Genomic DNA, 144,179 nt, shown 5'->3' with positions numbered 1-144,179 from the left:
TAAAAGCAATTGCATCTTTGTCTCTGAGAGCTTAGTAAATATTTATGTGTTTTCTGTCCATTCTGTGTCTGGAAACGAGTGTGAGGACATAGGAAGGTCTTATTTGAATAGGCTTCCACTTGTGTGTCCTTGTTCACAGACACCAAAATAACATGACGACCATCAATGGAGGAAAGCCTGCTCAAACAAAATGAAATATTTTATTTATTTGCCCCATTCTCTGTGCGGATATTTCATCTGGCTCAAAGTGAGAGTTGCCTTTGAATACACAGGGACAGTTCATCTGATGCTGCATGTCGCCACAGTAAGAGGAAGCCAGAAAAGCAAAGCCAGTGACCTCTCTAAGGTTTGGGGGTCTCAAACTATAACACCCTTCCTCTCCTAACAAAGCAGTCCCCTGCTGCTGCAGCCCTAGTAGTGAGGTGCCAGCACCATTGCAGTAGATTGGATTAGAAAGATGGCTAACTGTGAGATGGAGCCTAAGCTCACCACCAGTCCCATTTCTCATGTAAATGCCACAACAGTTCACGGCGCTCGATATAATAGAATGGATACAACACGGTTAAAAGTTCCTTTGTCTGAAAAATTACTAGCTGTGACATCGGTTGGCCGAGATCTTTTTCTTTTTTAAGTTCTCCACTCTGAAGCACTGGGAGTGCCTGGGAAACAACCAGAGAAATGAGTCCTCGACTCATGTCATACTGTATTAATCTGCTAGTGTTTTCTTAGAGTAGAGGACTCTTGATTTGTTCTGTTTCCTTTTCCCTTTCGTTGGAGTCGGCAGTGTTTGTTTTGGAGCTGACAGCTGATGTTTTAGGATTCCGGAAGCGAGCCCACCAGCAGTCATGAAATCTTAACCTGTAACAACAAAGTTACTTCAACACAGCATTTATACTACTGGCAACAATGACAGTTAAAAACACGCTGGCAAGTTTAAGTGTAAACTTCTGTTTTATTCTAGCCTCTCACGTACGGTTGAAAGGATGTGGAAAGCAAAGCGTGAAAAAGAGGCTACATAAACAGAGAGAGTGGGTGCTGGAAGAGCCAGAGAGGCTCAGGTTCAGGTCACCAAATCAAAGAATTCACACCTTGTCACCTCGGAAGCATGAGTAAAGAAACCGAGTCTCCAGATGACAGAGGAGCTAACTCCCACTTAAATATTTATTTGTGTTTAGCGGATACCCTCTGCTTCTTCCCAGGTGAGGTCTGGCGTGTGAGATCCCCACTGCATGTCTTCACATGACCTCTCTTCACTCAAGATCTGTGTCATATTTTCCCGAGTTCGACCTGGATCCGATCACCAGAAGCCGGCAGAGCGGTTAGTCCTGTGAAAAAATAATTAAACTCAGGGGTTTCACATGTAATTGTCAAAACAAATTAAGGGGCCTTGTGCGTCTCACTATGTTATTTAAAAAAAGAGACAGAGAGCGAGACCATTGTGTGTGCTCTTTCTTTTCTAACTTACTTTAAAACAAAACTGGATCGCTCTTTTTGTTTTTTTAAGTAATCGCAAATGTTCTCCACCACATGCCCTCGTGCTTCCTCATATTCCCATGCTGAAACCTTTCTAAATCCCCTCAAACTTGTAGTTTGTTTAAAGTGAGGAGCAATGTGATAAGACCTCTCCTGAGAGGCGAGAGCCATTTCAGTCAGCTGCTGTTTCAGTTAGGTGCACTGGTGTGTATTGGTTAAGCTGGTATTGGACCATCTCAAATTTGCCCCTTGGTGTCAGATAAGCGCACGCCCCCTTCTACCCACTCTCTAGACTGATCCCCCCCACTCAACCCCCTGCCAATCCAACCCTCGTACATAGACACAAAAGCACACATGCACACACGCACTCCCCACACAGCTGTTTCCCTCCTCTGGGGGACTGTCAGGGCCAACTGTGCAGCCACTGAAATGAGCTGCTAATCCCTGTACAGACTCCCGAGCATATTACAATGCGCCAAGCCATCGGTCCATCCGCCACTGTGCGAGCACGAGCGATTAGTCGCTATGCATGCATGTATATGTTTAGGCGTGTGTCAATCCGTTTGAGTGCCAGCTGCATAAAGCAGCGTTTCTTCACAAGAGGCTGAAAATTATTGTTGTTCTTCTCCTATGTGACCTTGGTAATAGCTATATATCTGCTTGCCGCAGTCTCTAAGAGCACAACCAATTGCCATTTCAGGAAGAAGATTCCACTTCTTCCCAACAAGTGTTTCAGCCTCCGCTCTTTCCCTTTCATTGGAGCAAAGTCATTATTGGTGCTTATGAAAGTGAAATGAATGCGAGCGTAAGGGGATGGATGTGAGGTCATGGCCTCGGGGTCTGTGGGGAGTGAGGATGCATAAACTCATCACCTCGCGCTGATGGAAGCCCGCTCACCTCAAACGACACGTTTGTTCCTCTCCGCTCATTGCTTCTTTTGGTTTTTGTCCTCACCGCACACCCGAGCGCAAAAGTATGAGCAATCTAGCCTCAAATGGTGTTCACAAAAAGCCATAAATAGAACATTTGAAGAAAATTCAGTGTGATTACCCGAAATCAATATTATAAGGAAGTGGAAACGCAGTCTGAATATCAAAGGCCAGAACAGCATGCCTTCCCTTTAACATTTCTCGGGTTTAATTGCAAAGGTGAACATTTCTTTGAATCTGTTAACATTGTTATCGTGGAACTTTTGTGAAATCATGCATTTTTAAAAAGGAGAGCTGATTTAAATCCCCAAATAAAAAAATAAAAAAAAACTGAAATATTCATCAGTTTGATTATGCTTGCCCTTCGATGAGCTAATCAAACTGATAGACTGAGGAGTCTAAGGAGCCTCTGCATTAACTCCATAGGTGCAGCAGTTTTACATCAAGTTGGCCAAGCTTCGTGGATCTTTGATTGACTGTCCTGTACCAAAAATGATGCAAGACAAATCTAAAAAAATATTACATACACGATTCCATTAATCAATATCACTTATCGATAGATTCCCTATTGATTCTCTTACAGATTCTGACTGGTTCCACTTTGGCTTTGTGCAAATGAATCCCATGCTGTGTGGACAAATGTTTGTGCTAAGGTACTTATTATACATGCTACACACTTAAAAGTAATCCAGTACATTACTTCATTACTCCCAGGAGAAAGTAATTAGTTGCACTACTCGTTACATTACTGTCGCGACACAAAGCAAATTGTCTTATAATTAGCAGTTAATAATGTAAACCTGTAGGCTACAGCCCCACGCATCAACACAAATCCCTATCCTGATGAGGACACATGGTCTTTCTATCTTTAGTAGTTGGGCATGAACACAAAGCTGAACAAAACTAGCACTAAGAGACTTTAAACCGATCGCCATGGTGATTCTACGGTAGAAAAATGAACAGGTAGAGATGGAGGCTGCAGCCGACAGCTCATCAGTTTGGGATCTGTTGAAGTTCAGGTTCTGGCTGCTGGGCTGAGGTCAGCGTTAACTCAGCTTTCATGTCACTCTGGGTTCTTGATCAGCTGAGCATTAGCATGCTGTACAGCTTGCAAAGGAGTTGTATTAGCAGTATAAAGACTGCACCATTATATTGTATATGACTGACATCATATCCAAGCATCAGTGTTTCCTCAGTCTAAATGGATTTTTAGAATAATGGACATTTTTTTAAAAACTATCTCCCAAACATCAGGTGCTACTTTTCTCACTCAAAAAACAAAACAAAAAAAAATTGGTCTGCTAGTGGAGAGTAACACTAGAGTGCACTAGACTGGAGACTAGTATTACTAGTAGTGGATTAAATAAAAATAAATACACCCAACTTTACCTGACATATTGAACATTACATAATTTTCCAGTACACTGTTAAAAAAAACATCTTAAAAAGACGGTAATATTCTGGCAGCTGGGGCACCAAAATACTACCGTAAAATAACAGAAAATAACTTCCTCATAAAAATACGGTTATTTCCAGTAATGACAATACAGTTTGTTGCGCTAATTTTACCTGGGATCTTGACTTTCCAAGTGATTTTAAACATTAAATTAGGAACATGTTAATGTGATTAAACAATGAAATTATCTATAAATAGGAAAAAAAAACAAATCCTAAAAAAAATAATATTCCGGCAGCTGGGGCGCCAAAATACTACCGTAAAATAACAGAAAATAACTTTCTCATGAAAATAAAGTTATTTTCGCTAATGAAAATAGAGTTATTTTACATGGGATTCTGCCTTTTCCAAGTGCTTTTAGACATTAAATTAGGAACATTTTAACGTGATCAAACAATGAAATTACCTATAAACAAAGTGAATACGTAAATGTACAGTTAAATAACAATGGATTGCATGCCCTGGGACAGAGGCGAGGCTGCCATATCACACCATCGGCCCCTCTGGCCATCACCAGTAGGTGAAGAGTCTTGACCACGGACACAATACCGAGAGTGTCCAAGCCGGGGCTCGAACCGGCAACCTTCTGACCACAAGGCGAACTGCCAACTCTTGAGCCACGATCGCCCTGAAGAGCAATGATAATAATACTTATGTGATGTAACACAAGCTTATAGGAATCATGTTATATACTTTTCCATAGCATTACATTTGAATTCAACAGTTCGATCTTTCAAATAACGGACAGATATTTGTGAAACCATGATACATTTGTGAATGTATTTTAACATCTAAATATGCATATGTACAGACAGATACATTTAATAATCATGAAAATTATGTTTTATTAAGTTACAGTGATTTAACGTTAATTTACATTTGAAATGTGAAATCAGTCTATTTACGTAACTGTAAAATGCAGTAAAATACTTTTATATTAGGATTTTTTCCTACAGTGCAGCCGCGACCTTGTGGTTGTTAGTTCACATTCATTGGCCGATGCTTAGCATCATGTTATTATGTGTCCCAACATCCAATGGCATGTCACATTGTTTTCATGGCCACACCCTCACCCCAGGTGCAGAGGCCTATTTCTTTGTTGTGAATACTTTGAGATTTGTATTAATTGCAAGTCCTACCTCTACATTTATTTTTTAAAATATATAATTAGCACAGCGTGCAATGTTTTATGTTTTTATTCCTATTAATTATATTTTCACTTGTTACCTCTGAATTATTGAATCAGACCTAGATGACATGAAATTTTCAGCAAAATTATAATTCAAATACTCCTTTAATTATTGATTATTCTCATTAATTTCCGATCATTTTATATATTTTTCCATAGTATTACATTTGAATTTAACAGATCATTCTCTCACATAACAGACAAATATTTGTGAAATTATGATACATTTCTGAATGTATTTTTACAATCTAAATATGCATATGTACAAAAAAATATATTTAAAAAACAAGTAAATTGTGTTTTACTATATTTACAGTGATGTTATGTTATTTTACCTTTGACATGTAAAATCACAGTCTACTTATGTAAATGTAATGATATTCTAGAAAGACAGTAAACTGTAAAATATACAGTAAGATACTTTGACATTACTATTTTCTGGAACACTGTATATTAACAGGACGTTGACCCCTTTCTTTCAGTCGTCTCCATAACTTTCATCCTCTCACTGCTCACTCCAAGATTCAGACTGAGGCTGCTGGCTCGTGGTTGGCTCTGACTTTAATCACTTAACCTTTGTTAGCTTATTTCGATTATCTATATTCAGCAGGGTGATGGTCATTTAAGTGTCTGATTATGTATGTTAGGAACGTGTTTGATGTCGTGAACTTTGTGTCTTTGTTCCACACAAACACACTAGCATGTGTTTGTGTGTATTCTTTATTTTCTGTATTTCATGACGACCCCTCTGCATCCTATGGTGGTGTTTTCCTACATCCTGCAATGAAGAAACAAAAGAAAGAAAAGTAACAGAAAATTTAATAAGAAGCAAAAAATAATACGGAAAACAACATTTCGTAACATTTCTTTGCACTCATGGTGAACTTAGATTAATTTTGTATTATTCAAATGTTGCATGAAAACACTGGGTGGTTTTGTCCAGTATAAGCAGGTTAGTTTGCACTAATGTGGAGAATTCCCAGTAAAGCGCTGTGTTGGTCCGGTGCACAGTGACCGTGGTGCTCACGGTCACATTTAGGTTAGATTCAAATTGAGCACATTCATTAGAATTAGAATTTAGATTTGAATAGTATTTCTGTTAATATCATTTTATTATTATATTAATAAAGCAAAAGGTTCAATTATCTTTGTAATTTTTCAGTTTTACTTGAGTAAAAACGTTGCTTCAGCACTTCAACTTTTACTGGAGCATTTTTCTACCCTGGTATTTGTACTTTGACTTGAGTAAAGAAAGTCTGTATTTTTGCCACCTGTGGATTTGGTTTGTGTTCATCAGCAACGTGCACAAAATACGTCCTTTCTTATTTAACATAAGGGTCTCTGCAGAGTCCTACAAATCAAAATAACTGCATTATTTTAATTTTATTGGGCAGGAAATCTTCAGTTCTGACTTTTTCCCCAATAAACAAACTGTAAAAGTCAATGAAAGCTCGGCTGTACACGTTTTAAAAATGTTTCAGGTAGAAAGCATTCAACTTAACATAGAAATAGAACCGTAACCAGGTGTTATTGTGCTAATTCCCTGACAGTTAAAATATTAACGCTTCAAACAGAAAAAATGAAGAATGAACCCAATACATGCTTTTGTTACTTCCACTGAGGACCGACTGTCAAACTACTTTGAAGGAATTTCAGTACCTTGAATTCCACAGATAGCAGACTGTCTACAGGCATAACAAGTGCAATTTTTCACAGCTACCTGTCTGTAACACATTGTTCACTTATCCATCGTCAGGCCTCAAAACTAAAGCATTCAAGTTTCCACCCTGCGCCTGTGACGTCCAGCCAGCCATGACTCATGTAATCCTTTCCTCTATAAGACAAGGAAGGGTGCAAATATTATGAATATTATACATTCGACTGCTTTAATCACAACATCTTCAATCCAAAAAAAGAGAGAAGAAAATCCACATGACTTGACAAAGACATACTCTGTCAGAGAAGCAGAAAGTCAAGATTCCTAACAATTGTTACAAATTAAAGAAAACCTATTTGTCGATTGACATGTGTCTGGCAGACGTAGGTGAGAAAATTGTGTGTGTAATCGGCAATTACTCTAATAACAGTGCTGACATGCACTGGAGGGTAGGGTTTGGGGGCTGTGTGTCAAGTGGTTGGTGAGGGGAGAAGAGCCAGTAAGGTCTGCTGAAAGCCCTGTCAGGGTTTCCAAGTGATGGTTTGTCAACGAAACACTCCTGTTTCAGACAGCGTCAAGGCTCAGGTGGCTCCAGTGGGCCTTTCTACCTCCACATGGTGTGTCTCAGGTCACGCCTGTCCAGAGTGCTGGCCTTTTTCCACCCTTCCTCCATCTGCAGGACATTCCTTCTTTTCCCTGTGTTTACTAAGCTTTTTAGTCTGCTTACTTTACCACCTGAACTCCCGAGCTATATTATTTTCCTTGAAACATTCCTGAATAAATTTCAAAGATGACTACCCAAGGCTTCCATTTAGCTTGTTGGTTACACTTCCTCCATTACACAGCTACGCTGGGTTATATTTAGTTGTGGATAAAGGACTCCAGCCCTTTACTGGAGGAGCAATAACAAAGGAAAAGTAAAAGGAAATCATTAGCAAATGTTTGCAAAGGTTCAAAAGCAACACAGACACTGAAAAATGGCATCTGTGTCTTTTTTTCCCCAAATGGTAAAATTTGGTGATATATGAGATATTTACAGATGCATCAATTTGTATGTACCTCACTGTAGTGAGGCTTCAGCAATCCAACTGTATAGTTGGGATCAGTGGTTTCTCACGTAGGGGTCGTTCCCTCCTCAAGAGGTCATGCGAGATGTCTGTCATCTGAGTCATGAAAGGATTAATGGGGCGGGAGGAAAGAAAAACCAAGTTCTTGTGTACAAATCTGTGTCTGAGTTTTTTAATGTTTGCTTTTTGTGAGAAATGTTTAGCAGTTTGACCTCTTTGATCCTGAGGAATATTAGTTATATTTGAAGTTCAGATTAATGTAGTGGAATAAAACCTCCAATATTTTCTCATGAAACACAGTGGAATAGAAAATGGAAGAATAGTAGTTACTTTCAACCAGCAGATGTATTTACTTTTGGGTTTTTTCACCAGAGGTAGTTTGGGAGAAGTTTGCCTTCAGGGTTTACTGAGACACAATACGAGATCCACAGTGATAAAAAAAAGTTAGCAGAACTGGTCTATCTCGAATTTGCCAGATTTCTCTCAGGGCATCTTTTCATGCACTCAAAGGACAAAGCTACTGGGTCCCCTGTATATTATAGTTGATGGACCTTTGTTCATGTGGATATTTTTTATGTAGGAACAAGGATCTAACAGGAAGTGTACCACACACCACAGCCTTTATAGCCTAAGCTACTGTACACTAGATGGATAAAGGCATTGAGACACACCTCTTACTTGTTGAATTCAAGTCTTTCACTGTTATTGCCTCAGAGGTATAAAGCACCTAGCCGTACAGTCTGCCTTTACAAGCATTTGTAAAAGAATGAGTCGCTCTCAGTGAATCGGATTTCAACAAATCCGTTTGTGAAGTTTTTTTTTCTAGATATTCCATAATCAACTGTAAGTTGTATTATTGGAAAGCGGAAGCATTTAGTGTCTCACCCAGGAAGTGGCAGAGCACGTAATGTTGCAGAGCGGGGTCCCCGAGTGCCGAGGCAAACAGTCGCCAACACTCTGCTGAATCAATAACCGCAGAGCTACAAACTCCAAGTTCAACTTTATTGTCACTTCAACCATATACAGTTTAAAAATACACAGTGAGGCGAAACAACGTTCCTCCAGGAACCAAGGTGCTACAAGACAAGTTAGTGCAAAAAAAAAAAAAAAAATATATATATCTAGTAATAATATTGTGCAAAAGAGCATTTACAGGTTGGTGTGTGCGATGGTTTGGTGGTGTAGGTCAGTGTGTTTGCGCTTTGTGTTGGTTAGTCAGTCCAGTCTCAATGTTTTGAGGTATTTGAGTTAAGCTGAGTGATAATGTTAGTGTATGTGTGTGTGTGCGTGTTTATCAGTCAGTCCCTTTTTGCTGAGGAGACGGGTGGCTTGTGGAAAAAAGCTGTTGCACAGTCTGGATGTGCGTGCCCGAATGCTTCGGTACCTTTTTCCAGATGGCAGGAGTGTAAAGAGTGTGTGAGAGGGGTGTGTCCGATCAGCCACAATGCTGGTGGCTTTGCGAATGCAGCGTGTGGTGTAGATGTCCTCAATAGAGGGTAGAGAGACCCCGATGATCTTCTCTGCTGTTCCCACTATCCGCTGTAGGGTCTTGCGGTCTGATATGGCACAGCTCCCAAACCAGACAGTGATGCAGCCGCTCAGGATGCTCTCAATAGTTCCTCTATAGAAGGTGGTCAGGACCGGTGGTGGAAGCTGGGCCTTTCTCAGTCTTCTCAGAAAGAAGAGACGCTGTTGGGCTTTCTTGTGCAGGGAGCTGGTGTTGAGGGACCAGCCGAGGTCCTTCTCCAGGTGTACACCCAGGAATTTGGTGCTGTCAACGATCTCCACAGAGGAGCCGTTGATGCTCAGCGGTGAGTGGTCGCCTCGTGTCCTCCTAAAGTCAACAACCATCTCTTTTGTCTTGTCAACATTCAGAGACAGGTTGTTGTCCTTACACCAGTCCGTTAGTCTCTGCACTTCCTCTCTGTACGCTGACTCGTCGTTCTTGCTAATGAGACCCACCACGGTCGTGTCATCAGCGAATTTAATGATGTGATTTGAACTGTGTGTTGCTACACAGTCATGAGTCAGCAGTGTGAACAGCAGAGGACTGAGCACACAGCCTTGTGGGGCCCCAGTGCTCAGTGTGGTGGTGCTGGAGGTGCAGTTCCCGATCCGTACTGACTGAGGCCTTCCGGTCAGAAAGTCCAGGATCCAGTTGCAGAGGGAGGTGTTCAGGCCTAACAGGCTCAGCTTTCCGATCAGTTGCCATGCGGGCCCAGTATTCTCAGTTCCTTGTGTTTTTGTATTTCGTTCCTTATTTAGGTCATGTTTCCTGAGTTGTCCTGTTATGTTGTTCCTTATTTGACTTCCCCTTGTGACTCTTATCCCCTGTGTGCCCCTCTATGTATCTGTGAGCCCTCATCTCCCCTCGTGTTTCATTCCATGTTTCCCCAGCCCACTATGCCCGTGCTCTCTCTCTCCTCCTGTTTGCACCTCTGTGTACTTCCTGTTTTACTTTGACAGTCTCCCGTCAGTGTTGTTTACTCCTGCCATGTCTTGTTATGTTTATCTGTGTCAGCTGTGTTCCCATGTGTGGCCACTTCCCCTGATCATCCCTCTTGTGTATTTAGTCTCTGTGTTTCATGTAGTCTGTGTCGCGTCGTCTGTGTTTCCACCCTCTATGTTTCCATGCCCGGTCTATTGTATTCTTAGTCATAGCTTTACCTTAGTTATTCCCAGTTTAGGTTTCCGTTTAGCCACGCTATCCCTGCTGTATTTGTATACCTTGTCATCAGCCACAATAAAGGCTCGCTTTTGTTTAAAGTTCACTCCCGCCTGCTCACCTGTGTTCGCACCTGGGTCCACCATACACACCACCGCACGGTCTGTCACAGCGGACCGTGACAGTACGACGCGACCATGCCGGACCCAGCGACACAAAGACTGGAGATTGTCCGGACAGTGGAGTCGCTATGCGACAAGTGGCTGCACTGTTCCAGTGAGGAGGAACGGGAGGAGTTCGCCCGCCAGGTAGGGGTGTGCGTGTCTGTGTTCCCCTGGTTATGGGAGACGCTGCACCCCCTCGTCAGCGACCTTCTCGTCTCCGCTCTCCGACTCCGTCCGCAGCAGCAGCGGCCCGGTGGGCGTGCACCTTCACCAGAGCCGTGCCATCGCGCCGTTGCCCCGCCGCCTCATGAGCCAGTGGTGGTCAGAGTCGGAACGGTGAGGCTCACCACGGACACACCATTGGCTCGCACTTCATCAGCTTCCGCATCTGCGCCACCGCCTGCCTGCACGGAGATGCCCGAGGCTGTTGACTTCGGTGAGGAGGAGCGGCAGCAGGTGTTGCGAGCGTATCGGGTGGATGAGCTACGCTGGAAGCCCTGGCTTATCTCCGAGGAGGAGCTTCCGCCAGCCGCCCCGCCTCGGACCGGCCACCCGTCCTCGCTGCCTCGATCGGACTACTCTTCTCCCGCTTCTTTTCTGGCGCGGATGTGGTCGGAAGACGAGGAGCCAGTCGCCACAGAAAACCAAGTTCCATCCGCGTCCACTTCAAGACGGAAGCGGCGTTCACGTCGCCGTCGCTCATCGCTACGGCATGTCTCGCCCTCCACTGAGCGACACGAGGAGGCTGTGGAGGTAATGGATTTCGACCTCGAGGAGCGGCAGCGCGCCGCATGCGCGCAACTGGAGGAGGAGCTACGAGGGAAGCCAGGGCTCGCTCCTCGCTACGGTGAGATTTTCCGCGGGACACGCCTGGCCTTTGGGGGCCCCCGGAGTTGCCAGGAGCTCCCGCCAGATGCTCCGCCAACCCTCGCCTCCTCAGCCCCTGCGACGCTGCAGGAGGCCCCTCCGTCCGCTTCAACGGGGCCCACAGCCAAGAAAAAGCGCCGTTCGCGTCGCCGTCACACCGCCCAACACTCGGAGGTGAGTGAAACCGTTCTGTTACCCCAAGTTTCCTCTGAGTGGAAGGCGTGTGAAGTGAATACAGACTTAGCCGGAGATACGGCTAGTAATGACCTATTAACCAAACCACAGTCTAGAGACAGTTCTTCCCAGTCACTCGCGACTACTTCACTCAATCCTGCAGGGACCACAGAATCTTCACATAGACCGAAAAAGACTTCCACTGCTTTTCATGTTACTAGCGGGAGGGAGGTGTTTTCTTTTGTGTCTCTTTCCGTGTCCGCAGTTCCGACTAAGTCTGAGCTGCCTATGGCGAAGGTCTTCCCTCCTGAGTCGGCCCTGCTCCTCCACCAGTCACTTAATGAAGGTAATGAAAGCATAACCCAGTCACTGGTGAAGGTCATGTCTGGACACAATGGTCTAACTAAAGGTTCAGCTGTACCAGATCGGACCAGCTCCCAAGCCACACCCTTCCTCAATGGGCCAACAGGTGTGCCTGTGTTGGAGCCAGACCTCAAGAAATGTGTTTCCCCACCTCCGGGGCCCTCTGCAGCCACAGTAAGCAATGATAATGCAGAAGTGGCGAACCGTGAATTAAAGGGTGACATGACTAGTGATCCTGTTTTCCCAGCCACACTTGTGTTTAATGAACTGAAAACTGTGAATGCTGATCATGAACTCACGTTACGTCGTCAAGAGGCAAACATAACTGCAGATCATGGTGACCTGGACTGTGCAATGTCACAACATGCATTCTGTCTACCTGAAGGTAATAAACAGGGTGATTTCGAACTGTCTTGCTCCAGCACCATTACCTCCAATCAGGAGATGGAGGCCGAGATCAGGGTTAATGTGACACCTTTTTCTCCTGTCTCTGTGAACACATCACTAGATAAGATTTTGGCCTCGAACAATGGTGTTACCACGCACTTACAGCCTGAAGTGTCACCTGTTTCAGTTAATGGTTCGAGTACTGTGTCTGTCCCTCAACTCAATATAGCTATCACTCCGAAGGCACAGACCTCTACGGGTGTGGGTTCCAGAAAACGCATCTGTCCAACATATCACAGTCATGCTACTACCATGCCATCAGTTAGGTCCATACCCGAGTATTTAATGTTTGTCCAGGAGCCACACTCTGATGGTCTAAGCCTTGTCTTTGTGGGTCGAGTGGCAATTCTTGTTTTTCATATGGTTAAACCAGCTCCTCTGAGCCTTACACTACCATTGATTAAGTCCAACCAGCTTATCCTGAGTCCTCCTGTGACTACAGAGACTGGGCCATTAGCCCTTAAGCCACTTACAACTGATGCAGACTCTGGGAACCTAAAGAGTGCTGGCTCGGAACTGGTGGTCTTTAACACTGCTCACTTCATTGACTCCTGTGCTAAGATAGTAAGCCCTGTAGACTGTTTTCCACCTGCTCTCTCTCTGTGTGGGATTATGCCTCAACAACCTGTGTTTCCTCAGCCTTTAGCTCAGCTCCCTGTCCGGTTAGCAGCTCAGCTCCCTGTCCGGTTAGCAGCTCAGCTCTCTGTCCAGCCGGCAGCTCAGCTCTCTGTCCAGCCGGCAGCTCAGCTCCCTGTCCAGCCAGGGGCCTCCATAACTGTTCATCCTGCGTCTGCTGCTAGATGCAGACGCAGGATGCCTATCCGGCACCCTGCAGCAGTCACACCACTTCACGTCACGTCAGCTGGAGGGCCCGAGGAGCCCATCCGGCCTCATGCCTCGTCAGCTGGAGGGCCCAAGGAGCCCGTCCGGCCTCAAGCCACGTCGGCTGGAGGGCCCGAGGAGCCCGTCCAGCACCATGCCACGTCTGCTGGGGGGCCCGAGGAGCCCATCCGGCCTCAAGCCACGTCGGCTGGAGGGCCCGAGGAGCCCGTCCAGCACCATGCCTCGTCTGCTGGGGGGCCCGAGGAGCCCATCCGGCCTCAAGCCACGTCAGCTGGAGGGCCCGAGGAGCCCGTCCAGCACCATGCCACGTCTGCTGGAGGGCCCGAGGAGCCCGTTCAGCTTCCTTCCACGTCAGCTGTACAGGCTGGGAAGCAGCCTGCTAGGAATGGCGTGAGCTTTCTCTCCGCCTCAGACTGCTTTCTGCTTCAGCCGTCTCTTCCGGCTGGAGGGCCCGAGGAGCCCATCCGGCCTCAAGCCACGTCCGCTGGAGGATCCGAGGGGCCCGTTCAGCCACCCGTCTCCGCTGGGGGGTCCGAGGAGCCCGTTCAGCCACCCGTCTCCGCTGGGGGGTCCGAGGGGCCCGTTCAGCCACCCGTCTCCGCTGGAGGGTCCGAGGGGCCCGTTCAGCCACCAGCTGCTCCACTGGCAGCCTCGTCCACGTTTGCAGTGGCCGTGTCTTCATCCACGCTAGCTGCGGCCTCCGTATTTCCGTCCACATCGCCGTCTGGTCCAGCCTCCGCCTCTGCCACGCCTGGTCCAGCTCCAGCCTGTGCTTCGCCTGGTCCGGCCTCAGTCTCGGCTCCTGCTTCACCGTCGCCTGGTCCAGCTTCGGCTCCGGCTTCAGCCTCATCTTCGCCTGGCCCAGCCTCAGAGTCTTCGTCCTCGCCTGGCCCAGCCTCAGAGTCTTCGTCCTCGTTTCGCCCAGCTTCAGCCTGTGCTTCGTCTGGTCCTGCCTCTGCCTGTGCTTCGTCTGGTCCTGTGCCCACCGGGCCATGGCCTGCATGCCTAACACAGGAGAGCCGCCGCTGCCTTCCGCGCGGTCGGCCCCCTGAACTGCTCCGTCGTCTCCTTCACCGCCGCCACTGCCTTCCGCACGGCCGGCCTCCGGACCAGCTCTGTCACCTGTGCCACCCGCCTGGTCGGCCCCCCGACCGTGTGACCCGTGAACTCTTGTGCCTGTGGGCTATGGGTCGGCCCCCTGAACTGTATTTGGACTATGGTCATGTGCTCCTGTGTTTTCTGTTGTTTGTTTTGTTTCCCGTTCTGGTCCCTCCGTCCTGGTCCCCCGCCTCCCGCCCTGGGTGGGTTGTTTTCTGTTTTTGTTTTGTTTCTCGGGTTTGGGCTGTCGGGAGCCAGCCCTTTTGGGGGGGGGGGGGGGGGGTGGTGTCATGGTCCTGGGCCATGCGGGCCCAGTATTCTCAGTTCCTTGTGTTTTTGTATTTCGTTCCTTATTTAGGTCATGTTTCCTGAGTTGTCCTGTTATGTTGTTCCTTATTTGACTTCCCCTTGTGACTCTTATCCCCTGTGTGCCCCTCTATGTATCTGTGAGCCCTCATCTCCCCTCGTGTTTCATTCCATGTTTCCCCAGCCCACTATGCCCGTGCTCTCTCTCTCCTCCTGTTTGCACCTCTGTGTACTTCCTGTTTTACTTTGACAGTCTCCCGTCAGTGTTGTTTACTCCTGCCATGTCTTGTTATGTTTATCTGTGTCAGCTGTGTTCCCATGTGTGGCCACTTCCCCTGATCATCCCTCTTGTGTATTTAGTCTCTGTGTTTCATGTAGTCTGTGTCGCGTCGTCTGTGTTTCCACCCTCTATGTTTCCATGCCCGGTCTATTGTATTCTTAGTCATAGCTTTACCTTAGTTATTCCCAGTTTAGGTTTCCGTTTAGCCACGCTATCCCTGCTGTATTTGTATACCTTGTCATCAGCCACAATAAAGGCTCGCTTTTGTTTAAAGTTCACTCCCGCCTGCTCACCTGTGTTCGCACCTGGGTCCACCATACACACCACCGCACGGTCTGTCACAGCGGACCGTGACACAAACCTCCTCTGGCGTTAACATCAACACAAAAACCGTGCACTGTAAACTTTATGGCATGGGTCTCCACGGTTGAGCAGCTCCTCTAGGTGCAATGTGTAGATGGCCCAGTACTTTTTTCATGTTGTGGAATTTGCAATGTCAGTTTCAGCTAGTGAAAGAAAGGGACTTCCAATGAATAATTTAAAAATAGCAGCCACGGACAGCGAAAAACAACCTTGAAGGAAAAACTGGTTAACTTCAAAACAGGAAATTGTCTTTTTGAGTTTCTGAATCTTTTTGATCACAGCTCAGATTTTAGTACAAATAATCATCTTACCTCAAACCTAACACGCTATGCCCTAAAATACACCAAGATTTGTAGAAACTCCCACCCTCATCAATAAACTGACCTTCTGAGTCTATACTCACCTGACTTTGTTAAGCTTAATGCCAAAAAGTCATTTGTGGAAGACAAACTATGAAATATGTCACATAGACAAGAAGAAAAGAGGAAGACTTTAGTGCTGATGAGTCACATCCTGTAGGATTTGGTTGCTGTAAGGTGACAAATGCACTTTGATCTACGTCTGGATTATGTTGATGATGTTTTTCTTTTTTTAAAAATGGTAATAAAGTGCACGTTTTGCACTGTACTTGAAGCTGCTATTATTATTTTTCATATTTAATCAGGGTCACAGATTTTTCCAATCCTTAACCAAGTGCTGAGTACTGAAACATAACCATGAAAACATTTAATCAATCTTTGGCTGGAGGAAAAAAGTTTAAGACCGTTCTCATTTGTTGCCTTTTTCTTTCACACAGAATGTAAAAGTTGTGTGAAAACTAAAGCTTGTTAAACTACGATGTTTGTTTTGACTACGATGACCTGGATGACTGAGAACCTTCACAGACATAAAGCTTGTTAAACTACATGTTTTACTGTTTTGCTACATTGTAATTTTTTAAAGCATTTTCTCACTTGAACTTCATCTACTGCTTACGTAACGCACACTGAATTCAATCCATGTGAAATGTTGTGAAAGAAACAAACTGGAAAAAAAGCTCATTTATTGCTGATACTTGGCACGTGCTAATGTGAATCAAACGCTCTCCGCTAATCAGATCGTTAAGCACATACATATAAAAACACAACATGCGAGAGCTCTGTTGGCCATTATATGCACTTGACAGCTTAAGCATAACTATTATTATACAGGCATGTACGAAGCAGTCGTTCCAATTAGGACATGTAAATGAAAGGGCCTAATAACCACCTATGAATAATTCAGATGTAACACTGGTGTCACATTGATTTGCTTATACAAAGAGTTGTGTTAAAAACAGCCTCTTCATTATAAATGACCACTGAATTACTCATTTGTGTCATGGCCTGAAGAGTGATGTGGGTTTCAGCATAGTAAGTGCTCATCAAATTATATTCGGCAGGCCATAGCCTTGAAATTATATTCAGTAGGGCAGAGGCTGAAGTTTATTTACTACCTCACAAAGAAAAATATTTGAATATCAAACAAAAAAATCCCTGACTGTATGCTTTCAGGTAGATGCAATGTGCTTTGTTAAACATACAAGCAATCTTTTGAGCTGTGCATACTCGTAAGCTCATCCTACTGTGCATGCATTCATGTCACCTTTGGAAAAATATGAATAGGTTTGTGGTTGTTTGCCTAGCTTTATGCTCATTGCATTTCATATTGAATTTAACCTGCTGAGTTGGAGCCCATTCAAAAATGCAGTGTGCTGTGCTGCAACTGGAAAGAGGCGATATTGAACCAAGCTAATGTGCATTTCTATTGGCAAACCAATGCACTGTAGAAGTCTCTGACTTGATAACATCATTCTTCTTTCAGTGTTACACAAAAGAATCTGCATGCTTCAAGGTACCCAATCCAAGAAGATCATTCTTTAGAGATGGTGTTAGCCAGGCAGAACCCGACAGAAAAAACGGATGAGTTGTTTAACACAAAATGATGTCATCACCAAATTCCCCCTGGCACTTTAAAAAAAAAAGAAATATTCAGCCGCTGCTTATTCTGCTGCCTCACAAAGATGTCTCTCTGTGCTGATGTGTGTAAGCAGTGCCTATGGGAGGGAAGCTGTCAAGCTTTGATTGTGACAGAATTTAAATAACAGTTGTTGCTGACCTAATTATGGTACTTCTGCATTTGAGGTAATGTGCCTGAACCAGTTGAATGATAAATTAGGAGTCTGTGCATTGAACATCTATCGCGTCTGAAAGCAAACCGAGAAAGTGACGCTGGTCCAAACAGCGCCGGCTTTGCTAACTAGTCTGTGCATTTCAGTTAAAAGCAAAAAACACTTGTGGATCGCGCTGTTACACGACAGGGCAATGTGCTTGACTGTGCAACTTTCAAACCTGAAAAAAAGAGGATGAAATTGGAATAAAAACCAGCAAACACAGTGACCGACACACGGAAATAAACAAACATCAACATCAACATCAATTCAGCAAAAAAAAGAAGAAAGAGACAGACCAGAGGTGAGAACTGAAGAGAGAGGAATACAATGAGAAGGGGAGCAAGGTTCAGCAAAACCTTCCAGCATGAAAGACCCTAACCACTATATCTCCTCCCTGATAAGACTCAAGAAGCTTATCAGCCAGTAGGTAATTTCAATTAAAAGGGGTTTTGCAAGACAAGTGGTTAAATACCTCAGAGGGAACCTGTCACCACAGGAGAGGTGGCAGGCTGCCTTCACTAGACAGTGAAAGAGTAGGAGAGGAAGAGGAACAGAGTGCTGCATGAATGGCTGGACTTGGCCCTGGTAGCGGCACGTGATGAGCGTTATTGCATTAGCTCCTCGCCAATCACATAATGAACTCTCTGTCAGACGAGACAAAAGTCCGGCCACACCCCTGCAGCACAGCAAAAAGCTAGAAGAATGCGATCGGTAGGATTAACAATGAAGGAACCCTGAAGGGAGGCAGAGAGAGGCCTTTTGCCAGGGAGAGATAGGAAGATTCAGGAGCTTAGTGTTGTCAAATGTTTTATTCAGCCATGACCGTGAGTGCTGCCAAACAGATTAGCCTGTTTACCAAAGGTTCTCATTTAAGAGATAAATCTTTAAATGTTGGATTTGGTAGTGGTGGGAGATGGGGAGGGGCAGCATCTATGTCACACTAAGTGGGGGTAGGTGGGCGGGTGGCTTGGGGTGGGGGAAGGACATCTAACGCCAGCGAGTAACAAAGCAACTGAGAGGTAGAAATAAAACTTCTCATTAAGCTCCGAGTTGTCTGAATTAATGACAGCTGTAAGGAGACTATGATCAATATGCCTCAGAATATCTCTCTCCCCGGGTAAGATGAGGATCGAGCTATCTTCACACCAAGCAGGTTGAATGGCCGATGTAGATGGTGTGCTGGGATGGGTGGGGTGGGGGTGGTGGTGGTAAAGATTTGACTGTTTTCTTTGTTGTAGCTCAGTGGAATTCTTGCCTCTCTCCTCTCCTTCCCTCTTCACTCCTTTTGTTCTTGTCTATTACAGCGGGGGTGATGAGGCTCCCCTGGGTGTGTTCAGCTACAGAAGCCCAATCTCAGAGGATAATCATCTTCAAGATACATCAACAGGGCAGTTGTAATTTTGAACGACTGGGAAAAAGAGAAGCAGAAAAACGGCGAAGACAAAGGAAAAGATCAGAAAGGAAAAAAACAACACGAGTTAGCCACCGTAGGTAGAATTAAAACACCTTTCCTATATAAAATGTTCCCCATTTTTTTTTATCTACATGGCACACTCCCATCACATTTGCTTTCCTCCCTACTGGTTGTGTGCTGAACGCACCCACAGTTTGGCTGTGAAAGCTTCAATTCTCAGTCAACTTGTTAGAAAAGGACCATGCCAAGCATTCCACTCCATTTCCAATTAATGATGCTGCTCTTGGCAGGAAAGTAGTAAATGACTACCAAGAGGGTTGTTTTATTTCCCAAGATGAAGCATACACAGCTTCCGTTTCTCAGTCAAGAATTGATAACTACCTAGATCCTATATGACCCACTTTCTTACTAATGAGAGGTCATCACACACTGGGTATAAATGCCAGGGGAAAATGCTGTCATTTCTGTTGGGCAGTTCTTTAGTGCTTTATTGACCTTAAGGGACAGGCCAGGTATTCCTGGCAAGTGGCAGGTGTGTGAGTTAGGGACCGAAAAGGACAAACTACTGTAGGGCAACTTTTAATGGAACCAATGGGACCTATGTGTGTTTTTGTGAATGTGAGAATGCTATGGCCCCTGCATGTGCACACACACACACACACACGCGCATTACAATAAAAGTGAGCTGGCATTTGGCTAACGATAACACCGTAATAGATTGCAGTGCTGAGGAGCTGCTGACCATTATATTTCAGAATATTCAAGTATCGTCTGTCATTTCTCCACTGACACGAGAAATGGAGCCAACTCTATCTGCGTGCAATGTGACAGCTTTCTCTGGAAATCTCATTGGCCACCTGGCTATCTCGTTCAAATCAATAACAACTCAGCCTACCACAGCTGTAGAGTGAGCCACTTCCAAAATGGCAGCCATATGTCCAGTAAAAGCAAATAAATAACTTGCTCAAATCTACACCAAACCTGGATGTTATTCAATAAGTCTTGCACAGAATAATATTTTCTGCTCTGAAAGGCTACAGTTGTCAAACTGGCTCTAAGAGTGCTCAAAATTCGAGGTAGTGTAGTTACAGAGTTTCAAGTAGGTTCAAATGTGCAAATCTGCGAATTAACATAGGTCTTGACATGAAATAGTGGGGAGTTGTCATAGAGGATCATGAATATTCAAGCTTGTGACCTAGTTTGAAATGCTAGAGCAGGACAGTGGGGTGCAGGGTAAAAATCCATCTGAACTCAAATGTACCACAGCAATGTGGTAATAGGAATCAATGTGGGAGGGATTTAATCGTAATTACTCAATCAACTGTTGAGCTACCTTCTGCTTTGCAAAAAGAGAGGTTTACTCTCCTCTCACGTCTTTGTGATGCGAGCGTGCCGTAAAAAGCAGGAAAGTAACACGCTTAAAATAAATATTTCGATTCGACAATCGAGCCACAAGATGCTGAGCCTCTCACGCTGGTACCCCATCACAGATCCCTCCAAGACAAAGTGTGAACACCCTTCCTCTGAATCATGAAGCAACATACTGAAGTACACAAATGAAAAGTGTTTCATTCTTCCCAGACCATAAGTTAATAAAAAATCCACTCTGTTGGCACCAGACTGTCTGACACAAACTCAAATTGATTCATAATTGAGTTTGTATAGATTTTTATCCAGCTTTTGCTGGTTACATTAGGGCTTGACTAGTCTCATTTTGCAGTGGAGTGTAGAGCAAATGCAACCCATGCTCTGGGCTCACTGTGCACCGTTCATTGCAATAACTTGCTCAAATAATAACGGCCTTTGAAGGACAATTTTGCTCCTCTCTACTCACCAGCGTGCAGCCACTGAAAGATGTATTTAGGGTCATCTTTTCCCCCTGACACAAGGCTGTTTTATTCCTATTAAGGTTTACATTTTGCATTTTGTTAAATGGAGCGTATAATAACATAAGGATTTTTACATCAAATCCAATTCTTGAAAACACAATTTTTATTTCTTTTAAATTAGTGCAGCTGTCAAAAGCACGTTTGCGTCATCAAAGGTAGATGAGCCATCTGAATCGGTGACAGCTGTGAGGTCACAAATCAAACACGAGAGCCTACGGTCCTATCTGAACACCATCACGTGACATCCCACATTCGTCCTAAGATGACGATGACGCTGATGATTATGCTGAGCAAAATGAGTGACAGGCTCCGCCCACTGATTGCTTAGCAACTGGGAGAGGACCTCAAAAATGGGAGCACTTCTGATCAGAGCGAGTTCAAACTTGACACTGACACTCAGGTCCCCAGCAATATACCCACCAAGACTGAAGTAGATCAGATGATGCTGATGAGACAGATGAAGGAAGCGCAGACAGACATAAAGAGGCTGCTGGTTTTATTAGACATGTTTATTATTGTCTAACACAAAATGAGCTTACAGAAAAGGTTTGAAGAGCATCCTTTTAGTTCTTTCAGGTTTAGATTTTTAGGTTTTTGCTTTTACTGGATTTGTGGGGTCGTTCAAACTACAGAGGATACTGGCACAGAAGCTGAGCAATTACTGCTTTGCAGGAAAACATATTTTAACCATTTCCACCTACAAGTTTGCAGTATCACTTGCATACAAGTACTTTACCTCACTTTCCAATAGGGAGCGTACGCATCTATGCGCTCCTGAAAACTGCTGCTCCTTTGATGAAAACAGTCATTTTACTTCACAGAACAAGGGAGCTGCTGGTCTGCCGCTGCCTCAAATGGTTAGTTAGTTTGTGTTATTGTGTAACTTTGGTGTTTAAAGGGTTAGCTTAGAACGTGTTAAAACATCAAAGGCGTCTGGTGGCTTTGAAAAGGGCAATATAATGGCTTCAGTTCCCTTTAGAAAAGAGCCGGTCTGACAGCAAGATAAATATTTTAAGTGTACGCTTGACTGATACAGATAAAATAAATGTTGTTGCTAACAGTGTCCACAGCAATACATTGCTTAGATCTGCGATCTATAGACTGTGACTAAGTGGCTCATTCAAACCCACAGTAGGGACCCTGCTACAATCTGTAGCGATAAAGAGATTAATAATAATAAAAATGTCTTTTTTGGTTCTTTTGTACCTCCATCTGCTAAATTTCCCTTTCTCCCACCTTCTCCTCGAAGACCTCCTCGAGTGTTGTTATAGATTGCAAGAGGCAAGGCTGTTCCTGGTGCCACTAGCTTCTTTGATAATTCAGGATCTCTAGTGCCTGGATTACAAGCCCATTGACTAAGCAACACCACTCATTAAAGAAGTCTTACACAGATAAACCAAACAAAAGTAACCAAAGACACACTGAGATCCCTGAAATTGCCCAGTACAACCACACTTGCCTTTGTTGAAGTCTTACTTGTAGTGAGTGCTTTGTGATTAAGAAAGAGGCAGGCCATTCATCAGACACTGCTGTCCATTCAGTCCTCAGTGGGGCCTGTCATATAGGTCTCTATCCAGCCCTGAGACATGGTCAATCTTCAGCCAGACAGCCACCTCCCACTGCGATAAAAAAAGACTAAGTTTGGGATTTATGGCCGATCTGCCACAGGCCTCAACATCTCCTTAGGGAGGACATAAAACACTGAGGAAAACAGAATGTAAGCAGTAACACACACATTTGTCTTTTATGGCTCGATGTACTGATAATGATGTTTGAGTTTCCATTATGTTCCAATGAAAGGTGAGAGAAATCAAGCCCGGTACCTTGATCTCCTGACCCACGGCGGTAAAAGTTCACGTCTGTAATGTAAACCTTTCCCGCCGGTTCCGATGGGATTAGGCACCAAGGTGCTCATTACGTGCGCCTGCTGAACAATATCATGATAATAAAAAGCATGCCCCGAATCTCGCTTATACAGTGAGGTTGTTTTTCTCATAAGGAGGGACCCAAGGTGGCTCAAAGCAGCTCTTCGGTTGTAAAAGGAAAGTCAGCTACCATCACTTACCCATCCTTTGTATAATATGTCTTTGAAGGATCTTGTGCATATTTAAATAAGGGTATATGTGGTGTGCATTGACAGTGCTTCATTAAAAGACTGAAATATTCCCATTTCATTTGGCAGAATCCCCAGTGCCGTATTTATTGGTTGTCCCTGGCAATACCGTGGAACATTAATAAAGCACACCAATATTATTCAGCTTGGGGGATAATTAGGCACCCCATCCAAGAAGATGGTATATGGCACATAAATTCTATTAATAAGCCATATATTGGTTTAAGATCTAGAGGTCCTGGGTCTAAACTTGTCATGAGAATAGCAGAACATTATAGCACCTTGGTTCTGCCGGGACAAGGACTAATGGATTTTGTCCTCAATTAAAGCTGAGATAGGTAAACATTCCCCTCCTCGCTGCTTCGTTAGACCACATTTGTTTATGAAGGAAAATAGATGACTTCTTTAATATTAATTAAACTTTGCAACGTTTAGCTAGATTTTCTTTAACTGCAACTAAATGCAAATAAGTCACAGATAGAAAATTCTTGGTGTGATTTGGTTAAATTTAAGAAAAGAAGGGTGCTTTTACTGACACTTTTCCCTCACAGATATTTGCTGCTCTGCCTGCATGTCCACCACGAACCTCACCATCCACTTCTCACATAAAAATGCATAAACTCTAAATATTAATGTATGGATATAAATCACGACAAAACGTACATTTCCATAATACCCTCGGGCTAAACGCACAAATCATAATTCGTGACATTTTCAAGTCAGTTAATTTAGCGATGATTTATCCAAAGAAATACACGAACAACTTTACATTCATGTTTCCAGTTAATGAAAAGTATCTCTTAGAATAACTGCTCAATGATGTGCTTGTTTCTTTTTACTAATTGTTTTCGGACTAGGCAAGGAAAATCTTTGCCTGCAAAAAGAAATAAAAAATAAACAAATCCGTACACACATGAAAATACAGAAAAAACACACCTCAAGTTTTAAGCATCACAAGTTTCATGAAATTCGAAATGTTTATTCTCAACATGTTTGTTTAAACGTGAAATTTTAGGGTGACAGCAAAGCTCATTTTTGGGCTGGTTCCATTGTTTGATCACGTGAAGATGAATGAATGAACGAATGAATGAATGAATGAATGATGTTTACCCCTGCGGTACAGACTCTCTCCAAACCTCTGCTTATTGAGGATGGCAGTAGAGCTGGAGCAGAGACACGCCCATGCAAAATCACACAATCCGAGTCAATGTCCGCTCTTTATTTGACCATTCGTGTTATGTTGCGTATTTGCTATGCAGACATTTGCATGTATTGTGTGGCTGTGATTGACTTTCTAAACATCGCTCCCTGGACCAATAATCCTCCAATCTGCAGCCTACACAGAACCAAACTAATCATAGTGGCAAACAGTACTGCTTTACTCACACTGTTGCTTATAAACAGGGGCTGCCCACAAATTGTTAAGCAAACACTGTGCTGACTGCATCCTCAGAGGAAACTGCTGCCACTTCCAGGAAAAATTCAAAAAAGTCTATTGATTAGTGGTCACTGGTTGAAAATAAGTGGGAATTAAAATGAGATGTACTTTGCTAGATTGAGGGTGTAAACCAAGCGAGTAGTTCAGGACATTATTGTCTTCAAAATGCATCCATGTGAAATGCAGCCTTCACCAGAACCTTAATGCTCACCTTAATCTATCTAACACATTTTGATCATTTCATTATTTTTATTGTGGGACATACACATGTATGTTTTACAGCTTTTGTATTTTTCTATTATCCGTGTCATTATTTTCTCCAGCTAATTCCTGGTAAATGGAAAAACACATCATTCATGCTGCTCCGTCTGTGGAGTTGATCTGTTTATAGCAGATCTGATTATGTCACAAATAACAGCCTCTCATCACTGAAGGCTAGATGAGTGCACAGTAGCACATGTGCAGACTGGATCACCTCTGGAGAGCGAGCGGAGTTTCAAAAGTAACAGATATCACTGCAGATGCAGCAAACACAGCAGCAGGTCTGCTTTCATGAGCACGATCATGCTCAGTTTTCCAGTTTCCCTGAAAACAAATGCAGGAAAAAATAGATAAATATGAGAGAAAAGAGATCATTTATTTGGTGACAGGATAAAGAAAAGGTATATTAAAAGGAAAGTTGGGCCTGAGCCCGTCTGTTATTCTAAATTTTGACAAGAAGACTTTATTAATTTTGTATAATTAGCAACATTTACTGTGAAAGATCAAAAGGACAAAACTAAAAGCATACAACTAATTTCCACGCTGGCGGATGAATACACTTTCATTCACTGAGATCTATAAAAATAAAATATGAATGATCTGAGTCATTCGTTACCTTTACAGTATTTGCTGGATGGATCTTTGATACAACTGCAGACATCACATCCAATTATTAACATTACATCTGTTTCTACTACTGTTTCACACTTTATTAAGTAACACTGACTTTATTATAATGGGTTCAAAGAGAAAGCTTATTTTATATACTTGTCAGGTCCACCTAATCCTAAATAGCTAGGAGAAATTACAAATGCATCCCAAACACGAGCTCGGGTCTCAGGAGGTTAAATTGATTAACAACAATCGAGTGATCTGTTACGCATACTGATAATTCTGTCAACGAGTGAATGATATGCTTTATCTATGACCAAGTTGTACTTTAGAAAGCTATTCACATCTTGTCGGCTTGTTAGCCACAAACTGCCACATATCTGGGCAGAAATTACAAGTATGGCAGCAAAACTCATCCTTTTTGTGTCAGATTGAGAGATAATATATGCTGACTTATGTGATATCAAAATGATCTGATTAACTGCTCTTCATTGTATACGTGAAAACACTGCTGGTCTGTATTCAGGTTTGGTGTAATGCTCAGGTATCTGAGAGAGCAGTACTTCCGTTTAAATGTTTACTCTGGTTGCATTTAATATGTTTTTGTCCATTAAAATTTTAAATTCTGTGCCTCATTACAGAGCACAGATTCTTTTAGCTATATTTGGTACAGTATATGCATTGCATTTTGCTCTTGCTAGATAAATAAAATAAAAAGCTGACTTTTCTTTCTATATTCTGCACTTTATGTTGTAGTGCATCCATTTATTTACAACTTTTAGAAATCTACACGCAGGATTTGAGCAAATACACGAGGGGAATCTGGGGGGATTAGGCTGACAGTTTTGCTTTATGAAAGACTGTCTACAGTGACAGCGACAGCTCCCTGCAACAGCAAGAGAGCCCTGTTGCACTGTCCTTCACTGAAGCCTTTTATATTATGAGTATGCAGCATTCCCAATAATCATAGCTTTTGATCCCTGTTTGAAAAGAATGGATCTAAGTGAGAGATGGGTTTTATCTCTTTGAAACTATACGGTGAATGAGGTGCTCACACAACATTCCTAAAATGACTGCAATGAAGTTCACAATGACTGGATTTGCTTACTCCATCCACCTAAGCCCACCATCAGACAGCTGAGTCATGCCTGGCTGCCAAATGGGTTACTATCAGCAACAGTGAAGTGGCAGGACCCACTCAAACACAGGCTGAGCCAAGAAACCGATCTCCTGTGAGAAGAATGCCTGGCTGTCTTCCCGTGTCATGTAGTGGTGCTGATGGGCTGATAAAGATTTTGCCAACTTGATTCTTCGCTTCCTGTGACACTTATGATCAGTCAAAGGTCTCGGAGATGCCGTTTTTTTCCCAGTGTGGACCCAAAGGATCTAAAGGGTAATTGTGACGAGCTGCTGACCCCTGAGCTCGGGTCAAATTTCTTCAGAAAACAAACTATCCAGTGAGGAATCAAAACTATTTCAGCTCCTTAACACTATCTAAGGACTCGTTCCCATGAGACTTATTTTCTTATCCGTTTCCTCAGTCAGATAAACTGTGATGGGTCTTACTGACAGCCAGTGATATGGCAGGATGTGCTCCTGGGAGATTTGTTTGCTGATCTTCATGTTGTTAAGATGTTTTTCATATTATTGGAAGACAGTTACTGCTCTAAATGAGAATTTTAACTACGGCTTTATGGCAATGTCAAGCTCAAACGGGTCCTATCAAATCAGGAAATGAGGAGGTAAATGAGAGATCATTTACTGCAAAACTATTTCCGCAGTCGTGCAGTAGATGAAGAATACAGGCATATTTGGCAGAGAACAAACTGCTTTCCTTAAACAGTTAAGAATAATGATGGTCACCGATTGATTTAACAGCAGAGTGCCCTCTGACACTAACTGCACAAATACATTCTTACCAAACGCATTAAGTTAACAGATGATTTCCCATGGAACTGTTTGTTTATGGGTCTAATTTATCTGAGATATGTCAACAGCTAGTTTCTCATGTCTGCAGCGTTGTATATTTAAACGTTTTCACACCTTTGATTGATACGAGTGATGAGTGAAATGCGAAGCTTTAATATATGCAGTCTTTATTTCAGATGTCAAAACACACAGATTTCCACAGTGCATGTGGAACATAAGATGGACTGTAGAAAAATATAAATGTATATATATATATAGGAAAAAAAACTTTTTCCAGCATGAGCTGTTTGCACTGTAATTAGTATTCGTTTTAGTCAGTGGTTCTGCTCTTCACACAAACGTAACCTTCCCACTCTCATTTTAAAGTTGATTTCCACAAAATATTCTCACGATGGAACGGCAGCGATGACCTGGCCTGCTGGTTGGCACAGAAGGGGTGAAAGCAATTTTACACTTGTCCCACAGTGTTGTCTTTTATTTAAAAAATATTCTTCTTGTTATTATTATTGCTCCATTCATTTGAAAAAAGCACACATTGTTGATTGTGCCACAGATCGTGCATCTTAAGGTAGTTCCATTTTCAGGGAGTTAGTGTAAAATGACGTGCTAATGGGAGGATAGCACCAGCACTGTCCACAGTTGAATTTCTAGTCTGTATGATGATGGGCATAGCCAGTGTGATGTAATCCAAGTCATGTGAGTTTATTTCTATAGCAGATTTAAACAGACCAAATTAATTTAATAATTAATAAAGTGTTTTTGGGGACTGCACCACACAGCAGGCTGCATTATTTGTCACCAACACGTGTAACCAGATGTCCTTCTTTATGCAGGACTGCACAACATTTTTATCCCTCGTCCCGCCGTCCTGCATGTTGAGACAGTGCTCTACATTTTGATTGGCTCTGCAAGACAAAGACTTTTCTGAAGTTTGCCTTTTATTTAATACATGTGAAGTGAATGCTTTTTTATCCCATAAGTCACAAGATTTTGTTGAACATGATGATAACTACCACAAAGGGTGGGCTTATTTTTCAATTTCACACGGGAGAAAATATGGTGACACAGATAAGTGATTGGATATAGCTCAAGGAAGAGCACACATATATAAAGACTATCACACGAGACCATTAGCACAAACTTCAGCTTCTTTTTAATTCCTACAATATTCACTTAGCAGTGAATAATGCTTGCTAAGTGATTGCTAATTAATCCCACTTAGTCCCATGGAAATATTGCCCCACATTTAGTTTGTCTGGACTTGGTCACCCTACCCACAACACAAAGAGGTCCAGTTCAGTGACTCCACTTAGCAAAGGTGAGGTCTAGCAGACACTAATCAGCTGCACATCTATTAATCAATGCAGGGTAAACCCTAACGTCACTGTCCAGATGGACGAGTAAGTCCTCCAGAGTTTTTATGAAGCAAAAATGATTCAGATAGATAGAAACCGTTTTTGCACACAAGCTTAATGCAGTGACGTTGGGCACATTATATGCTAAAACAAATTCTGCCCACATGTACATGTGCTTTTTTCGTGCATTTTCTACACATAAATGACATTTTAGGTCACTGAAAAAAGAGCTCCTGAAAGCCTCATTGCAGAATTAAGACCTTCCTTTTCATTTGGAAAAGAAAAACAAAGATTTTGTGTACCTTTAATCTCCTTTATTCTTTTTTGACATGAGGCTGTTGATTATTGTGTGCATTCGGCATTTTTCTGCAATATCAGATATAAACAAAATATTATTGCTGTTAATCTTACTATTTGGAATTTTTACACAATTACATGTACACAAACAGCTACTGGGTCTTTTCTACAGCTACTGGGGGAACATTTCCCCCCTTATCTGATTGGCTAATATTTCAGTAAGGTTAGGCTTATATCACCACCTGTTACTTTACTCTTGACAGTATGGCCAGATATTTTTCAAAAATGATGCTCATGTGGATGTGGCTCTGTAGAAAAAAAAGCCCATCCATCCATCCATCCATCCATCCATCCATCCATCCATCCATCCAACCAATTCAGGGTTGCAGTTAAGCTGGAGCCTATCCCAGCTATCATAGTGCAGGAGGCATGGTACAGCCTGGGCACATCGCCAGTCTCAGGGCTGGCAAAACCCCTCTTTAAAAAAATGCCTGTGTATGTGTGGACACACAGAGGTTGTTGCTAGGTTAAAACCCACGATAACTGATTACACCATAACCATGTGTAACTAGTTACCTAGCCATGCAACCTGCAAGAAGGTGTAGTTTTTTATGTCCACCTTGAATTAAGTCTGTAGCATATTAGGCATAAATGCCAAACACAAAGCTTCTTACCTCCTTCCACTGATGAATAGCACTACAGGGCTGCACGGTCTCTCTCAGTGTTATTATTGTGAGTGTGGTGTAATTTAAAATTTTAAATATTAAATTTGTTTCAGTAATGTTTCCAATTACTTTTGTATACAGCATGTCATAAAATAATTCCTCATGCTGGACGCAGGCTATGAGAGTTATGTGCAGCTAAGGTAACTCTTTTTTTATATTTTGTGTATTTGTGCGGGTGACTAATTGTGGCAGATGGTAAAAAAAACATCTTTCCACTGCTGCAGTGGTGTCATGACGGCTTTGAAGGTCTTGGTTTATTTACAATTTCTCTGTTTGCCTCTACGCATTTTGATTTTTTACAGTACCAATGCTACCTTCTTTTATTTTAATCTTTGGATTTGTAGATGTTTTATTGTCAGCTGTGTATTTTTAACAACACCTAACCAGTTCCATGCCTCTCGTTTAAGTGTCTTGGTTTCCTTTGCTGTTGCACTGATTCAATAAATAGAATCATTGACAAATTAGTTTAATTTGTCTTATTTACATATTGCCAAATCACAACAATCGTTACCTCAAGTCGCTTTATATTTTAAGGTAGAGGCGTTAAGACCCCCTATGAGCAAATTCTTTGGCAACAGTGGGAAGCAAAAACCCCCTTTTAACAGGAAGGAGCAGAACCAGGCTCAGGGAGGGGCGGGGCCATCTGCTGAGAGCGGTGAAGAAAGGACAAAGACACGGTGTGGAGGAGAGCCAGAGCCACTCTGGTCTTGTCATTAACATAAAACATAAAACATCATGCAGGCTCATTTCCTAGTCCAGTTATATAATACAGCACAGTCACCATAGACCTAATTATGATATGTATTGTATGTATAGGAGTGTAGTTGGATGGACGTTCACACGCACAGGCAGAAAACTAACAGGAAGGTCCCGTCTGAATTGAAGCTTGCTCAGGTGCCCAGTTGCTCCAGTGCATCACACTCTTGGGTCTTATCGTCGCTATTTTGTAGATTATTTAGAATGCGGTTAATCTTTAAAGTCTTTGAAGGATTACTAAATAATTCACAGACAGGCCTGCATAAATGTAACACCACAACAAATTTTAAAGTCACAGTAAAATAATAACTAGTGGAACAGAATATGTGGGTGAGAAATACAGTTGTTATAAATACAATGTTATGAATGTACAAAACATTTTTAAAAAACTCACCAAGTGACTTGTAAAGTCAAATCATTTGCAATCTTCCAACTCTGTAGTTCCTCTCGGAGGTTTTTGGAGGAAGCTCGAGCTCTTCTTTGCCTTTTTACGCAACCTAATCACCTTAATACTTTCCTAGCAGCAGCAGCCTGACGGAGCGAAGATGAGCTGATGAAAGTAATAAAGTTGACTCCAATTTTCAATCAGAAGTAAGTGGACACAGAATCTGTGATGAACGATTCTTGCCATAAATTTATTTACAACCCTAAAAAATGAGGACATGTTATAGAGAATTATCTTCATTAACAAGAGCAGCAAAGTATCCAACATACAACAGATGATCGGAGCGCACGGTGTAGTTCTCAGACAGACCATGTAAGTACACATCTGAAGCAGATCTTTCAAGATGTTAAAAAGTGTATGAACAAATTGCTTTACATAAATTAATACCAAGATGTATATAAAATGAACAACAAGGACCTTCAAGTTCTGTCATGGTCTGGTTGGGCACCTGCAGGTCTCAGACAGCGGCTCCTCCTCCTTTAGGCGGAGTCCGGTTGCCCCTCCCTGGCTGACCACCTGTGAGCAATCGTGCCAGCGGTATATCAGACCTGCGCTCTCAACCACTCATCGCCTGAGTACCTGCTATTCCCATGTTAGTTCAGTGGAGCATCCTAAACCTTGTCTTAACGCCGTGTGATGACTGACCTGTCTTTTCTTGTTCTCAGCGATAGCACCCGGAGTGGAGATCTTGTTCCCCTCGCTCCCGTCCTCCTGGACCTGGGCCGCCAGCTGCTCACACAACGTGGCCTGCCGGCCCACGGCTCACCTGCCTGCCTCCCCACGCCTCGACCGCTTCCGGGTTTTCCGCTCCACCTGTCCCCTCCATCTGAAACCAATGCCCCGGCCCCTACCTAGTCCTGTTTCTACCTCCCCGCTGTCCCCGCTGTTCAGCCGTCTCCTAGAGGTGTCTAGGTCGCCCTCATTATCACAGACGAATCCTACGCGCCACTAGTGTGGTGGCGTCGCTTTGTGTTTCACCTTTGTTTTCCTGTGGGCGGAAATAAATCATTTGTTTTCTGTCACCTCGCTTCCGGGTTGGTTTCTGCGCCTGTGTCCATCCCTGTTCCCTCGTGCCGTTGAGCCGTGACAGTGTACTCAGGCCAGTTATATGGACACAGCGGACCCAGCCCGCGTAGCGATCAGTAAGCAGGGGGCTATTATCGGTAGCCACGAACAGACGCTGCAGTACCTACTGGCTCAAGTGCACACACTCACAGACGAGCAGGCTAAAATGCAATCCGACATTCAGTCCCTTCAACCCTCGGCGGAGTCGGAACCCGCCGCCGGTAGCTCAGCGCTGCCTGCCCCGACCGCGCCGTTGCCTCAGCCCGCGGCGGATCCCGAGCCCCAGCGGGGTCACCTGTTTCGCGACGCGGCCTCCCCGGAGCCGGAGCCGTATGCGGGTGACCCAGGGGCCTGTAGCGGTTTTCTGTTACAGTGCGAGCTGGCGTTCGGACGTTCGCCCCGCTCTTTTGTTTCGGACACGGTTCGAGTTTCTTATATAATCGGGAAACTGCGCGACCGAGCCCTGAATTGGGCCGAGGCTTACCTGAGCACACACCCGTTGCCGTCCTGTAGCTACGATGCTTTTCTCGGCGAATTCAAAAGGACTTTTGCCCACCCCGTCTCGGTGGGCAGTGCGGTTCGCCGGCTGTTAAATCTCCGCCAGGGCCGCCGTAGCATCGCGGACTACTTGATCGACTTCCGCACCGCCGCAGCGGCAGTCGGCTGGCCCGATAAAGCCCTTCAGGGAGTCTACTCGCAGTCGCTTAACGAGGACATGAAGGATCAGCTAGCGTCCCGTGACGAACCGGTTACCTTCGAGGAGTTAGCCACGCTCTCGCTTCGCATTGACAACAGACTGCGGGAGCGAGAGCGGGAGAGGAAGTCCAGCACCCGTCGGCCAGTGCGGCGTGCGTCACCTGTTTACATTCCCCCGTCGCCGCTTCCGGTTCAGCCATCAGCCCCAGTCGCTGGGGAGAGGGCTGACCCGGAACCGGAACCCATGCAGCTCGGGCGATCCCGGTTGTCTCCGCAAGAGAGAGAGAGACGTCGCCGCGCTCGTTCGTGTTTTTACTGCGGTTCCGCGGAGCATTTCATTGCCGCCTGTCCGGAGAAGGGAAAAGGGGACGCCCGCCGGTAAGTCCGGGGATACGGGTGGGCGGTACCTATAGTGATTCTAAGCCCCGCTTCCTGTTGCCGGTTACGCTCTTGCTCGGCTCCGCAACCCACACGTCCCGGGCGTTAATCGATTCGGGCGCTGAGCAGAGTCTCATTGATATGAAACTAGCCAAGCAACTGGATATTCCCCTGTTCGAGTTGGAGTCTAGCCTCCCAGTTAAAGCACTGGATAACCAAGTTTTCTCCCACATCACTCACCGTACCGCTCCTGTTACTGTAGTCGCCTCAGGCAACCATAGGGAAAGGCTCCCCTTCCTGACGTTCCATTCCTCCAGCATCCCCATCGTCCTTGGTTTCACCTGGCTAAAGCTACATAACCCACATCTGGATTGGGCTGGGCAAAAAGTAATGAGTTGGAGCCCGTTTTGCCATGCCAATTGTCTCGTCTCAGCCCCGCCGTCAGCCGTTGCCGAGCCCGCACGTGACGCGAGTGCTGCCGTGGACCTTTCTGTCGTACCGTCAGTGTACCACGATTTGAGGGAGGTGTTTAACAAGGACAAAGCCCAAGCACTGCCCCCGCACAGGCCATATGACTGTTCCATTACGTTGTTACCGGGCTCCCCCCTACCCACGAGCCGCCTTTACAATCTGTCTCATCCTGAGAAGGCAGCCATGGAAAAGTACATAAAGGACTCCCTGGCGGCCGGCATCATCAGACCCTCCTCTTCGCCTGTCGGGGCCGGATTCTTCTTTGTCGGTAAGAAGGACGGCTCGCTCCGTCCCTGTATTGATTACAGGAGGCTTAATGACATAACAGTAAAAAACAAATACCCATTGCCGCTGATCAGTTCCGCCTTTGAGCCGCTTCACGGTGCCACCATTTTTACCAAGTTAGACCTCAGGAATGCATATCACCTCGTCAGAATCAGGGAGGGCGACGAGTGGAAAACCGCTTTTAACACTCACTTGGGGCACTTCGAATATTTAGTGATGCCCTTCGGTCTCACAAACGCCCCGGCGGTCTTTCAAAACCTGGTGAACGACGTCCTGCGAGATTTCCTGGACCGCTTCGTCTTCGTTTATCTCGACGATATTCTGATTTTTTCCAAAGACGTGGTGGAACATCGGGCGCACGTCAGAGCCGTGCTGCAGCGGTTGCTGGAAAACAAATTGTACGTAAAGGCGGAGAAATGCATGTTCCACTCACCTTCCGTCTCCTTCCTGGGCTACGTCCTCGCGGGGGGGCAGGTGAAGACTGACCCGGCTAAGGTTACGGCAGTCGTGCAGTGGCCCGTACCTGCGTCCCGGCGGCATCTGCAGCGCTTCTTGGGCTTCGCAAACTTCTACCGGCGCTTCGTCAGGAACTACAGCCAGGTAGCAGCGCCGCTGACCCGGCTGACGTCACCGAAGCTCCCTTTTATTTGGAGCCAGGAGGCCGGAGCAGCGTTTACCAAGTTAAAGGCACTGTTTACCTCGGCGCCGGTTTTGGTTCACCCCGACCCCGGGAGACAGTTTATTCTCGAGGTGGATGCATCTGACATCGGGGTGGGGGCGGTGTTATCCCAGCGCTCCGGCACGGCGTCCAAGCTCCATCCGTGCGCCTTTTTCTCCCGTCGTTTATCACCTGCTGAGCGGAATTACGACGTGGGGGATAGGGAACTGTTGGCTGTGAAGCTGGCCTTGGAGGAGTGGCGGCACTATCTCGAGGGGGCGGAGCACCCATTCATAGTGTGGACAGATCACAAGAACTTGACGTACATTCGTGCAGCCAAGAGACTGAACTCACGTCAGGCACGCTGGTCCATGTTTTTCAGTCGCTTTAACTTTTCAATCTCTTACCGCCCAGGGTCCCGCAACGTGAAACCGGATGCCCTTTCCCGGCAGTTTGACGCCGCGGGGGAGTCGTCCGCCGTGCCCACCATCCTCCCTGCGAGCGTCAAGGTTGGTTCCCTCACGTGGGAGGTGGAGGAGGACATCCGTCGGGCACTGGAGACCGAGCCGGACCCCGGCACAGGGCCCCCTGACCGCCGCTTTGTCCCTAAGGCGGCCCGCTCCAAAGTGATCGACTGGGTCCACAAGGGGAGATTCTCCTGCCATCCAGGAGGCGCACGGACGAGTGCCCTTATTAAAAGGTATTTCTGGTGGGGGTCTATTGATAAAGATGTCAAGGAGTATGTGGCCGCCTGCTGTGTTTGTGCTAGGGGCAAATCTAACACGCAACGCCCGGCTGGGTTGCTGCAACCTCTCTCTATTCCACGGCGCCCCTGGTCGCATATTTCTTTGGATTTCGTTACTGGTCTACCTGTTTCTTCTGGCAAGACCGCGATCCTCACTGTGGTCGACAGGTTTTCCAAAGCAGCTCACTTTGTCGCCCTCGAGAGACTCCCCACATCCACTGAAACCGCTAATCTGCTAGTCGACCATATGTTTAGGCTGCACGGGATACCCTCGGAGGTCGTCTCAGACAGGGGACCGCAATTTACATCGCAGGTCTGGAGGGCGTTCTGTACATCCCTGGGAGCGAAGCCATGTTTGAGCTCTGGACACCACCCTCAGACTAATGGTCAGACTGAACGCCTCAACCAGGAATTGGAGGCCACTCTCCGCTGCGTCGCTGCCTCCAACCCGGCTTCCTGGTCATCGTTATTGCCGTGGGCGGAGTACGCACACAACTCCCTCACCTCGTCAGCGACGGGTCTCTCGCCTTTTGAGGCCTCTCTCGGCTACCAGCCACCCCTTTTTCCGGAGCGCGAGACCGACCTTGAGGTCCCCTCCGTCCAGCACCATCTGCAACGCTGCCGACGGGTGTGGTCGCGCACCCGCCGGGCCTTGGGCCTGTCCGTCGCCCGCCAGCGCCGCTACGCGGATCGCCGCCGCAAGGCGGCACCTGCCTACGCCCGGGGACAGAAGGTGTGGCTATCCGCCAGAGACATTCCCCTCAGGACGGACTCCTGCAAGTTGGCCCCATGCTTCATCGGTCCTTTTGAGGTGGAGCGGGTGGTTGGCCGCTCCGCGGTCAGGCTAAAGTTGCCCTCCTCGTTACGGGTCCACCCGACCTTCCACGTCTCCCAAGTCAAGCCGGTTGTTGTGAGTCCGTTGTGCCCGCCTCCTGCTGCCCCGCCGCCCGCCCGGCTCATCGGTGGGCATCCTGCCTTCACGGTCCGCCGCATCCTGGATGTACGCCGCCGGGGAAGGGGCAGGCAGTTCCTGGTCGACTGGGAGGGGTACGGGCCGGAGGAGAGGTCCTGGGTTCCCCGGTCCCGGATTCTCGACCCCGCCTTGCTTTCGGCATTCTACAGAGGCCGGTCGCCGAGAGGCGACCCTTGAGGGGGGGGTGGTGTCATGGTCTGGTTGGGCACCTGCAGGTCTCAGACAGCGGCTCCTCCTCCTTTAGGTGGAGTCCGGTTGCCCCTCCCTGGCTGACCACCTGTGAGCAATCGTGCCAGCGGTATATCAGACCTGCGCTCTCAACCACTCATCGCCTGAGTACCTGCTATTCCCATGTTAGTTCAGTGGAGCATCCTAAACCTTGTCTTAACGCCGTGTGATGACTGACCTGTCTTTTCTTGTCCTCAGCGATAGCACCCGGAGTGGAGATCTTGTTCCCCTCGCTCCCGTCCTCCTGGACCTGGGCCGCCAGCTGCTCACACAACGTGGCCTGCCGGCCCACGGCTCACCTGCCTGCCTCCCCACGCCTCGACCGCTTCCGGGTTTTCCGCTCCACCTGTCCCCTCCATCTGAAACCAATGCCCCGGCCCCTACCTAGTCCTGTTTCTACCTCCCCGCTGTCCCCGCTGTTCAGCCGTCTCCTAGAGGTGTCTAGGTCGCCCTCATTATCACAGACGAATCCTACGCGCCACTAGTGTGGTGGCGTCGCTTTGTGTTTCACCTTTGTTTTCCTGTGGGCGGAAATAAATCATTTGTTTTCTGTCACCTCGCTTCCGGGTTGGTTTCTGCGCCTGTGTCCATCCCTGTTCCCTCGTGCCGTTGAGCCGTGACAAATTCAGAATTATTCTGGAACAAAAATACAGTGAAACACAACTACACTGAAAATGATCAAATATTTAATCCAAGAAGGCAGAGCAAAATGAAATATGATGAAAAATGAACATGTAGTACACCGCAGTGTTCTTGGATTTACTGCTTGTTAAAGCTTCCACTGAGGATTAGATCTTTTCTTTTTTTAAAGATGGTTGTTTGTACATTTTCTAAAACTTGAGTCGGTGCAAACACAAAGCAATTCTCCTAAACATTTGAAGCAGAACAGATGGGCCTCAATCCAAAGGTCATGTTGTCATATCACAAATGGACTTATGATGCAGACATATGTGGCAGCTCTTTAGAGCTTATGAGTCATGTTGTCTGGGGTGGCAGCTAAACGCTAGCCTTGCTTGTAATCCAGAGTGCTCAGCCTCCTTTGGGAGAAACTGCAAACAGCACCTTGTCAGAGCACATAAGCAGTAACCTCAGCCACACACAGAGCTTGTTAACTGTAATCTAAAGGAAACATATTCATGCAATATGTGATTTAGAAAGAGAATTTATGCTGAGTGAAATCTATTCTTATGCTGAGCCACATTTGTAAAGCTAACACACTTACACATTCAATATTCTTAAAGGAAAATTCCTGAGTAGGTACAGAGATTAAAGTTAATATTCTGTGCTTAGTTTTCATGTTTGATTAGTATTTAATAACTTTAACCTCAATAAGGAATGTTTAACGCCCAGTATCAAAATGATCAAACACTGATTCATGTGAACTAATATTTCTGGCGGGGCAGGGCGCTTTCCTGTAATTACCACAAGTAGTTGTCACTTTTCCATATGTTATATATATATATGTTTTGCATGTAAAATTCACAAAGTGCCACAGACGCTCTCGCTATAAAATGCACTGACTCCCAACACGAGCCTCTTCAGGCCCAACCTCCTTCTGAGCATCTAAAATTCAGGGTTTAATCATAGTCTACAAATATCCTTAATCCCTTCCACAAGATCATTCTATAATCTGCAAAAGAAGGACAAAAAGTCTACTTCAAGATGAATTCAGTTGTAATCCTAGCATATTGTGATGTATTAGAACATAGCATCAGACAAAATATTCCTCCTTTATTATGTAAAGCCCCCCTCTTCCCTTCTTATCAATAACACAATGCACCGTTAGAGTAAATATAACCAAAAGTCACTTTTTGGGTTTTTTGATTTTAATGAATGAGCTCCACTCTGAATGTTTCCTTACACGTGGCCTCCTACTCGTCCTTTTCCATCTAACGGTTGCACCTGTTTTTAGGCAGGCATTAACAAATCCCATAATTTGTGCATAAGCACAGAATCTCAGTGCGCTCTGCGTAGCTGCTGCTGTAAAATATCAGCATTAGCCTGGATTTCACTGGGGAAGCCACAGGGTTTAGTACCACTGTCACTTTATAGCAGAGAGGTTCACATATTTGTCCCCGTGTCTGTGCATATTTCCTCCAGGTGCTCCAGTTTCTCCCCACAGTCCAAAGACATGCAGCTCAGGTTAACTGGAGACAATAAACTGCCTGTAGCACAAATGTGGATCTGTCTACTGCAGGGTAGCACAGTGATGGATTGGCAGGTGCTTTTCTCCTTTCATCCAGGGACAGGCTTCAGCCTTTCCACAAAATAGGAATTAGGTACATGGTGGATGACTTTCAATAGCAAGTATTGTTTGACACATGATGGTATAATGGTGTAAGTCACGTTTAGTAAGAATTGGGCTCAGGACAGAACCTTTGCATGTTGTACTTTGTGTTTTTAATGTGGACACAGAAAAAAATATAAAGATAAATGTTTAATAAGTTGAATAAATTAAAGGTTTGGTTAGAATCCTTGCTCCTATATTCTGAAGTAAAAGATCTGCTCATGTTGTGTAGCTACAAATGTTTTTTTAAAGTATGCTTGTAGGAAACAAAGCACACAACACAAACAACACAAAGAAGAAAATATCTTCCTGCTTGTAATTGGACTGACTGTTCTGGAAACTTTCTGCTCCCAAGAGTAATGTCGATTTTATTTCAAACAATTTTTTGAGCACCCTGGATTCATGTTTTTCATAATAATGGATAGTATGTGTATTCCTCGTGTACATGTTTCAAACTATTTGGTTTGTTAATTTATGCTGATTAACTGATTCCTCGGTAATTATGCTCAAGTAATTACAACATAAATCTTTTGTGTGTGAATTCCCTGCACAAAACTTCAAGCGTAGATTCAGTGACAAAGATGACACATTAAAAAAACAGATGAATAATGTTTAATTTTGAGCAGTACATGTAAATCAGAAATGTTTCTGGGCAACAGAAACATGAGGGGTTGAAAAAAGGCCTCAGTCTCGCTTGAACCGTCTATGATGAGGAGCTCAGATGGTCATTTTTAGAGCAAGGATAAAGGGTCCCGCTGGGGGTCTGAGTGCACAAGAACCCATCTGCAGGTCTATTGAAAAAAAAAATGGCAAAAAAGAGTCTGCTGAGGTGGGCTCATCTACATTCCCCTGACACTGTGCAGGAGCCCTGGAGGACTGGCCAGGACATAGGAAGTCATAAATGATTTTCTTACCACCGCAGGTCCTTACTGTTTCAAGAAAATGACCAGAACGTATGAGATAAAAAGGAAACGTGTTTTGAAGCCCCAAGAGTCAGGAGAACGTGCACGACAATGGAGAGCACAAAGAAGCAAGAAGTTATAAGTGCAATTATTGTAGTTCTTATTATTCTTTCTCAGTGTCTGGAAGCTTATGTTAACCATGAAGCTATGCAGTTCTCTATTGAAAAATTACCAAACTGCTTTTTGTAATTTTGGTGTTAATTATTAACCCAGGTCATCAACCTATTACTTTGCAAGGTATTGACAAAGCCTGCTGTGCGCCCCCTCCTCCTTCTATCCCAACAAACCCAAATTGAAGAATCATTGAACAAACTTTTTCATGTAATCATATGCATATTTTATTCATGTAATGATATGCAATCATAGCTAAATCTTTCCGTGTCAGCAGTTCCTGTATGCATGGCCCAAACAGAGTTTCCTGTAACAGAATAGATAAACAGCGTTTGCCAATAAATATCAGAATAAGTGGCTTAATTTAGGACGCTCAAAAATGCACATTTCCCCTTCGTTAAATCCACGGTGCATTTCCACCAACTTAATTACACAGAATCCTATGCCCTACTTATATCTACACACTATGGTTCCTTCTCACAGGGGGGTCCCAAGCAGGCAGTTGTAATAAATATCAGACTCCCCGTGAAAAACAGCTTACCCAACTATGAAGGCGGTAGCTCCAAGATGGCTAAGCTGCTCCCAAAACAGTAAAAGCTGTCACGTATGACTTGTGTGTGGTGATGAATCAGCTGGAAACTAAATCAGAACTGCTAAAAAAGAGAAATTCACATCCACTGTATCATATTCTAATAAACCACATACCCTACCAGTTGGAGGGGATTATGACTGTCCATTTGTCTAGGCCAGGCCACCACTGTTAGGGAGGAATTCTCTCTTTGTGTCTGCACCATGCAAAGTTAAAAGCGATGGTGGTGACTGCTGTAAGTCATTTGTCTCTGGTAACACTGGTTTGTAGGAAGCTGGGACCTCAGCTCTGGTGGATGATACATTATTGCTATCACTTGGCCTTGTTTAATTACATCCATGTATGGGGTCTGGTATCATATTCTTCAAAGCATATCAATCATGGGAAACTTTAACCAAGGTCCAAGTTATTGTGTCATATAATCCGGTGTTTGACAGAATATGTGAAAGAATATTTCAGCAATAACTTAAGAAACAGTATGGTATCTCGGCAGCTAATCCATTAATACGGTTTATCGCAGCCGCAGAATATAAAATGAATTCTCTGGCTTTTTCTTGAACTGCAAATGAATAATGAACAGCACATGAATGTAGATATTCCTTGAAAAGCTTTTGAAGAACATCTACTTTTTCTTCGAGTGTGCGGTTTAATTTTAGCCTCATGTTGTTTATTAATCACACTTCCTTTCATAGTTATCACCGTTAATTTCGCCGCACAGCATTTATGTAAAAAACAAAAATGCATTGAAGCACCTATAGATAATCCCAAAGACATAATGCCTTTCTTTGGGCTCACAGAAATTGTTACAGCCATATATGTTTATTTAGGACAGTAACTTCAAATAGATGCATGTGGATTCACGAGCTTGATAGATTTAAGTGCATTATTAACTTTGACACAAACAGACATATTTATATACCTAAACCTTGTGATAGATGCAAAGAAAATATTCTCCTTGTACCTACCAATTAATACTTAATTAGTACTTTTACATTTTATTTATAGTGATTTTTATTGTGCAATGGACCTAAATTCCCTGCTATGCTTTACGTGCACAGAGTGTGGCTTATTACATTGCTAGCTATGTAATCATTTTGTATTTACTCAACCTTTGTGCCTTTATATTTATATATATAATATTTACAGGTTAAATTGCTGTGGTGTCATCCAAATATGACTTTACTGGGATCAGATGACAAGATCAAAGCAATTCTTCAAACTGAATTTGCCAAACTGTGTTGTACAGCCATTTGTGTTTGTGCTTATTTTGCCCCCTGTAGCCAATCCAGAAACACATAAACAAACTGAAATGAGCTCTGCATGGAGGCTGATACGTCTCGCTATAACCCAACGCTACACAACAACTTAATGGGTATTTGATAGACTTAATAGACTCATATCTGGTCTGAATTTATGACTAATGTGTTGTAGCTTCATTACTAAGTTTGCTGAAGAAAAGCTGAAACTCGGATCAAACCAAATAGTTTTCTGACATGGCAGCACTCTGGGGAACAGCCGGTGTGTGATTGTTGGCTTCTCTGTAGTTTACATATTGTAAATCTAAGAAATCCAAGCATCTCCCTCTGTTAACACAGTGTGCAGTTATGTTGGGAGAGTTGTCCTGCAAATGTTTCCTTCTATTCGCGCGGGCCATTTTTCACACGCAACGAGATCCTTGTGTATTTGTGCAACAGTTCTCTTGTCTACATTCGGCAGCTGCAATCTTAAGTCAATGATTTTTTCTCTTCCTTTCCCCAGTTGATGAATTGAATAGGAAAATCCCTCTATGTTTATCCAGGGAGAATATCTCTCAGAGTGGCAAAAATGCAACAAATCCACAATGAAAAGTAAACCGAACCAATCTTTCCCTAATCTCTGCTTGAGAGTAAAATAAAAACTAGATTTTGAGTCTACGTCCTGAGTCAATTGCTCCCCGGATGACTAATGTGTTGCTGGGATAGAAGCTTTGCAATGTGCGATGAAATCTCGCAGGGCCTTTGTGGCTCTCACTTGCTGGACATCCCCATTGAGACAGTAAAGAATAGGTGGTCACAAGGTATGGGCACAATGAAACAGAACTCAGGGACTAGAACAATTGCTTAAGCTGTCAGAGGGTGACAGAAACTGTAATTAATGATATTTTCTATTTTCACGGAAGAGAATGAGCAGCTGACAGAAGCATTATTAATGAGAGCTGCCTTGTTGAAGGGAATAATGGCAGTTTATTAGAAGCAAGACAGATTTAACGGATCTCTCTCAAACAAAGGCTTTAGACACATTGAAAAATGGAGACAATCTGCCTTAAAGATCTAATGGGAGAAAATGTTCAATACAACAGAAATGTCTGTATTGTGATCATATTCTTTTTCCCCTCGAAACCATCTGTTAGGCACGTCAAGAATAAAAGAATTCATTTTTGTTTTTTTCCCTTGATTTTAAAAGAAGTCGCTTATAGCAAAGTCTAACAAAAGTATTTTATTTTTACTATCGCTGCAATTAATCTACAGAAACAATAGCTTGACAGGTACATAGATGGATATTCTTAGTGTTAAATGCAAAACTATAGCTCAATGTCTAGTGAAACTGTCACCTATTAAATCAGAATTATGCTGTTAGAGTGGTTTCCACTCTATATCGAGGATTTCCAACATGATTTAGTATCAACAACTTTGTAAAAGTATACTGCAGAATTTATACATGTGACACAAAGGTATCGCACTTTTGGAAGATTTATTGCGTTCTACTGAATAACATTAGCTTTCTGTTTTTTTCTATTTAGACAGATGTTGTTTAATAGACTGACACAAGTAGGGCAATAGTTTCTATTCACCAATCCAACCAATCACTTTGAGAAAGCATGATGATCCCATTATTCCTCACAGTGTCTCGCGGATTTAGGCAAGATATAAGTATTTTTGAAGTAAAGCAGATAATGGCAATATTACCACGGGGTGAAAAAGATTTGTGTAACATATTCTGGCAGTGTTTCAACGGATACTCCACTGCTTCATTCATTTCACTGGACTGAAATATGGCTTCGATGTGATACTACAGGCATATTCCACTGAATAGACGTATTAGATGATTTCCAGAAATGAAATGATATCTCCCCCCCGAACCTATATTCAGTTCATGTAATTGATTCTCATCCAGCAAGTTTGACTGTATTATGTTTGTTTGAAAAGTTAAAAGAATTCGGCTAATTTCTCCCCAACCAGGCAATACTTAACCAGATTAGAGTGGCCACTTCAAGCTTTGTTGATGCATCCAAGTGAGGCAGGGCAGCCCAGCTGCAAAAGCTGATCAAAAGAGAGAGGGGGAATGTGATATTAGCATCAAGTGCTTCAGCGAGTGACTCAGACAAAAACATTGAAAAAAACATCATTATTAGACACTTCCTTTACCCATGTTTGGAAGTGAATATATCTGTTTGTCAAGCAGCTGTGTGCATCCATACATGGCATTGATTCGTACTTTAACCAGCATTATAAGGCAATTCCTCTTTTCCTTTTTGCAACCCCTTATTGGTAATATGCTAATGACATCCGCTGTGATTAGTGATTTTCTTCTAATCTTTATTCCACGGTGGCCTGAGCAATCACAGAGGTAGAGCTTCGAGATTTCGAGCAGTGAGCTTCTTCTGACTGCTCTTCCCGTCTGCCCCGACTTGATTTAATCTGAATAATAACTAAAAATTTGGATTCAAAGGCCACTGTGGTGCACCGATGCGCTTTTGCGGATTCAGGAAACACACTCAGAGGGAGACACTTTTTGGCTGTCTTAACCCAACCTGTTCTGATTAAAAGGTGTTTAAAAGAGGAAATCCTGATATATTGCTACAATAATGCTTAAAAGGCAATGTGTGGCATTTTAAAAAATCCTTTGGGAAACATTTATTGGACCATCTTTTCATCCTACAGCCCATGTGTCAAAGTATCCTTGGGCAAAATACTGAATGCCGAGCTGCCCAAGGAGTCCGTCAGACAGTGTGAATGTTAGATAAAAGGGCTTAGGTGCAGACAAAAGCGTTGCACTTTTAGTAGGATGCACTAGTTAATTTTACACCGAGCACTAAATAGGAAACAAAATTAAACACTGCCTGGTAAGACATGTAACCACTGTAAACTTTGGTTATTTAAACTCAGAGACATCTGTACAGAGACATCGTGAAAAAACGTCCTGTGGGGATTGTGGGGGTACTCTAAATATTTCTGTGGTCTCACACTGTTTCAGGCGTTTCAAGCCTTGTCCATCAAGAACACAGAAAAAAGGATTATATGAATTTTCCAGTTAACTCACACCGTTAACCAAAGAGAAAGTCAGTTTAAACTCCAGCTTAGAACATTTAGGAAGACATCATTACAAAGTTCACCCCTTCCCCAAAGCCAAGTATTGAAATGAGGTCTGCCATTTATTCTAGTAATTGAAATACTTTCAGAAGTTTCTGTTGAAGTCTACCTGTAATAAAGTGTCTTTGAATGGAAAAGACTACAGGGTGCACTTACCAGTGCGCGTTTGCATTGAAATGCACTTGGAAGCCCTCCCTAATTGGCAGCCATCTCATTTGGCTTTGATATTGCACACCATCATCTGCATGAGCAGAACAGGCCATTGTCTGGGGGATGAAGTACAGGTGAGTAACAGGCTAATCGTCAAAGACAGCGCAGGCAATGCTGGGTTCAACATGAAGCCATAAAGTAACTCCAAAGTAGTGTCAATTACAGCTTATATTCATAATAAACTGTTCATCCCGGCGATGTTTCGACTCAGCTCGGGATGAACTGTGTTATATAAAGTGGTAATGTGGGCAGTAAAATGTGACTTTAGACAGCGAGATCCAAGGACCTTCTAATTAAGAGCGCCATCTTCGAGACATCATGTGGAGTGATCTAATGGTGAGTGGCCATGCATGCTTTTACCTGGAGTGTGCTTTATCTACCAGTGCCTCGCAACGGGACCTTAGACCAACCCGTCTCCTGCTTTAGTGCTGAGGTATGAACTGCACGGGTCCTAGCAGCCATTCAAGGACCATTACAACCTGAGTGAAACGAATGGGCAAAGTGTTTATGCCATGTAGTACAAACAGCATCGCCAGTGTGAGCTATCATAGGTGTATCTCAGCTTTGGATACAGCCATGCTGCTCCAGAAGGTGTGGCGATAGAATTCACACCACCTGCAGGAGTGAAAAAGACCTCCTGCATCGTTTCGTGATAGGGTGAATTCATGCTATTACAGTCATGCAGGTTTCATCCTCTCTTTAGCAGTCAACTATAACCCATCTCAGAGACGCTAGGTGCTAATTACAAAAGGAAGAACTTGGAAAGAGAAAGCAAACAACGGAATCCAAGATAAAGGATTAAGACAGGTGCCTAATCTTCTGTTTTGGATGTTTTGGGCTTGACAGGCTCAGAGCTGCACATCCTCCTACTTGTAGGTTCATACATTTCACTCTGAACCTGTTGCTAAAAGCAGTGATTAATCATTTAACTTTCCCACAGTCATCCTCGGAGCTTCACAGTGTATGAAAAGCATTAAGAAAAGAGTCGCTGCTGGTGGGATGTGACAAAGCAACGGCCCACTGACTTAACTGAAATTAAATGGACAATTTAAAGCGAGCAGAAACAGAGGAGGAGACCGTGGATTGCTATTTTCATATTTTGATATAATTATTTTCAGTCCACTAGAGAATAAAAGCAGAGAAACCTAAATTAACTCCACGGTAAGCCCCCTTTCTATTCACCTTTAACCCCTTTATATTCCATGCTCTAAAATATCTCCGTAAACAGCTTTAAATAAGCACTGCTTTATTATTTTCTTTGCAAAGGTTTGTCAGACATTTGCACAACTATGTATTGGTGTGTCATAACTCTACTGAGGGTTGAAAAATGGATTTAGTTAAGTGCAGGAAGTATTATGTTTAGCTCAGGGCAAAGTGTTCTGTTGAGTTATAGCAGCCGATTACCCACAGCTCTGGTCCGAGGACTACATGGGGTATTTGTTTACACCAAAGGAAATGAAACTATTTCCATTTAACTGCCCTGATTATTGGCCTCCTTTGCTTCATTCCTCAATACATGTGAAATGTTTCCTACTGTTACAATGGGTATCTTTGCTCTGACCACAGCAAATAGAGGAAAAAAAAAAACCCCTCTGAGCGAGGAAATAAAAAAGGTGTGTATTACGTGAAGCATTGCGGACGAATCCTGTTTTCCATTATGTCTTCGTAACCGAATGAGTTTTTATGCAGAGGTGCTGATGCAATTAGCTGTTCCCCTCCTCACCGTGTGCCAGATCGTGCTTCGGTTTCAAAGAGTCAAAGAAACACTATCTTGCTCCAATTTCTGGAGACCTGTGCTTAATTTGGCCTCCTTTATCTAACAGAGTTTTTCTTTTTCAAACACCATGTGGTTTGATTTTGGTTGAATCCAAATAATGGACCACAATGGCGAGCAACCGGGGGCTAAGAGACTGATGTTTTAACTGTGATACATCCACATTTTTATCTCCCACTTTAACAAGTATATCCTTAAGAAACCCCACTGCTGCAGAGACCATTATCTATGTTTCATGAATAGAAAAATATCAGTGCTGGAAGCAGAGAGAAAAATAGAAATGTGGCCCTTGGTTTTTGAAAAGAGCCGAGCATTAGGTTGAGCTTCTGCGACGTGCGTTGGAAACACATATTTTAACCACGTTTATCTCCATTGCTTGACAAAAGTACTGACAAAAGCTCCATATCTTGATTTCCAAGTGCATATACAGTATTTCGGCATAATCCCTACCAGGAGTGAGTGCCGCGCAGAGAGATAGAGGGAAGGTTGTGGGCAGTGGAAAAAACGATGAGGTTGATCCCTCGTAAGCTGGCCCATGGCCTCAACCCTGCAGCATTTATCTGAGCAGCAATGGTAGTGAATCCATCACCAATCGCACAGATAAAAAGACACCCCTGCTGTCCCTGATTCTACTGCCCCCTTGAGGAAACAAAATGACAAAGGTAATAAATGCATCCAAATGCATCATTACACTCTGCGTTCAAGGTGGTTGTAGGTATCAGTCATTTTTATGAGGCTCTTGTAAAGCACACACTTCAGCTATAAGTGAAATGCTCTTCTCTGCTATTTTGCAACACAGATTATGTGACACGAGTAAAAAGGCAGGCACAGTTTATTCAAAGAAAACAGACCCTGTGCCTTTAATTTTACACACACAGTGAAGTAAAGACAGAAAAAGTGTAAGAAATACACCCCCGAAATCGGTGTTTCGTTTTTTATTGCTGTGGCCATTGTCTTACAGCTTCGGAACAAATCTGCGGAGCAAATCTACAATCTACTGTCTCCTCAATATTAAATTGTTACCCACCAATTACGCGAAGCACAGATGCTTCATCCAATCGGCAGCTGGTGTGCTGTATATTTCCGTTAATATTTCACATTAGCCTGTAGCGCTACATAATACCAGATGATTGCTTGTCTGTTATGGTATACGATGAGAAGTGTTCGGGGCTGCTAATGTGAGACGTCTCTGTTTACCACTTTGATGGATGGCCTCCCTGATAGGACCTGAGTTACGTTCAGGGGTGTCACAGGAAAAAGATGACAGATGGGCCCAGCTGTTTAAGATATCGACACTTTGACCAGACCATGAAGACATTAATCACAGCATGACTAAGCAGCACGGTGGGAGAACGGGTGACTTCTCTTATTAAGACACAAGTCGTGATGGTGGGAAAACCCTGCGTAACACACCGTTCAGTGATCAGAAGTTATAAATATTATGGCGAAGACAATGCAGAAGCGACCCAAGGAACTTGTAACATGATTAACCGTCACCAGAGATTAGGGGCCAGTAATAAAGATAAACGGGGGGCTGTTGATGCTGTAATATGATATCAAGGGATGGCAGCTATCCAAGAAGTCAGTGTCACAATGAAAAACAGGGCACTAATGGCTCTTTGGGATCTGAAGACTCACTCGCACCACGTTGTCTCGTTGATAAAACAAAACTGGTACTAGTCTCGCCGGAAAAGATGCTGCCATGTTATTTCTATATTGTGCCTCTCGATTAAATATTTATCCACCTTGAGAGCATCACCTTGTAGTTTAGTTCAAAGACATTTATCCCTGCTACGGTGATTTCTATGATGATCCTCTTTGATACTGACAATTATTTGAGACGATAGTTTCTGTGTTGATATGTTTCTTATACATGTGATAATTACAAGACAGTGATTGGCTGTGTTTTAGCTAAATATTAAGATGCACAAGTCATATTTAAAGTTTATTTAAACTTAAAAATATTTTGGGATTATTTTACTGCAGATTGATTACAGTGCAAAACTTTTCTTCTCCTGTCATAATTGATGTTAATTTCAATGCCTCACAACCTGCACAAAAAAGTGACAGAAAAGACAACAGAAGTCTGGCTGACAAATTAGACTTGAAATCGTTCATTAACATAATGTCTAGAAGTTCATTAATAACGCCGTTTTAAATTATTCATGGTCTTGTTTCACTAGATACAGCATGTTTCCTCCTGCTGAGCTCCACATCTCAATTGGCTAAAAATGGTATTAAAAAAAAGCGAAGTGAGAGAACGAGGGGATGAAAATAAAGGAAAAAAATGAGAGAGAGAGAGATCACAATGCACACAAAGACGACGGGTCATTATTTCAGCACTGCGGGGAAGACAGTTAGACACTACTTTGTTCTGTTCAATTTGACTCTGTGCGACACAACATGCAACCACAAGCGTAAACCAGCGTATACCTTATTTTAAAAAACAAACAAACAACTATGCATGTCATAAGTATGACTGTTTGACTACCCACGGAGCTGTGTATTTGCTGCACAGCTTGGTATACTATGGATATCCCACTGTTGTGATCAAATAGTTACTTGGCTAGCATTCGTGAAACTATGGTTTCACACCAGCTGTACCGCCGTTTCAGACATTACAAACTTTGAAGCAGCTCCTAGCTGTTTGTGCTAGCCTACTTTGCCTTTCACCTTTTTTCTCACAGTGCTTTCTACATGAAATGAACATCCTCACTGGTGCACGTTTCACTTACCCAGTAAAGCACAACCCCCCCCCCCAAAGTGATCAGTTTGCTCGGATCTTACAAATGCTTCATTCTATAGAAAAGCACTTTGATGCTACAGAACCCAGTGTCATCAAGGACGGCACTAACATAGTAAACAGCAAGAAACACAATGTTTCTTTCCTCTTCCTGAACTGGAATAAAAGGGGATCTCATTTTTCTTACCATAAATATTATCTCTGGTAAGTAATTTTGTGACTACAATTTGATCAGACATGCTTAATATTCTATTGAAATGCCACAGGCTTTGGCAAGCGCCCACTCAACATACCTGTGCAAAGGAAAGCCATCTTATATTTGAAATGCTGAATAGTGATGAATGAATGGAAAACATATCTGCATGATTTTTCTCTCAAACATAGTTTCATACCGGGTGCTTAGCAACATTGCAGCTGAGCAGATAAAGGAGGAGGCGAGAGAAATCCTCGCTGACAGCTGCTTTCTCCAAGCTTCTCCATGTTGTAAAGATGTACCCTCAGAACTGTATTGAAACAACTGACCCCATTGTTCCCAGTGTAATTAAAGAGACCACAGCTGAAAACGCTGGGCCACATGGCCAAAAGGGGCTTTCCACACTTTTTCAGCATGCTGTCCACTGTAACGTTATGAAGAGCGACGAACAAAAGCTTCTTAAAATCAAAGACTCCGTAACATTTTAATTTATGCATATATGACCTTTTGTGTTGATTTCAAATTCTGCTGCATAAAGAAAAAGAGGTCCATCTTTCACGTTGAAACAATGTCTCAATAAATTTGCACTTGGGACACTAGGCAATTGAAAATGGCCCATTTTTTCTAATCATAAGCACTGCATGAGACTACTTGGTTTTTGTGTTTAGATTTGGTTTTAAAAATGCTAAAGCAGATTACTTGTATTTTTCTCTTTTGTCAAGCTTAGGGAAATTTGGAAATTTGAATAAACAGTGAGCAACTCTTGCAACATACAAATTTGTGCTGCCATAAAGGCTCATTTTCAATTAAACTTCCAATCTCATTTATCATCGTGAAGGCATTTCTCCCTGATTTAACTGATAAATCTCAACAACTGTAACACAGCTGTGTTATGGTGCTGCACAAAATTTCAGTGCCTGCAATCACGTTCCACTCACTCGTCCATGAGCCTCTGTCTGCAGCAGCTGTAAATCGAGTAATTTCACAGTAGCATGAAAAGTTGAAGACAAGCTTAGCAACAATGTCAAGCGAGACACGGAATCACATTCATCTGCCGCTGTGACTATTTGATACATATCTGCTTATGCTTTGAAAACAGACACTATATTCCTTCTACAACCTGAAATACAGAATGTCCTCATTCTGTTAGCCAGATAATGACCCGTCCGACTTCAAAACAGTCTGTTCTAATTAAAGTCCTGGTCCAAAGCGACGCTACATTCCAGGGGCAGCAATCTGATGGAGCGCATGGATTCACATGAACCAGGCACCATCACAGCAGTCTTTGATCTCCAAGGGATTCATTGGATGTCAATCATTCAGCTAAGCTGGTTTTGATTTTTGGTGCACATTTGTTTTTGCAAATTGCGAATGTTTTGTTATTTCCACTAAAGACAAACAGTATGGCATAAATTAGAACGATACAAATTGTGCATGTGTTTATTTGGAAAATTTAAATGAAACACTGAATATTTTGGCTTCACCAGTGGGAAGAATGGTTTATTGCAAAAAGTCACTGATGAGATGATTCACATTGTTTCTGTTCCCATAAGCTTATAATAGTCTTTATTGGAGCTTTTATTGTTCTAGGGCCATGCATGAGGCACCTAATACAAATAACAAGTCTATAATCCAATAGACATGTAATACATATTGTGAACAATACAAAGACAAATACGAGTTGGAGTGACAGCACTGTACGTCCTTCCAGCTGTGGCCTAGCTGCAGCTACTGTTAGCATCTATTAGTCGTGTTTCTGGAGCAGGAATGTAGCATCAAAAAGAGGCACTGCACACTTGTCTCTCACATACTGCAGTGGATTTGTCCTCCTGCTACTTTCAGTTTGAACTGACTTTTTACACTATTTGCAGGTCACAGTGGTTTGTTCACTGCCTTCAGTGCCTTCAGTTTGTTCAGTGCCTTCAGTTATCATTGGCTGTTTCTCTCAAAGTGTGATTGACAGACAAAATAACACATGGGGCATCTTCAAGAAAACAGCAATAGCTTGCGTTACTGTTTTGACTCCAAAGAAGTATGCTAGCATCGGACTGTTTGAAAGACGTATCACAATTTAGCGACTGTTTTTTTTAACACTGTCGAAAAGAAGTTGACAGGTTTTTAGGATTCAGTTAAGGTTCTGCAAAGAAAGACATTAAAGCACAGAAAGTACAAACAACAGATCTACATACCAAAAGCCCAAAGCACATTTGCCAAAATGTTTGGGCTTGGTTTTTGTTTGGGAATGTTTCACATGCCATTTTGCACATTATAAGAAGATTTGATGGAGGATTTGGTCATGAGTGAAAAGGTAATTGCACCATTTTTGGTATGGATCCGACTTCAAGACCACCGCAGACATGGCAGTTTAATTTCAGAATGTTCCAAATTACATTTTGCACATTAAAAGAAAATATGATGGAGAGTTTGGTCATGAGTGAAAACAGGTGCATAGTTTCTTGGATTTGGCTTCACCTCCGATGTGGGAGTTTAAGAAAACTTTATGCTTGGGATTTTAACCGCCATGGTAGTTTCAAGAGTATAATTGCAAAATCTGATAGCATTTTGCCAACATGATGCTTCTGCAATATAATAAAACGGTGATCAGTCTGACTTGAAATTTGGCACAACTCATCCATGTGCTTTCCCAGGAAGGATAAAAGCAGCAATCAGCTGAGCAGGTGTGCGCTGATAAATATCTGGACCAGATGCAGTTTTCTAAATTTGTCCTGTTTAAATAAAATAATGAATTTAGAGGGCTGTGCTGTTTTGGTAGATGTATGTACTTTGGTTATTAAACTTGAGTTCATCTGCTGCTTTCGAACAAGTAAGGTGGTGCTGCTTAAAACCCATTATTGTCGCCCTGTATCTGCAGACACAGTGGTAAAATGTTCTTTTTAAAGGCGGTTGCATACTCGAGCCCGTCATCTTTCACTTCAAGGCAAGGCTATGAAAACAGCTTCATAAATGAGCAGTTAAGGTTCTTAACAGCTTTACAGCACACGTTAAGATGTTTGCCACATAATTACATACTGCGGTGATTTGAAAATAGTACACAGCGAAATTATAATTTTTATCGCCTGTCCCCTCCATTCCTCAGAGGGTTTGTCATTCCGTTAAAAGAAATGATACCATATCCTTCCAGAAGAAAAACAACCGACTGTGAACCATTATCAGACAAAAGAATTGCTTTGACCAGTGCATGAAACGCCACAAGTTTAGTTCTCCTGTCTCCTGCACACACAGACGTGCTCCTATGCAAACACCAGTTTGAAAACTAAAATCTATATATTCCATAAATTAATGGAATATATAGAGATGAATGCTTCTGAAATTCTAATGACCATTAAGAGTCCAAGAGGTGCTACTATTTTCTTTTGGGAGGTTTGAATCCCTGAAGCATAAAAAATGAACATAACTGCTTAAATGTGTTTTGTTGATTTTCAATGAATCAACCAGCTGTGCCTCTGTGCCCAACTCACCACCCAGATGCCAGAAACTGTTACGAGGTGGACAATACTTCACTGTTCTGTGATTAGCCGATACATCAAAGTTTATAACCTACCACATCAATTTTACTTGGGTAGATAAAAAAAAAAGGAAACTGACAAAAGCACATAGTTGCCACGCATTTATCACATCTATTATTAATCAGCTACATTTTCATGTTCACTTATCTTTAGTGGAACATTTTAGTTTCCCAAACCATATATTTCCCATTCTGTTATAATCAAACCATCCTGTTTAATCATAACTTACTTTAAGTTGGTGTTTTTTCGTTGTTGTGTTTCTTGGATGTGGACAGAATGCATGGTGGGCCTATGATGTTTGTATTCACCTCCAGCACCGGTTAGGACGCAAATCATACCCATCACATTATGGAAAAGTGCTCTGAGCTAGTTTTGATCTTTCGAAACCAAATGCAGCATATCAGCACATCTCACAGTGGAGGGCCAATGATTTGGGCTTGTTTTGCACCCACAGGAGCTGCGTACTTTGCAGTCATTGATTTAACAGTCAACCATGAACTCCTCTACACCAAAAGATTCTAGAGTCACTGCGAGGCCATCTGTCCGGCAGCTAAAGCTCGGCCCGATTCGGGTCATGCAGCTGGACAGTGACCCCAAGCACAGCAGCAAATCTGCAACAGAATAGCTGAAAATAAAGGAATCAAGCAGTTGTAATTCCCCAAAGTCAAACTTTAAATCGGACAGGATGTTGTTTTATTAACTGCATAATCACCAACGTACCTATAGTTACGCTTTAAGCCAAGCAATTTTGGACCCCGAACTAACCATCCAGTGATCTTCCAAAACCACGATGTGAACAGAATTTAACAATTGTGATTATTTCACAAGTTAAACCCTTCACTATCATCACACCTGTCCATGCGTTTTCATTTATTGTACTCCTCATAAAAAGTTGTATTAAATGTTTGTGTCAAATTTTGCAGGTATTTGAATCAGCCGGAGATCAAATTTGAAGATGTGCCAGCAAGTGTGAAAAAAAATGTTTCTTCCAGCGTTGCTTCACTTTGGAAAAGTCAGTTTCAGCCACCTGACAACCTAAAGTACATTTCTGTACAACAGCACACAGACAGGCTCTTATATGTGTGTGAAACAGACAGATATGTCTTAATATTAACACTAAGGAAGCCACCTTTACAATATGGACTCCCACGTGCTAATGAGATCACTTCCTCCTGCCCAAACTCCAAATTATCACCGTGTCACTGCAATTGATTTGAAATAATGTTATCCATAATGTTACAGCAAGGATTGATAATTTCAGCAGGTAATAGACCACTGCTACAACAACCCACACATTTCATTATTTTTAATTAGACCCACCTTTTTAGTCCATTAGCACCAGCTGCTACACCAGTGCGTTCAACTTGTGAACCTCTTTGCTGCTGATTAACATTACCATCCTCAGACTAAAGGCCATCCTGTTTTTCAGCATTTTCCAATTCAGGAATAATAGAGAGATTTCAGCCTTTCTCCCCTTCACAGCATACTAGATGGGCTGCCAGTACACCAAGGGACTAATAGAGACACAATTCTGGGCAATTTGCGGTACCCCCTTACCTGAATCTTCGCAACAGGAAACAAAACTATAACTCCCAAGCAACTCCTAAACAGAGAACATTCATTGTCAACACAGTTGGGCTATGAGTCAACCAGGGACTATTTGCTGTAGGCCAGCTCTTGCCATCCAATAAGTAAGCATCGATAGCAAAATCACCTCTGCATTAAACAGTGCAAGGGGATCTGGTGATGTTTTTTTATTTATTTATTTTTTCCCACACGGTGAGAAAGTTGCTGAAAGGCTGTAAGAACAGAGTGTACTTTCAGCTAAAGAAAAAAGATGGGACGTACAGACAATTGTTGTGAAAATTATGATAGTTTGTGATATAATCACAAAAAAGGAATGGTTCCTTTCAAGCTTTGGACACAAAATCCCACATTTAGGAAATATTTTTGAGTCCAAAGCATGTACTTTTGAAGTGAAAGCAGGTAGCTGTCACCATAGCAACCAGAAAAGCATAATTTTTAACAGACTGGCAAGCTCTGTATTTTATTCCAAACCATATTTTTTCTAAACTAAACCAAGTAGCTGTTGATGGCGAAACCAAGCCAAGCAACATCATAGAAATACAAAAATCATGTAAACGATGAGTATAAAATATTTGATGTGCATGAATAGGGCTCGGGTCTGATGCCTAGCTCCCCCGCCATCGCTCCAGCCTCAAAAAACTTTTTCCTCTCTCTCTTGTCAAAACATATTAAAGCAAACTGATGGAAAGTTGTGTTCAGGGACATGAAATTCTGTTGGGAATTTTATGCCCAGCAACACAAATCAATAGATTAAAGGTTGAGACTATTTCACAAACTACCCCGCGGCGGGGTTACATACACAGTGGTAGCCTGGCCATCAACAGTTACTGATTCCCAAAACATTACAATGATTAGGCAGAAGAGCAAAATGCAACTACACAAAAAACTGTAACATGCCAAGAGACCTGTGCTATGAAGCAGGGTTTAGGCTTAGTGGGGTAACTTTAGGGTTAACATCCTATCCTGCTGTGGCGCAGGTTATGTTCGTGAATAGTGATCGACTGAAACAGGTATGACTCAACAGTTCTTTGGAAAACTGGAAGACTTCTTGGGCCGCAGTGTGCAGATAGGTGACGATTTTAAATAGTGATTAAATTCTTTATCTTTCCCTGATAACATTCATTGATTTTTTTAATCATTTTTGTCCTTGGCTGACAGCATGTTTATTGTTCTATAACCATTAATATGTGACTGTAAAAACAGGGCACCATCAGGCCTTAATATCAATAGACTCTCTTACCCACGTCTAAACATCAATTTAACCTCCCAAGACCCGAACTCTTCCACGGCATTTTTAATTTCTCTTTCATATTTGGGCTGATTGGGACCTGATGAATGTAAAAACAAAGAATTACCGGATTTTTTTTTTTTTAACCTAATTTTTGTTTCTAAGAAAAATAATAGCCACATATGACAATATTAGTTTAAAATTTTGATACAACAGTAGCAGCATAATGTCCTCGTAAGTGCATATCAGGCCCTTGTAGAGCAAAATTGAGTATTTTGGTCTAAATAACCCAAAATGTGATGTCCACATATGTGGACGCAGGTCCTAGGAGGTTAATGGAATAACAGTATAATCCATCATATTCTTTTGTGTCTTAATGATAAACCTCTAATACTAATACTATCCTAGTTTTAAAAGGTTAACACTTTATTAATATACTAGGCCTTTTCTGGTCTCATTGACCAAAACACTTAAATTGCACACACATGGAGTACACAAACTCACACCGCTCCTTTGGCTTCAGCAGCAAATTAGCTTTAGGCCTTTACTATGTGTTTAACGTCTTCATATTTCTATAATTTTATAGTTTTGTCTTAGTAAAATCAGTTGGTCAGCTGCCACTGTACTAATCAGCATTTCCAGTTAGGCACATGAATGCACATTTAGGTAGTTTTTATATATGTTTTATTTATCAAAAAAATAAAACAGCCCTCCAAAAAAATAAATAAGTTAAAAACCCTGAATTTTACGGATTATATGTCATCTACTGGACAGCATCTTTAGTTCGTTTTTTGTTTTGTTTTTTTTGTTTTTGTTTTTTACAACATTTCATAAGCTGACAAATTATCCTGGTTATGGCACCGCATTTTCCCCTCACATCCGTACTTCTTGTGTTTCAAAGAAAACAGACATACATTTCTGGTTTTAGTCTAAACAAACCGATTCAAGAAGAATGTAAGCATTCATTGTCAAAAGTGGCATCTGTTTGCTGTACGTAGGCTGCAAAACCCAATAGTGTGACTGCTGCTCTATGTCCGGGTGAGGTCAGCGGAACAATCAGCTTCACCTCGGGGAACGGCCTGTCATCACCTGTGTAGTTTCTGCAGCACTAAGAAGCAATGATGTTTTAACAGCAACTGCAGTGGGACGTATGGATCTGGCAGACAGCAGGTCACTGTGACTCTAAGGGAGGTGACGGACCGATTTCTGCGGTGCTGGATGGAGTATTTCCCCAAAACAAAAGCCACCACTGCTTATGTTGGAATGAGTCTTGTGGTAGCAGTGTGTAATATCCTCAAGTTGTCTCTTTTTTAAGGCTTCCTCTGTTATATTGTTTATTGCATTATTTCCAAGACAGTGATGGCATTAATTTGCTTTTCTACTTGGCCCTGTGAAGTTAAGCAGTTTAATTTCTTTCCATTTTTAGGTCCGACCCTTCTTTCATCTTTGGAAAGCCCCCCAGGGAGATGTGTCTCTGCTACTGACCTCTCTCCTGTCTTGAACATGAAAAATCTTTCTGCATACAGGCCTGATTATGCAAACACTGAGTCCGTTCCTCAAATGGGAGATGACTTGAACCTGCATAATTACCTGAATATGTATTTTTTTTTTTTTTGGTTGGATGATGAATAGGGAAACATGTTGTTGCTCATACCTGCCCAACTGTAGCTCATCCTTCTTCCTGTTACCTTGGGCCTAATTTAATAACCAAAAACTCACTCAGCCAACTGTGATCCTACTGTGCACCCTGATGGCAGAAATATGTGTAAACACCTGCACTAATTACCTTCTCAGGCAGATTATTTATGAAATGCATTAAAGCATGTGTAAAACGATTCATTGGTCAGAATTCGGAGCAATTTTTCACTCGACCATCCAAATATCTTCCAGCCCAAGGGAGGCAGAGCACGTTTCCAATGAAACTAAACGGCATTATCGCTTCGTGACTGTTTATTTTCAGGATTGTTTGCGCTGTGGAGACTAAACACGATTATCAAATAGACAAAGATGAGGATTGCTGTGTGCTTTAAATCAGACCACACTGATTGTTTATGTTAGATGCAATCTCCTTAATGTGTTTATCATCCTTTGGACATTGGAGGCTTTTTCTTTTATGAATTTGACTAAATTCAGTTCAGACAATACCTATTTCTTAGGATCTGTATCTCTCGTTAATAACCTTCGCCTAGATATGCTTCTTAAATATTTTCTTTCATGAAGTTTGTCAGACTGTATTGACTGCACTGCAGGTGCTGGGTAGAGGACAAAATTAGCACGGCACTCAGCCTTGAGTGTTCAGGAGGACTAATTGAGCCAAAACTTCTCCGAGATAGACATCTCTGATTACATTACATCAGTGAAATATTCTTGTCTCACAAGTGTGCTGATACTGCAACGACAATGAACGAGACAAACTTCCATAATGATTAACAGTGGGTAATGATTTTACATATCTACTAATTTTCCATGTTTGGTTATCTTGTACCAGAAGTTACTGGGAGGCAGCCAAATTGATCGCGAAAATTTGTATTAATTTTCAAGCGTAATGATGAATGAATCAAATTTGAAGAGTCTAGTCAAATCCATTACTATCTCATCAGTGAAAATGACAACAGATAATAGATTTCCAGACCCCGCCGTTCAATTGGTGAATCATTTAATATAGTTTATACAGTTTAATTAGATCCACTGATAGCCTTTCAACAGACACAGAACGGTAGCAAAATCTCGCATCACGCCCAGCTAAAAATGTAAAATCTCAAACGAGCGCTTCACTTAAGCTACTGAAGGTTTTGCTTTACTAGAAAACGTTTAAAGACATTTAATGACAAACAGACAAACCTCAGCACAGCTTCCTAAAAGGAAGGAGATTTAGCCACAATCTAAGCCTCTGACTGCGAAGATGGTGGCGAGACTCAAGTTTGATGCCACTGTGCGAGAAACACTTTTTATTTCTTCAATGAGATGAAAAGAGCTGGTTATCTCAAGCCGATCTACGGGAATGAGATCAGATCGATTCACATACTTTTTCTGGTGCATGATATCAGCACACTTCCAATCAGTTTATGATAGGCTACTACTGTTTGCCATGTGCACCAACCCACTGCCGTGCATCCCTAAAAGCTGGAGCCACACTGCTAAGAACTGCTGAGCATTCAAAACAAATAAACAGCAGCCGGCAGTTTCGGTTAATGACAGCACGCTTTAGCAAACCTTGTGAGCAGAGTCGCGTTGAGTTGTTTTTTTTCTAAATTGTGCTTTATTTTTTTTACATTTGAATATCAGGGCTGATTGAACAATAAACTGATGTTTCGCTCAACTGATAAAATCAGAAAACTGCAAAATCAAAAAGTCCTGTGACAACTGAGCCGCTCTGATGTGTGCCAAATATATTTAAATTGCTCTACTTCTTTTAATGTTGGTCTACTTTATGCTAAGACCTCGGTGCTGTGTGTGTGTGTGTGTGGGGGGGGGGGAAGGGGGGATTTTAAAGTATTGGGTCAGCCTTGGTTGTGGTAGATACTCTGGTAGAGTGCTAATGGACTGTGATCGGGATTGGGGGCAAAAGTTGGGCTGGGAAATCCCTAAAATCAATTTTATACTCAAGGGCAAGCCAAAAATGTATGCAGCACCCAATTATTTAATATCTGAATGTTGTAGAATCTTAAAGTCCCATTTCCTGCTAAGGGCAGCAGTTACTGTACTGCAAATCATGAAAATGTGTTTGCCTTGACTTTGCATTTATTAGCTGGGTTTATTCGTGCTCTAGCAGGTGACAGCTAGTCGGATGTGACAGAGTGCAATATTATCCCTCAGACACAATCTCCGCAATTTCAGACAGCTACATCATGAGAGGATGATGTCTTTGAATTATTGATGCATTGTCAAGGTTGAGTGCATCATGCTTTTTAAGGGACTGCGAATACAAGGAAAGGGCTTTTTTTAAGAAAAGGAATACTTCAAAGTCTAACATCCCACAATTAGAGAGATATTAGTACACTAGAACTATATAATGATTACCCCATCTGAGCACAGCGAGGCTAAGAGATGTAGCTTTTGATGACCGCAGAGAGCCGAAGAAGGCGACTTCTGACGGATCCTTCTATCTTCGCCTTGCAGTTGTAGCATTTGATTCATGAACGCTGTGGCTCATGCACAGGAGAAGTGTTATAATTAACTATGAGGGATAAATGCATCACACGGCGATTATCCTAATTACTTGAGATATTCTGGAAGTTCACTATAGCATCAGAGCTCTTCTCTGTGTATTTGTTTCATATGGGTCCCTTGGAGACACTAAAACACAACCGCTGTTTTATTTAAATGCAGAGCACCTGAAGTTGAAGTAATTTATTGCATCCACAACTTCATTTACAAGAGGAAAACATCAGTTTCTGCTTGCACAGTTTAAAGAGTTGTGTCACTTAGTGGAGACTCTATTTATTTAAAAATCTATCTAATTGCTCTCACACAATTCGCCCTGTATTTTTAGCGCTTGTAACCCAATCGTCACTCCCTGTTCACCTGGCCCGTAGACGAGCCTGCAGGCAAGAAGTCATTTGAAATGTGATTTAAAAATCTGTGAACTTATCCTTCAAAGTGACTCTTTATATTGAACTCACAACAACTCAAAGTTGCGAGCATAATGTGTCTGTGTTGTCAGCCATATTAACAAAGTGAACACACCATTAAACAATGTCATTAACCACCGACTCATGCTAATGTCTTCGTTTAACTATCAATGACGCTTAGCTTACTGGTCTGAAAGGGAAATCTGTTTTCTGGATTATTAGTCCAAAATAGAAATTCAGTGAGCACTTCGAATGTTGTTGTGGTGCTTGAGAGGGTGGGGCACTGCAGTTAAATTGAATTGAAATAATTCAAATGGCAAGGATGGGCAGTGTAGGACTACTTGTGATTGTGTTTATTGATGTATTTGTGAGTGGTTAGCACGGAGTCAATGAATTGGGTGTTGCTTTTATACTATGTTCTTTGCAATATCCCATTTAGCATGCCCATCTAAATGCTAATAAGAAAAAGGCTGTTTTGGAATTGCTCAGTATAACTGATGTGGTAATCACTGATTGCTAACTAACTGTAACTTTGTGGCAAGTTAAACTTAACATGACACCTGTAACGCTTTGTTTTTATGAAGATACTTTTGCAGCAACTATCATCGCTGTATTTTGAGGCATATATCAGACCAAAACCTTGTCATTCATCTCTTTTGAAGCTTCTCCACACTTCTTTCTCACCACATCGCTCAGATACCTCCCCACAGAGGCGACAGGATGCTCAACAAATATGACCCTGAAAACAACCAAAGAATATTTTTAACACGTTTTTGTTGGCACTGTAGTGACACATGTCATTATGACCTCAGGTCACGCTGTTCTTGCGCGTTCTTGACTCTACCCAGGTGAAGGATCAAAATCATAATGCTTAGTCGGAGGCCTTAAATCCTTCAGCTAGTTTTAAAAACATTGTTGTCGGCTCCTGTGACTTTAGTTTCTTTGTGACATTCTCATTCAGTGGCTATATTAATCAGCCTCAGCCCGTAGGCCCAAACAGATGGCTTTGATAACTCGCTTAAAGCGGTCCAAAACTCTGCAGATAGCGCTACAGTAAACTAAACATCCATCTTTGCAAACAGAGTCATTATACTCACGGCTTGGGGGAAAGATTCCCTGTCACACAGCCTAACCCTCTTCTCTCAAGGATTTGGATCCTTGTCAGCTGTATTTCTTAAACTAGTCAAGTGACACTAATGTTAAGTGAGCGTTACTGGCTCCAGCCACCTTGAATATACAGACATTTAACCCGACTTTTTTTGTCATCTGTTCAAAGTGACATTAAAGCAAACTTTCAAAATCTGTTTCATTTATTCATTTATATTTTAAATTGTTTATTTCCTTTAAAGCGTCGCCTATCGGACTTGAATAACGACGCAGTGCTTTTTACGCCTCTGTCAGCCTGCATTTATTTTAGCACGTTTGCTCAAGGTAAGAGGAAATACAATCACTGCATGGCACAAACTTTTTTTTCTTTTCCTTTAGTCACAGCCTGTTTTATCTTGAAGAATTAGAGTAAAAATAGATACACAAAGTGAGCTCCTAATTAATTTAGGGCCTTTTTGGCTGTGTACGCCTCGTTCGTTGGGTTTCCACTGATGACTTTAAAGTACAGTCAGTTTAATTTAATGCTTTGCTCATCCATTTCATAAGAACAATTACACATCTATAGCACTTTTGATAGATAGCCATCTCATTTCAAGGTGACTCGAGTATTTGAGAAGTAATACTGTATTTAATGTAGCTTCACAAATGACACTTCCAAATTGCTAAAATGTATGCAGTGGCTTAAGACAGCCGGCAGTCCTTAGTCACCGTGAAGTATGTCTTAAATTTAGCTGGTCCTGTATTCAAGGATAAAATTATTTTGGCATTTAGAAGCGAGTGGTTCTGCTCAGAGTTTTGAAGCATGTTTATTGTTATTTTTGTGTATTTTGAGAATGTGGGTAATGACTCAGCAGCCTGGAGCCCAGTTACAGTCAGTGCTGATTAAGCTTAGATTACTTCGTCGTACGGACACACTTGAATGTTTCCATCTGTATGTCTAAGATTCACCAGAACATCTGCCTAAACTCTTTATATGTCATTGCCTTCTCTTGGCTAACATTCATTTTCTTTATTTAATAAACTGCTGTTGTTTATCACACACTGATTCATTGTCATTCAAGTGCTATCCTGTGCAGCAGTCTTCACTCAAACCCCCCCAAATAAAGTCTGTGATTCATTTATTCATCTCATCTTTAATAACTCTTTTTTTTAGCTTGTTTCCTCTGTTTCCTGTAAAACACTCTTTATAAATAATTCTGGATGAACTTGAGTTGACCCTCTCGAAACACAGGTTTACAGTGTACTGTACAAAGAACACATTTCATCGTTACTCATTTCTCTTTGAAGAATCTGAATGTGAAACAAACAAAAATCACAATCAAAATGTAAAATCAGTATAACGCCGCCACCACTGAGCACCGGGGTCTTCAACAGACCCTAACTGTGTGTTAAGCATATGCACACCAGACGCTTATGTGTCCCGTTACAGCAAATAGTCTAAAACACAGGAGAGCAAAATATAATTAGTGATTTTTCTTGTTTCTGAGGTTTTGCCAATATTTTGCAAAGTACTGCATTTTGTGAGTCTTGTCTGTGTTTGTTCATGACAAAAGATGCCATGTAATATTAAGTATAAAGAAATATAGTTGAGAAAGTGAGCATAACAAGAGAGGATGAGATGAAAGCATTGCTCTGATGCTTCAGCCACCCCCAAGTCCTCATTTAACTTCATCAGTCTGTCTGCTTTTCTTACTTTTTGGTAAAAGGCAGCTTACACAACACAGTCTTTATGCACCATCTTTGTTTGGTCAGACTCACATACACTCTTTTGAAAAGGAAAATGCACCTTTTTCAGTTTCAGGGTTTTTCAGGGTTTATAATCTTCAAACAACCTCAGTAGAACAACATATAACATGTTACACGGTGTCATTATTCTTTTAACAAAAGCCAAACCAAACTGAAGAAGCAGTGTGTGAAAAACTAAGCATAGCCCATGCTTCACCGGCACCTTTAGGACCAATAATAAATTTGCTGTATTACTTTATCAGTCTCTCACATCACTGTGGAGGAATTTTGGTCCGCTCTTCTTTACAGCCTTGCTCGAGCTCTCAGAAAGGACTGCTGCAGCATTTCAATCGGGTTGAGGTCTGCACTTTGAGCCACTGGAACACCTTGATTCTTTTCTTTTTCAGCCATTCTGTTGTAGATTTGCTGCTGTGCATGGGATTTATTGTCCCGTTGCATGACCCAATTTAGGCCAAGCTTTAGCTGTTGGACACATTTCACTCTAGAACACTTTGTTATACAGAGGAGTTCATGGTCGACTCTGACTGAAAGGGGCCCACGTTTTGCGGCTGCAAAACAAGCCTGAATCCTCATCCCCCCACCACCATGACTGACAGTTGGTTTGAAGTGTTTACACTGATATGCTGAGTTTGGTTTTTGCCTAATACAGAGCTGTGCATTATATGGTCTCCACATTGGTCTGTTATGTCCAAAGGACATTGTTCCAGAGGTCTTGTAGTTTGTTCAGATGCAACTTTTCAAGCCATAGCTATGCTGCCAGGTTCTTTTTGGAGAGAAGAGGCTTTCTCCTGGCACCTCTTCCAAACAAGCCATACTTTTTCAGTCTTTTTTATCTGTACTGCCATGAACTTAAACATTTAGGATGCTAACTGAGGCCTGCAGAGCCACAGTTGTAGCTCTTGGGGTTTTTTTGCAATTTGTCTGAGTATTGCACGAGCTGACCTTGGGATGAATTTGCTGTAATGCCTAATCCTGGGAAGATTGGCAACTGTCTTTAACATTTCTCACTTGTAAATAACCTTTTTTCACTTTCAGAACAGTGTAGTGAATTCCACATTTTACTAACAAACAAAAAATCCCAAGTCCGATCCCAGGAGGAGATGCAAATCCCTTTGTGGCTGCGTCAGGAAGGGAATCTGGAATAAAAAAACCTGCCAAACCAAACATGCATAGCAACCCACTGTGACGACCCGTAGTGAATAAGGGACCAGCCAAAGGTAGCAGTGGGACTGTAGAATAAGGAACTTAAGTTTGTTTAAAAATGGCCTCATAACCCTTCATGGGTTGATGGGCAGCAACAATGGCTCCTCTAAGATCAATGCTGATGTCTTTCCTCCTTGGCTTTACATTAACACACAACTGAATGCTCTGGACCCGAAAACTCAAACCTTCTCCTCTTACAGAGGTGCTCACACTTGCTGATAATCAGTTCATCAAGTGCATTTAGCAGCACCTGGCTGCCTGTTTATCCTCTGAATTCCTTACGGGTGTAATGCTTTGTACATTGTGGCTTCGTTTTTGTTGAATAAATAACATCACGGTGTAAAATATAAATATCTCATGTTCTAGACCAGGTTATATCTTATTATATCCTGATATGTTAAAATCATCGAAATGAAAGAGTGTGTACTTTCTCGTTCACGTGACTCTATTGGTACACTATCAAATTCTCACAAAGACAGTAAAACATTTGCACCTCAAAAAAGTTCACAACCACAACCAACTTCAGAAAAAAAACAGCGTTACAGAATTACGAAAAGCACCGAAAAGATGTCTGACGTAAAAGATTTGGCTGTGCACCTTTAAAAGCAATTCCTTTTTCTCTGTTGATTGTGAGGAGCTATACACCCACATAATAAAACTGCACTTACACCCATATTTTAAAAGATTTTTACATGCGCAATTTGTTTTTCATGGCAAAAGCTGCAGCTATTAGGCCAGTATTCAAATGAGGCATTTGGCAACAAACCATATTTCTCTCACAAGACACTTGCGTTGTTTTTCCCCGACCTAGCTGTATACAACTATTACAAGTACAAATTGGACACAGCTTCATGGAATCCTGAAAACTGGGCAGAGAGTGACTGGTGGGCAGATGGGCAGTGGATAAAGTCTTTTATTTCCACCATTGAGCAGCTCCACACCTTGGATAATAGGAGCCAATTCAGTTCAGCCCATAAAAAGGTTTATCAGTTCCTGTCAGCATGCCCTGCAGGGGTGAGGCGACAAATAACAAGGTAGTGAAAAAGAAAAGTGGTAGGAGTCCAGCTCCCTAACCTGTTCCCCTGTGCCAATGGCCATCTGCATTTTCAAAAAACTCTCATTTTCGCTCATGACTCGAGATAGGAGATTGGAGAGTTAAAAGTCATGTTTGAGCAGCATTAGAAGGAGATACTGAGGTCACGTGATGTGAAGATGCTGCACTCCGTGCATCTTAGCAACGTCACAAAATGTCAAGCACTTTGTAGGCTGCCTGGCAAAAGAGGACTCGCTGTGAGCGTTACGTTTCACTGGATGGTCGATTTTAGAAAATGATTCAATTAAAATTAACATCGTATTTACTGATGTATACAAAAAATAAAGATACAGAGTTACAAGTTGTGTGTTTTAATCATTTGACTGAAAAACTGCTTTGGCAACAAGGTTAATGTTCTTTTGATATTTATATTGCTAAAATAAAATGAGCGTATTTAAAATGTTTAATGATTCGGTCAAAGAGGTACACACAGTCTTCTGCACTTCAGAATATTTATTTCTGGGAAATTATTCTATTCAAGTGCAGGACGATGAACAAACCGTGTCAAATTACAGCCCTCATCCTGATTTGACAAGCTTGTCAGATCTAAACTAAATTTCTGTCTCTACCTGTATATATATTTTTAAAGTGACCTCAAACCCAAATAAACCTGGAGGTTCTCTCCAAAAGCCAAAAATAAGGTTTCACTATAACAGACTAGATTTAAGGAATTACTCAGTTTGAAAAGAAATGTTTTTTTCTGTCAAAATGTAGGCGACTTTCACATGATGCAAAACTTTGATGATGGAGAAGAAGAAATGAGACAAAGTTTGTTTTGTTTTTTTAAATTCTACATTGCATTTTATGTACAGCAAATAGTAATTATATATATATATATATATATATATATATATATAAAAATTGTATCTATCTGTATATATATATATATACACACATATATATGTGTGTGTGTGAGAGAGTATTATTTTTTCCCCCCTTTTGAGAAGTGTTGGGAGCACAGTCGTGAGAGCTCCTCCACTGCGTTTGCCTTATGCTTGCTGGAATAAATTGGTACCATATGGCACGATGACAGGATCACTCAATCTTCTGTGTACCTGAACACCACATTAATCATTTTTTGGGGGATATTCTTTCCCTTTCATCACACAGGAATTTCCAAATAGCCCCTGCCTTTATTTCTCTCACACATGTAGTGAATTTACATAAACAGAGTACACTCTGCCCTTGTTATAAGCCAGACTATTTGCCCAAGTTGGAGCAGGAGCAAAACAAAATGTTAAGGTTGGGTGTCAGGTGAGACTTTCTTCCTCCTAAACATCTTGACTTACTTTGATTGTGAAACGTTTAGAACGAGGCGCATTTTTTAAATAAATCTTTTCAGATAAACCATAAAATTATCCACATGTGTGTATGCAAATAAATCTCACACATCGCTTTTTTATACAAGCAAATAAATAATAAGTGAATTTTTAAAAGATTTCCACAGATGATCAAATGTTTGCACAGATTTTTTTTTTATCAAAGTAATAATCATAACTGTTACTTTAAATGTAATTATTTGCACCTACCTTTATTGAATTGCTATGATGAAATTCCACATGTATGAACATAAAGCTCCTTCCACTAATTCAGCCTAAGAGTTTATAGACAGAGAAAGGTGAAGTGAGTAAAAAAAGGGTGGAGTGGCCCAGAGGTGAGAGAGACGAGAGAGAGAGAAATGGAGAGAATGAAAGAGGGAGAAGTGGGACAAAAGAGAAAGAGTGGTCTTTATAGCAATGTCCGCTTGATGAATCAGACATGTCTTATTTGTTGGCTGCACTGCCAGGGAATTTGCATTGATTATTTTCCCCTCAACAGATACATTTAAATCAATGTGGCACAGCACAGCCAGAATAGTGTGAGAAAATGTGCTAGGCACACAGTGAAGCCCGGAGCTTTAACCTTGGTCAGACAGGAGGAGCCACAGCTCCCCCTTCATGCCAAACAGATGAGATCAGGACTGAAAGCAGGACAGCACCATCTCTGATCTCCCAGTGAAAAAACAATCCCCCTCCTTCCACCCGTAATAATATTTCTACGGGCCAATATGTCTTCATTACACTGCAATTTTTCATATGCAGATGTGCCAACTAGTGTTTTCCCCTAGTTTTACAAAAGGATATATTTTGCTTTACACATCACAGTTTTGCTTTTGTTCTGCTTTTTTTCCTCTCAACACTTCTTAGAGGTTGCTTATGAAATCATGTTTTTATTGCTTTGTCTGTATTTACACATGCTTTGTATTTATAGTTTTTTTTCCCCAAGAATACAAAGAGGTCAGCAAAATTAGTTTGTTGTCATTTAACATTTACAGGAGGAACTGCTTTATTCGGCTCCGCATATCCATGTAACTGTATCTGCTTTGCAGTGGTAGGCATCAATGTGGTTTGACAAATGCAAAAAAACATTTTCCAGGCTTTCCTTATTTACAAGGTCCAGAATAGACTGTTGCATATTTTCTAAATGTTATATTAAATGTGAAATCCCATCTTTAAAACACAGCTCAGGTATGATTTGCACTGCAAGTATTTTTCTTTCCTGACAAAAAAGCAGGGTGTCAAGACTTCTTGAAATACGCTGTCAAAGATGTACTTTTATTTGTAAAAACGAGCTTCTCAAAGACAACAAATGCTGTATTTTTGTGAATAAATAAGCACGATTTGCATCATCCTTTCACCACTCTATGGTGACACATACACTGTTGCTCAGTAAATGTATTTGATCATCTGGTATTTGCAAGCGAAAAAGTAGGTTAGGTTATTATTTACTATCACAGATGCGCTGGCTTTAATGCAGACCCAGTGTGGATCACTGCTAATGCTCCATCACAGGGTCAGGCTTAAATAACACTTTGATTGAAGGTTTTTTGTCTCCTGTAATAAAGTCCTGTGCTGCCCTCTTGCAGTATGTTAAACTATGTGATTGCAGGGTGCCAGCAGCGTGACACTGTGAAATTAACATGTTGCAAAAGGCAACGTCTATTGTATGTTTCCAGTTTAAGAGAAAATCAGTTTTTCATTAATGTTGTGCTTTTTTCTTTTTCTTTTCCCCCCCATTTTCCAGATTTGTAAGCTGTGGGCTCTAAATTATGAATTTCACATTCTAATTGGATTGGCTATTTTTAACACGCATGCCCAAGATGCACACATACACCACAGACCACTCCTGCTGCCTCTCTTTTCCTGTCTCTCTCATTCCCCATCTCATTGATAATTTCTCCTGGAGCTTCAGCCTCTCACAGTGAGATCAAAGTGCCTGTCACACACTGCCAGTGGAGGATGGTTCAGGAGCATCACCCTACAATATATTATTCCTCTGTGGATGATGAAAGAGTGTGTACTGGGGTGGAGATGACGCTGTTACGAGGCAAATGCAGCAGGGGGCATGATATTAGGCAAACCAATCCACTCCTGGGCTGACCGTTACATTAGGGCTCTAAAGTTAAATTAACCCCTGAACGTGTTACTGGCAAATACGCCAGCATCTCAGAGAGATTTACTGCAAGTGTAAATTTGCTGCTGCGTGCGCTGCTACAAGAAGGACCTTCATTTTAGAAAAAGAACAGGAAGTGCAATGATTCATATTTTGAGCCCGTTTTGATAACAACTGGTGGCAACAAATTATGCAAAGTTTGCTCACTATTTTTTTTCTTGCGTCAAGTTGTTTGTTTGATTTTTTTCCTCTTCGAAGAAAAAAAAGAAAAGAGAGGCTTTCCAATATCTCCTGACTGTCTCTCTTTTCTCTGAAAGGCACATCTTAAGTCTGACTAAAGCATACACTCGTCTCTCCCCTAGGGTGCAGTGGCAGCGGTGCAGAAAAAGTGAACTGCCGAGGACCCCACTGTTTAGCAAACACTCCTACTGAGGGGAGGAATTAATTATTCAGAGCCAAGGACCAAGGCAGCCCCATTTGATTGCACCACAAAAGAAAGGTCAGAGCTTTTCATATGAGGAACCTCCTGGTTGTGCATCCTGTCAGCTGAGGGGACGTGTGTAGGATATAGGGCTGAATGGCAGCTTGGCTAACGGCTCAATTAAAGGGACACAAATTTCTAGGTGAGTGTGTTCACCAGATATGCGGCAAACAACAGGTACAATGCAATTTCACAAAAAAAATATGATTAGCAGCAGAAGAGAAATGGGTGATTGTGCCAACTCTGCAGGAGCTGGAGCAAGAGAGAAAGAAATACGCCTATTTTATTTAGGAAAAAAAGAAGAATGCTGCTGGTGAGAATAATTAAAAAGTTATGACCACTGAAATCAGCTTTTGTATAAATTTGAAAAAAAAAAATCATTTCATTTTCCTTCTTCGCAAGTTAGCAAATGATCCATTACCGTTTGAATTGTTAATAGGCAATAATGGACTTCACATTTAATTAATAACATATTATTTAATTTTGTGCAAAATGACCTTCTAAAGACTGAATTATTAGCTTTCAAATACTGCAAATACAGTGTGGACACTTGTGGCAATTAATTGAGTCGGTGAAAGTTTAGTGCCAGGCTCCCCATAGTGTGATCGTCTGCATAATCCGATCGAATTTCACCAAGAAAGGCACGCGTTTTTTTCCCCCAGTCATGGTAAAATGCCTGATTTTCATCGAGTCCCTTCTCTCCACTCTAAATTCACAATGCTTAGCTCACAGAACAGACCATGAACATAGCAGTGCCGCAAAATCCAGCTACAGCATCCTTGGGGTTTATGGAGTAAATCTGCTGTCAAAGTAGAATACTGTTGAGGCCTCTTGGTCCGTTACTATAGGTTATAATCTCTAAAAACTATGGACTAGTGAGCCCCAGCAGGGTGGAGGATGGAGCCGGGAGAGCAAATTCTACAACCATGCAACAGGGGGTGCCTCTTCACTCACTATTGGTGAGTGTGCGCTCCACACCAGAAACCGAACACTTCTATTGGCTCTCTTCAACACCCTGTGAGCCAATCGTGTATGGCCCAGCTCAACCATTCCATAGAAACCAGGCCTGCACCAGTAATGACATCAACTACTCCATTGAGCTCCAGTCTTCACCCAGTAACTCACACTATAGTGCTCAGTGTGTCTGCAAAAGGTCAAAAAGTAAAATGACAAAAATGTGAGGAATGCAACCTCACAAAATCAGCAACCTTTGAATGTTTTTAGTATTTAGTATTTATTTATTTATTGTTATTGTCAAGAACAATGAAATTGCGTTTGGGGCTTCCATACAACCCCCCCCAAAAAAAGAACATAAATATAAAAATGTTGTGTAAAAAGAAAAAACATATCGGTGGTCTAATTGCAGGTAATCAGTCAGTAGGTTGTGTGTGCTAACTGTGGTGTCTTCACCTTAACAGTATGAATTAGCTCATTGATTTATGCTGCTGGAGCATTATGGCTGAATAGACAGATACAGATAGTAAAGGGGATAGGTCCTTTCTGGGATGATTTCTTGCAGATGGTTCAGCCATTACATCTTAGTCTCTCAGACCATTAATTTCCCAGGTAATAAACCCCTGTGTTGTTAGCAGGTCCCCTTCCCCCCTGCACCCTGTGCCGCGGGATGCAGCCGGGTGTAGCTTGTGAGTAGTTGCCAAATGGAGATGACAGTTTGCTCCATTGTTCATCAGTGAAACCATGGAGCCATGCTGAGTCTATAGCACATGGATGAAAAATTAAACTCAACACCAAAAAATTAACGTGTTGTAATACAGTGTGTTATTTCCCCCCACAGAGATTTCTATCACTGCTTCAGGTCTGCCTCGAACGCGTCCAATAGGGCTTGACAGATATAAGATTTTGCAGACATATTTAATATTGAAATTACAGACAGATGAAATTTTGCATCAATATTCTAAATGTATCAGGACAGAGAGGCACAGGAAAAAGTAATTAGACATAGACACCAAAGTCCTGGGCGAAGCCTCATGTTCTAATTTAAAGTTTTTATTTCCACTTTCTAGATTTAGAGTTTCTCACTTACAGTAATCATGCAGTGTCAACGGAGATCTCTGTATCTGCTTAATTATTAACATACAGATTTTTCTTTTTCTTTTGCTTGTTTTTCTGCTCTGCTTCAATTTCTTCACAGAGGTGAGAGGAAATATTAAATTACTTTTTCCCCTTTAATATGGGCTCACTAACTTCTGGATGCATCGCATGTTTTTATGAGGGATCGCAAACAGCACAGGGTCTAAACTTACCGTAAGCACCTACAAATTCAGCTGCATTGAAAAGTATTATATCCTTTCACTAAAGCTGAGCGGGTTCGGTTCATGTTCTTTTCAGACAGATGTAGTGCAGCAAAGAAAGGCCAAAGTGAGAATTTATTCAGGATGGCCCAGGCATTATCTGCAATAGTGAGTGAGTGTAACCCTTATCAACTTTGAAGTCAGGGAAAATGCATGAGTCGGTGGGAATGTGAACGCTTTTCTTCCTGATAACACAAGTATTTCATCACATTTTACACCAGAATATACTGTACTGTTGGCTACTTTCAGTGCTCCAGCAATCCAAAGGCTAGCAATCGACTGTGCCAAAAAAAGAAAGAGAGGGGGGAAAACAATCTAACCTTGATTATCAAACACTCCTTTGCTGTGCCAGCCTCATGAACTGAGGCAAAACAGCAACACAATCTACCCACTCATAACACAAGCGAGGATCTCTGGAGCAATAAACTGATTCTGAGAGCTCTCATCAATCTTTAATCCTTCCTCAGGCTCCGTGGGGCCACTGCGGCCTCACGGAGCCTGATTTTGCCTCGTTCTGGTTTTGCAGGGAGGTTTTTACTCACTGCGAGTAAAAACCTCCCTGCAAAACCAGAACGAGGCCGGAATCTGGCACATTCAAGGTTCAAGCAAAGGCCTGGAAGACTTGTTCATGGGGCCAAATCAACTGAGGAGACCTTTTAACGCTTCATATCCAAGGGCTGAGACATGTGCCAATATTCATCACTTGTCTACAGCAAAGGTTTTAAGGGAAGGGTCATCAGAGCTTTGTGGTAGGTCGGGAAAAAAAATATGTTACGGGATTTTTAGAGGACGTATTTAACCTTGGTTATCTTCTCTGATACAAAGAAGATTACGTATACGTAAAAATCCGAAAATACAACCACAGGCTGTATTGAAATTAGTAAATACATTCACTTTGCAGTGCACTAAAACGAAATGGACCCGGGTATTGACAGCAAATAGTTAATCATTAGTTGGAAGGAGCATTAAAGTAAAGTTGCCTGGTGTTGTGTGGGCTTTGGCACTACATCCCAGCATCCAAAAGTCAAGGACACATTCTAAGCTGATACGAGAGAGGACAATCTAAACAACTATCTGTGTCATCGTACCAAAGCCACAAACATAGCAGCTGCGTGTAGCCTGTGAGTTGTTGCCAAAAGGATATGACAGTTCGCTCCACTGTAGATCAGTGAAACCAAGGAGCCTTGCTGAGTCTAGAGCACAACGATGAAAAATTAATTCAGACACCGAAAAAAATTAAGTGCCTCAGGAAGAGTGTGTAGTCTGTCCCCAGAGGTTGTTCTCGTCCCTATTCTGAGTGGTACGGGGCAGCTTGTAATGCGACCTAAGTAAGTGTCTGCTGACTGAAAGTCTGAGCTTTAGTCCCACCATATGTTTTCCCACCAGTATTTTACAACTCGGTATATCCGAGCAAGTGACTACAATGCAAACGCAGCGTATCGAGGTGGCCTTAAAGGTCTGCTGAAATTAGCGCGTGTATGTCTGTTTAAGAGGAAGGCTCAAAGAAAAATGTCCTGCTTCCAGGACACACAAAAACATTGGTTGGACACCATTTGAAAAGTAAGGCCACGCAGTGAGTGGGCTTTGGCACTAGCATCCAGAATCTCAACGTCAAGGACACAAACGAACAGGATATGGCAGGGGCCAGTCTAACCATCTGTATCGTCACACTAAAGCCGCAAACAAACCTGTTTACTTTTCATATTAGACAAAATACCGAACTCTCTAGAGTAAAGCCAGACAACCTCCACTGGCCTTTCTAGCTAATTTGTATCTAAACTTGCCCCGACATAGCTTGGTTTTCTGTTGAGGCTCGTCTCATAAAGATATAACAAGTTAGACTGGGGAGGCAGCGGGAGGGAGTCCACGCTAGTTCACCCACTGCAGAAGCAAAGCAGGTGGCCAAGTTGGTGACAATGAACAGACAGCATTGGTGGCCTAATTTCTTCATGTCAAACAACACCATATGGCTCCTCTGCTCCCCTGTACCTATTTAGAAACTGCGTCCGCATAAGTATGCAAGTATCATAGTCTTCACAATTAATTAAAAAAGGGAGGTAAGAGGATGCACTTCATTGTATATACTGTAAAAGATGTACAATTAAGGAGGGGGGGAAAAAAGAAAACATATCCCCCCAGGTATTTAGGCTTTATGCATGCCACGTCCTTGAAAGCAGCAAAGTTTCAACAGACAGTGTTCTTTTTTTTTTTTACCCCCTCGACACATCCTCAAATTTTGCATAAAATTGAGACAAGGCCTCTTACAGTTGTAGAGCACTCGTTTGGAAAAAAAGTGGAATATATTCAATTAATCTCTCTGACCTCTGGTAAATGTTTCAGAAGATGACAAGAAATCCTTGCTTTCCAGTCGTCCGCACTTGATCGCAACTTGAAATCGGTTTACAAAAAAAAAGTTGTACATTTGTTTTTTATCACTACATTATGTAAAAACACACCGCTTTAGACGCTGGAATAACAGTTATTAATGTTCAAGGATGAGTCAACCTTCTCAGCATTTTCATAGATAATAGTTTGAAATACAATGTCTTTGCTGCTGATGTCAACAGTCAGCCAGCTAAACTAAAATGATATTTAAAACATATCACCAGAAAAGCTTTAATGATGTTGGCCAGTGATTCTGTGACAGCTCTGCTAACAGAAGTGAAAGGCTCTGTTTACACCCAACCATGTGACTAATGGCAGTGATTGCTGACACAAACTTTCTCAAAGCAGAGGTGGTGACAGGTAACAAGGTAAACTATGTGCACGGAGACAGGCCGACTCCTTAAGTGGCAGCAAAAGAATATTGCACCATATGGTTCCATATGCTGCACGCAGCACTGGAAGCAGATCCATTACAGTTTATATTCAATGCAAATTATTTAAATCCCATAACAGAGTCTGCTGTTTTTGTTTTGGATCATATCTATTTCATTAGGTGTCTAAAATTCATTAAAAAAATGGGTTTATACGCGAGTGGTCCCACTCTCATTTAACGTGTGTGCTGCACCATTTGTGGCACCACATAAGAACTGTTTCCATTTAATGTTTTATTCCACAAAAAATGCTCACTTATTCCGATGTGAGCATAAAAACAGGAAAATATGAAATGAGAGACCTAATCAAAACATATCCAAAGTTGTAACAGTTATTATGCCTGTTATGATTATAGCATTTAATCCAGTTAATTTGAATTCCATTTATGTCGACCCCCTCGGGATTATTCCCAGGTGTCATCTTAACACAGAAATAAGACCGCAGACAATAGCAGAAAGTTTTCAGTGAGAAAGAGTTGAAGGGCTCTTGTCACCCCCCATGGGTTCCCAGCAAAATCTTTCAGCAGGGGACGAATAAAGCAGAAAATGGGTTTGTGCAGCATACAATAGCACACAGATAACTAGAAGGACAAGTATTGAAAATGTCCAATGGGGACGAGTTTGCAGAAATGCCTTGGTTCTGCACGACTGTGGAATGCCTGGTTCTTAATGGCGCACTAGTGGGGGTCACCATTAAGTGACAAAACAATATCAGTGGGGAAACATTTGCATCACGGTGTACAAATATGCAAGTTGTCAGGCATAGAAAGCCTGGCCTTTTCACTGTGACAGCAATCCCTTTAGGTGTGAGGCGAGTGCAGTTCAGTGGCGCAGGGGACAGCAAGAGATTTGGTGGTGGGGAACCGGTGGGACTGCGGAAGTTGCATGCAGTGAGGTGTGTGTCAGGGCGCCAGAGACAAAGAAATGATTACACACAATGAGTGGAGCAGAGTACATGCTGACACTAATGCAGTCCGAGGGGAGACACGAGACAGAGCACTTGTGACAACTGTGAGAGGGTGACGCTCCTCTGACAGACAGCATCGGGGGTAACAAATAAAACAAATTTGGGTTTTTTTGGTTTTTTCATTTGCTTTTTGTTTGTTTGTTTTTATAAAAACTACAAATAAACCTGAAACAGGCCGCATAATCGAAATGTTGCCTCAACAATGTGACATAAATGAATAAATCTTTTTCAGGGTTTCAGCTTAAAAGGTTATACATCTGTACAGTTGCAGTACAAACAATGTGATTTCATACAAAGAGCTGCACAATCACGTGTGTGGTGAACATAACAGCACGTCTGAGGCCGCCATGTTGCTGCAAAATGTTAAACATTTGAATCCTTCTAATATTTAAATGCTTGACTGTTTAAGGTGTCCTTGGCTTCTAATGTTACAGCACTGGTTAACATTACTTAAATAAAGAAATGTACCAAATGTTAATGTCAATAAATGTTACCATTAAGGAAAAAGGAGCTCAGACAGTCTGACGTAGTCAGAAATATACTTGCTATCTACACAGACGGGCTCCTCTTATATACAATAACATAAATGGTTCTTATATTGCATTTTTCTGCTCCACTTGAGCACTCAAGATGCTTTATACAACATGCATCATTCATACATTCAAATAAACACTTTTTTATGTGTCTAAGTGCTTTCTGCCTAACATTCACACTCGGGCTAACGCACTGCCAGCAACCCTGGGTTCAGTATCTTGTCCAAGGATACTTGTATACCAGAGCAGCTGGGGATTGAACCACCAACCTTTCAATTAGTAGATGACCTGTGCTACCTCCTGAGACACAGCCAACCAAACATATCACGTATATATTGTAGGGGACCGTGCCAATAGGTTATGGAGTACACAGGACAATAGTTTAATTCACAAGTCATTAATATGCTTAATACTAAGCATACTTGCATTCAAGCTGTAGCAGAGAAAATCTCCATTATTTCAAAAAGATTTTTTAAAATCGTTGTCAGGTCTGCAATTATGGAAAGTACAGAAATGCACAGTCGCTACTGTACAGATCAGATGGCAGCTTTCAAGTTGTCTGCTTCACTGAACACAGCGAACGAACCGTCACCACCTCTTCCAAAAAGATATAATTGTAATAAAAAACATGCAGCACAGCTGTAAAGTACTTTGTTTGAGATCGGTAAAGGCAGTTCTAACTTTACTGCAGCTCTGAACACTTTGCTCAAAGGATGTGTGTCATAAAGACTTTACAACTTCTAATTAAATTTGATTCGGAACAAATGAGAATGTTGCACCATCATGAAGTCTGACAGCACATTACATATGCAGCCCTATTATTGATTTTACTGAGTCTACTTGTGTGAGTTCCTCTGGGCCAGCCTCCATCTCTTTATGACAGATGGGGATCCTGATGTGCTCCTGACTGCATCTCACTTAAGGGGTGTGCTTAGGTGCATGCTGTTTGTTAAAACAACACCTGTCTGCGACTATGCGTGCGAGCAGTATTCAAGAACTTCTGTACAAGTACCTATCACCAAGTGTGACACCACCGCGGCTGAAATTGTGGCATTTCTGTTCCAAGTCACCTCATCAAGCATAATTTAACTGAAAATCAAACAGCAAACAGCTCAGCTTTGAATACTTCATGCTTTAATAAATATGCGAGGAAGGATTTCGAAAACAGTTGAAGAATAGCAGATTGCAGTGACCTAAATAAATAGTTCACATCAAATTCACTGCATTCCCAGGAACTAGAAAAGTGTAATTTTCACATCAAACCTGCGTCCTCTTTCTTCAGAAACACGAGGACAGAATGAATAGAAAAGATTATCGCATTGCACAAAGATGCTTTAAAGTACCCACATAACATGCACAGCAGAGTGGCGTAACCTCTGCAGATTCTTTGATACCACACGCATATTTCTGAAAAAAAAAGCCTATTCCTCTTTCCACTTTTCTTCCTTGCTGAACACGTAAAAATGCAACCATGCATCAACTCAGTAAACACCTTACTCATTGCAATAAAACAAAAATGCAGCAGCCAAAATACATTTGGACTTTAGACAAAGCCTCAAACTGTGAGTCACATCGTGATGCAACCAGAGAAAATATTATTCCAGAAACTGAAATGAAAAAGTTGAGCGGTCAAAAGAGAATTTTAAAACGCATGCTGAAATGATTTCTCTTGCTCTGTGCACATATCTCAGAAAGCATCTTTGGACAGTGAGAAGAGAAGTGATGCTTGCAACTTTCTACAACACAACTTTAGTCTACAGATTTTATGATAATGACTCTTTATATAATGATCATTAGAATATTTGAAACCTCTGGGTTAAAGTTCCAGACATTAATCACTCTACATGGTTTAAACAACAAGCTGCATGAACACCTTTATCCTCTACACCAAATTAGGGAACTATTGTCTACGTTACTGAATGCCTAGTGCATTCCTTAAGGAAAGTTTAATCTATTTACAAATACTGTCATACAGTAAGCCCAAAGGCAACAATGTCACGCTGAGAAGAAGAATTACCTCTGCAAGTGACAGAGAATTTCTATCAAAACATAATGATATTCTTTATTTTAAATGCACACACAAGGCTTCAAGAAAGGACTAGCCCTCCCTAAATGCCAGTCAAAGTGTCACTGTAAGCTCTGCTCTCTTATGACTCCTGACTGGGAGACACTTTTGGGAAAATCAACAAAGGAGAACTCTTCATCATCTTGGCAGGTAGGTCTCTTCACAAATTACCTTTTCCCCTCCATCCGTCACACAAGGGAGTTCACCTGCATCTGTAGCACAATGCTCTGCTGCTTGCTTCTTTAACATCCCACCTCTCTACAGCTCATCTCATAAAATATTGCTTCATTATGTCTTGAAATAATGTCACAAATGCTCCACATGTGAAAGACACCGGGGAGAACACACACACACACACACACACACACACACACACACACACACACACACACACACACACACACACACACACACACACGTGTATATATATATATACATATATATATAAATATATATGTATATATGGTTTATGGGTTTTTTTTGTTTTTTTTTGTGTATATTAAAATTTAATAAAGTTTGAGTCATAAATATATATGTATATATATATATATATATATATATATATATATATGCAAAAGTCCTATTGCACTTATTTAGGTTTCTCCAAACCAGTGACCTACTAAGCACTTGTTTTTTGTATTGATGGACACTAAACACAGCTGGTGAACCAAAGGTTGCAATCATGTGGTTTAATTTGCCCTTGAAAACAGGCCTGTGTCAGCCTTTATCCAGGTTGCTCTACACCTCTTTCACATACCACATCCAATGAATGAGAAAGACTAATAAGCAGCAAGCATCACCCAGTGGACTTGTCTAATTGGGTCAATCAACATCATCACCTCCTATAGCAGGGAAAGAGCGAGAGCATTCAGTATGTCAGAGGTGCTGCTCAGACCACTGCAAATGAACAGGCAGACGCGTGTGGATATTATTATATGGGTCTGTGATTAAAAGAAAAAGTTTCTGATAGTCTGGCGGTGACATTGCATATCTTCTTGGCCTTCTTTCGATCTGACATCTCTTTACGCAACTCCCCCCCCCGTGCTTTGAGAAAAGGAATGTTTTAGTTAAAATGTGAGAAAGATACTTGCATGTCCACAACCCCCCTGTGGTGGACTCCCATAAGACTTGTGATTCTAGAGCTTCTTGTCCAGTGCTTTTCATGCCGATGGACCAAATGTGGAGGAGTGCAGCTGCCATTCAGGCAGCGTAATATGCAGTGATGCATGTGTTTTTCATAAGGCTTTTACTGCTCGCTTCAAATTGAAATATTGCATCAGAATTGCACTCGTACTTAAAATACAATCAAAGCACCTGAGGCTAGGTGTCAGCACAAGATAAAGATGACAGAAATTACTGCTTGGTAATTCAAACATCTTATCTGTTATAACTCTGCTTGGCAAGAGTTAATCTGACATTGCAGAAAGCTGTCATGAGTGCGACTTATGCTGTACTGTATGAAGGATGCATGTACATGATGATAAACAAGTTTTTACGCACATGTTCTCACTATATTTTTTTAATGATCTGACCTAAATCACATAAGATATATGTTTGTTAGACTAAAGAACAGAAACAAATCTTTAAACCCATTCCAAATATTTAAAAAATGCTTGTTTACAGATTTACAGAACTGTTACAGATTAAACCAGCAATGTTTGAACAGCCAACCACAAAAACACCAACTGTGTGAACGAGCAGAAAACGTTGAAATGGAAACTAGACAATAGGCAAGCTAGGCAACCGCATCCAGTTTGGGCCAGGTTTAGAAACATTGTGCAACTGAAGCACTGGTGTCATCAGTAAAAAAATGACAACACAGATGGCCCTGCTGTCCGCAGGGGAAACACCATACAGGCTGTACTGGGTTTAAATATAGCATAAGCAATCATATCGGAAAAGTCGGAAACAATTAATTACTCCAGTAAGGTATTTTTAAAAAAGTTTTCACTTCATACATTGCAGCAAATTAAAATGTGTTTATGGAGCATTTTATGGAATTTGAACTCCAAAAGAGGCAATTTCAGTAAGACATTGGTCATAAAACCTGAAGTCACCAGTGTGTGTGTCTCTCTTTGTGTGTGTGTTTCTCTATGTGTGTGTGTTTTGAGCTTTTATCTATCTATCTATCTATCTATCTATCTATCTATCTATCTATCTATCTATCTATCTATCTATCTATCTATCTATCTATCTATCTATCTATCTATCTATCTATCTATCTATCGACATTGGGTGTTTATGAGATGATTGTCTAGGGGCTTGTATATCTTCTGTCCTTTACAGTAGCAGACTGTAGGTTTGACCAGTTTTCCAGGGTGCTTGGTGGGTAATTTATATTCTTGTATGTCCTTTGTGGGGCCATACCTTCATTTGCCAGATTCCCTGTTGTTCTTGTGGCTAAAGATATTCCTTTCCCTTATAAGTAAGTAAGTCATAGACACAATTTTATTAATATAGAAAAGTATGTTGAAATATGCAAACCAGAGCAAAATAGTATAAAAGGCACTGATCAAAAATGACTGCTCTGGACTAAGTTAATATAATTTAGTTTTGTTATAAAGATCGCAGCTGACAGAATCCAAACTGTAGCCAAACAGACAAAAAAAAGCAACATATTTTTTGTTTTGTTTCGTATTGAATGACTTAAAATGTCCTCTTTCAGTGCTTTGCACTGTGTTACAAATGTGAGTAATAAATATTGTGTTAAGTCCATGTGGAGAGCAGAAAAGCTAGACAAACAGTCAGTGTAAAAGTGACTGAACCTTCCTGACATCTGATTGCCACTGTCAGCCACAAGGCCCTTAAATTTTTAACCAAACCTTTTGTACTCTAGAGCAGTAAAAAATTAATCACTACTCAACATGAGAAAATTACTCTGCCTTCTTTTTATTTTTTCCCTTTCACTTTGGCTGTGGCCATTAATAGCGCAGTCACTGTTGCCCGGACAGCGTGTAATTCCTTTTGACTTTCCTTTCCATTTGCCTGGAGGATAAAGTAGTTTAAAACATTTCTGCACACAGAAGCATGGCTAACAGGTAATCTATCTAATTATGGCAAGGGAGGGGTTCCCCTGTAAAATATTGAAGAGCTTCCATAACCTTTGTTTCACCCTTTCTGTACACAACCCCCTAAAACAGACATAGTCTTAATGGTAGGTTGGGCCTAAAGGTTGGAAGTGCAGACAATTCAAGCTAGCCAAGTGGAAGAATAGGAGCTGATCAGCTGTTTGTTACCATGGTGTCATTTCAGAGACCGTCCAATATCGCGATAATTGCATGAGATAATTGAACTGCATGATAAGAAAAGTAAAACCAATACAATAGCCCTGCAGTATAAAGTATTGCTGTTGGCATGTTGGGGAGATTTTGATTTGATGTTGGACTGCATCACACTCTGATGAGCTTCTGTCTGAGTTTCCTTCAGCAGGAGGAAAGAAACAGTCAGACACTTGTATTTTAACTGTAACATACAGAGATAGTACTTTTGTTTTTATAATATGTAAGAGAGAGTGCTATGTACAGTTTTATTAATTTATTTAAAAATCTTATTAATATTAATTATATAATATTAATTAATATTAAAAAAATACACAATCTTCCTTTTTATTATCTGCACCTCAGATAATTTACTGTCTTACATGTACGTGTTGTAGGCAAATATTTAGCCTATTGGGGTGGTTAGCACTCTTGTCTCACAGCAAAAAGATCCAGGGTTTGAATCTGGATGGGGCCTTTCTCCCGTCTTATTAAATGCATGTTCTTCCTGTGCATGCGTGGTGTTCCTCCCGGTACTCTGGCTTCCTGCCACAGTCCAAAGACATACATGTGTTGGGTTAATTGGTGGTTCTAAATTGGCTGTAGGTGTGAATGTGAGTATGAGTGGCAGTCTGTCTCTTAGTGTTCGCCCTGCAAAAGATTGCCTGTCAAGGGTGTTCCCAGCCTCTTGCTCTGCAGCAGCTTGGATAGGCTCCAAGCCCCCAAGCAACCAATTGACAAGCGGTTAAGAAAATGGATAGATGGATGGATGTCCATTATACATCCATCACTGTTTCACTGGAACACTGGAGAGTGCTGAGATAATGTTAATAAACACGTCATTGACGCGAGGTTGATCTGCAGCCTTACTGTAGTGGAGGCAGGAACAGAACACACCTTTTCTCTAAGCAGTCCATCATAGCATCATTGCCATAAGCTGAGAGACCCAGAAAAATGACAACTTGTATCTACAGATTGTCCGGTTTATTGGAATAAAGAAGTTTTCTTATTCATTAGAACATTATTGTGATAACAGTTGCTCCATGTGTTAGTGAAACATGTTATGGTTTATTAAATAGTCCACAAAAATACAAATTCACGGTCTCACTTCCTTTCTTATTCTTAGCAAGTTACTATACTATGCCCTTTGACATGTCCACAGTCAGGCATTAATAAACTCTGCACAGTTACGGCCTCCAAGAGGTCCATTCATTTCTGATAATGGAAACCTCATCAGGGACTATCTTTCACATAATACATATAAACCATCTTCACATCAGGTAGCTACTGATAATTTCATACTTTGCCCTTGTTCAAGATACAATAGTCTGAAGCAAATTGGCAAAAGTAATGTTGTGATTTATTTATAAATGAAAAACAAATGTTTGCTAAATAATAAACGATGCCCAATTCTCCTGGATACACTATGAAAAACACTTATTGTCTATAGCATAAATAACAATTTCAAGTGTTCTTCCAAAGGCATTGAACTGAAATAAGCTGCATTCAAAGTCAAAACTGAAATTGTGCAAACCAGATTATGTTTCATGGGTAAAAAAAACTGAAAAAAAGCAAAAAACTTGCATCAACTTGAGTTCTTTGGAAACTTGAGTAAAAACAGTTTACTGTCCTTTGTAGTCTGCAGACTCATACATTTGTTATTATATAAATGTATTATATAATACATTTTTTGAAAGTATGTTTATTATTTAAGCATCTTTTTAATTTTAAATCATTTAATTAGTTTATGAATCAAATTGGGTTATTTATAAATCCTTTTTTATAAACAGTGCTAAAAAAATATCCAGAGAAAGCAGCACAATCGTGCTTCTGTCCTTTTAAAAGCTGCGTTTCAGGTTCAGAGTCACATTCTCTTCTTCCAGATCAACATTAAAACAATGCAACCGTGGCGCAGACAGCTCGTGCACTTCAAACACCTTCTGAGCCTTTTTGATGTGAAGCACAGGAGTCATCCTAAGGAACACTTCACCTCAGCTGCTGTGACCCTATTATCCATAAAATAAAACATAAACGAGGAGCATCTGAGCTCATTAGTAAACTATGATTAATTTGAATTTTTTGGGTAAAAATAGCATATAGATGTGAGTTATTTGAATTTCTCTGATTTATATTGTATGTAATGTTAATTTGCAACCTATTTTAAACTCAAAGCAAAAAATATTGCCAAATTAAAGAAGTGATGTTTTTAAAAGCCTGTCACCTTGAAATGTCAAATTTTTCCTTCTTTGCACTACGTATTCAAGAACAGTTTTTTACTACATCAAAGCACTTTGCAAAACTTGCCACCGTTATGTGGATTTGATCTGTGAATGATCCTAGAACTGATTACCTGCCTAATGGGACTGACTTTGATTAAGAACATGAATTATTTACATTATTATCCTTCACAGAATCCATGGGACTATTTAGGTGGAACTGATGCGACTCGCATAACAATCTAAATGGTTTCTGAACTGATTCTAAACCTGATTTTACATGAAATACAACCACACCCAGAGAAACACTCGATATTTACTAGCATTAATAGTGACAATAATTCCCCGGTAGAATAATATTTCCTTTCAGATGGTGGTGACAGTAATTTACCTAAACAAAATCACTAAAAAGAAACTAACATTTGTGTTATTTTGACTTTTTGATATTATCCTGTAATAGAAATGCTTGTTCAGGGATCTTGTCAGATGTAATAACTTTCAAAATAAAAACATAAAAATCAGTTTTATTGTTCTATTTTATTTAACCCTTTCATGCATAGCGGTCACTACAGTTACAGCTATTCAAAGGCTGTTTTCTTGTATTTGTGCCAGTGTTGATTGTATACTTGCACATAAACCACTACATTGGACACTGATGTGTCACTCCATACCACATTCATAAGTCAAAACGTATGTTGTCCACCTGAAGTGGACATGTAAGTCAAAAACTTTTTTTCATGCCTAAAGATGAATGAAAATCTAGATTGAGGTTGTCATAATTCATGCATGAAAGGGTTACGCTCAGCACTAACACCAGAGCAGCATCATAAACTAGTCTTAAAATATCATACAGTTCTTTCCACACTTTTACGGGGGAGTAAGACCAGGTTTTGTAAGTGTTGCTGGGGTTCAAAGAGATCAGGCGTAAGTATTTGACCACACACGAGGGGGGTGGGGGGATCTTTCTTGCTAAGATAAATGAAGGAACCTGGTATCAGCAGGTCATGTGTAATAAGCATTTATGATTAATGTCTTTAAAGAAGAATCACCTAAGGGACTCTTTAAGCTGATTAGGATACCAAGCTGTGATATGATGAATGCTCACTTTTGAGTAAAAATACACACTCTGAGTCCTTTGCATATGGGAGACCTGCTTGCTTGCCTAATTGCCTCAGCCTGCAAAGATGATTCATTTGATCTTTCCGATTGGTTTTTGTAAGTGGAACAAACGGAGATCCACAAATTTGAAATAAAATTTCAAGCTTTATTATTAATGATGTTTGGCCGCTATTGGTTACTACGAAAACAAGTCTTTATCCTGGTACTGTACCACACTGCATTTACAGTATATATGCTCTTAACTGATTTCTATTTTAATCTGGGATATTTTTACTCTGTGGTATGTATTGGAATTAAATCAAATAAATGTATCAGTCTGACTATACAGTGTGTGTGCTTATTTTTTTATTTGCTTGTGTGTGTGAAGTATGTGCATAAATCCCACAGGCCTGGAGACGAGTCACTGGTACCCTGACAAGCACTGCTTGCAAGTGAAAAATGTGAATGTTTCAGACACCTTTTGAAATGTGTTGGTGTTTGCAGGTGGAAGGCACAACTTTTACTTTGAAGGGTTTGCATGTTGCTTTTTTCTGAAGCTTCACTATCCAATGGTGAGTTGTTGATGAGTGTTTGCAGACACAAAGCAATTACAGAAATGTTTGTCCTTGCAAGAGATTTCACTGAGCCACTTCCTGCAATGATTTATCAACCAGTTGGCTTTTCTGAGCTCTTTGACTTTGGCCTAACATAAACAAATAAGTCATCTGGGCAATGCTTATAGCAGCTTTTATAATAAGAATAAATAACTTCTCCAATGCAATATTTGATTAAAATATGAAAGGACAATCAAGTAAAGTGTTACAGTGAAGCCATTTTTTTTTGTACCAGCAAAAACAGGAGTTAGTGAAATGTGTGACATGTTTCAGCGCCTCGAAAAAATGCTGCAAAAATTCCTGATGAGTAAACCCAAGTTAAAATTATCCTCTAACATCTTTACTAAGACAAAAAAAGAAAGAAAAATTATACCGGAGCCCAGAAATCTGCCAAGTTGCCAAGAATCACAGATGATGAGGAGCTTAACAACAAAGATCGGAAAATAACTCCCCAGAAAATGATTCTGACCACTTCCAAGAGACAGAAAGGAGAGTGTGAGTAGATGACTGACAAATATAGCGTTTATATTAAGCTCTAGTATTAATATTTTCCATGGATAAGGAAAAGGCTTTTTAAGATGATGATTATCTTCTCCTGAAACTAATTGTGTCTGTAGCTTTCCCAACAGGATTAGCAGAAAACACTTTGCATCTTCACAAATATAGGTGTTTTAAATCGAGAGATGTCTCACAGTCAGGTTAGTCTCGTTTTGTGACAACCCATTTTGAGAGAAATTAATACCCTCTGGTGTGAATTTGCATCACAGGGAAGAACAACAATGTTGCAAAATGCTCGTATTAAATATTCGGATTACAACAGATTTTCTTTGTTTTTAAATCTCTGCTTTTACAAATATACCCGTTAATAAGGAAATCGTATATTTAATCAAAACAAATTGTTGTTCTACCTCAGAGAAAGAAAAAACAAAACCACTCACAAGATTTATAATATGGACCCACCTACACACACACACACACACACACACACACACACACACACACACACTGACCTTAAACATGAACATTATGCAGAGTTCACACATACAAACTTTTGTTACTGCCTCTACTGTGAATACAAATGTAGCAAATTTATACCTTTGATCCACATTACTGTAATATCACTTTCACACACCCTCTCTCTCCTCCCGCTTCCATTTCAAATAAGTAAAAGAAAAAAACCCAGGATGTATTGTTTGTTCATCTATTTCTCAAAATGCCCGGCCTCCTGTTGGTTGTGAGGACTGGGGTTCTTTGACCACCGCCATGACTGCAATTCCTCCCACACAGGGGAGAATGGCATGACATTTACCAGAGCTGCAAGGCGGTAAAACATTTTTTTTAAATGGCAGGGCTGGAATATGCAGGGCTGAAAGGACCCACGCTGGGCCTCACCTGGACTTCTTCACACTAGCTTGCTAAGCTCATTCCGATAGGGCAGTAATTACAGGCACGGAGGCAAAGCTGAACTAATTCAGACAGGGCAGACCAAATGTTGGTAAGTTTACTATTGGAGCACCTATTCTGTTCAACTGTAATCAATAAATATGTGATTTTTGTAACGGTTGCACTGATTTACATCACTGTGCAGAACAATCAATCTCTTTATGACTTTATGAAATTATTTCCCAAACATTTCCACATCACTCATGGTGGGTTTTAAGATGGAAGTTGAGGAAATTATGCTTCAGTTTTCAAGTTTTTTGTTTTTTATTTAACTGTGAACATGCCAAACTATACACAAGCCCATAACAGTGGGAAATACTCAGTCGCAATCAGGCCTGCCATTATTTGGGGTCTTACACGCACGGTGAAGTATATTTATTTCCATCGACAGACATTTATCCATGAAAATATTGTTGGTGGAACACCACTGGGAGCAGTAACCTCCAGCTCAGAGTCCATATTTTCTGATTTTAATTGGATGTCTTCACAGCGGCGTTGAGAGAAGTCTCCGCTGCAATACAAAGGGAAAAACTGAGAACACCACTGTCCTTTCATTATTCCTGTAAACACGACAATTGCTCTACAGCGACATGAGAACTTTTGTAAACTCTGACTACCCAAACTGCAATTTGAAGGTAAGTAATGAAGGAATCGGTTTTCCTACTTTGTCTGCTCTCTGAGAAGTCTGCTTGTCTGTCAGTTCACTTTGTTGCTTAAGCAATTTTAAATATCTGAGACAGCAACCAAAAACATCATCTCAGCAGGGTGGCACTGAAGCAGTCATAATCAAAATCACATCACAGCATCGTTGATATGAAAGTTGACCCCCCTGTGAACATGGAAATCAATCTCTTTGACTGGCACTGAGATTTTTTTTCCCCATTACACGAGAACAAAAACAGTGCATTATTTTTCTTTCAATCTCATTTTTTTCTTCTTTTTCATTAAATGTACTTTCTGAATTGTTTAAATGTATTTGTTTCAGTAAAACCAGCAGTTTTCTGTTCTGTTCTTCTTCATCCTTATACATTATCTGAGTAGCAGACGCCAGTGAGATATAAACTGGAAGGCGAGGTGGCGATGGCAAGCAATCAATTGAAAAAGGAATATTTCGATTGCTTACATTCGTCTTCTTTCAGCAGGTCCGTTTAGGGATGGGCATAGCAGATCATCTGTCTCCATCTCACCTATCCCTACCATCCTCTTCTGTAACACCAAACTCATCCATGAATCTTTTCTGTGGTCTTCCTCTTTTCATCCTGCCTGCTAGCTCCATATTCAACATCCTCACTATTCCTCCTCCAAACTACACTCCACGTTGCTCAACCTGAGCTGTCCCTCTGAAAACTAACCTTATCCATCCCGGTCACTCCAACTGAAAATCTTCGCATCTTCAGCTTTGCGCTCAGCTTTCTTTCTTTTTGTTTGTACCCCCATGTTCCGACTATACATCACAGCAGGCACTCACTACCATCTGGTAAGCCTTTCTTTTCATTCTTGCAGGTTTGTTACATCAGCATTAAAAATATATCCTTAATCTGTTCCTAAGACATAAATGTAGATTTATTATATTCTCCAGCTAGCCTGAACTTCACTTTTCTTCATCGTGCAGTGATGGAGTATAAAGTATTTGTATAGTGCTTTACACATCCACCCATTCACACACTGGTGATGGCAGCTACATTGGCAGAGGCGAGGCAGCCGGACACTGGCGCCACCACCACCAGTAGGTAACGGGTGAAGTGTCTTGCCCAAGGACACAACGACTGAGACTGTCCGAGCCGGGGCTCGAACTGGCAACCTTCCGATTACAAGGCAAACTTGCAACTCTTGACCTACGATCGCCCCGTTGTGAAAGCATGTAAAATAAATGTTGTTAAAGAACATTAATATATAAACTATAAAATTGATTATTGATTTGCTACAAGCAACATTTAAGATAATATTGTTTTTCACATTTTTAAAGTTTTGTGAAATTCTTGTTAAACCCACAAAGATATAAAACTGAGCTTTTTTTAAACACCCATCTTTTGAAATAACATCTTATATTCTCCACAATAAATTAGACCCAAGTCTAATCCTGACCCTCTGCTGACAAATACAGTCCTATCAAGTTCATTTTGCTAACTTATGCACTTAATGGATATGCTATAGAGTTTCAGGTTCCTGCCGTTGCGGAAGTTGGAGGCCTTTAAAAGCCACCATGAGCTAGTTATTTAGCACTGATCTCCCTCCTGGCTGTAATGAATCTTACCATGGGGTCTCTCTGAAAAGGAATTCAAATTGTGACAGTTTTAGTAAAAATAAGGATAAAAAAATCTTGGAATGGATTTGCATCAGTGTGAATTAAAAACACAAGGAGCGAATAGAAATTAAATGAAACCAAATAATCAGCAAGTACTGAATAATACTGAGGAATAGTGAATGGTGCTCAAAAGCAAATAGTCATCAACAAAGGGACTTTTCTGGCTCTTATTGTCATGACTAAATATATTTACTGAGCTTAGTTGTCACTGAACAGGCAATCACTTTGATACTGCATCAGATCAGTAATGAGTAATCTGTAGGAATACTTGTGTGACTTATGAGCCAAGTGTGAAAGGCAAATACACTCTGTGATACTACAAGTATCACAAGGAAATCCACGCTTCAAATCATTTCTAACTTTGTCCAACTTGGCTGAAGAGAAAAAAAAACACCTTGTATTTTAATTAAAGCTATGTATCATAAAACACTCCATATGGCTATAACCACTATTAAGAGGAAGTGTATACGAGTCCATTTGGATGTTGCATGATATAGTGACACACAGACTCAATTATACTGAGCTGTAAAATTTTTATTCTGCCAGAAAAATCTTTCGGCACGAAGACTGGAACTGCAGCCTAAGATAATCCATAAAAAAACACATGAAATGTTAATAGATTTTAATGATTGATGTAAAGATAATTGGAATGTCAGAAATGAAGAAGTGTAGGGGAACAGAGGTGTTTTGGAGCATAATAGTTGAGCTGGTGGCAGAGGTTCAATCAAGTTTGCCGTTGCAAACTTGATGCAAAAATGACTCTTCTCGAAATTCTGTAATGATGAAAACGTGAAAAATCAAACAGTAGTTGAAGTATTTTCTCTCTTTTTCTTGACCCTGAAGCAGTTACATGAAAATGAATAATATCATCCATAATGTAGTTGCAGATAATACTATAGCTCAGTAGTATATGTTGTAAATGCTGTAAGAAATAATGTTATCCTCAGGAATTTGCAGTCAGGTTAAAAAAAATCTGAATTCAAAGAGAAATTATTTTATTTATAATAATAAAATAGTTTAAAAATAATTTATGGGAGAGTAAAAATCTTCTACCTTCCTAACCCCACAGAGGCAGGGCTATTATCACAATTTGTAAAAAATACTATTTCTGTGCAGAAAAATGTGTAATAATGAAATAATAGGTCTAAAAAGTTGAATTTATTCAGTCAAACACAGATGCTGTAAAAAAGAACCATCAGATGCTACGATGACCCTTTAGCGATAAAAAAAACTATACTGGTAACTCAGAAAACCATCCTTCAAAAAAAGCAAAAAAACATAGATGTTTGAGTTAACATATGATAACCGCAGGTCATATCATGTGATCACATTATTTTGATACTAGGAAACGACTCCTATCAGGACAGATATGTTACATCGTGGGGAAAAAACGGATATATTTTTTTATTGATTTGCTCCAAGGGGACAAATAAACCCTGCTAGCAAACTGACCAAAATGCACAACACAGACAGACCCACTGAAAGTGTAACATGTTCGGGATTCTGGTTTGATTTTTTAACTTCATTACACACATATCTTAACAAGCATGCATAAACTGACACCCACTCGATAGCCAGGGGTGAAAGGAAAAACATGAACTCTTCTGCATTTAAATTAGTTTCACTCTCTAGCCATTTGAATGCAATAAAAAGTTCAAGTATAACTAAATTGATAACAATCCCGTGGGATGATAAAAGAACCCTATGTGGCCAGTACATGTTTGGAAACTGGACAATCTGTCAGGGTCCTGGGACTGGGCGACCCAGGATCCCTGAGCAGTCATGTATTATATTATTATTATTATTATTATTATTGTTGTTGTGTATTTTGGTGTTGCTCCCCCTTCCCTGTGCTTGTGTATATGTGTGTGTGGGTGGCTGAGCACTTGTTTATAGGCGGCGTCAGGCCTGGAGGGTGTGGCCCTGCAAGGGGACTGGCCACACCCGAAGCCACACACCTGCCGCTGATCAGGGCTCGTCGGGGGAGCTACTTAGGAGAGTCTTGGAGCTCCCACCGACGCGGGATCATTCCTTGAGACTCCACGTTAGTCGTCCCATTGAATTGAGTTAATGTGTGTAAGTGTATGCCCGCGGTTATTTGTGTCCTGACGGCTGCGTCTATTGTTTCCCGCAGGAGGAGCGTGGAAGGCACGAAGAGCAGCGAGCACCGGGGGGTGCTGACACGGGAGCGGAGAGCACAGAGACACGAACTATTCACGCAGAGACACGACACGGGAGTCTGGGAGAACACGGGGATTTATTGTTGTTTTTGTTCCACTCTGTAAATAAACACACTGTTTATACATAGAGCACCGCGCCTGGGTCCTCCTTTCCCCACATCCCCACGGTCTGCCAGCCAGACCGTGACACAATCGGGGCTATAAATACATGTTTTAATTTTGTTTTGTGTTTTTATAATGTTATTTTCTATAGACTTATAGCCAATAAATGTTCAAATTCAAAATGATATATAAGAATGCAGAAAATATTTATACTGTTTAAGCTGCATAGCTAGCTACCATCCATTGAAAACATATCAACCATATTGTCCAAATTGTTTCAGTCATTGTTATACAGCTGACATTAGCAAGTTAAATGTGTTTGAGAGATGTTCATTGGCTACCTTTATTATCTGGGCAGGACTCCACAGTGGGTGCTGCTGGTGAGCATGCAGTTTGTTTGTTTTTTGTAGTGGTTATGTGATATATTATATATATTAAATCATGATTTTTTTCAGTCTCACTTTTGTCACAGAACATCAAAGCCTTGGAAATGAACACATTAAGTGAACATTATTATTATTATTATTTTTTAATTTAGAGACAAGTACACACAAGTTGACCTGACTGCTGTAGCCACATTTCTCTCAGAAGGCACAATATAATAATTTTATGCCGTTAATAACAAGCAGGATTGTTCTGCTCTCTTCCTGCCTCTGGTCAGCTGTGTCAGGGTACAAAACAAAACCAGGTCGACTATTTCAATTTACTTTCCAAATTAGAAACAAAATCGTTGTTAACAGCAACACTGATAAAAAATAATCTGAATTGAATTCCTAATTAATTTCCAAATCCAGAATCAGAACTTAATCATTTGATCCACAACTAAGAAAACACACATCCCAACCTCATACTCATCCCAATCTTTAAACATTCCCATTCTGTTTTGTTGTTGTTGTTTTTTCAATAGGTGATTTCTGTGTTTTCCTCTTTGGTGGACGACGTTCAAGGGCAACACGTGACGTCACAGACACTATAAATCGGCGTCTTGTGAAAAACTATAATTCGAATCTAATTAAATATGTAGCATTACTTCAGTAGTTACTTCAGGAGCTGGTCATATTTGGTGAAACCACACTGTTCCTGAAAAAACTGAGTGAGTGATTTCACTTTAAAAGAGCGAACAGGATTTTTGGTGGTGCGCTGACAAAAACACACCTAACTTTGACCAGGAGACGAGAGTACAAGTCTCGCTTGCACTTGCACTCTCGCTTTCACAAATGACCTATGTATGTTGTCTGGAGGAGGACAGTCGAGGTGAATACTGAGACCGCCCTAAAGAAGTTCCCCTAAAAACTATGAGGATGAACCATAAACGAAGTAGAGGGAATACACAAACATCAGCGGCTTACAACTAAAAAGAAATTACTGTCAGTCACAGAGAAAAACTCCTCCTTAAACATTTTGATATTCTTGCCATGTTACTCTTCTTGTACTGTACAATAGCACTGCAGAGCACAGTGGCAGGCTGCACAGGGGTGTCCTACTTTAATAAATGAGCTCCAACTCTTGCTCCAGAGCATCAGAACTGCAAATTTCCTTATGTAACTGCTCAGTGTTGTGACAAAGTAAATTTGAGGCAGGTTCAAAGTTTGCACTTACGAGGTATAAATGACCTCGCTTTAACACTGGGCGACACCGATGCTGGTGACTTGACTACATCTACCTGTAAGTGGACTTTTTGTGTGAACCTTTGATGTGTAAAGAGCAGCAAACAGATGGTTTGATGCGATGTTGAAGATGTGCTGCCTCCAAGCCTTTTTGGAAACAGCGTGAAGACCTAAAGTGAAATTCAAGCATTCAAAACTGTAACTTTCTGCACTGCCTTTGCAAAAGCTTTGATAGTATGATCAGTGCTGGTTGTTGAGCAGTATTTTCACAACACCAATACTATTAGAGTCATTAGGGGCCCTGCTGCGGTACAATCTTTAGTTTATCCTGAGGGTGACCATTTGGGAATTGCAGGAACACAACTAAGCTGTAAAATTACATTCCATAGATTTGCTTAGATCTCGTCTTGATACAAAGTTGAATTGCTTCGTGAAAGTGTTTTCCACCGACAATAACAATTAGTTTTTACAGTTGAGCTGCTCAGAGATTTGTTGTTATGTTTCCATGACTGTTTAAAAGACTTCACTTGATGTTATGGCTCCATTCTAGAGACATTTTGTTGAGGGACTTTATGGCCCGCTGAGCAAACAATCATTTAAATTCAATTAAGACTACGAAATGGCACAGCTGAAAACAGTCCTTTAAAAGGTTTGTTTTCGTGTAGTCTTGACCTATGTTCAGTGACTATATCCAGCACAGTATATACAGTATATTGCACATGACAGTGGATAAACTCTTCAGTGCATGTGCAGTGAATAAAATGGAATCATTAGCACAAAGCTCAGCATAATGAGAAATAAACAATAATGGGATGAACCCACTGTGTCTCTGCCCATCAGAGAATTTCATAATTAGCAATTAGCGGCCATTGTATTATAGTAGGTGCAACTCAAAGCTGGCTTAAGTGTCTACACTCACTTTGCTATCCTGAGGCATTGGAAATAAAATATCCCACTGGATTCAAACTTGATTAATGTCTTTCACGAGAAGGACTGCGATGGCAGATTAGCTATGATTATGAGTGGCTCATTTATTTTCAACATGTCATTATCTTTTACAACACTGACGAAGCAAATGGCCAGAGTGTGTTTACGAGTTTCGCGATCATTAATAGTGCGCCCTTAAAAAAAAAGCAGATGAAATGAATCAGAGGAAGTCCAATAACCCTAAAGCTTGATGTCTTTCCAATCAGAAATATTCAGAGTAAAGAAAGTTTGAAAGAAACATGATTTATTTCACAGAAGATGCATTGTTTTTGTAAATCTGAACACGCCGCTATTTCTCTGCAGTTTCTTCCGCTCTCATCGTGCTCCTGATACGACAACATTATTAAACATCTCGTATCTTGTACTCCTTAATTCTTATGTTTTCACATTATCTTCAAAAACTTAATTAAGAAAACAAAAATGTTTAACAGCGTTTTTTCCTGTATTACTAGGTGTCTCGTCAGCCCACCGTTCTGGTAAATGTTGATGAGCCTGTTGAGCAAATGTGAATAATTGATAACTGTTTTCCAGTGGCCTGATTGTCACAAAAAACCAAGACAAATAGAGCGAAATAGAATTATAAAATATTCACCAAAGTGTTGGCTTGAAAATGATTAATTCCACAGTCATTTTTACAAGGATGCAGGTGTCCTCGCCCAGACAGGGAGACTTGACCACGGACAGCAAATACTAAAACCACTGAAGAAGCGTGTGATGTTCTAGCTTTGCCCTCTTCAAACTTTTCTACAGACGAAGAATGTCGACCAGATACCATCAAGTGCATTCGGGCCTCTTAAAGTGCAACAGGTAATAGCAGTCAAGAAGCCTTCAGGTTAAGGTTCAAAGAGAGTTATCTCCAGCAAACGTGAACCCTCACTCTCGCTCTGACATTTCGTCTAGTCTCTGCTGCAACACATTTTTGCGCTGATTGTACTTTGGTGTAGTCACAAACACTCCAGCAGCTCTTCTAGTGAACATCTTCACACCCGCAATTGTTGCATCACAAACAATGAGCGTTCAGTTCCAATGCATGCTCCAAGCTGAACGAGACACATCGGAGCATCTTCTTTCAAATATGATAAACTGCATTATTATTATTATTATTACTACAAGACGTTCAATAATGTTACAGTTCTAAATAAATAAATCAAGAAAATCTTCCCATTCAGTGGATTTTGGCAGATCTGGTACCCCACCCCCATCCCCGCTCCTCCTCCCATTTGTGATAGAGATGGTTTGGAAATAAAAGATGAATTAAAGCTTACTCTTTATATCACGATGACATGGTGCCATCTACTGTTAATAAAGAGATGATATTGCTCGAGGTTCATATGCCTTTGAAAAATATCAGGAAAGTGGAACCGTGATTCCAAATTACATATTTACCCAGTTTTCCTTCCTAGAGCCCTTTTTATTTGATTTGTGTGTGTGTGTGTGTGTGTGTGTGTGTGCGTGCGTGCGTGCGTGCGTGCGTGTGTGTGTGTGTGTGTTGTTGATGTATGGGAGTTTTTCTTTTCAAACTGTGGACTCACACAAATCTCAGTGTCTGTAAACAGATGTAAAAATGACACGAAGCCATTTTCAGTACAACATGTTTTCACAAATAGAAATATGGTTTCACGTTGTAATTGTGTGATCATGAACTTGACTGATCTCTTTCTATGTTACAGTTCTGTGAGAACGGTGGACAGTACTTCCGGCAATGCTCGTCGTCGCCACAGTCGACTCACAGCCCACCACAGGGCTTCTATATGAGCACAATTTGTACAGACGATCTTTCTGTAGAATTTTAACATTGTACCTCCTTCAAGTAGCGTGCGCTGCTGCCACAGACAAGTTGGATTGTGGGAGTAAGGTATTCATTAGCATATCAGTGACACAGATTAACATATATTAACATACATTATGGCTGAATTAATCATGGCATGTAGTAGAACTTGGAGCGGCATCTGAAAACAGTGTGCTCTGAAGTCGATTCAAGGAAGAAAGCTCGCTGTTCTTGCATTGTAATCTCAGGCAGCTCAAATAAGCCCATAGAACATGTGATACCCTGTGATATCTTGGCTCTTTCATAAAGCTTGTTCATTGGTTTTTTTCATATCCAGTCTCTTGTTTTGGCTGATCTACTCATTAATGAGGGATTTGGGTTGTAATATAGTTTTACGTTTTTAAAATGCATTCATATAGATATATTTTGGCTTTTAAGGTAAAATTGCTTTGTGGTCACAAACGATAGCGTGCCTTGGTTAGTATAAAGCTTGTGAACAATGAGATTTTTCACATATTATTACAATTGTAAATTGGGATACTCCACAGAATTTGATACTGGAACTCCATATAAACGGGCTGACTGTTATATTTTTGTGGTTTAAGATACTAAGTCTTTGCTTTCAGTTGCAAAAAGTTGAAGTCCCAATCAAAAGAACCAAAAAATGGGATTATGGGTCAAAAATTGCAGAACTAAAAGATTTAAAATGAAATTCTTCATGAACATAAAAGGTAAAAAAAACCCTTAAATGTCACATCCTGTCCCTTAAGGGCAGAAAAGTTATAAACACTTTAATCAAGACATGCTTGATAAGAATAACACATCAATCTTCCACAAGTCTTCCTGCAGCCACAAATCCAAACTCCTCGTAGCTAAGGAGGAGCAAAGCCACAAAATGAATTGATACATAAATCGAGCCTTAAAAGTGGGGTGGGGTGGGGGGGATTAAACTAACACATCAAATGTCACCGATTCATTTATCAGCATTTTGGTCATGGCTACTTTTGTGGTGCGCTATCTCAGTGAAACACACAGCTGGGGTCCTATCTAGGTATGAACACAGATTCTGCCTTGGGCCCAGGTAGCACATTTAGTTTCTGCTCGTGGAGATGAACACTAAGCAGATAATGCTATTCCTTCCAATACTTATCATTAACTTTTGACTGCCAGGCATATTGTTATAGGCCTGATTGAAGCGAGGCCATATCACTGGTAGTATGACTCCGGTCCGGACCGCCTGTTCCACTCAGTTAGGAGTAAAGCAAATAGTTTCCTTTTAAACACTACTTAAACAGCTCTCAGAGTGCTCTTAAAATCGTAATGAAAGCGTCATGCACGAATCTGGAATGCAAGCGCCCGAGTGGCCAGTATCACTTGAAAAGGGCCATTTAAAAGGCAAGCCGGAGCACATGATGGACAGCTCCTTCTCTGTGTTGCCAGGTGAAAAGGGGCTGACAACTTGAATTATATGGTTATTACACCAGTCCAGTCTGCCTCTATGGACCTGCTGACACCACCACAATAAACACGACCCATCACCCACCAAGCTTTTTGCCGGGCAAAGAGTAGATATAATGAAAAGCAACTCTTTTTTTATATATATTCTACTGTGAATATCTACTGCAGGTAAAGCATGAACTTGGGCCTTTTCTTTCCCTGACATCCCCCAGCAGCAATTCAGCCTAACAAGGCACAGCAGCACAGTAGGAGCGGCACAGTGTTTTAGCTTAAGTAATGTCAAGTTAAATTCTGTAAAAAATCAGGCAAAAGAGATGTGTCTATTTTCATTCCTCCGTTTGCAATCAAGACATAGTGATACGCATGCTTATTGCTGGCATGATTTACAGTCGTTTGCACTGATATGACACTGTTGGGGAAACTGAACGATTCAGCCAAATAAACTTACTTACAGGCAAAACAAACAGACAACCTCTCCTTGTGCCTTTACCTAATTATTCCTTCTTCTAAAGTCCTAATGAACTCCATGTGATAGATGTTTATGGCTGCTGCAGATAGTTTATTTGGATTTTTTGTGTGCTTGAATGCTCGTCAATGAAATTCAACGTGAGAAAAGGAAAAACTTCTAAGTAAACCACTGAAGATATCGGCATGAGAGGACAATGTCCCTCTAATCCTTCTAGTACTTCCTGAATAATTCATGAACTGTCCAAGTGTAACTGCAGTTTTAGAAATCATTACTTTATAGTAATTGAGGACCTAAAGGGCCTTGTCTCACACTATTAGCCAGGTGAATTAAAACACCCTTGCTACCTTACATACTCCAGCATTTAGGACCACATTTTGTGTACCACAAAGAAAAAATTGTGTGCATAAAGGCAGATATGCATGTAACCACAGCCAATTTCACTCCTACATTAACACAATACAATGTGCTAAGTTGACAATTACTTGTAGAAAATGCGGTTTCTTCCTTTTCTTTTTTCCTTTTTTGATGCGAAAGTTGGCGCTCGTTTACAAAGCAGGAGTAGGGATGGGTATCGTTTAGGTTTTATCCGATACCGGTGCCAAATCGGTACTTTTGAAACGGTGCCGGTGCTTAAACGGTGCTCAAACCGGTGCTTAAAGAATGGAGAACACAAACTTTGTCCAAAAACCTCTCATGTTCAGCTGTTTTGTTTTGTTTTTTTGTAAAAAGATAACAATGTTAGCCTTTTCTGCAGCTATGGGGCATATATGGTATCACTCTTGGCTGGAAGCAGTGCATAAACAATGGAAAAAAACACAAACTTTGTCCAAAAACCTCACATGTTTAGCTGTTTTCCACTTTTTCTTTGGTCATTTTAGCCTTTTTGTCCAGGGTGAAGGGAGTATCTGCCATCAAACAAGAAGACAGCCGCATGTAGCTATGATGATGTTTGTTAGTTCACCTTACATGCATTAATGTAATAACGTGGTTAGCCTACTCAACGTAATTTACACTCGAACAACATTAAGCGACTCACGCAGAGAAGAACGGCTGCTGCTGCATCATCATCCTCATCATTTCTGCTACACTGGCAGGGCTAGGGGCCAGGACTCTATTCTTCGGGTTTTTGGGGGATGTTGCTCCGGGTCCGATAACTGGCAACCCACCCAACGTGCACAGTGTGAGGTCTCGCAGCAAGCTATCAAATACGGCGCATTTCTCGGCTTTTAACAAAACGCTATGCGTCGCCAGGTGTTTCATCGGATTCGAGGTCTTACCTCCTTTGACAGTATCACAGTATCAGCTTAAAGCACTTGTTGCTGCTGAGTTTGCATCTTTTGCTGTGAAGTACAGCCAGACTTTTGACCGCTTCGCCTTGGACATTTTTAATCTGTAGCTCTGCTCTAACTGAACTTACGTACCTGGCCCCGCCTACTATCCTGGGAAACGTAAAATGATTGGCTAGAAGTGTATCACAGCTCAGGAAAAAAAAAGCACCGAAATAAAGCACCGAAATGTGCGCTGCTTTTCGGTCTGGTTACTACCGTTTATGTCAGAACCGGTGCCATCATGGCACCGGACACCGGTACCCATCCCTAAGCAGGAGTTGCAGCTATGGTAACTGCACGAGTGGACCCAAGATATGTTCTCCCCTGCCGATGCAAATACAGACATTTTGGCACAGAACTCCTTGCATTATTCAGGTCTATCTATAGAGGAGATTAAATGCATAAAGAAGTGCACTGCTGTTTCAAATGTGGAAACCTCGAAACATACTGAGGGTGGGGGTGGGGGGATTTCCTGTTTCTTCCTTCCTTCTTAAGGACTCGTCATTCAGTGAGCTGCGCATGCTCCTCCTCAGATAGGTTTATTACTCGAGGCAACACATGGGATTAATAATGCATGTTTTTTGACACGATAAAACAAGAAGGTGCAGAATCAGAGAGCCGTCTATAAATTTAAGATGTACTTTTTACATTGATTCTCTCATACTAGACTAAATCACTACAATGGGGACATCTGGAGGAATGGTAATTAGACATTATGTGAACTGTTGTACATGTTTTATCGCGGTGATCTCAGAAAGTGTAGGTTTTACTTTCACTGCTGATATTCTGAATGGATTGCTTGCTTTTCTCAGATAATGCACGCACCTCAACACTCAGCAGATCGTTTCTTAAGATATTGTAAAGTATGCTTTTTGGTGTAGCTCTGTGTTTTGAGTAACTCCTCTTCCTTAGGGGAAGGATTTATACACAGCACAATGCCAGAACCAGGCAAAGGACTGACAGCCTTAGAAATGGGAATGTCAGATAACTGGCTGAGGTTTTTATGCCAGTTTTCTGGTTGCATTGAGTTCTGTTGTTTTGGCCGGGGAATACTGAGGCCGTAGAGAGATTCAATACAGACATTTTGTTGATCATAGATGGTCGGGTTGACATTTTGACACTACTTGTACAAGTTTTGTCTATTTCTATCACTGTCTTGTCAGCTGAAATGAGAAATATACTGAAATATGAGGTGATCCGTTAACGGTTGGGTAACCACGAGTGAAGGTCTGTCAATTAGTCGTCAGACTACGGAGTGTCATTAAATAGTCAATGTACTAAAAACTGAAAGATCTATATGATTGATTTCTGCATGCTATGCAATTAGAACTGGCATTAAGTGTGTTTTAGGGTAAAGTGTTTCTGATAAGTAGGTGACATTAAAGACATGAGATAAAGTCAGATTTTTGAGAATTCTTTTGACATGAAATCAAACTAAAAATAAACACAAATACCCAAAATGACTGGTGTCAGAATAATGTTCCCACATTACTCTGTGGTCTCCTGGAGAATGAGACTAAGCATCCCCACATAATTTGACTCCATGTCTGCAATTTATGAAGCAAAGGATGGGAGGAAGGCGCACTGACTGAAATTAGATGCCATGCTACAAAAACGGGGCCAGCATAGGTTGCCAATGAAATCACTGTATTCACCTTACATCATTTGACAGCAACAAAATGGCGACAAAGTATCTCTTCAGCTCCTAGAGGTCACAGAGGATGGATGCACCACTAATCTCTGACACTCGCGCTGGGACGGTGGGGGAAATCGACACAAACTGGGGCTTTAGATAACTTCGCTATCCACCAGTGACCTCAAATGCGAAGGCATCTCTGAGCCCGCTGTGCTCTGTCAACCAAATCCTTCTTACTGCTTGGTGAGTTCAGACAGGGAGACGTTGCCTGCCCCACAAGGATAAATCCCAACCAAGAACGGGCTATATATTAATCTGATATTGTCTTTTTATTGTTTGGGGAATAATGCTGTGGAAAGCGATGACTGATCGGAGGGCTTGAGAGACTTTTTTATTGTCAAACTTGTATTTAGAGATGTGTGAATGTTTCTCCAGGGGGTTCGATCACACAAAGCCAAAGAACAAAAGCATCATCTTCCTCAAGTCTTTCCGACTTTAAGAATAAGACCTAAAAACGCGCTAAACCTGTTTGCTGTTTGCACACATTGTAAACTTCTTCACTTTCTTTTTGGAGCAACATATAACACCGGTTGAACAGCTTTGTGGTAAACATGCAGATTTGTCACCAGCTCATTGAGTATAGTTCACGTCAAATTGAGCCCACAAATGCCTCCAGTAAAGACTCTGGCAGAGGGATAAATAGTGCGCTGAATGTATCTGCCACTGCACCCCAAGAGGGAATATTATCAGGAAGGTTTGTGGTTTCATTGATTTCAAGACTGCAATCATCCCCATCTCATGTAGTGGGCTGAGAGAGGATAAGTGAGTCTGCAGTCAGTGGAACAGCTCCGTTTGACAGTAGGACACGTTTGAGATGACTTCAGCGATAGCAGTCCACTAAGGAAGTTTCAAGAATTATTTCCTGTAACCAAAGAGTGCCAAAAAAATCCCACTTTTGTTGTAACAACTGATCACATGAAATAAAATCTGTCCCCTCTTTAGTTTATTGAATTTCCTTCCTCGTGTATTTTTATGAATTGATGCTTTTATTCAGGTTTCAAAAATCCAAGTTTTTGATAATTAGAAAACAGAGTGCATTCAGAGGACGGCCCCGGTACAATACTCTACAATAACACAAATGCAAAACAATCAAAGCACTTCTAATGGCCCTGACTAGATGTTATCTCGCCCAACTTTGTATTGCTGCTTTCAGAAATAAAGTTCAAACCATTAAGCAATTTGCAGCGAGGGGCAGAGCACAGAGAAATAAATTGAATTCACACTTGCTGTCCTTTAAAGTTCTCCTGACAGATGGAGAAGAATTATGCTTGCACCGTTTTACTGAAAGAATAGGTTCAGCGAAAACGAAAGCTCTGCCATATTTGGTTTTCAAAAAGGCTTAATGGATGATGATGTTAACTTCAACGCCCTTTCCTCCTTTTAACCTGCCACGACAGCACGGAGATTTCAACTAGATATGCGAAAACTAAAATAAAAGAAGGGGGAAAAATCGATTGTCCTTCTTCATCTTTCATTCATCATGCGTGTATTTAGGTTTTAGGTCAAATCTAATATTGAAAGTAAGCCACAGAAGCCCTCAATTTCTTGTTGCCTTGATACCTTTATGATTATAGCGAGTTTATAAATAGGCTGCGTGTCATCCACCGTGAAAATAAACATGATGAATTAATCAGTTGTGCTTTAATGGATATGTATGGAATTGATTCAGACGCTTGCTATGTCTGTGAGCTACGCTGGGCCAGGATTCAATCTAAAACCCTCTGCTGGTAGGATCTTTAGACGTCTCCTCTGGCATTGTTCACATCCATTCTTACCGTTTCTCACTGGCACAAAGAGAAAAGGCTCGAGAGTTTTGTTTTATACAGAAGCTACATTTTTAAATCCAAGTGAAAAAAAAAAGAAAGTTACAAAACCTTGGATTGGTGAGCAGTGGAACGTTTAATTTACTGATCTAAAATTTTAAAGATATATATTTCCTTTGGGACTCCAACTAAGGTGCTCTACAACTTTATTTTTCTTTTCATCAATATTAAACCTCATCCTCTGATGCCAAACTAAATGGTGATAAATAATGCATTTGAATTAAAATGCAATGTAACACAATGTTTCATGTAACACAAAATTAGGATTGTTTTAATCACAACATTTTTTAAATGTAATCGGTTAAAAAAAGAACAAGCTGTACAGTTTACCTCTGGAAATTGGATTTCTCAAATGTATTCTTTTAAATGTTTGATTGTCTTGACTATCCTCATGGAACAACATAAAAACAGGAGATACATGCTAGCTTTTCCAAAATGGCCTTTCCTTAACCAAAATCACATGCATGTGCAAATCCACTTTTAACCACTATAACACACACAAAAGCTTTCTACATCCCAGACAAAAGACCCTGCAAGCAACTTTTCACAGCTAATGAACTTGCGTAACTAACAGTACTGCAGTGACAATATCGCCAGTCAACACAAACAATCAATCGGCTCTGCAGCAATAACACCGAAAGGAAGTGCCTCCAATTTATCTTTATTAAATCAATAGGGATTTGATAGCCTTACCTGCAGTGGTGCGCTTTGCCAAGTGTTGGAGCTGTAAGTGTCTAGAGCATTGGGACAGGGGGAGATCTCTGATTCACTTGTTGTTTGTCGGGTATGGGGTAGTTTGCTGTGTGGCTGGAAGCGACACTCCTAAGGGCCCATTGTGAATAGAGGTCAGGATAATAGACACAGTCACACAACAAAGACTGATAATCCTGTCTCGCCCCACAGCTCCCATGTTGCAATCAGACATTTTAAGGGCAGTTAAGTTGCAGCGAGGGGCGGCTGAATGAACTGCGGTTAGGAAAGACTCCCAAGCTCCCATTATGGACTGTAACCGGTGTCAATTCGCAGCAATTAGACCACTCAGATGTGTCAGTAGACAGGCCTCAAATTAATAAATAAATAACGTCAACCACAAGTGCTCGCTGATATAGCCTTTTGAGTCATTTGAGTCTCCCAATGGTCTGTTTCAAAGCAGAACACTTAGTCCTTCAAAAAGTGACGAGGTGTACCTCCTCTTTCCTGAATGACCTTTGAGTGAAAATAGTCCTGACCGAGCAGGCTGCTTAAATCTGCTTCCTCTGCTCATTAGAAACATCTGTTTAAAAAGGACCAAACTCTTTGTGGCGGTTCACTGACGGCCCAAACTGCTGACATCAACTAAAAAATAAATAAATATAAATATTTATATATTTGTGCAGCACATCAGTTAAATCTGATAAAAGCAGTAGCTATAACCCGAAGAACCCGATCCATTGGGGGAGATAATCAATGAAGACACAGAATATATATTTTTATATCCTCCCTAATAATAAAAGTGGGTTATGACACGGACCAAGGTTGTTGCCTTAGGCCTTAGGAAACAACAGCAGCTAAAGACTAGCCTCGGGCTCACCGCTGTATATCCTCTATAAAACAATTTTTTGAGGATCATCACGGTCTGGGGGCACAACCTTTTAGTTAGCCCTGTGTATTTGTGTCACTACTCATTTTTTCTGAAATTAACACACTGTAGGAAAGTAAATAGCAGTCGACTTACCCTAGCACAAATCAATGCAAAGTAATTCTGAAGATAATAATAATAATAATCAGGTCTCACAGTTAACTTTGCGGGTGTTTCAGTCCAACATTATTTGACAAAACCCCACAAAATACTGTTTTATTTTGAAGTCTCATATTATGCCCCACACAGAACAAAGAACACAGATCTCTCAGCATTTGACTGGGTGCACTCAATCAAGAGGAAATCATTACTTCAGAATAAAGGGTAGCTATGCTTTGCTGGCTGACTTCAACTGAATACCTCACCTTTCAGCAATGCATAAATAATGTGCCAACTGTCTTTGATCTGCTGAAGGTGATAACTTCACAAGCATGGGCATGCTCCACTGATATAACAGCCTCTGCCCTGTCCAAATATGTGTCAACAAGCATCACTCTTACAGAGATGAACTGATGAGGAAAAAAATTAATGAAGCAAGAGCCGAGAGCAGACTTTAAAAAACCAAAGGAAATAAAATCATGATCACTGTGATTGTGAGGGGGGAAAGAATTATTTTAGATTGAAAAACAAGGTTATTTTTTTGATTGATTAAAGCACAGATTGTTACTTAATTACTTCTATTTATCGTTTGTTGTTTACAATGTCCCAAAACAGTAAAATAACCTTTGTGTCATATAATCACTGCATAATGATAAACCTATAAATACTTGGACATGAAAAGCTACATTTAAAGGATTGTTACCATATGTCTGTTGACACTGATTTATTGAGAACAAATCTATTAATTTCTGAAGTTTTTATTCTTATTTCAGCTTCGTAAAGTTACATCTTAAACTATCAAATTACCAGTGAAGTACCAGTGAAGTCTAGTCCTTGGAAACCAATACCACAGAGCTAATATTTGAACTGAAACTGTGGCATCATTTTTTCCCCCATTCAGCCTAAAGGAAATCTCATTAATACTGTTGTCAGCATCTTTTAAGTGGTCATAGTGGACACTTTGGATTGCGGTTCTCCAAGAAATCCCAGAAGCCTGTAAAAGCCCTTTTCTGTGTCAGCGGGGCAGATTGGGTGACTTTTCCTGGACAGTCAGACACCCTGATACAGCTGAAGAAGGGAGAAAAAAACACATAGTAAAGTGAGCACACAAAGCACTCTCCTGAGAGGTCAAAGCGAAGACAAGTGCCCCTTTCAGACAGAAAGAAAAATAAAAGCCCGTGTGACTTCCAACAAGCCTGCTTTATCCAAAGTGCCCAAACTGTGTGAAATGAAGGGTCACCATGTAATAATGGTGATATTAGAAATTGTTATAATTGCCTCTCATTTCCATTTCAGATTTAAGCTGTGAAAATATGTCCAGTAATGGCCTAGCCCTCCAATTTATTTAATCCTTATTCACATGAAATGGCGAGGAACACAGAAACTATTCAACTATGTTTAGCACCATACATTCTATTTTTATATCTCATGACGCGAATACTTAACATTTTAAGTCCACAATGAATGAAGTGCTGAATACTTTGTCCAACATTTGAGAGCTCTAGTAAAATATCTACAAGAACAAATGCATCTTTAGTTCTCTTTATATTGTAGGGAATGAGGTTGAAAACAGGTTGGGGTTAGCCCGGGGAACTTATTAGCAGAGCCTCCCTGGTGGGTGAACTTTCAGGGAAAAAGGAAGAGAGGCTCTTCCTCAGAGTTGGCTCCAATGCCATGAGCATCCTCTGCTGGTAAAGAAACACTTCAAACAACCGGCCTGAAAAGAAACGCACCAGAGAGGCTCCTTGCTAATTAATACACAACATGCATGAATAACCCATATGAGTGTACTCGCTGTTCAAGCTTATATTATAATCACATCTTACACTGCAGATTACACTAATGAAGACATACATAAAAGAATAGTGTTGCACTCAATATCACGATCTATGCAGATGACAGTGTATAAAACCTTTTTTTTTCTCTACATCAGCAGAGGCTGGGGAAATCACGGTGAGTATGCATGAGCCCGTTACTAATAAGAGTCAGTAAATAAATGACTGACAGCACATCACAGAGTCGGGTAAAAACATTAACAATTATCATTACTCTCATTTTAGCAATAATACTACAGGCAGTAGTCACATTACCAACTGATAGTTATTTATGATATTTAATTCAAAATACTATCAATAAAATGTTATTTTAATACCTCGCTTAATTGGCCGTTATTACTGTTTACTTAACCCTGTAACACAAGTGTGTCATATTTGGTGCATGTGTTTTTGTGTTTTTTGGACCTCCACATCATCAAACTAAATATTAAATATGTAAATATTAATTTCCCCAATTATTTGTTAAGACAATACATCACAAAAAAATCCTGGACGCAGGAAAAATAATACAAATTTAATGATTGAATGATATTTAATTTCTTTTTGTCAGACGGTTCAATGAACAGGCCGGTTAAAAAGAAAGAAATTTCTGGTAATTATTTCATTGTTCAAGCTTAATTTAAAAAATGACGTTAAACAGGAAAAAGACGCACATTTTAGTTTTGTACTATACAGTAATTCAATGGATAAAACACGACACATGAACCTGTTATTTTATTTCTTTTTATTTTATTTTATGATAATAAAAAAAGTAAAGCAATAAATTGTCACATTTTATCAACCTATGCAGGCAAAATTTTTTGCATTATTTTCTTAAAATTAATCAAATTTGTTTTTGATGATATTAGTTGCACTGCAACTAATATCAGTTGCGGTGTAACTGGTATTAGTTGCAGTGCAACTGATATTAGCTCACCCAGCACACATCTGTTCTGGCTCCTTGCACTGCTTTTTGATAATTGTCTGAAAATGATTTTGTTTTTATTTTAATTTTCAATTGTTTGTTTACCCACATCATTAAGATTTTATCACACTATATTTGAGTTGTCCGATAAACCATATTCTTACAATCTAAACATTTTGCAGGTTCAAAAAATTTAAAAACCTCATTTCTGAACTCTTAGTTCAACAAACAAACATAAAGTTTTCCATTTAAAATGATAAGTGTACAGGTTAAAGAACAGGTTAAACAATGGACACAGAAAACAACCAAAAATGGAAAACTTCACACGTCTCGCAGAGGTTATAACACATCCTGTACTGTATTCCCAGGATCCATGACAGAATTGCTGCCTGAACCATAAAATAGATTGCTGGGCCAAATAAAAAAACACCATGTGGGTACAATAATCACTCATTGTCCACAGATACACAGACTGTGGCAGTAATCTTCAGAACTCCTAAGTGGGGAAATACAGATATTTGTAAAAGCACTGAAGGGATTAGGCAGGGTTTTCTACCTCCTGCTGTACATGGACTGAGTCATGCTGAGAACACCAGGAGCTCTGTTGAAGTCCGTTCAGGATGGAAAGGATTTGACCTGCTTGCCGCATTATTCTGATATGACCCAAACAAAAGCCATCAGCATGAGTCCAGGGTAGGGGGTGCACTCTATTTTTGTCTCTTACTCGTTCCTTTTTTTAAAAATTTTTAACATTTTTTGTTCCGATAACTCAACATTTAATAAGGCAACTTAGACAGAGATAACTGGCTGACCTAGTGTTTTTGTTTATTTATTTTATGAATAAATGAAAATTACATGATAAACAGAGCTGAGGTGTTTTTTATTAGATGTCTAGTTCTAATAGACCTAATTTGAAGTAAATATTTTTCTACAAGTCCTTCTTAAAATAAGTTACTAAACCAAAACAGCTTTATTTTGTAATTTTTTATTATCATATTTCTTCTGTTTCAGGCATACAAACATTCTCAGTTTCTATAGAATAGAATAGAATAGAATAGAATAGAATAATCCTTTAATTGTCCCTCAAGGGGAAATTTGGTTGTAACAGCAGCCAAAAAGACACATACACAAACAAACAGTACACAGGACACAGAACAGAAACATACACAATTTTTCTTACATATTTACATTAAGGACAGTGGTTACTATATACAGAATACTGTACAGTTATTAAATTAAATAAAAATAACTACAGATGAGAGGCAAACCAGGTTGTAATGTGAATCGGTTAATTAACTTATTGCAGTTACAGCATTGATGTAAACATCTGTGTTTGTTGGGAGCAGTTCTGATTGTACAGTCTGACAGCTGCAGGGAGGAAGGACCTGCAGAGACGCTCCTTCGTACATCTAGGATGCAGCAGTCTGTCTGCAGTTCAGCAACATTTACATGCATGGGGTGGGAGACGCTGTCCATCAGAGATGTTGTTTTGGCCACAGTCCTTCCTTTAAGTTTCTGTCTTTAAATTGTAAAAACTGAAGAGGTTTTAAGTCAGGAAATTAAATCTCTTTCAGTAACATAAATAATTACATTTGAACATATTCTGGGATTTATGCCATTTTTGTGGTGTGGGTATGGGCAAGGGGACGTTTTTCTAACCCGCCAAATGAGTAACGAGGAAACACGTGCCTCTCTTAAAATTACAAAGATAAGGGTAGAGTATAAACATTAGTCATGTGTGACAAATTAGGGGAAACATGACAAACTCAGCTCTTCATTTATGCCTCGACTGTGTTTAAAGTGTGGGGACCGTAGCGACTGTCCGCAGCGCGCTGGGTTGACGATGTCACCACCTCCAGAAGAAGAAAATACTTTGTGTTTTTCCAGTTCCTCACCACTTTAATGAGGCTTGTGTCTGCTTATAATAAGCCTGTGCATGAGGTCGTGCAGGCTAATTGCAACAAAATATCACACAAATGTCTAATATAGCGTAATGCATGTTTGTGTATGTACTGGAGTTGGATGTGCAGATATGCAAATCTTTAAAGTTCTTTTTATTTGTTTGACATGAACCAGACTAAGCATTTTAACTTATAGTGTGTAACTGCAGTTAATGACAGATTCTAAGGACTATTTTTTGCCAGTGCATAGATGTGAAAAATACGTGGCTTAGAAATATTGTGCACAGTGGCCATGACAAAAATACCCTGCAGGAGATTTAGGTGTCAGAATGAACCAGTTTGTCTCTCAAATTGGAACATCTCACTGGGGGAGGCAGAGAGCGGACATCATTTAGATATGGGTTACGTTTGAAGATGCTTCAACATTTAAGGGTAATAATTTTGACAGTGCCTGCTTGAAGGTGGTGTGTGTGAGGATGTCGTGATAGCTCTACTTCCTTGACTAGCAGGGATTCCGTTTCTGAAAGAAGCAAGCAAAGGTTTATAGTGCTCTATAGTGAGAGAGGCACTTAGTGATACAATGTATACATTTCAGTAAATCAGGAAGCTTCTATTGTCTCTCTATATGACCACAGTAGCATCAATGCAACTTTCTCGAAAAGCAATCTGGGACAAAAATGTATTTTTGTTTCAGATCAGTTTTATCTGGAGAGCATGCAAGAAGTTCAGTGTTTGTAGTAAATGGACCGAGACAATCTTTGTGCAGAATTCTTCTTCCGAGGGAAAATACTGAACATTATAAAATAACTCTGACAATCAGAATACAAACAAATGCCTTTTGTGCATCCTAAACATTTGTGGTTTAACATTTTGATGCCTGTGTGGAACTTTTGTGGAGGTAATATAACAAGAGCTGAACTAGTGGCCGTTCACTAATTTTGATCATGGTCTCAGTCATACACGCCTAAAGGCCAGAAACAACTGGGGGTCAGCTGAAATCAGCTGCAACTTGCAGTTGCTTTGGCACGGTCAGCCAAAGTTTGCATGGAAAACTTGTCTTGTCCTCAAACATTCACTAACCACTAGCCGAGTAGTTTTGAAACTTTGGCCTTGAGAGGTCAAAAGTAATGCATCATAAGGATACACCAGCAAATAGAAAAGCACTGCAAAATCACACAAAACACAACAGAAAACATTTAGAGGCGACAGTAATAAAAGGATGAAACCTTTAAACTTTTTTTTTGGAAATCATGCTTCATGTTTGTCTTTTAATACAGTCTATGTTTTTTACATGAGGTCCCAGCAAGGTTTACCTTTGACCTATGAAATGTGAGCTTCAGTTTGGAGTCTTTCCCAGCTCACTCTGGGTGGAGGCGGCTGGCGAAATCTCGTGTGTTTGAATTTTTCCTCAAAAAACAAAAACAAAGTCTGTGGCTGAGATGTGATTTAGTCTTGTAAACACTTCACTTCATAATAATGAAAGATACATAAAGGAGACAGTAAAGGCGTTGTAGCAAAGCACTCGCCATCTGTAGCTCCTTTCTTAATCTTTTAAAATAACACAATGACTAAATCTTCTCAATAGCAAATAAGTCACATTACCAAAGACCTCAACTTCTGTTTTACTTGTGAAAGTAAAACTGCAACATGTTAATAATTAAGGCATTATAAATTTATTATTATTATTTATTAATATGCACTCACTAAGCGTCATTAAATCTACATGTATTTACACAAACCCACTAAAAATGCACACTGCATGAGAGCAATACTTTAAAACTGTGCAACAGACTTTCGAAGAGGCTGTCCTCAAACCTATTAGTTCATACTGGTTATGTACACATACAGCTATTAACCCTCTCAGTGATTCTCCTGAGTTAATTCCTAATGAAAAATAAATTGAGTTGCTCCCTACACTTTCATAACATTCCCTCCTCAAAATAAATGGGCTCCTTTATGAGAAAAGACATACTGTTGTTAATGATTTTATAAGCAGGGAGCCCACCTGACATCCTGTTTTCTATTACTGTTCTTTATTCAATTTGCAAGGCACGCTGCAGGTGACCTAACCTATAAAAGGGCACTCCAAATTAAATTATCAGAGCTTCTTGAAATTTTATAAATTCAGAATCGGCCTCACAGAGGGATCTCATACCAGAAACTAATGGCTTCACCTTTAGCTTTGCATAAATCAATTGCACCAAAGGTTAGAACACATCATGCCAGGATGTATCAATGCAGTTTTTAACATCATAACATGCAGTAATTTTGGAAGTGCGAATGGCAGGTGCGTGAGGTCGTGTGTGTGTGTTTCTTTTCTTATTTATTAAAGTTCCAAAAATGTGAAATTTAATGCAGATTTCCCCAGATAGTTTAAATCTAGCACAAAGAATTACCATTACCAGTAGAATTACCAGTAGGCAGTTTCTCTTGCTGATTTTTTCAGCAATTACGTGTATTTGAATCCAGTTCGGAAACATAAAACAAAAACCACGCTGATCGTATATTTTGTATAACACAGCTTTGTCACCTCAATAGGACCCCCTTTATCCTCGAACGAGCACAAGCTCTTCCAGTGTCATTTTGTTCCAGTCGCTAACCTAACAAGAGGTTGGTGGCAGGAGAAAAAAAAGGGCCAATCAGTAACACTTGTTGCACCTGAGAACATGGAAATTTTAGACTTCTCTGTTTGAGAAAATGAAAAACATTGTCTTGTAAAGAAGTCGGGAATATGGATAGAATCATTCAACTGTGTTCAATCTGAGTCAGGACAAATGCTTTTATGAAGCAGTCGAGCATGAAGGAAATTCATTTGTAAATTGCACCCGATCTTTGGAAAAAATTCCTTCTTTTTCCAATTCAGGTCCAGATGCAGGATCGACACAGAACAAAGTCTTTTTCATTTATCCAGCTGTACACAGACTTCAAAAATGGACTTGAGCAGTAATATATTAAAATACACTACACAAACCGCGTTGTGCATTTTAATATACTTTGCATATGTTACATTAGAACTGCACATAACTAAACATTTCTGTATGTACAGCATATTAGAAGCTATTAAATACTTCGAGAAATTTGGCAGGTGGTTTTTTTTTATTTAAAAAAAATGAATGAATTGAATTGCATCAATTTGTATATTTGAACAAATATGTTTTAGCTTTGAGCTCTGCAGAAAGAGATGCAGTCAGAGTACCGAGGTCTTCAAACACTTTTTTAAGTGAATGAAGAATAATGAATTATATTTGTGCAAAAATCAGTGGTTTATGGAGGAGCAAGTAAAAAAAATGGATATATTCTTTCCAACTATGTAAATATTTTGTCCTTTAAACAATTTGCTAAACATGTTCCTTACATTGACACTAGGGGGCTCTTTAAGTTTCACAAAGATTGTCTATGGCACAGAAGGACATTACATTGGGTTCTACATTTTGCTAGAACCCCAGGTAATAAATGAAAGACAAAGAGGGATATTTAACTATTAAGCCTCGTGAACTTCCGGTTAAGAGGTTGTGTACACTGATGATGTTATTTTTTTCTTGGTTAAAAGAGGTGAGAATTTACTCTATTTCAAGGATCTCCACTCCCATGAGAATTACGAACTGACTCCAGAAAGGTGCCCTGTTTCCCCTTGTGCAGGTATATTTAAAGTCTACTGACTGCCCGGCATTAAAGGTAATACACATATTAAAAGGAGCGAAATATTCACTGTAAAGGAACATAGAATAGATCAGGGCAGTCCTTGTCTTAACTAAGGGACCTCAGTGCACTCATCTCATACGTCTGTTGTACACACAAACTTGAATCTGATTACAATTATGCAGAGGTGTGGACTCGAGTCACATGACTTGGACTCGAGTCAGACTCGAGTCATTAATTTTATGACTTTAGACTTGACTTGAAAAAATGTTCTAAGACTTGTGACTTGACTTGGACTTTTACACCAATGACTTGGGACTTGAATTGGACTTGAACCGGTTTACTTGAAAAGACTTGATATTTTACCCCAAATATAAAATTTAACATGCATATTATATAGAGATTGAAAATGTGACGTCATTCACGGGTAGAACCGCAAAGGATTCTGGGAACTCGTGGCAAGCGGTACTAGCGTACGCAGGCTTTCAATTGAAATCAGTTATACAGCGATAAAAAGAAACACAAAAATGTCAAGAAGCCGTTGTGTTATTAACTGCAATAGCCGGTCGCATGACAGCCACGAGAAGCTGACGGGTAAAGAGATCGGTTGTTATCGGATTACGTCGTTGAAGAGAAATTGTTCAAGCCATGTTTCCGAAGTAACAAAGACGCGATGGATGGCCTGGATCGCAGCCATTCAAAGATCAAATATAACGTCCCAGAACACTCCAGCTCACAGGTTAGTCTGCTCCAAGCATTTACACGAAGGTCAGTGTTTTTTAGTAGTTAATACGTCATTTTCATAACATAATTAGTGATATAGGTTACAAGCAAGTCTGGCGCTGAACAGAAATTGTGGCGCTATGCTCCTTTATTTATTGTGCATAAATAGTGAATTGTCCTGACACAATATTGCGTTTCGCTTCTGTTATTATGGTACATTGACAAAAACACATACTTTTATTCACAGGATAAAACAGTTGTTTTGTATCACTAATTGCCCAGTACGATTACAGCATACAGTATTATTGTCACTGCTACATTTCTGTGATGCTACCAGAAATTATTTCCACTACTAATTAATTACCGTTGAGCTCAAAGGTCCTATTAATAAACGGTTAACGAATGTGTATTTATGACGACAATTTGTGAGACTGGTAAACTTATGATACGTACGATGGTCTTTACTTTCTACACGGTGCATTTCAAGGTCCTGCACCCATCCGTCGGTAAACTGTACCTGGGCTTGTTGCAGTGACCTGAAGTTACTAAACTTCATGAGTGTATGCACTCACTCCAAGAACCGTATGATTATAAATATGCACATAAATATGCTACGATGAGATAGCTGACTTCATCTAACTAGCAAATGTTTTCCAGGCTACGTTGGTGATACAGTTTTTTTTAATGTGTATGATATTTTTGTCATGCGATTTTAAAGCTGGTCCTACAACCGCATCCAAGAATAACATGCAGCTTATCTCAGAACTGTCGGTGAAAATTATTCTTGGAGCTAAGTTTAATTGAGCTGCATTTTAAAGAGGTGCAATTTCACAATTTGTGTATATTTTCTAAGTTCACTATTTTGTCATGTGTTGAGAAAAACACAGATTTTAAAATTACATGGTCTAATATTTACATTTAGCATAACTGCAACATTATTTTTTCTTTTTTTTTTTTTAAAGACTCGAAAGGACTTGAAATTCAAAGTTTCAGACTTGTGACTTGACTCGGACTTTTACACCAGTGACTTGAGACTCGACTCTGACTTGCCTGACATTACTTGAGACTTGACTTGAGACTTGAGGATAAAGACTTGAGACTTACTTGAGACTTGCAAAACAATGACTTGGTCCCACCTCTGCAATTATGGAAAGTGGTGTCAAGTATGCCATTAAATCACACACTTCCACTTTGATGTTAGATAGACGATCTTTTCAGACAGTTGCCTCACTGAACCTGAGTGCTCCTGTAAACAAACGAAAGCGCGTGGCCTAGAAAAACCCTGTAGCTGTTAAGCTTGAGGTTCAGTGCTTTTATGCTGAGAGGTTTGCCCTATTCATTTGTAAACAGTGCACGGCTTTTTTGTTTGTGGTTGGAAATTCAGTGACTCTTTTTGAGAGCAGCGTTTTAATGTCATCCATGCAGCACTGAGCAAGATTCAACTTTCAGATATTTGCACAATTAGTCTGTAAGTGTCCTTGGGAACTTTTCAAGTTATAGACAAAAGCTAAACATTAGACCTGTGTTTATTTAGGTTTATGTGTATAGTTTAAGTCCTTTTTTCCTGGATTACCTTTCTGTAGTATTTTAAATTTTAGCAAGGGCGTGTTTAAATTTAAATTGGTTCTAAAGTTGTACAAATATATCTCTCAGTGTTTAAAATTAGCTTGATAACGGTCAAGCCTTTGACTCCGTGACACCAAGAGGAGGGAAATGCTGCCTGCTGCTCGCTTTCTGTAGTCCACACGTGACAGGAAGCCAATGTCAACCTGACTCCTGTTGACCAGGCAGCTGCTTTAACCCATAGCACTGTTATTCAACTCTATCTAGCTCCAGAAGAACAATACGGTGCGTGGGTGGTAAGGGCACACGTAAACACCGTGAGCTGTGCTGGAGTTTCCGTGTGCCTTCAAATATGCAGGAGCAACAGTAATAAGGCGAAACGGCAGTACAACGAAGGTCAGAGTTTTCCTGCCTCACAAGAGAGAATCTTGTTTCTTGTTTGTTATTGGTTCAACTATGACCTCTGTAAGCTGTTTATTAGCAGCAATTGAACTTTATTTAAATACTACGCATTTACTCATGAAGCAAGTTTCAGCCTGCCGAATCATAAAATCATTCACTCTATAATAATAATAATTAAAAAGAGCTTGGATAGATTGTGCGAGAGCTTTAATGCTGTATGTAAAGTGTATGGACATAACAGACAAAACCATGACAGAAGGTGAGGATGAACGGCAACAAGGATAAATGCAGAAGCCAAGTGCAAGCACAAAAACCATACATACACTTTGTCCCACTTCTGGAATTTTTCCTTTAAAAAAGGGAAGAACATGCAGTAAAAATGTGCAGACCTCACACATTCTTCACGCCACACCTGCACATGCTTTTACAGAGCAAGCCGAGCTGCGGTGAAAAACAATGTGAGACCCCAATTCCACATTTTTTATTATTATCGTCATCAATTTTTACACATACAAGCATACCTGTAAGAATAATAAAAACCAAATATGAACATAAACCATCCACAATTTATGAACGTCATTGATATTATTTGCAGCCTCTTCATAATTATACTAATTATTACTATCATGGTAGCTAATTATTGGGGCTAAAAATAGCTTAGCCATGCTTAATGGTCTGTTTTTTCTTGTGTGCACTGATGTAGTCTGACTATGCATTATTCATTTATCTTGCCAGGGCCCTTTGTTCTGAATTTCACAATATATCCTCTGTAACTTTTTCCCAGAACTGAGACCACAAAATCAAAACTTCCATTTAGGCCACTACACTTCACAGGCAGGAGAGAATTCAACTCCTTTTATGTGTTATTTTTATTGTTATGTCTAAGAAGCTGAAGTGAAAACAGTCATTTGGAATGGAAATGATGTCATAAGGAAATGTTAACATCTATTCATGGCTAAAGATGGGACTGTCAATAAGGCTTGCTCTAGTAGCAATTTACTCTAGATTGCAAACAGGTGTGTCGGAAGTGCTAGAGTCAGTCTTTTACATTATAAAGATGTAGGATGAAGCTACGAGCGACGGTTTATACCGTCTGAAACTCCACTCTCCTTAGCTTTGTATTGAAAGAAATTTGAACAGTAGACTTAAGATTCAACAAACAACAGCACAACTTGAAATATCATAATAATAATAATTAAAAATTTGACCTCATTTTTCTATATAGCACTGATTCACTAATTCACAGTAACCTCAGCATGCTTTATATTGTAAGCGAGGGACGCTACAATATTAGAAATAAATCCCAGCAATCACACGATCACGTGGCGACAGTGAGAAGGAAAAAAAAATCATTTTTAATAGGAAAAACATCCAGGAGAACCAGGCTAAGGAACGTGGTAGCTACCAACCGTGGCCGGTTGGGTGCGATGTAAGTGTTTAGATAACTGCTAGCAGTTATCTAAACCAGTATCTAAACCAGTATCAAACCAGTATCTACCAGTATCATTTCTCTTCATAAAACTACTTATTGTTTCTTCTGTTTGCAAAAAGCTGCATAAAAAAGAGGGCTGAAGGCTGGAACAGATAGATGCTTAATCGGGAAATCAAAGCTAGCAAGAATACAGCCTTACAAGTGTTCGTAGTTCAACAGAGTCACTCTTTGGAGGTTTGCTCTCATTTAAGATCAAATCAAATACTCCATCAGTGAAATAAATATGGTCATATAGCACTACTCAGACATGGTTGCTACTGTGTTTGAAGGACTAACAGCTAGCTAACTATCATGCTAGCAAACTGTTGACATTATCCTTTTTTTTTGTCTTCTCTACGAAACTCCTTTCATGAAGCTTGCTAGCTTCGGACTGAACAATATAAGCTTTAAAGACTTGACACACCATGCAAATAAAACTCTTTTTGGACTCACCTATTCTTAATGCACTCATTCACAGATCATGTAATTTCAATGAATGAATTCGCAGCGTTTATTCTTCCAAACCAAGCTTGAATTCTTCAGATTTTTCTTATCTGAAACAGATATGACCAATCAGACCACTCGTAGCTCAAAACGGGCACAAGTAGTGACTATACAGTGATGAGGAAATACTAAAATAATACTGTTTTACCTCATAGCTAGGCGCTGCTCCGGGTCAATCGGCCCTCTGAAATGATTTCCCTCATCAGATGTGTTCCCAACTCTGCCAACAAGAGCTCAAACTGCCCCACTGGCACCTGAAAAATGTATGAATGCGGCCATGATACAGCTTCAACTCCTGGATCAAACTATGAAGTTCTCCCTGCTGCTGCCTTCTCTTGAGAGTTGGATGGACCCAGAATGTGTTCCTTCCTTTTGCTGCTTAGAAACATCACGACCATCGCTTGATACAGTTTTTTATTTTTTTCACGGTCTGTTTTTTGAGGAAAGCTTTTCCACAAAACCACAACAAGTTCGGATCCAAAAAATTCGGAATTTCGGGTTTGCTTTTTTTGCAATGCGCTTGATGTGTAACGGCCTTAAGACTCACATTTAAACTAACACTTACCATTGGCTGTTCATCATCTCCCATATTGTGATAACCATTCCCTCCTTAAATTAGTTTTACCACCTCAAAACATTTTTTTAGATTTACAGTTCACTGGCTATCAAAAGAATATGATTCAGTTAAAGCCTCGTCTCACGAAAACCATTTCCTGATGCATCTCACTCCAACACCAGACAGCACCTTGTGCATAATCGACATGCTAGTGACATAGTGACAAAACTGCATTGTTTACATGGAAATGACACCAGTCTGAACCAGTGTTGTTCAAGTTACTTGAAAAGAGTAATCAGTAACTAATTACTGAGTACTTCCCCAAAAAAGTAATCCCGTTACTTTACTGATTACTTATTTTCAAAAGTAATTAATTACTTAGTTACTTAGTTACTTTTTAAAAACACGATTTACAATCTGAATAGGTGATAAAGCGATAGATCTTTCAGCACAATTCTACTTTTTCTGCATAATTCATCATACAAAATGTAATCAAATGGAAAAGTCTCTTTTTAAAACTTGTTTTATTAGTTTTAATCTTTTAACTTTATGCATCAAGCAAAAATTTAATTATATTATATTTGTTTAATATTTAAACCTATTTTCTGCACATTCCAGCACATAAAATAAATATCTATCTATCTATCTATCTATGTATATATATATATATATATATATATAGATAAAAAAAAAAAACACCCAGCTCGCCCCTGCGGGCGGTTTATCCTTCAAGCTCGGGTCCTCTACCAGAGGCCTGGGAGCTTGAGGGTCCTGCGCAGTATCTTAGCTGTTCCCAGGACTGCGCTCTTCTGGACAGAGATCTCCGATGTTGTTCCCGGGATCTGCTGGAGCCACTCGCCTAGCTTGGGAGTCACCGCACCTAGTGCTCCGATTACCACGGGGACCACCGTTACCTTCACCCTCCACATCCTCTCGAGCTCTTCTCTGAGCCCTTGGTATTTCTCCAGCTTCTCGTGTTCCTTCTTCCTGATATTGCTGTCATTCGGAACCGCTACATCGATCACTACGGCCGTCTTCTTCTGTTTGTCTGTTTGTATATATATATATATTTGTGTTTACACTCACTCTTTCAAATAGATGCAAGTAACTAATGTTTTTGTCACTTTTTATGGAGTCAAACTTAAAGTAAGGTCAGTACTTCCACGCTTTAAACGCTGCATGCTCATACTCTCTCCTGCACTGGATATATTATCCATTGTTGATCTGCACACAGCTGTTGTAACGAACATCGCACTTGCTTAGGTCACTGTCATGAGACATTCTCGCAAAAAAATCACGGTTTTAGTAACACAGTAACGCAGCGTTCCTACGGGAAAGTAACGGTAATCTAATTACCGTTTTTGCAATAGTAATCCCTTACTTTACTCGTTACTTGAAAAAAGTAATTGGATTACAGTAACGCGTTACTTGTAACGCGTTACTTGTAACGCGTTACAAGTTACAAGTAACGCGTTACAAGTTACAAGTAACGTTACAAGTTGCGCGTTACTGCCCATCTCTGGTCTGGACACACCCACTCCCACACTGGGAGTGGGTGTGTCTGGTCTCAGCAACGCTCGTGCCCAATGAAAAGAAACCTCAACGTCAGCCCTGAATATAAGCATTGCTGTACAGGTTCATCAAATACATCAGCAAAATATATCCTGACTAAACAATCATGATGAATAGACATAGTTTGTTCCATGGTAGGGATGGGTATGGATACGATTTTCACGATTCCGATTCCATTTTCGATTCTGTTTAACGATTCGGTTCTTTATCGATTCTCTTATCGATTCTTTTTAAAAAAGGAGAACACTAAGGTCGATTAGCTTAGAACTTTGTTTTATATCTTCTCTTTGAACAAGATAGAAATTTAGGAGTAACATGGCCTTACAAAGAGATCCACAGCCTACGGCTCTTCAATGGAGTGTCACAGAGTCCCCAGGAAAAGAAATTGTAAATGTAAAATAATAAAATAAATATTCTTCTGTAGCAATAACAAAGTATAACATAAATTATTCTGTAACAATTGTAGCAAGAATATCCAGTAATGTCCCTGCCTACAATTAAACACATTCACTTACCAAAAATCGGGGGCATCTGTTGTGTGGCAAATAGATGCAAGCCTTTGACCACAAACTCGCGCTAACATAATATGCACTGTTAGTTGATTATTTACCTGCCGCATTAACGGGAGAGGACGCGCAAACGTTACCGCTGCTGCTGGGTTGAGATTCACGAGTCGAGCGGAATTAAAAACACGACATTCATTTAAGGTCATCGTGTGTTTTGTGAGCAAATGCTTTTGCATATTCGTAGTGTTTCCTCCCTTAAATGAAATATCTACTTTGCAAGTATTGCAAGTTGCCCTGTTGTCATCCGTTCTCGTAAAGTATAATCAAACTTCCTGCCAGGTACGTAGCAGGAATAACGCGGTGACGTTATTCGGGGCGACTGGAATCGATAAGGGAATCGTTTGCAAAAATGGCAAACAATTCCAAGGAATTGAAACAGTGGGAACCGGTTCTTGTTGAGAACCGGTTTTCAATACCTATCCCTGTTCCATGGTGTGCATAATCCTGCTACATGAATTAAGATTTAATGAGTTTGTAAGAGAGAGTTTCTAGTCTGCACAAGGATTGATTGAAACATCTAAGCAGACTAAAATAATTTAAGGTTTCTTTTTTTCTGGTCAACCAAATAGTTTCTGAAATTGTGGCGATTGGTCCACTTAAGAGGATATTCTTGATCCTCTTATCTACCCCTGACCAAAAGCTGCCCAAAATAAATGGAAAATTTGAACCAGAAGAAAACTTACTTTAGTGCTTGATGAGCCCAAACTCAATCTCAGTGCATCAAATAATTGTGCTGCAGCTGGTAACTCGAGGCATTGGTGACAGTCGTCAAAATAGCAACAGGTTATTTTTTAAATTCTTATCATGGTCATATTTTTCTAGGCTCTTTTTATTAAGTAGTGCCACCTATATGTGCCTTCAGTGTACGTTCTAGAGGGTTCTCCACACACAGCAGCTGGTAGCTCTGAACTCAAACAGAGGGCGTACTTTGTCTCTCCAACGCCATGTCCTGAAATATTCAAGAGCTCCAAGTTTATGAGACAGTTGCTGCCATCTGTGCCCCAGCGTTCAGTCCTCCCATCATGGCTGAACATACGGCCAGCATCAGAACAGATATCTATGAGAAGTATCAAAATAGATTCTTCACCCTTCTTCGTATTGCAAATCTCAGTATCCCCAATGGCACAAACAACACTCTTCATTTGCTCACACTTGCACACACACAGAAAGCCGTGCAAAATACCGCAACCGTAGAGTCAAAATTTCCATATCCATGAGAGAGGAAAGGAAAGGAGGAAACATTTACACAAGACTGCCTTGACACATTTGAAGAGCTCTTTTCTCTTAGATGTCTTTTTTACAATGTCATTGTGGAGCAACCAAGCTCCTGTGGGCTTACTGAGTTTCTTACTAAATGAGAGATTTCCTGAGACAAAAAAGCGGAGGAGGAAGGGTGCAATCAGTCCAGGTTTGTTCGAGGCAACATCACTTCCTTCCTTACCGTTAGGAGAGTGTCAGAGTGAGACATTCAGATGTGGTTTTCACCAAGCCCTTTCCCAGGACAGTAATGCAGAGCGATTCTAATGGTGTCATTCAAAGCAGCTGCTAAACGCCTTGCCTAAGCAATTCAAACCGCCTCCACAGACTGCAATACAGTCAACAAAGAACTTATCTTCCAAGTGAAACTATTCATCACTGAATGAGTTTGTGTGCTGAAAAAGTAGAGGGTATTTTGAAAAGACCTCAGACACCTGAATGGCCACTTTTCTTTTTGGAACCATTGTCACTGCATCACATTTTAATTCACCTGTTCTGGAGCAGCACTGCTAGTTCAATTCCACCTTAAAACAGCAATTCTGAGGGCCGATGTTCATGGGTGAGGTGAAAAGGCGCCACTGAAAATATCTGCATTTGAAATGAGCAACTCCAAGTGAAGACATTTTGTGTAGGTCAGTGGCCCACATGCACCAAATAACCTTCGGCCCCGCTCATTTCCCTCACGCAAGAAAGGGGTCACTGCTCCATGACAGTCAAAGAACCTGCGATACAATGTGTTGCTTAATCACTTCTCTCCAAAGACAAACTCGAAATGTAGCTTCATTCAATGACCTGTTTATGTTACCATTTTACACAATATGACAATTAGTCTGGCAGTGCTCATAGAAATCCAACGTGTATAACAAAGTGAACAATAGCCAACTGGAGCGTATTTCAACAACTCTATAAATGGAAAATGGTATCTGCGCTGTTTTAGAGGAAATGTGGAAAATCGGGCCTTTTTAAGTGAAAGTCCAAAAAGAAAGACTGTTAATAGAAATTGCAGTGGGACCACTGATAAGAACCAGTCAACACTGGCCAATCAACATTTCCTTTCACTGTGTTTTCTCAAGAGCAGGAGCCCCGATGCATTAAACACACCACCAAAGAGTCTGCATCTCAAGTTTAGTAACGTGTGTCTTGGAAAGGATAGCATGTGTAAGATGATACGTGGAAGACACAGCTCTGGAATGTCCGTGTGTGAATTTGTGTGCTAGCGCCTGCGGAAGGGAGGGGGTCGTCCTTCAATGAAGTTAGCTGGTGTTGTTTAGGCCTGTGTTTACATAACCTACTGTATGTGGTCAAGTGAGAACAATGGCACGCAGGCCTCCAAAATGACAACCTAAGACAAAGTGTCAGCAACGCTACGAAAAAGCGACTCAATGCAACTAAAAGTCCTTTTATATTTAGTGAAAAATGGAGGCAAACGTGTCTGTGTGGCTGATGACTCGACCAAGCTGCGTGTTTTTCAAAGCAGATTAAAGAGCAGGACAGGAAGGGCCAGGTTTAAGGAAACAGGAAAACTGATGCAAGGAAATGAACGACGTCACCAGACAGCCCACTGCAGTCTACGATCAAGTAAAATCCAGACACAGCGCAAGTATGGATTCTTTGCTCAAGTCACCAATGAAACTTGTACTTTTGACAGGTACGTGAGCTAATTTATACTCGACGGGTACCAGATGTCTTACTGGGAGACTGTTTTAAATGTATGTCCCTCAGAGGGGTCCGCATTATCAAGTATTATTAGTTTGGAAAGGTGGTTTTGTTTAACATAAATTTTCTCTTCAACTTTATTTCTTTTGGGGGGGTTTAACCGGTTTTTGACAGGTACGTGTTGCTTTTCGGTTTAAGTTGAAGTTTGATGGATTGCATGACTGACTCTGCAACTTTTAGGAATTTGGAGGTTAACATGTTTTGTTTTTTATATAATCACACGTCTTCAGTAAGGTTTGGAATAATAATGTTGTGGTGTAATTAAAACATACACAGTGTGTCTCTTGTGTCTACGCAGCGTGGCTCTCGAGTCTGATGGGCCCATGCGTCCCCTCTGACATTTGTGTTTCTTGTCACACACTTGCAACATGTAATACCTTGAATGGATCAAACAAGGCCTGCTACTGTAATCACGGATACACCGGAGACGGAACGACATTTTGCAATGGTGACTACACGCACACATACACAAATCAACCTTTATATTAAAGAGCACACGCAGCGAGACTGTGGAAGCCTCGGCTATTTTAGGAAGCCTTTGTTGCTGTGACTGCGTGTCGTAAACAACAGTATTAGGCCTACGTTTTGAAACAAGCGGGCTAATTGAACATTTTTAGAACATTACACTTGACGGAGCAGAGCATAGATGTGAGGCGTTAAAAATATAACTCTGGGTGGGTTAAAGCTTCTTATGACGGCTCTCGATGGCAAAAACGTTTGTGTCAAAACTTAATGAGGAACAAGGCACTGCTATGGTCATATTATCAGTATAAATCACTGTGACTTGTGCAGCTTTTCTCTTCTGGAACCATTTATCTCTGATTATCTCAAAATAGTCCACAGACATGAAGCAAATTAGCGACCTAAGGATGCTCGTGTGCAAGCAAACAAGATTTATTATTGTAATTCAGCTTAACTCTGGCCAGTTTAGAAAACGTAGGCAAAAGGAATGGCTGAAAAAAACTTAAGGTCTGTGTAAGTCATTTGAAGTTAGTTTTCTCGTGTTTGTTTGTGTATGATCGACTCGCTGTGCTGGCTTAAAACAGCTAAAGTTAGGGGGGAGGTTTTTTAGAGTTTTCTTGCCTAAAAAGTTGCCACAGAGTTATTCACCAAGGGAACAGTGTGAAGTGGAACATACGTCCAGATACAGCTTTATTAGAAGGATTTTAATGGCCTGCATCGCCTACAGTCGGCATTGTTAGTCCTGTTATGTTTCTGGGCTGTTTAGAATTCCTGGAACCCCTTTGGTTTCCTGGCCAAATCTGACCACAATCACCGCTTACATAGCCCAAGGGCCAAAAGTAAATGAAAATGTTAGAGGGGTTTTTTTTGTTGTTAAGGTTACACTGAAGCCAGAGACGTAAAATTAGGACAATATTAACTAGCAAGAGCATTTCAGACTGTGTCTGCTCATGCTTTATTAAATCTGCATTTTTACCAAAACTGTTTGGAAAATTCACATGAAACAAACAACAATTGTAGATTTCACACAAACAGGAAGAAAAGGGTCATCTTTAACTTTTAAGAAGTAAGTGATGATAGGAGGGTAAAATGGATCCATAAAAACAGGACATTCAAGTGAATCATGAAGTATGTGGGTGAAAAGTCTGTGAGGATGACAGATAAAGGATCACATGTGCTATGGGAGTATTTCCTCTCTGACTATGGTCACCTTTCTCGCTGAAGCAGAGGATTTCCCTTACCGGACAGATTGTGTGCCAAAGGTACAGAGGAGAGGAAGAGCAGAGTGTCCATCATACGTCGACAAGTAAAAACAACAGTGGAAAGTCTTAGCAGGTCCTTGTCAACAAGGGGCGGAAGGTGTGTTTGGAAGTAAAAAAAAAAGCTGGAACAGCATTTTCTATAATGAAGCAGCATCTTCAGCAGTGCTCGGTTAGCCTGGAAAGCAAAATATTTTAGGTAATTTGACTTCCATGAAATCAAACACAGGCAAACAACTGCAAATCAGTCACAAATGTGAACTATTTAAACTGCGTGCAAGTTACACCCAGCCAAGGCTTTAATCAAAAGAAGACTAACATCTCTGAGCTTCATCAGCTCATCCACACCACAGCCTTCAGGATCACGATCACATTTGGGCATTCCTGAAACAGCAATCATGGATCAAACTTCAGAGTGTACTTGTGTTAACATGCGCTCAAAGTAACTCAACAACAATGATACTAAAAAGGATCTGGGAAGATGTTATGTTGAGTTTTATGGTTTAATATATAAATTGATATGAAAAATGGGTTGCTTTTTTCTCTCCATCCAGTACAATTTCAACAAATTTAGGGGCAAATGCATAAGTTCAAGTTGGTTCTTGAAATTTCCAAAAATGCTGTCTTTGTAGTAATTTTTGTATTATTTTTGTGACATTTTGAGTCAAAAACTTAGAGAACACTTTGCATAGCATATGGTTAATCATGGAGGATTAAATTAAGATTTCATTTTCAAAAAGTAACTGAGTCAGAGTATTTCAGTGATTTTTAAATTAATGCTGCACATTCAAAGAAGAACTGATTTATTGTTGATTCATTTCTCATTAGAGTAAAATGCATTTCAGCCTCAACACAAACCTGGACAGGAAATGAATCTGCTGAGACAAGATGGAAATATGATATTGTAACAGTTTAAGAATAAAAAGTAGCCTTTTTCAAAATGCTGTAACTTTTAATTTGTAAAAAAACAAACAAAAAAACATGAATTTTAATGCAAAGCAAAAATGCAAACTACATCAAACTCCTTTCATCTTTGTTCTAGGTCATCTGTTAACCAGCTGGTTTACCCACTCCATGAGTAACAGAGTAACAAGCTGAATCTACTTTGCTTATTGAGGATGAAAGATTTTGAGCTCATTTTAGCGTTTGTATTTCCATTTCCTCACCACAGATGATGACGAGTGCCAGAACGTGACTAATATCTGTGGGGACAGGGGCCAGTGTACCAACACAGTGGGCAGCTACTACTGTAAATGTGTCTCTGGATACAAATCGACAGGACGGGACGAGTTCCTGCCCAACGATGGCACTGACTGCATCGGTAACGTCTGGTTGACCTGTTCAGGATTTAAATATACCAAACTTTGTTTTGATCAGTATCATAAAGAGTTATAAAGAGTTATAAAGTTTAACGAGGTCGTGAGAATGAGTTATCAATGTGTAACATGCGTGCAAGAACTGCTGGTCACATATTTGTATTTAAAAAAACCAACCAATTCTTATTTTGAGGTAGGAATGCTGCCTAGACAAACATCTGTAACTGCATTAACTTTGTCAGCGAGCAGCCAACGTAAGGGAACATCAAACTGCTTTGCTTTAATTGAAGCTGAACTCTTCATTTGCATCTTTCAGATATTGATGAGTGCGAGTCAGAACAGGTCTGTGGACCAAACTCAGACTGCCATAATACAAATGGATCTTTCAATTGCACCTGTCAGCGTGATTACATCCTGACTTCAGGCCCTAAGCACTTTCATCCAGAGAGCAAAGTTAGATGTAAAGGTCGGTATGAGGATGGAAGAGCACACACACACACACACACACACACACACACACACACACACACACACACACACACACACACACACACACACACACACACACACACACACACACTGATCCTTACATTCAAGGACATACATCTTTTTTCATCTTTCTTTTTTTTTACTTGCTTTTACACATCTACACACAACCCAGACACATCCATTATTGTGTGTGTGTGTGTGTGTGTGTGTGTGTGCACTGTTCGCTCGATGCAATACATCGAGTGAACAGTGCAATACTGAATTGTTTGATGTTTTAAGTAAAGTTGATGATAAAGAGAGCTGCTGTTTTTTTCTAAATGAAAGGCAGACTGGCCAAAATGGTAGTGAATTAAAGATGCGCTTTTGCAAACTGTTTGTTTTCCAGAGCATCCCCAGAAATACTGCCATGACAACACCGGCTGCGTGACGCAGGTTGTCAACAGAACATTGGAATCTGTGAGTACTCCTTTCTCACAATTTTAACCAAACGGGGTAAAAAAGAAAGGATAAGATGATGCTGCCCTCTGTTGGCGAGAAGGAAGACAAACAGAGGGTGGAATAGGAAAACGGCTGAAATGACTCGAGATTGTATGATAACAAGGATATGCAACACCAGCCGCTATGATCCAAACACAACCTGCAGTTTCAATCAGCAGTTTCGGTTTGGAGTCCTGCCCCCTACTGGAGAGTAAAGTTATAGCAGGACCAGTTAATGGATGTCATGTAGCACATTTTGTGTTCCTTGTTACAGGAGAATGGGAGAGATTTAATTAGCGTGTGGTTAGGTGATGATTTATGTAAAACTGGCTCACTAACGTGATAATGAAGCTGAGTGTAATCCGTCGTTCATGAACTGATGTTTATAAAGAAAAGCAAAAAATAAAATAAAAATAATTCTGAAGGTCATATTTGGGGATTTACTGCATGCAGCTGTGATTAGTTTGAAGTTAAGAGGAGTACGTGAAAATTTTTTAGCATCTTTTCAAGTAGTAAAAACGCTTGACACAATTGCCGCCTTTTGTAGAGAGTCTTCACGTGATTAGATATGTGCACACGTGTGAATAGGATGAATAGGATACGTCACGTTTTCATGTAAAGTTTGGTCGTTTCACAGCTGTGATCCAAAAAAACATAACAAGGACATCTATCAATCTAAACATTTCTCCGCCACCAGATGAGCAACCTCACGGAGCCCCAAAGTCTACTGAAAGAAATTGCCAAGCAGACGTCTGGTGAACTTACTTCAGTGGAAGTGATTGCATATGTTGAGGCCTTGAGTAGATCCGCATCAACACTGGGTGCCGCGGAGAAGGATTACGCTGTCAAACCATCTGCCATCAACTCAACTCTCTCAGTAATCTTTGTTTACCATTCTTGTTTCTCAGTCAACAGTTGGAAGTCTGCCTGAAGTGCAGCTATGCTTTGAACTGGTTTAAGAAAAAGTGGCACTGGTTGCAGCCCATTGCCTTCTTAACAGTTATGCCTTGGAGATACTATTACTTTCTGCTAATGTGTCATTTTTATTATTAGCACTTATTATTTTGTTGTTGTCCCAAAGCTGACAGCAAAATTACCCATTAACCAATAATTTTTTAAACACAGTGTAGCTGCTGCTTGTATTTAATGAAAGGCCAAAAACAGCCAAACTGATGTAAACATCCCATTCTAATCATACCTAATTGGAAGCATATTGCAGTGCAGACATAACATGCATTACATGCTATATTATTGTGCACATGTTATACTCGAAGCAAATCTTTTCAAACAGAAATTAGTAAATGCAGTAAACAACCTGGTGGAGAAGGATGAACTGGTGGCTTGGACCAGAATGAAAGAAGAACGTCGTGAGCATACCATCACCAAGCTGCTGCATGTTGTTGAAGAAAGCGCTCTGTCTTTGGCCAGCAATTACAAAACTCCAACAGAGCTTGAAATCAAAGCTACAGATATGGGTGAGGCTTTCAGTTAATTGTCACTGTGATGCATTTAATTCCTTTATTTGCTTTAAAACCAGACAGGGCGCTCCTACGTTTGCTTAGAAGTTTCACTGTTTAAAAAAAATCATCTGTAAACATAAATGAATGCCATGAATTAATTCACCCTAAAATTCAATGAGCGGTTCAAAAACACAGAAACAAATTACTAAAGGTATCAAAATACACAAAAGGCAGTTATGAAAAAAATAATATGAATTTTAATACAGCATATGTATTAATTCGATATGGTAGTATAATAGTAGGTGTTGCCCGTTATTATTATTTTATTTGAATTTTCAGTCGGTCATCAAATTATTTAAATACTATTTATTTATAATCTTGAACCTCATGGCTTCATTTCACTGTTTTATTTTCGAGAAAGTGAAACTTCACCCTCGTGCAATGTTGAATATTTTTTGGGGGGTACGGGTTCTTTTTTATTTATTTATTTAATATCTGTCCTCCTTTTGTGTGCTTGTTGTTGCTTTGGATCTGTCTCCTTTTTTCTGTTTCAGCAGAGAGCTATTCTTCCAAGTCGTAATCTCTTTTTAGAGCCAAATAACATTTTAATCCACTTTAGCTTTTAGTTTCTTCTTTTCTGTGTCCCAAATAGCTTTCCTTACAGTGTGTTATGATTTGGTTTATTTTGATTGGTGTTTGAACAGCAGTGATAGTTACAGTGTGCCTGATAAGACTCAGTAACTATCACTGGGCTCAGCTCTCCAGTTTGGCGAGGCTTTGAAATGGAGAGGGTTATCCCTGACCTCTTTTTTTTTTTTATCCTCAACCGCAGAAGTGAAACTCTTCACCTTCGAGGCTCATCACACAAAAGCCAAACTGTCTGCTTCCATGGGAGGAGATCATATAAATCTAACACTGAAAGTGAGACCAGAAGAAGACCGAAATGGTAAAGTAGCTTAAAGCCTAAAAGGAAAATCAGATGCAATCTGTGCCAAAAAGAAAAGTTTGTATAATTTTTTTTTTCCTCAGGAAGCGTGTCAGTGGTGTTTGTGCGATATGACAGCATCAGTGACATCCTGAAGCCGAGCAGCGACCCAGGTGTCACTGACTACTCGCGGTATGCAGGGACGGGGGAAATCACTGTCAACTCCCAAGTCATTGCAGCAGCCGTCAAACCTGCTGACGTTTACCAACTTGACCATGTCGCCTTCACTCTGAGACACAGTGAGGTACAGACTGCACAGAGTGCTGAGGCAGGCTACATTGTTTGCTTTTTTACTTCTGCATTTGTAGAATGTAATGTCAAAACATATACTGTTTCAGAAAGTCGCTGCTCCTCTACACATGACTGCAGCTTTTCTTAAGGGAAGCGATTACTAGAGATTTTCATTCATTTTTATTCTCTATATAAATTCAGTCTAATCCTTTTGCTCAATTTGATCAGGGTAAATTAAGAGCAGCGATTCAAAATAGTCTATGTTACTCAAGGTTTTTCATTTCGAAGCGTTGTGTGATAAACAAGCTAAATACGGCGTTAAAAACAAACATTGCTGCTCACTTTTGTGCCACTTTAAACTTACAGCTAAACTTTCTATTCTGCAAACGAGTCATTTATCAACATTAGCTAATAGGATCTTGTTCAGTTCTCTCGTCAGTATCTCATCATATATATCCTTGTCAGACTGGGGCGTTGTGCTTTTGTTGTGAGAAATAGCTTCCTCAGTCCCAGATTGGGTCTGGCAGTAACCTGATAACTGCCAGAGTTTCCATTAAAGTCAAATTTGAACAAACTCACATGGGAGGAACAGTTAGCGCTTTGTGTAAAGTTTTTATGAAATTTTAAGATTTCGCACCGTGTATTTCGGCAATGACCTTTCATTTAAAGGGAATAGCTGAGGAAACGTGACGAGATTATGGAAAAACGTGGGTAATGAGATAAACAGCCCTAAAAATTAATGTACTGGTGTTTTCTTTTAGGATAATTAAAATGTATGAAAAAGTAAAATCATTATTTTTGTTGCTCCCTTGAGTATTAAGGCTAACAAAGGATGAGTTGATTTATTTTCGAGCCGTGAAAATTCTCTGTGAACTGCCTTCTTTGAAGAGCAACAATCAATAATTTGGGCCCCTTTTTTGTGCAGATACTTTTTACTACTGAAGCAGATTTTTTTTTCTCCTGTGATGCACGGGATGCTTTTTTCTTGCCTGCACCTTTTAAGTTTTTAATTAAGGACTTTGAGAGTATAAAATACACAATTTTAAACGTTGATATACAAACATATTGTCCTGGTATTTTCTTTTAGGATCATTAAAACATATAAAAAAAAGTAAAATCATTATATCAATATATTATATCATTGTAAAATATATATATTTGATACATAATCATTTAGAATAGGCCCAGTGAGCCCAGCAAAAAAGCTCATGTGCCAGTGATTAATGATCTTCCCATTACATTTATTTTCTGTGCTCTTGCATGTCAATGGCAATATTAACGTGAAAACTTGGAAAAAGCAAAGCTCATAAATAGTGTTAGAATCAATAACAGAACAACAGACCTTCGATGGGCTGTGATGATTTCTCACAGCTGTTTTGATGAGACCAGCTCTGGGATCAGTTTAAGCCCCTATTGATTTGTTATCCCAAAGCAGCGAGCTGCAAAAACTAATAATAACTCCACAGTTAACAGTCTTTGTTCCTCTCCATCCCCTGAAGCCCATAGACACTAAAGCTGATGTGACGAAGTGCGCCTTCTGGGAGTACGAGGCGGATAGCCTGCAGGGCCGGTGGGCCACTCACGGCTGCAAGACAGTCCACGTCAACAGCAATGCGACCACTTGCTCCTGCAATCACCTCACACACTTTGCTATCCTCATGTCCTCTGGGCGAGCCAACGTGAGTGAGCATACACTAAATTACAACAGTGAAATATGGAGCAAGATCAAGGAGTTTTTTAACAGCTTTTTTCACCAATGTTTCCACGGTTACTGAGGGAGAAATTTCATTTCATGCAAAATAAACACTATGTTGTCTTGTTTTTAAGTCATATATTATTTGCTTGGTGGACAATTAGTCGCCTGTTAGCTGAGAAATTTAAATATGTGGATTTATCTGTGAAGATGATGGAAATTTCTACTAAATATTTTGAAAGCGCTGCTTTGTTTACAGTAGAAAGATAAAAAATCAACTAAAGCCAAATGCAGAGGAAGTCTGAACAGGTCCTAGAGGCAAGGTGACTCAGTGCACATGTTTGGCATCTATAAGAGTTATCCACCCACTACTTTTTGAAACCTTCTCTCACTTTATTGTTGGTTTCAATTCCAATTTAAATTGTTTGGTGAATTTCACACCAACAACGAGGAAGTTACTTTTTTTTAAACTGACAACAAACCACTTGCCTATAATATTTGGACCAGTATCGCCCCAGAACGTCTCCAAGCACAACATGCTGCTGTAACCCCAGCCTGTGCCTATGTTATGCCAAATGATTCCAAGCAGAAAAGACAACAACTCGGCGCTCCATGAAACTGTGAATGAAACGCCTCCCTTTCCATTCGCTTCTCAGCTGGTGGCCCACTATACCATCCTGACCCGGATCACCCAGCTGGGAATGATCATCTCGCTCATCTGTTTGTTCATGTGCATCTTCACCTTCTGGTTCTTCAGTGAAATTCAGAGCACCAGAACCACCATCCACAAGAACCTGTGCTGTAGCCTCTTCATGGCCGAATTCATCTTCCTGGTAGGAATCAACATGTACACGCATAAGGTGAGGATGCCCTTGACGTAATGAAACGTGAAATATCATGAAATATTGTCCGTTTGTCAGCTTTAAATCTGGTGTAAATCTGTTCTTATTTGACTTGCAGATAATTTACTTTATGAAAATGAAAATAGAAAGTAACAGTACATCTCAACATACACATTGAATAAAGATTGCAAAATACACTTAGAGTATATGAATACTGTACCACTTTTTTAACACAGTTTTATTTAAACTAAAATTGTAAAATCTCTGTCTTTCTCTCTCCCGTCTGTTTCTTGGCAGCTTTTCTGCTCTGTGATTGCAGGGCTGCTGCACTACTTCTTCCTTGCGGCCTTTGCCTGGATGTGCATCGAGGGCATCCATCTGTACTTAATAGTGGTTGGCGTCATCTACAACAAAGGCTTTCTGCACCGTAACTTTTATATTTTCGGCTATGGAAGCCCAGCGGTAGTGGTGGCCATTTCTGCAACACTAGGCTCCAAGTATTATGGCACAGATAAAGTGTAAGCTGACAATATTTGCAGCTTTTTTATATATATGTATGTGTGGATAGACAAAGGGTCGTAAAATGACTTCTTCATTTTTCAAACTCATTCAGGAAGCAAGATAAACAAGTTACATTAATTATAAGTACAAGGGGACATAGATTAAATTTGGCCTGGAGGGACATGAAGGAAGTTGAAGATGGTTGTGCCGTGGGGCAGAAAATAAATTCTGAAATGTTTTGGGTACCACAGAGAGCTTGATAAAAAACCCTAAAATAGTAGCCCTGTTGTTTATTAGTGTAAAATGCTATTACAAAAGACAAGAGATAAGTTGTGCAAAAGACGCGTTGATTGCTTTTTTTAGGGGGTTTTAGGGGTTTTATCCTAAGATAAGAAAGCTTATGTACAGTATTATTATAATTAACATCAGGGAATTTTACACTAAGGTGGAAATCATAATTTGCTAAAATATGAATCAAATGTATTAAAATGTTATTAAATATTATTCCATCATAGGTGTTGGCTCAGCACAGAAAACCACTTCATATGGAGCTTCATCGGACCTGCATGTTTGATCATCCTGGTAAAATCATACATCATGACTCATGAATGTGTTCAAATAAGCAAGTAAAGTAATTTTTTTTAATAACAGATATTCATTTGATTGTTGTTTTTCCACTAAAGGTTAATCTCTTGGCTTTTGGAGTAATCATCTATAAGGTATACCGGCATACTGCTGTGAAAAAGCCTGAAATCAGCCACTATGAAAACATCAGGTAGGATTATCTTTACTCCCGTTGAGTAAGTTGGAAAAAAGAAGGGGAAAAAAAAGAAAGTCAAGTTGTAGGTTCCTTATCTGGTGGATTATTAGGGTTTCATGTGGTGCCTTTGCAGAATTAAATTACAGCTGAGTTCTTTGTTGATTGAGAAAGGAGCTTAGCCATGTGCAGGGTGTTTAAATCGGTGCTATCTCCCTCTCAGGTCCTGTGCCCGTGGTGCCTTGGCTCTGCTGTTTGTGCTCGGTGCCACCTGGACGTTTGGAGTCTTGCACATTCTCAATGAGACAACCCTCACTGCCTATTTGTTCACCATCACCAACGCCTTCCAAGGGATGTTCATTTTCATCTTCCTCTGTGTGCTGTCCAGAAAGGTAACATCAGCTTTTTGGGTTTTTTGCTTTTTGCTTTTTTGAATCAAATAGAACAAATAGACCCCAACAAAACACATTTTATATAGTCAACTGAGAATATTAAGGTGAAGATATTAAGGCTATATGAAAAAAGAAACCTGTGTGTGAGCAAATGTGCATTTTGGATTAGGATTTAAGCATCCGAATATGCTCAGTTTGTTTGGGTTTGCCATGTTTTCTCTCTCCCCAGGTGGTCAGATTGATGCATAAATCTTTCCCTATCAAACATTTAATGAACTGACTGAAACTTTTCCTGTTAGTGTTTTGACAGGTCACAAACTAGTATACTTGTGAAATATATAAATTAGAGTTAAAAGTACAAAATATCCAAGTGAAGGTTTATAAATGTATGAAAACCCTGTAAATATGTTAACAACACTGGCACAGCTCACCACTGTATGGATTAAACATACATTGTATTATATCTAAAGCATATTTCTGTTGTGTGTGTGTGTCTTTTCAGATTCAAGACGAATACTACAGGCTTTTCAAAAATGTCCCCTGTTGTTTTGAATGCCTAAGATGAATTAATGCAGCCAAAGCCAGACCATCTGCACTTGTATAATAATAGTCTATAGTACAGCTTTTTAATATCCTGTGACTCGTGCTTCCACTTTTGGGAAAAATGGTGTGGGAGGATTTTAGTACAGATGTCTAATAAATTAGAACATGTAGCAGTGGTAGTTTCAAATGTCTTGTTTGCTTTTTAACAGACTGGAATCATAATTATGCAGCACACTTTTTGTTTGATTGTTTGTTTTGTTCCATAAAGTACATAAAAAGCCAAACAATTGCATTGCCTTTTACACAAAAGCAATTCTTGTGAGAGTAACAATAGAATAAAAATAGTTTGCATATGTTCAGTTTAATTGAGTACCTTTACCTTAGTGCCTTTATAAGCATTACACTCCAAATAATCAATGCCGTGTCCGTCTTTGTTCTCATCTTTTGTTTGAAATTGATTGTAAATTATTAAAATAAATGTGTCAAAGCAAAACTTCTCTGTTGCCCATTTCTTTTAAACCGAAATGCAAAATAATCATTGGGCTTGGTTAATGCATTCATCAGCCTTCTTTGCTAAATAAACACACTGGTAAGTGGACAGGAAGTCCAACATGAATGGCTGTGTGTCCTGTCCATGCGCCACAGTAACAATTGGATAGGCCAATGGCCCCATCTAGTGGAGATTATCAGGCACACTCGTTCTTCCATAAACTCAGAGTATTTTTGCATTATTTATCTGCATGTTAAGAAAAAAAAATGTTGTAATGAATAAATATGTGTTATCTCCTCAGCACACAGCATTCCTTAACTATCTGTCCCCTAGGCTGTGGGATCTTTTAATGAGGTTAAGAAACGTCAGCCTGGGGTCTAGCAATTAAACACATTTACCAAAAATTTCATTATTGTCTTCATGCTAGTACATTTGCATATGTCATGACTCTACTAATAAACTGAACCTCAAACTTTTGAGTGAAACAAACGAAAGTGCTCTATTTTATAGAGCCAGGAAACGCTCTCATGCTGCTCGTTCATTTCAGAAGTGGGGAGGGAACACTGTATATTGCGTTAATTATTAATGTATAGGACACATTTATTGATTGGAGGGTGCTAGCAAGATATATCCTACAATACCTATATTACTGAACAAACAAGAAAGCAGTGTGTGTCTACTACAGCCACCCAACAGTCCTCAGACTATCTGAGAAACTGTATGTCATTATTAAAAAGAGCATGTGATAATCTCTGGGGCTGCATAATAAAGCACAGGTGAAAGTGAAAAAAAAACAGCAGTTCCTTAATTAAAGGAAGTATAGTAGGGCGAGTTTTTTCATCTTTATTTATTTATTTATTTAATGAAATAATAAATAACCATCTAAATGGTAAAGGTGCTCTCACTGGTGACACAGTAGGCACTGCCCTGGGAAACGTATAAGTACACATCAGGTTTGTGTTTATTTGTTTCACACATGGTTCAACAGAATTTCGTTTCCGACACGCAAACATCATTCCCATTAATATAGCACTGCACCCATGAATGGAAAGGAGCAGGAGGAAGAATAAATTCTTATTGACACCTGCCCCCTATCTGAATACCAAATAGTGGGCACCTACAACCCAAAGAGCACTCTAACATTTATCGACATTTAACAATGCAAAACAAAACAACAAAAGAGTAAAATCAACAGTGTACAAAACCACAAGATGGCAAAGAAGAATTGTTCCTTCCACAATTAGCCCAAATTACTTTTGTGTTCTTCATATTGAAGATATTGAATTCATATTGAAACGCATTTTAAAACGGTGCATATTTGTACAACTCTTGAGATTATCATGGAGAGAGCTCCATATTCTTATGCCTACAACTGTTGGACACATTTGCCAAACTGATGCTTACAATAATAATAATCCTTCTACTGTCCCCACTTCCTGAACACAATACAAATAAACTTTGTAACTTAAGAGGTAATGTATTATTATTTTTTGCCTTGAACATCATTAATAATGTCTGTGAGGACACTAAATCTTCTAACTTCAACAATTTCGATTTTATAAACAGATTATTTGTATATTTAACATTATGAATCATTCGTAACATGCTGTAGAAAATGGGAGCAAGCAAATCTTATATCTGTTAGTGTTCCTCACGTTAGCTCTGCAGATCCGTTAAAGCTTATGGGAATAAGGAAACACAGCAAAGAGACCTGAGAAGTCCCTCAAACGCTGCACTGCAGCAAGTGTTGTGGCCTGTGTCGAAACCCCTGAAGGTTTAAAGCTAATAAAGTTTGGAGCCAGACGTCTGTGACTGACAGGTAGATACTAATATATCAGTCTGCTAGGCGTGTCTGTGTTAGTGCTCTTTTGATCATTTTAATAGAGAAAATAATATAAAATTACAGCTTTTTATTTGTTTAATTGTAGCATATACAAAAAGTCTTTGGTCCAGTATCTATTTCTGTTTTATTTGCAGGTATATGTGCATCTGTCCAACGTGCTAGACTCTTGACAAGCCTGCCAGTTGCAGCTGATAACTGAGCACGTAGCTCTCTTTCTAAATATATTTACTCGTCTGGCTCAAAAAAAACAAAAAATCCCCAGGGTGATGTCACGGTGGCCATATCCCGTTTATGAAGTTTGTGACCTTAACTAGAACTTTCATTATTTTTCTTATTTTTAAATGCACCTATTTAGTCTTAAACGCTGAAACAGTAGGATATTTTAAATCTGTCAGAAGACATATGGAATATAATTTTTTCTGTGATTTTGGTACAATGTTGCCATTTTTTATTTCATTTGAATCTATGATTGTAATTGCAGTTGAATCTAAAACCATAACTGGCTGCCACTCAAGTGTGTTAACAAACATTATTTAAAACACGTTTGCAAGCTTCAAGACAAAAATATGATATTCCATATCACCCTAGAGGTGAAATAAAGACTGGGTGTGATTGCACAAGACAGACGTGCATTGTGAAATGTGAGCACGACCCTCACAGTTCAAACTTCACATACGAACAGGGATGTTTGTTAACCCGTTTAGGCCAAGGCAGAATCTTTAAATCTGTAATGAAGAGCGGCGTGTGTGTGTGTGTTTGGTGTATTATGAACATATTTGAAAACCAAGCGTTTCACTGATGTCTAAGAAGTAAAAGCACAAACCCGGGCAGCAAACAGCTTTCTCCCTTTACTTGAGACACGAATCTCACTGCATATTTCGTTTTTGACTGAGCAGCGGAGCTTTGAAAAATGTGTTTATTTCTTCTTCTGAATGATGAAACATTTACATTTTCACAATGTTTATCTGTGATATAAAACATATAAATAGGCTTTGAATATATAAATTATTTTTAAGCCAACTCAACTATTTTTTTAATGAAGGTAACCCACATTCACAACTGTTGTAAAATATTCAAAAGGATAACATTGATTTATATATAATGCTTTTCTACAGACACACTGATTTTGGGCACTGGGGTATCTCGTAAAAAGACACTTTGACACTTTGACCAGAGAAGCCGGGGATCAAACCAGTGACCTTCCCATTAACGGACGACCTGCTCTGCCCCTTAAATTATCTTTGACATATCATCTGTGTCGCTCTGACAGCGCCACGGGTTAGCACGGCCTCACTTCAGAGAGGGTGTGTTTATTTTATTATGTTCTTTGGCCTTATCACACGTCTGATGTGCTCTGAAGGATCAATGAGTAATGACAGCTCATGCATATAAACGGACAGCTCTGAAACCTGATCTCCACTCCTCTCTCACCATGCGGGGTCTTGTCTTCTTCTTCTGTTGCCTTGTGGCTCTGGCCAGTAAGTATCATTCACTCAGTTCTACTTGTAGGAGGATAGCACCCCCAAACTTAATAATCTTCTAACTTCTCTTGAGAAGTTTGGGTAAGAACATCCAAAAAGTCCCTTGTGAGTGTCTTTTATAGAATTGTTGTACTGTTATTGTCAGGATTCAGGTTTATTCAAGCAAATACTTAATACCTGGATAAGATTAGAACAGAATAGAATACCAATTGATTTAGTTGTCTCTGCTAACGATACTGGACTATTCTTCTGGAGTTTTCAGATTAAGTGTTTATTAGATGCCATGTGTGTCTTTTAACATCTTAGAAAAACACTGTTGTTACTCTAACAAGGTGCCTGATTGTAGCATTATGTTGTGTAGCATTGACATAGACTCATAGTGTACCTTGCAGTGTGTTATAATGCTTACACTATGTTTGACTTTCTTGCTTTTAGCTTGCCAAGCTGCTCGTTATGGTGAGTCTTTTTCTTTAATCTTAATCATAAATCCATCATATAATAATAATATTCTCTTCCAAATGCTTTAAGTTAGATGGTATTTAACTTTAATAAAAACACCTTTCAGATCTCACCCTGAATCACAGGAAAACCTACGAGTACAAATATGAAGGAGAAGTGAAATTTGGATCCGGCAAACCCAACCGAGCCGAGTCTGGCGTGAGGATACAGTGCAACATCAAGATCTCTGGTGAATCTCCACAAGTATTCATTCTTCAGGTGAGAGTCCCAGCAGACAGTAATATAAATCCACACACTGGTTACTTAAAGTTATAAATGATGCGCATTTCATCTTTAGTAGGCTTGATTACTGTAACAGCATCTTTACAGGTCTACCTAAAAAATCAGTCAGACAACTACAGCTCATTCAGAACTCTGCTGCTCGAGTCCTCACTAAGACCAAAAAAGTGGACCACATCAGTCCAGCTCTGAGGGCCTTACACTGGCTGCCTGTCTGTCAGAGGATAGACTTTAAAGTTCTGATGCTGGCCTATAAAGCTCTGAATGGTTTAGGACCAAACTACATCAGTGACCTCCTGACCCAGTATGAACCTTCCAGATCCCTCAGGTCATCTGGATCCGGTCTTTTATCAGTTCCCAGAGTCAGAACCAGACACGGAGAAGCTGCATTCAGCTTTTATGCTCCTTATATCTGGAACAAACTCCCAGAAAGCCTCAGATCAGCTGAAACACTCAGTTTATTTAAATCCAGGTTGAAGACTCACCTGTTCTCAGCTGCATTTGAATAAAACACAAAATCCAAAAATTTCAAAACTTACATTTTAACTACTGATTTTATCTACTGTTCCTTTTTTTCATTTTAAATCATGCTTTTGATTTCTTTTTGTTTTTTAATGTCTCTGTAAAGCACTTTGAATCACCTTGCCGTTGAATTGTGCTATACAAATAAACTTGCCTTGCATACACAGCAACACAATGTTGGCCAGTTAATTTGAAACTTTATTTATAAATCCACCGAATAAACATTATGTAATCATCACTATAGATTCTTCAGAGGTCAAATGAGTAGACACTACTGAGGCTTCAACACCCTGACAAAATGATTTCTTTAAGATATTAAAGCAGGTTCTACTCTAATTTCAATGTTTGCACACCTACAGCTGTGCGACGCTGGCTATGTTCCAGCATCTTTCTGTCTTCTGCTTTACAATGTTATAACTACAAAACTGTGAACTTGTAAGCTAATGATACTACATACAAATGACAATGTCTGCACACTTTTGTAGGGTCACACGTTATTCGATGTGTTTTGTTGCTCAAATCTGAAAAATATTTCTTTTTTCTGTTCGGGCTTCAAGGTTTCAGACGTGACCTTCGCAGAGCTCAATGGCATCACAGGGAAAAGTGATTTCAGTCAATGCCCCAAGCTCAGTCAGCGTATTGCTGCCCAGCTCGCCAAACCTTTCAAGTTTGAGCACATCAACGGCCATGTTCGGCAAATCCAAGCAGCTCCTGACGTCACTGAGACCACTATTAACATTGTGAGAGGGATGCTGAGTTTCTTCCATGCAACTGTCAAGACCTCACCAACTGTCTATGAGCTGGAGGAGGTAAGTCATCAGTTTCTGATTTTTTTAGTCTACCTCATTAGTAAGAATGTCAATAACACAAGTTTTATTTTGCGTATAGGTTGGAATACATGGAATGTGTCCGAACAACTACGCTACTGAAATTAACAAGCAAACAAACAACATGAACGTCACTCAGGTTGTGGATATCGACCACTGCAGAATTAAAGCAGCAATGCAAAACGGAATGGCCTTTGCTGTCCTCGACAAAGAGACCAAACAGGTTTGTTTGTCTCGTCGTAAATGCAGCTGATTGTGCGATTTTAAATTAAATCCAGCAAAATCATCTCCGTTTCTGTTTGCATATGCTCCAATCTAGAGAGGAGAATCTATGATTTCTACTGTGCAATACCTTTACACCATCCAACCAACAGAAGAGGGCGGCATGGTCAAAAGTGCTTATGCCCTCGAGCAACAGCACTTTAGTCCCTTCAATGTGAAGGGCGGTAGTTTCAGAATGGAAGCAAAGTAAGACAAGAAGGCATCTGCATGTTATACCTGCTAATTAACTTTAGCTGCTGCATAACAAATAAAAAAAACCTTCTCCTGCAGGAAGGAAATGGTACTGATTCGTGTGAGTGAGGGAGGCAAACCTGCCAACGTCGGGCAATTGCAAAACAGGGGCGACATTGTGCACAAATTAGTGAACTCCAACGCTAATATCCCTCTTGTGATGCAGGACCTCGCAGAACCAAAAGCTAAGGTAGGGATCAACTGGTGTAGCAAAATTTCCACCAGAATACAACAAAAAGAGTGAAATTCTTCATAGTTAAACAGCTAAAATCAGGAATAACTGATGAAAATCTCTGCCCCTGTTTGCAGGCTATTAGAATGATCAAACAGTTGGCTGAGGATCATAAAAATCAGATTAAGAAGGAAACAACTGAGGACACCTTAAAGGTGTATCAGCTTTTGCGAATGCTTCAGGACAGGGATTTGGATGAGATGTGGGTGGAACTGGCAAGAAACAATGAACACAGGTGAGTGTTTGTGAGGTGATTACAAAAAGTAATAATGTAGCAATTTATTTTTTTTTGTCCAAAATTCATGGATAACAATAATGTCTGATAAAGAGCTTGCACATACTTAAAATATATATTCTTGGAAATACCAAAAGTGGACAGCTGAGACATAAACCCTCTGTCGGGTGGTGGTCAGACACATTTGTTATGCACTGAATGCACTGTGTAATACAATTGTGATTCAACAAAATACTACTTAGTTATACTACTGCTACTACTTTAGTTATTAGTTTTTTAATACCTATTTAATTGGAGTTTGGAATTTAATGGAAATTCATCTGCATTGACAGACATATGTGTAAAAGTTGCTACGTTTTCATGCTTCAAGGCACTAATACTCGTTGAGTATGCTCATTTGAATGAATGCGGTTGATGGTGTTGTAAATACAGCCTCTAACACGGGATTTACGACAAACTTTATGAGTAAAGCTGCAATAAAAGTATCATTATTAAGTTATTAGTTAACTTTTTGTGAATATCTTTGTACCCAGTGAGAACATGTTTTTTTAAAGCTCAAAGTGAGACTCTTTTACGGATAACCTTTAAAAAAGCTTTTCATTATGAAGAAGAACATTTTTCGAGGCTACCTCTGAAGCCTGATGCTGATCCACTTCAGCTGATTATCCTTCGACTCAGTTCAGGAGGGATTCAGTGCAGCGCATTAACAATGAGGAATAGTTTAATATTATGCGAGGCATAAATGTAACAACTTAATTAAAACCTTATAAATATCTTTTGTAACATTTTGGTATACACCTTCCCTTCATCTGTGTATTTGAAGGATAATCTTTATCTGAAGTATTTGTGTATGTATATTAGCTCTCTTCTCTCTTCTTTTTCACTTATTAGACGCTTTTTCTTGGACATGGTTGCCGAGATCAACGACGACAGAGTCCTCAAATTCCTGCAAAAGAGATTTCAGGCAAAAGACATGTCTGCAAATGAAGCTGTGCAAACCCTTCTGATAGCTATGAATCATCTCCAGGCCAAAGCTGAGCTGGTTGAGAAGGCTAAAGTGAGTTAGCAAAGCTGGATGGTGATCACGTAACAAACAAAAAACAACAACAAAACGATCACCTAAATGACATGTCGATCTTTCGCAGGAAATAATGAACATGGAATTCATCAAATCCAATCCTCATTTGTGGACTGCTGCCATGTTTTCTTTTGGCTCTCTGGTGTACAAATACTGCGCATATCATTCACCATGTCCACAAGCTGCTGTTCAGGTATTCACACATCAACAGGTGTATGCTATGTAATGAGAAATTATCTGTGCAATGGAGTGTTAAGGTTTTGAGATAACTATTTAAGTAATATTTCAAATTTAACTAGAAAAAATCATTTTGAGCTTAAATATTGAAATAATACTACTTCAAGTACTGTTTTCCCCCAAATTAACCATTATAATTAGAAAAGATCTGAGATTACAGTCGAGATCATCCATGTGTAAAATGATAAAGCAAGTCAACAAGCATTTTTGAAAAAAATGTTAAACATGTATTTGTTGTTTTAACTAGCCACTGCTCAACCTTGCCAATGAGGGCCTGAGAAACCACAATGAAACTAAGATGTTCATCGCTCTGAGAGCTCTGGGCAATGCAGGTCATCCAGGCAGCATTAAAACCATCACCAACTTCCTCCCTGGAGTCGCTGCCAACCCCGTAGACGTGTCGTGCCGTGTGCAGAGCGCTGCTATGCAGGCTTTGAGACTGACAGCTCGCAGAGATCCCTACAGTGTAAGAACATTACATGACATGCAGTTGTTGTTGTTGTTGTTGTTTTTAATATATGCAGATAACTTGCGTTTAAAATGTCACATTTTTTAGGTCAAGTGAAGTATTTCATTCTCTTAACTTAGACCGGTAAAATCAAGTGGAAAGCGTCTTCAGTTGTCTTTCAGGGCTCACTGAAACTGAAAAGAAACTGTGCCAGAACATAATAGTTTTTGTCCTAACAGTAGCTGGCAAATGTGTGAGCTTTGACCATGGTTTCCCCAACAGCTGATTATTATATTGCTTATGTTTTCAGGTCCAAGAGATTGCCCTGAAAGTGTTCCTGCAAAAGAACTGTGCCCCTGAGACAAACATGATGGCAATCATGGTCATGTTTAACACAAAGCCATCAGCGGCTCTTGTCTCCACACTGACTGCACATCTAGAGAGAGAAAAAGACATCCATCTCGCTAGCTTTGCATACTCTTACTTGGAAAATATAGCTAGATCCAAGACTCCAGACAATCACAATCTGTGAGTATAACAATAAAAAAAGGGGCTGTATCTTTATCGGTGTTGCTTTTGCTGGTATATTTTACATGATATCTAATTGTTTTTGTGTTTTCTGCTAAAGTTCAATTTACTGCAGTCTGGCTATGAAAAGCCTCGCTGCCAAATTTGGACGTCTTAGCTACAACAGCAGATCATTCCGAATGGACATGTTTGATGGTGGGTTCAAGTTCACCAATAATTAGACCACTTTTGAGGACTTTAAGTAAATACATTTACACTCACATTATGAAAATGACCATTTTTGCTTTTCCAAATGCAGATGATTTACTGATGGGGACATCTGCTTCATTTAATATGTTGGGAGGTCCAACAAGCGTCTTGCCCACTGAGATCATATCACAACAAAAGTATTTTGCCATCGGTAGAATCATGAAGCTAATGGAGGTACAGAGTCATATAATATCCTTCAAATAACGTTTCCCAAACACAAACTGTAATCCTGTTATTTCTTTTGATTCCAGTTTGGTATTCGTTCCGAAACACTCAAGCAGCTGATTGGCCCCAGCATTCCTGGATTTAAAGGCGATTTTAGCTTCAGCGACTTTCAGGCCATTTACAATGTTGTGAGTATTACATCAAAGACGTCAAGGGAAAAATATCAGCTGTACTATGACGCCAATTGATGTGGGTGTCCACTGTGTCGTGTCATTTTCAGCTTAAAAACTGGGAATCGCTGCCAAATGATAAACCGATCATTTCTGCCTATTCACGCTTGTCTGGACAAGAGTTTTTC

The 144,179-nt window shown here is 40.5% G+C and overlaps 2 protein-coding genes and 4 long non-coding RNA genes across 7 annotated transcripts in view; 5 read left to right on the top strand and 1 right to left on the bottom strand.

Annotated features, from left to right (window-relative positions):
* The first annotated feature begins 31,212 nt into the window (after positions 1-31,212).
* LOC146693012 (uncharacterized) lies at positions 31,213-31,788 on the top strand. Its single transcript, XR_014915042.1, has 2 exons — positions 31,213-31,358; positions 31,432-31,788. It is a non-coding gene; the product is annotated as an uncharacterized LOC146693012 (long non-coding RNA).
* A 4,503-nt stretch (positions 31,789-36,291) lies between these two features.
* Positions 36,292-36,820, top strand: LOC146693011 (uncharacterized). The gene is made up of 2 exons (XR_014915041.1): positions 36,292-36,390; positions 36,464-36,820. It is a non-coding gene; the product is annotated as an uncharacterized LOC146693011 (long non-coding RNA).
* Positions 36,821-39,767: 2,947 nt separating this feature from the next.
* LOC146693009 (uncharacterized) lies at positions 39,768-103,279 on the bottom strand. The gene is made up of 6 exons (XR_014915331.1): positions 103,196-103,279; positions 67,075-67,139; positions 45,134-45,252; positions 44,720-44,829; positions 43,445-43,513; positions 39,768-39,932 (listed from the first exon to the last, which is right to left on the bottom strand). It is a non-coding gene; the product is annotated as an uncharacterized LOC146693009 (long non-coding RNA).
* Positions 90,917-91,393, top strand: LOC146693010 (uncharacterized). The gene is made up of 2 exons (XR_014915040.1): positions 90,917-91,128; positions 91,219-91,393. It is a non-coding gene; the product is annotated as an uncharacterized LOC146693010 (long non-coding RNA).
* A 19,332-nt stretch (positions 103,280-122,611) lies between the features above and the next one.
* On the top strand, positions 122,612-134,721 carry adgrl4 (adhesion G protein-coupled receptor L4). 2 transcript variants are annotated; one of them, XM_085433308.1, is made up of 16 exons: positions 122,612-122,760; positions 123,127-123,276; positions 125,721-125,870; positions 126,182-126,331; positions 126,740-126,810; positions 127,529-127,708; positions 128,123-128,306; positions 129,124-129,237; positions 129,321-129,520; positions 131,007-131,186; positions 131,857-132,060; positions 132,340-132,560; positions 133,059-133,125; positions 133,227-133,318; positions 133,524-133,692; positions 134,195-134,721. In XM_085433308.1, the coding sequence occupies exons 1-16, from the start codon at positions 122,649-122,651 to the stop codon at positions 134,255-134,257; spliced, it is 2,307 nt and encodes a 768-aa protein (XP_085289434.1). In that variant the 5' UTR covers positions 122,612-122,648; the 3' UTR covers positions 134,258-134,721. The 2 variants fall into 2 exon arrangements, with proteins under 2 accessions (XP_085289434.1, XP_085289435.1); XM_085433309.1 differs by lacking the exon at positions 123,127-123,276.
* Positions 134,722-137,908: 3,187 nt separating this feature from the next.
* Positions 137,909-144,179, top strand: part of vtg3 (vitellogenin 3, phosvitinless) — a 10,210-nt gene continuing 3,939 nt past the window's right edge. The window contains exons 1-16 of the mRNA XM_085433307.1: positions 137,909-138,046; positions 138,485-138,505; positions 138,615-138,766; positions 139,867-140,118; positions 140,198-140,359; positions 140,456-140,604; positions 140,689-140,839; positions 140,959-141,116; positions 142,008-142,173; positions 142,262-142,387; positions 142,679-142,897; positions 143,190-143,407; positions 143,508-143,602; positions 143,706-143,830; positions 143,908-144,009; positions 144,102-144,179. The exon at positions 144,102-144,179 is cut by the window's right edge and continues 42 nt beyond it. Coding sequence (XP_085289433.1) covers positions 137,941-138,046; positions 138,485-138,505; positions 138,615-138,766; positions 139,867-140,118; positions 140,198-140,359; positions 140,456-140,604; positions 140,689-140,839; positions 140,959-141,116; positions 142,008-142,173; positions 142,262-142,387; positions 142,679-142,897; positions 143,190-143,407; positions 143,508-143,602; positions 143,706-143,830; positions 143,908-144,009; positions 144,102-144,179 — 2,280 coding nt within the window. The 5' untranslated portion in view covers positions 137,909-137,940. The remainder of the gene's footprint in view (positions 138,047-138,484; positions 138,506-138,614; positions 138,767-139,866; positions 140,119-140,197; positions 140,360-140,455; positions 140,605-140,688; positions 140,840-140,958; positions 141,117-142,007; positions 142,174-142,261; positions 142,388-142,678; positions 142,898-143,189; positions 143,408-143,507; positions 143,603-143,705; positions 143,831-143,907; positions 144,010-144,101) is intronic.

Source organism: Copadichromis virginalis, linkage group LG15 (assembly GCF_057382275.1).
Source record: "Copadichromis virginalis isolate Kocher_CV1m ecotype Utaka linkage group LG15, C_Virginalis_male_GT1.1, whole genome shotgun sequence".
Taxonomy (NCBI): Eukaryota; Metazoa; Chordata; class Actinopteri; order Cichliformes; family Cichlidae; genus Copadichromis; species Copadichromis virginalis.
This window is presented reverse-complemented; position numbering and strand designations above follow the sequence as displayed.

What these genes read in the sequence shown, in the direction of transcription:
- adgrl4 (XM_085433308.1), top strand. Translation starts at nt 122,649, where the DNA reads ATGAACGACGTCACCAGACAGCCCACTGCAGTCTACGATCAAGTAAAA. An exon ending in TGTCCTCTGGGCGAGCCAAC is followed by an intron (nt 131,187 to 131,856) that starts GTGAGTGAGCAT and finishes TTCGCTTCTCAG; the next exon opens with CTGGTGGCCCACTATACCAT. An exon ending in TATTATGGCACAGATAAAGT is followed by an intron (nt 132,561 to 133,058) that starts GTAAGCTGACAA and finishes ATTCCATCATAG; the next exon opens with GTGTTGGCTCAGCACAGAAA.